This window comes from Pezoporus occidentalis, unplaced genomic scaffold (genome assembly GCF_034315485.1).
Source record: "Pezoporus occidentalis ecotype Australia unplaced genomic scaffold, CSIRO_AGI_Poc_V1 ctg62, whole genome shotgun sequence".
Classification (NCBI taxonomy): domain Eukaryota; kingdom Metazoa; phylum Chordata; class Aves; order Psittaciformes; family Psittacidae; genus Pezoporus; species Pezoporus occidentalis.
Genome location: NW_026915966.1, coordinates 1,088,844 through 1,233,022, shown reverse-complemented (window position 1 = coordinate 1,233,022; position 144,179 = coordinate 1,088,844). Strand labels below are relative to the sequence as shown.

Genomic DNA, 144,179 nt, shown 5'->3' with positions numbered 1-144,179 from the left:
CTTCCCACATCCTGCTGGCACGGCAGATGGAGAGGCCGTGGTACCACCCTCCATCACCCTGATGTTCAGCTGCTTAACCATTTATTAAGTTGTCAAATATTTACATGACACTTTGCACTCCTCAGAACTTGGCTTCTGCAGTGATGCCTGGCAGGGCTGTTTGCTGGAGGGGCTAAGAGGAGCAGAATAAAACCTATTAGCTCTTAGCGGCTTATTAGGTCTTAGCTGCACAGTGCTGTGGTCCTTTGCAAGTGCAAGATGTAAGGCCCCATCCCAGTTCAGGGACTTGGTCCTGAGCTATCATTAATTACCAAGAGTAAGGTATTCCTTGCATTCACAAAGCTGCACACAACATGTTCAGGGAATGGCAGGCTTGAAAACTCAATTTAAGGAGATGTGGTATCTCCAGGGCTAGGCAGCAGTGTTACCAAAGCTTTTGGGGCTTTGCTAACCTATGTAATGTTGTGGACCATAGAATGGTTTAGTTTGGAAGGGACCTTAAAGATCATCTAGTTCCAACCCCCCTGCCATGGGCAGGGACACTGGATCTGGCTCTTTCTCCACAGCTCCATCTCATCTTCTTAAATCAGTGTCAATGTAGGCTTGCAGTGGCATAAAATGAATGAACTGGTTGAAAAGCTGTGCAAACTATGACAGAATATGCTGGGTTTGAAGTAAAGGCCATGTTTTCAGGAGTGGATGAACTACTGCTCCAGAATATCCTGTCTGAAGGAAGAAAAGGGGTCAGCAAGAGCCTTTTCTCAATTACTAGACCTACATCAAGATTTCGGGTAATAATTTCACCGAAAATCAATTGCCTCAGGATCCTAAATCCCTGTTTGAAAAAATGGCTTAATCTCTTCCTGGACAGCAGGGAACTGAGTGGTTAAAATTGCTATCTATGCCCTGAAAACTGTCCTTAGTGTCAGTTCAATCTGGTTTCTTTCACCAGGAACCAGTTGGGTTGGAAACCATGTCTCAGCTAGCAAATGTTCTGCTCTGATGGTTTCCTTGGCTGGTGGACAGCAGTCAGGGCTACAGATGGGTGTCAGCACCGGATCCCTTTCTTACAGTCTATGGCAAGGGAAAATCAAAGGCTTCACCCAGGAAAGTTGTTCTGCCATGATGAGCATGGAGAAATGGGTAGGTGTCGGAGCAATGGGGTTGTATTAGCTCTGAGTTCAAGGTCTTTCAAACCTTCTGTAGCACATAAACCTGGGTGCTTTACACTGGCAGTCAGGTATGTCTGCAGCAGACACTGTTACTGAGCATCTACCCTCAAAGACTGAAAAAAATCCCATTCAATTAAATGCAAAGATTAGAGCTCTGCAGTCAAGAGATGTGAGGCTGGACAAATGGGTTTGTATGTGAACACCTCCCGTGTTTAGCAAACTGTTCAGCCTGCTTGAGCTGCGCTCCTCTCATCACTGCTACACTTGTGAATTCTGCTGTTAAGAACAAAGTGGATCCACAACAGAAAAACAGATAACTCGGCAATAGATGGCAAATGTAGAGGGTTCTAATCTGACACCTTCTGTATTAAATACAACTTGGCAAGGGTTTGTAATTGAAAACATGGCCCAAGGGGGTTTGCTTTGCAGAGCCGGGTTATCTGTGACTCCTTGGTTAAGAGCTATAAAAGGAGTGAACGTAATCATAGAATCACAGAATGGTTTGGGTTGGAAAGGGCCTTGAGATCATCCAGTTCCAACCCCCCTGACATGGGCAGGGACACCTCACACTAAAACCATCTCACCCAAGGCCAAATCCAACCTGGTCTTGAACACTGCCAGGGGTGGAGCATTCACAACCTCCCTGGGCAACCCATTCCAGTGCCTCACCACCCTTACAGTAAAGAACTTCTTCCTTATATCCAACCTGAACTTCCCGTTTCAGTTTTAACCCGTTACCCCTTGTCCTGTCACTACAGTCCCTAATGAAGAGTCCCTCTCCAGCATCCCTATAGGCCCCCTTCAGATACTGCAAGGCTGCTCTGAGGTCTCCACGCAGCCTTCTCTTCTCCAGGCTGAACAGACCCAACTTCCTCAGCTTGTCTCCATACAGGAGGTGCTCCAGCCCCTGATCATCCTCGTGGCCTCCTCTGGACTTGTTCCAACAGTCCCATGTCCTTTTTATGTTGAGGACACCAGAACTGCACACAATGCTCCAGGTGAGGACTCACAAGAGCAGAGTAGAGGGGCAGGACCATGTATTGCTGTCCTGCCACAGCATGTATGGCTGCTCAGCTGCGTGAGGGGAGCAGCTTGGAGGACCAGCAATGGTCAACGTCCACATGTGAATTCCCCTAACCCCGACCTGTACAATAAGGACTACAGAAGAATGAGGAAAGAAAAGACATAGGCTTCTTTCACATGGGTGGATGTGTGTTGTGAAACATCTTTTGTTATAGCCTATGATTTGTAAACTTGGAACCTGACCTGGTGAAAATGCTGAGATCAAAGGGAAGGCTGACTTTGATTTCGACAGCCTTTGGAACAGACCATTAGCTGATCCTAATCTATTTGTGTGCTTGTATTTGGTTAGTGTCAAATCATTACTTCAGTAGTCAGAAACGGCTTTTTTCCTTGGAGCTTTCTGGGTTTCTTAAATGCTTTTCATTGTATTGGAGGGTTCGTGAGGAACGCTGCCTTGGCACCTCAGCCAGCAAAGGGATGATGTGAGGGCTGTTTGTCTCATTGAAAGCATACCCTCTGTTAGCTTTTGAGCTCTTGATGCTCTGGTTGTTTCAGGATGAACTGCCTTCTCAGCAAGGTGGATGCTCGAAAGGTGAGACCTCGGCGGTTCCATAGCTTATATGCTGATTAAAAGCCCCTTGACCTGCATCTCTTGCAAAAAAACTCTCCCTTTTTCCTGCACCATTAGTCTGTTCTTAGGATTAACTGGGAAAATATTTGAATGGCTTTCCTGTTATTTCTAGATGTCAAGTTCTGATGGAACTGGGCAGTTCGAGAAATGCATGTGCTTGAACCCAGAAGCCTGTAAAACCAAACTGCTGAAAGCCGGGAAGCCTTGGAGATCAAAGCTTGATTTGGAGAGTTTTGACAGATGCAGTCAAACTGGTTCTTGCCTGGACAAAAAGCATTCCTGTGGTGTGGATTTCATGTGGAAAGTGATGAGGACACCTGAGGGGCCTGGTCTCAGAGCAGTACTGGTTTTCATAGGGTGCAGAGCTGCTCACATGTGAGGAGTGTGACCTCGCTGCTCTTTGGCCAAGCTGTGTTCTACAACTGAGGTTTGCTGGTTGAGGCAGATCTAAGCCAAAAACATTAATCTGAGAACCTGTGCCAGATTTTGGTGACAAATATTTCTGGCCAAACCCAAAGATTTTAGAGAAGTCTGAATGTTCCATTTGTGAAATATTCCCAATCCGAATTTGACAAAGGTATTTCATAATTGATTTCACTCCTGTTTATGGTCCTTTTAAAACCAAAGCATTTCAGGTTGGGCAAAATGACCCACATTGATTTTTCTTTCTGGTATTTAATTTTAGAGCAGTTCAAATACAATTCTCCAGTAAAGGATTTGTCTAATAAGCTGAAACAGATCTCGTACTCTCGCAGCTCTCTTCTGTGCCACAAATAATAACCCATCTTCCAGGTAAATAACCCATCTTCCAGGTAAACATCTGTAATTCACATCAGCATTACAGTCAGGAAGTTCTTGCTGCCTCTGGCCAGCCTGTCCATTCCTCAGTAATTCTTCCTGCCTGTGAAGGAGTTACCAGCCTCAAAATTCTCTCTGTCCTAGTTAGGAACACGATGATCTTGGCACAAAGACCTTAACTCAAACCTCTGGGGACAGTCTGGGATCTCAAGTCATCTCCTTAAGGCCAAGCAGAGGCATTCTGGTGGGATGCAGCAGTGAGCCCAGCTGGTATCAAGTTTGCAGCATTTCAGAGCCTAAGCACGGCTCAGGAATGGCTTCAAGTCAGCATCATTCATGAGCACTGCGCTCACAGAAGGCAAAGAGAAGTGTATGGCAGGCTAAGACCATTTTAATAATGTGTTCTGACACTGTGAATACAATGGCCCAGTCTCTCACCCAGGGTGCTGCTGCTGTGCTGAACAACTCGCTGTTGAACTCCGGTTTGGCTTATTTTAGCATTGTCTTGGTCAACATACTGCTTGTGTGGAGGATTGACCTGAGCTTTTTGATAGTGCTTCCTAGGGATCAATTAATTCCAAAGTGTTGCATTTTATTTCTCCTTTGCCGTTTTCCCACTGCTGTTTCCTGGATCTCTGGGTGCAGTGATTTGTTGTCTCGCGTGCCTGCTGGTGTCTAACAGCATCTTTTAGCGTAGGTAATGAAGCTGCCATTAGGAAGAACAAACAGCCATGATATTTAAAGCAATCCGTACTCCTTGCTTAGTGTTGCACTGGGACAGCTCTTGCATTTGATGGCTCTCAGGAGCAGGTTCATCCCTCGCTGGAGCTGTGGTGATGCACAGCAGGACACTTCCCAGCTTGGATTCATGAGTGGATGTGGGGTGGAGTAAAGTCTTCACAGGGGCTGTAGCCGGATCTTTTCTCTTGCACTCATCAAAAAGGCTGGGTCCCATGGACCCCAGGGTCCCTGGCCTGTCCACTGGCCTTTGTCAGGTTAAGCTCTTCCTCCACCAGCAAAATGAGGGCAAGGTTGCTTGCCCCTCGATTAGCCAGGACCACAGGATAACAAAGCCATGATGCTCTCCCAGACAAACTCCTGCTCTCGGCTGGACCTGGCTTTGGGAGTCAGTTTCCTATTGGATCTAGAAGCACTGGAGATAATCACTACTGAAGGAACCCAAGGAGCTTGACTGATCACTAACTTGTGCTTTGCACAAGTATCAGAGCAGAGGATTATATATCTGTATCTTTGCTGGCATGGGTAGTGCTGGTTACCCCCATCTGATCCCACCACGCAGCAGTGGCAGAGGAGCTGCTCCTGGTGAGCCCTGCGTCTTCTGTAGCCACCTGGGCAGAAATCCCCCATCACTCTATGGAATGACATGGCAGTTTGGGAAGTCACATCTGGAGTTCTGTTACGTACTAAATCAAGGCTGTGGCAGGTGTGTAAAGCTGAGCCTTCAGAGCCACTAGGACAGCTAATGTATGTGGCAGTTGTTTATTCAAAGAGCAACTGCTGAAACAGGGGTTTGCAGTGATTTACTTTGTGTTTTAAATCCCTTTCTCTGGATTCATGTGATGTTTGGGCAGCTACGAGGGAATAACTGAGTGGAGTTTCCTGAGATGCTCTGCCTTGCTGCAGAAAAGTTGCTCTGCAAATTGCCTCTGATGGCTGAAACCCTCCAGGTTTTCTCCCTAAAGCACTCCACTGTGTATGCTGGGTTGCTCTTCCTTGTTCTGCAAGGCTGACGCAGGAAGAGGATGCCCAGGGACTGAGATTTGGAGTGAGAAACCTGGTAATTCTTCCATTTAGCAAAAAACCCATGTATCTGTGTGAACGGGCCATACAAAGCTATGCTCCCATCTCCACTCCCTAACACTCCTTCAGTTACTCTGTGTGCTCAGGCAATAGGAGCATTTTTGTGATTGCTTTAAAAGCTGAGCAGGCCAAGGGGCAGTCCTAAAGGCCGAGCATCTTCTCTAGCAAGAGGTCTCCACTCATGAAAGCCAACTGTATCCTGGGCTGCATCAAAAGGAGCGTGACCAGCAGGTTGAAGGAGGTGATCCTGCCCCTCTGCTCTGCTCTTGTGAGACCTCACCTGGAGCATTGTGTGCAGTTCTGGTGTCAACATAAAAAGGACATGGAACTGTTGGAACAAGTCCAGAGGAGGCCACGAGGATGATCAGGGGCTGGGGCACCTCCTGTATGAAAATAGGCTGAGAAAGTTGGGGCTGTTCAGCCTGGAGAAGAGAAGGCTGCGTGGAGACCTCAGAGCAGCCTTCCAGTATCTGAAGGGGTGCTATAGGGATGCTGGAGAGGGACTCTTCATTAGGGACTGTAGTGACAGGACAAGGGATAATGGGTTAAAACTGAAACAGGGGAAGTTTAGATTGGATATAAGGAGGAAATTCTTTCCTGTGAGGGTGGTGAGGCACTGGAATGGGTTGCCCAGGGAGGTTGTGAATGCTCCATCCCTGGCAGTGCTCAAGGCCAGGTTGGACAGAGCCTTGGGTGCCCTGGTTTAGTGTGAGGTGTCCCTACCCATGGCAGGGGGTTTGGAACTGGATGATCTTAAGGTCCTTTCCAACCCTAACTGTTCTATGATTCTATGATCAAGGAGCATGAGTTGGGGCTGAGGGAGATTTTGGAGACTGTTCTAATGAGAATTCACATCTAGGGACTTGTATCTGCTTTCCTGGCAGGCCGTGCTTGATGGCATTGACTGCGCTCTCCTTTTAAGAACAACTGAGAGGGATGCAAAGCAGCACCATTTCTGATTTCCAGAGTCTGGCCCTGTGTTTGTGTCACCCATGTTGTAGAAGCTATGACAAGCTCTTGGCTTCTGCAGCATGGTCCTTATGGACCTGTGAGTGAATGTCACTGCAAAGACATTTGCAGCCATGAAATCAGGAGGCAAGCTAGCAAAGAAAAGCAATTTAATCATCTTGGGTGCTCCGCTCCATCACCCCAACTTGTCTTTCCTGCCTAGCAATAGCAGCTGCTCCCATAGGCTTGCTTCGTTGTCTCTGTTCCCTCTGCTGCCTTAAAGCACAAAATCCATGGAGGATGAATCACTGTCAATGCTAAGCTGGTATGATGGCGAAGAAAACTCATTTCTACAACTGGTAGATACGGTGCAAAAGCTGTAGCTGGGTGACATCCCCAGAGCAGGCAGATGGGACATTGACCAAAGCATTCATCTGAATAGGTGAGTGCTGGAGATCAGCTGTGTGATCGCTCCTCACTACTGATGTGCACAAGGGAGGTGGGAGTGTGGGCATTTGGGAAGGGCTGGTCAGAACCATCCTTTCTGTAACAGCTTGCACTTCTGTGATGTGCTTGGATCTCACTCTGTGGGCATTAACTGCCTGAATGTTAGACAATTCCAGAGGTAAAGACCACTATCTCTATTCTAAACTGAAGACATAAAATGGAACCGAAGTCCCCATCAGCCAGTTCCAGATACAGCAATTCCCTATCCTCATTTTTGTACTAGCCTCAGGAATACCATTCCCTATGCGAAAGTGTGTGATTATTTCTGCAAAGAAAAGCTATTGAAGACTTAGTGCCAGTGTTGGCATCATTACAAATGCAGAAAGGAAACTGTCAAATAACCGGTTGTGTTTTCAGATGTACCACATGTGACTAGGGCCGTGTTAGAAAACATGATCCATCCCATGTAAACCCTGCACTGCTGAACAAAAGTCCTATTTGTAAATCTGAATATTGGCAGCCGGCTTTTGAACCTCTCCATGTTGAAAATAGATCTGTGATGCTTTGAGCAAGCACAGAAACACTGCGGGACTCAGCCAGGTTCCCCCCGCCTTGCCAAGTTTCTGCTCAAGCCCTCTCTGCCTGCATAAACTAGGAGGAAAAGCGGAGTAAGGACCCCCAAATTTGGCTTGACACAAAGGAAGCAAAACCTGGCTCCAGTGAAACTGATTCCAAAGCATTACAGTATATCGTCAGTCTGACAAGTCATATTGTACTAAATCACCGTTGTTTATTCCTGTCAATTTGCCCCTCTTGAGAACACATTCAACAAGAGAAACCCCATAACTGAACTGAATCTCAGTTTTTATCATACAGCTTTTGAAAACCTCTTAACTCATGAGGCCTCTTTCCTTGCATGCAAACATCCAGAGGTGTGAAGCGAACAGCAAAAAGGCTTCAAGCCAGAATACCAAGTCCTGAGATAGCAGGACATCTAAGGAAACTCTTTTGAAGTGATCTGAGAGAATAGTCCACTCAAATAACAAAACAGAACATCAAACGAGTTTCTTAGACACATCCATTTGTTACAGATGCCTTATGCAAGTGAAACATATGTTTTGACAAAATCCTTGGTTAGGAGTTGGAAAGACAGCCATGAGCAGCTCAGATCTGTGTAAGTCTCTGTCCAACTCAGCCCATCCTGGGCAGAAATGCTGGGCTATGATGTAGGATGTGGGACTGGAGCCTTCGCCACCACCCGAGATGCAGTGTGAGTGCTGCTCTCGCACCCTCTGCAGATCCAAAGCCTCAGTTTGACTTGAACACAGCTATTTCACCACCTGCCTGCCGCTGGAGACATATCAGAAGGGTTGGGTTTCCTCCAGGAAGGAACAGAAGCTGATTTCTATCTTCAAGAAGTTGTCATCCTCTGGGCACAGCTACTCCCCAAAAGAGAGATGAATACGGGCAAGCCAGCACTGAGCTGTGAAAGCATTGCCTCTCCATCTCCTGGGATAAAAGAGATCATAGAATCAACTAGGTTGGAAAAGAGCTTTGAGATCATCAAGTCCAACCTTTACCCCAGGATCCTTCCTTAACATTTAATGTCTTTCTTAAAGCACAAATCAAGCAGAGATCATAGCTGTTGCTGTGATCTTGGTTTAGCTGTTGTGATCTTGGGTTAAGATTTCAGTGTGAAAGGTGTAAGAGTGCTGGGTTGTCACCCAAACTAGACCTTGCATGTGAAGTTGATTTATTTCTCCATGCTAGTATGCATGCAGGATGTGCATGGGACCCTTGAAGGGTGTTAAAGCTGGTGATTTATATGCAAGGCCCATGTACTTCAGGCTCCAAAAAGTCTAAGTTTTTAGCTTTTTGAGAGGTTTAAAATAAGTAGACATGTATTGTTAATTTAAAATGTCGGGGAACATGAAAGTGGTAAAGAAAGGGGAGGGAGGGGGGAGAACAGAGAAGCAAAATTAAGCTGTTCACTGATATTCACTGATTGCAATAAAAAGAAACATGTCTTCAGAAAGCAGCATGGAATGCACTTAAGCCATCAGAGGCTTATATCCAAGATGCTCCTAGTAGCATCCAGGGCTCGGTGACACTGGCTGGAAGAGGCCAGTGTTCTTCAGTGCATGATAGAGCTGAGCTTGAAACCCTGAGTATGAGGGGATTTGTTCTCTTCAGTCATTACTGGTTGTTTCTCTGGTTTGGAGCTTATCTAGGACAGTGAGGTCATCAGAGAGAGCTCTTGATTAATTTAGTAATTAAAAATCAATCTTAATATCTTAAGCTGGCTTGAAGGGCTTCTTATTTACCAACCTGTTTAAACAGATCAAGTGATCTACTATGTTTCTTACCCCTTCTTCTGGAGTATATTTCCATGGTCAAAGGAGGGCGTGGGACTAGATGAACCCACAGTTTGTTCTTGCGTGGTAACGCCTGTCCCTCCAGATAACAAAGCATGTATTCATTTTATATTATAGCAATTCTTTTTCTTGTCAGACTTTGATTTTGCCAGGATAAATATTTCTTTCCTGGTCAACCTGCCAAGGCCTGGAGGCATGTGTGCTTTATGTTCTTGTGCATGTGCATTATGCACTGAAGTGTTTGTATAACAAACATGGGTTACATTCTACTCCTGCAGTGAAAGTGGAAATGCTAGCACCAGCAAATCAGCAAGAATGCCACTTCTCATCTGTTTTCAGTGCCAGCCTTCCTCTTTCAGGTGGGTAAGGGTTTACCTGATGTTATGAAGCCCTACAAGGCACGGAGAAACCAAAAAAGCCTCACTAATCATTTCAAGATAAAGCTGAGTTAACTGAGCTTTTCATCCAACATGAAAAGACCAGAAGCTACATTTGAGACAAAAGCAAAAGTTGAACAAGTTACATTGATCAAAGAGGTTTCAAAGGAACATTCAATTATATCTGCAACACCTAAATGGAAGGGTTGCTCTTTTACTTATTTATTTTACGATAAAGAGGGTTATTAGGTCTTGTTATCTCCTTTCACTTGAATGCATTCTGCTGAAACCCTCAGCAAAAAAAGAGATGTGCTTTGTGAACAACAAAGTGACAAGTGAAAAAGAGAGATTAAAATTAGTTCAGGGATAAAAAAGAGTGTACATTTTACAGTCAAAAATCTCCTGGTGTAAGCACTGATGCATTCAAATGAAGAGAACAGATCTTGATTGCGATGCATCTCCGCCTTGCTGCTCCGAGCGCCTGGCTCTGATCTTTCTGCAGACAACTGAAATGGTTTCAGAGCTCTGCATTTGGAAAGAAACAGACCATGCAAAAAGAGCTTTCTGCTTCTGGAGTCATCACGTGCATCCCATGAAAAACGAGACGGTTGCGCACGCTGGAAGAGAATTGGCAGGGGGAAACTGGGAATCGTAGCCTTGGGAAGCTGAGATTCTCCTAGCAGGGGAAGATGCTGTATCCAGATGCCAGGTTGTGGTTTAAGGTTACTGAGCATTTGTGGTGAGAAAGCTCTCAAGTTTTACAGCCCTTGGTCATAGTCCTTTTCCTGCCTCCAACCATATCTTTTTTCCTTGGGCTCATCTTATTAATCACATTTCTTTTTACTCTTAGAGCCTGATGCAAAGCACGGTGAAATCAATGTAAAATTTCTTGTGGACGTGGCTGATCTGTGGTTTAGGGCCCAATAAGCTTTTAGACTTGGAGTTAGAAGATCACTTTGCTAGTACAAATGTGAATGAAAATGCTTCCTTAAATTGATGTCTGAATTTTAAATCAGTCCTGAGATTTGTCTCCTTCCTTCGAAGCCTGAAAAGAGGGGAAAAAATCCTCTTACTCCAAACCAGATAGTTTATATTGTGCTTGCAGACAACTGGGTTTTTATCAGTGTGGTGCAATGCAAGCACATGTAGCCCCCATTGTATTTCCATGTTTTCTACCAGTGGTTTTCTTTCCTGGAGGCTGAGATCCAGCATGGAAATGGCAGCCCTTGGTGCTCTACTTTACTGGTGTTTCTACCATTCCCAATTCTACCATTGCCAGTGGTGCAGAGGTGTCCAATCTGTCAACAGAACCTTTCCTGCTGTATGTGACAGGATGAAATGTCCCACAAAGGTATAAACCCTGGCTTGCTGCTCTTTGTGGTGCTAGGAGAGGACAGGAGGTTCCTCATGCAGAAGTGCTCCTCCAGAGCTCTACCACGTTTCATGGAGCAGGGGAGTGCTCCCCGCACCTTGTGGTCCTCTCCCCATGAGGACATTGCAGCATATGCTGAGGACAGTTAAGCTCCATGCCTTGGACTGTCCTCTCAGCTCACTAGAGGCCATGGCAGGAGGAGATGTCGCCCTTCAGATAATGCACAGTAACAACAAGGGGTTTGTTGTTGTCAGCATGAGCTGGGGAAAAGACAGCGTTGAGGAAATGGGAATAATGGTTGTGTAATAGGGAAAAAGTGCTGCTCTCTGCAGTGATATTTACACCCGATTTGGCTACCGAAAGGAGAAGCCATGAAGACATTAAACCTCTTATCATCCTGACGGAGTGGAATTGGAGAGAAAAAAAACCCACGGTTATTTGGCAGCAAATGGGTTTATTAACTTCTAAACCGGTGTGTGTTTGAATGCGATAGGGAAAGCGGCATTCGTCAGTGCTCGCTGCATCAAAAGACAAATTAATCCTTTGAAGAAACCTAGCTTTTAAAAAGCTCCCCTGTTAACCAGTCTATCGGGAGACAAGGATGTGCTGGGAGCTGCTCGTATACTACAGGAGGACTGATGGGTGACACCGCTCCAGGTTCAGATGCTCTTCTATGTGGGTTTAGCTGTCTGAGCCTCGCAAACCCACAATGCAGGAGCTACGTTTAGGCTATGTTGTCCCTTCCAGCTCCATTTTAACTCTTTCCCTGCTGTAGAGCCCATAGGAGTAGAGACTTCCCAATGTGGCATGATAGATTTTGGTGGCTTCCTCCAGCATCATGCCATTGTGGCCCCATGCGTGGCTCAGTTGCCACTGCAGCGGGACACAAATCACTGTTGGTGACTGTTAATACTCATTGAAAAACTACAGTAAGCCACATGTTGCAAAAGGATCTCCTTTTCCTCTATTAGCAATGCTCTGTGAGAGGAATATAATTTTCTGTCATGGAAACCAGTGTTCTGGATTTCAGGTGGTGTTTTTAGCTAGGATGCTATGGTTTTCTAATCTGCTGCTTCCTGTGAGATGCCTTCTCCCCTCCGGAGCACTCCTCTGAAAGGCAGCCTTTGAGCTGTGGTGGCATGACACCCCATTTCACACTAAAAATGAAATACATGAGTGGTGTCTCTCCAGATGGGAAAGTAACAGGATGTATTGTGTTAACAGGAGCAATGCAGAAACAAGAGACTTTGCTACCAGCTCTCTCTTGCCTCCTGGAGTGCATATAGATACTTAAAGCATCTTTCCATGCACCTATTGAACTCCTCAGGTATCTCAACATCTGCACTTTAACTAATGCAGAGCAATAACAGATAATGTTAAAATCTCAGCACCCCAAATTCAGCTCATGAAACCACTCCTTTGCTGGCAGGTAAACGAGGCAAACACATGTGAGATACTGAGGTATCTCCAAAATGCATTGGATTTGCTGTGATTTCTGGTTGTTTGGGGTTATTTCCCTTTCCTGTGCTGGTTTTCCCTATTTGTTTAGATGGGTTTTAAGCTCTGAGGTGAGCAGTCACTCTGTTGTGCTGATTCATACCAAAAGTGGGTGTTGGTGAAAATAAAGGCACCTAAATGTGTGTTAGCTCTCAGGCAGACTGTTCAAGTGTCTGACACTTCATGGAAGCGTTGGTTGCTTCTGTGTGTTGGTACAACCTGTAGTATGGTGGGACCTGAGTGTGGCAGGCATCTCAGGGTGCTCCTGTGACACGAATGAATGCATCCAATGGAAGTAGGAGCCCTGAGAACACTGCTTTTTACTAATATTTTACCCCTAGGAATCAGCTCTTTGCAATTTAGCATTCCTTTGATGGAAGGAGGAAAAAAAGCTACTCAGAAGAGCACTGTTGGTCGTTTTAAGATGCATTTGTTGCGCGGCTGCTGAATAAGGGTGAGATGAGAGGAAGGAGAAGCAGTAGTGGCTCATCCATCCTAAGTCCCAAAGCCCTGCTGCTGCAGTGATGTGGAAGAAGGACAGAAGTGCTGAGGGTGGGCTGCTGAGCCCATGCATGCAGCTGGTGCATGAGGCTGCTCCTCAGTTGCCCCAAGCCACCTCCTTCTGTTCTCTGCCATCTGGAGTGAGCGGTTCGCTGGTCCAGGGATGTGCTCCTGCTCTCTGCTGCTGCATATGGAGCTTGTGAAAAGTCAAATAAGCCTGATGTCTGAAAGAGAAAACTTCTTCAGGTGATGGAGCAGATGCTGGGGTACCCCACTGGGGCAATGCCTGTGCATGAGGCAATAGGGAGCATCCTTCCTGCTGGGGATGGTGACGCTTGTCCTCTGCTGGGACAGGCACAGAGCGACCTGTTACACCTCAGGGTGTCCTCACCCCGTATTTGGCTCTATCTGATATTTGTCTGTAATTAGCACTCGGGTTTCTGGTGTTGAATGAGCAGCTGTCTCTCCAGGGGACAGCAATGAGGATAGGGATACTTCTGGTTTGCTTTTTCAAGCCCCAGCTCTAAAAGCTTGGCAGGATGAAAACATTCATTGTTTGTCAGCTAAGCTTCCCCCTGGGCTGGAGGAACCAGGACACAAGCAATGGTATTCCCATTTTACACATACATGGACAGGAGGCACAGGAAAGGGGAAAGGCAGAATTACACCCCAATCCTGTGAATTCCAGGCTCCAACTTCCAGACGGCTTTGCTGTGCATGGATAACAGGATAAGACCACCCTTTTAGAAGAATTGCTGGGAGAAACAGATTTATCGGTTCCCTTAAGATTGCCAACAGGTTTAATCAGTTTTCCTCCTTTTTTTGGGGGGGGCGGGCTATTACAGAAAATGAGGGCAAATCTGAAGCATGTCCCTCTTCACTATCTCCCAGTTACTACGCGTGGGGATATCCCAGGAGCAAAACCCCATAGTTTAGCATCTCTAGCCTGAAAAGCCTTGCAGCACTGCCCTGGCAGTGCAGGGAGATTAAGATGCCACATCTTCCCTGGGCATACACTTCAGCAGGCACTCAATGTCCGTTGTTTAGGGGTTGAAATGCTTCCCCTGCTGCCAAGGAAGGGAAGAAAACAGCCCTTTGAAGAGGCTCTGAAACCTAAGTCGAGCGAGCTGGGGAACATTTACTTTCAAGTACAATAATGTTTAGGTTACGGCCCCTAATCCCCAAGCCCTGTCCCAGCAGGGTGTCCCAGGGAAAGGGGCTCTTGGAGCAGGGTTGGTTTCGAGTGTGACGCATGCAAAGGGCTCCCAGGGAAACACTCTCATGTTTGTTCATACCACGATATTTCACAAAGCAAGAGAGAGATGGCTCGGGTGGGAAATGCATCCCAGCAGATGTGTAATAGCATTAAAGCTGCCTCTAATATAACCTAAGCCGCAGTTTGGGGTATTAATGCTTTGTTTATCTTTAAGCACAGATGGATATTTTTATTAGCATTACTTTGTTGATGCAGCTTCTAGAAAGGTTAGGCCGGAGGGCAGATGTCTGTGTGCTGAGAGAGGGCTTGTGCTGCGGAGTCTAATCGGAAAGGTGCAGCTCTTCCATGAAATTCCAATTGGGAAGTTAAGCCTTGTGAGTGCAGGCAGCCAGGATTTGCTGTTTAGTGCATGTGGCCAATTAGGATGAGTTACACAAGTCCTTCCTCTCCAAACCCATCCCTCAGGTATCTTGGCCATCCTCATGCCCTCCTAGGATTAGCTCTGTCTGTGACAGTGGTGTGAAAGGGGAGGTGCTGGGTGGTGGTGAGCTGGGGGAAGGCAGAGGATGCTGGCAGCACATTAAGCATCTGATCTCTTTGCTGGTTTCCTTATTGGGATCTAATTTTAGGGATGAGCACAGCTCCACGGATGAATGCAGAAGGAGGGGGGTGCGATGGGGCAGGGACTGCCCAGGGATGAGAGGGTTTGGTTGAATGTTCACACTGGAAAAATGTCAGTTGAACTGAACACAGGGCAAACTGGCTTTGTGCGTCCACTTGTCTCACCCTGAAACAGAGTTCAAAATGAAATGCACTGAAGACACTTATATGGGGTCCAGACCCAGATTTCTTACTCGTGATGGAGCCCAGATTCATTACAGTCAATTGGAGGGTGCTCGTTAGATCCTCAAATAGTACCAGTTTCCTCAGAATCCATCATCCCAGTCTGAGAGGTCAGGGCAGCTTGAGAAGCCTGATTTTGGCTACTCTTAATGTGGTTTTAATCCCTGCAGTGTCCTTGGGATCTAGGAATTGTTGTAGTGCTACTGCATCTTCCCCTGTAAACTGGGATGGGAGCTGGTAACTCAGCCCCAGGGGAGGGAAGGAATCTGAGCTCTGGTTGTATCATTCTGTTGGCTTTTTTGAAGGAAAAGGCAGAAATCTGCCATTCTCAAAAGGTTTCACTGAGCAGAGGGGAAAAGCAGTGAGGCCTCGAGGCAGGATGGCTCCAAAGGGAACTCCTGCTTTCTTTAACCTGTTACAGGGGGGTTGAAACTCCCCATCTGAGGTGCTGCTTTAGCTCAGGAGGTATCAGAGGCACCCCCTGTAGTGAGGGGGAAGCAGACTGCAGCCTTTCCCTTGGGTGACAGAATAGTGAAGCTGTGTGTGGGCTGAGTTAGAGAAGAAAAGGCACAAGCCCCACAGGCACACCAACAACAAGCAAACAAGTGATGGAGTTTGGCTCCCCAGTGCAGCTGCATCACAGGCTGCCCAGCTGACCAAGGCTCCCCCAGATCACACAGTACTGAAGCAAGTGAATACCTTGAAGTCACTGCAACAGGACTCACTTTGGAAAAGCAGTTTGTTCCTAAGAGAACTTAGTAATCGTGGGACTGCAGCCATGAGATCCATCATCCACAGATCTGAAGGAAGGAAGGGATCAAAGTGTCCTTTCCTAGGGATTTTCACTTCTCCAGCCCTTCTTCCCCACGGGTCACCCTGGCACTCATCCAGCTGTCCCCCTGCAATTCCCAAGAAACAGAATGTCAAGCAAAAGGATGCCCGGGCACCCTGACTCCAGGGTCAGTGACTTTCTGCCACAGCCCAATGCTGGGCTGGGCACAATGGGATAGGGGAAGTGGTAATGGGGTGCCCTCGTCACTGCACCATGGGGAGGCATCTCAGGGTGCCTGGAGTACCTCTTTGGCAGCACAAATAGTGAGAAAGAGGAGGAAAAAGGGCAATGGACTTTAAAGAGGTAGATGTCATAGAAGAAATCTCATTTGAACTATCACAGAGGCACTTTTGTGACTCCACAGCCTGGTTACTGTTTGACTTTAGGGATTAAACCACTTGATTATTCATGGAGAGCCCAGAGCATCTCCATCAACTGCCTGTTGTCAGTGGAGAGCTCAAACGGAGCTGAGATTTGCAATTAAGTCTGTTCCTTGTTTCTAAGTTAATTGAAAATACCCCTTAAAGATAAGGCTCATGCAAGTGAGATTCTTGATTTGCATCCTGTCAGCAGGTTATTGCCCTGATCTGAAATCACAGGGAAAATGGGAAAAGTCAGCATAGAGCTGGGGGGGGGGGGGTGCAAAAGGGGAGAAAAAACCTGTGGAGAGGGAACCTATAGTGTGGTCCTACACCTTGTACAACTGATTTGGTTGATGCACAGACAGCCTTAATTCAGAGGAGACAAGAGGCGAAGATGCAGATTTACCCCCTCACTTAATCTTATTCTACTTTCTCATTTAACTGCTCCATCAGGAGCATAGAAACTGCTTTTCAGGAATCACCCCATGAAGAGCAAAGGCCTTTTCAGTGTTTCATTATACTGAGCATAGTTCCTTATAGCTTTTCCTATCTTTGCATGATCTATAGAGGTTGAGTTAGCACTTTTCCTTAGTGAGGTGCGTTGCTTTGTTTTCTTTCTCTTTCATAGCTACCTCAAAGCAGGCTGGCTTGGTTTCCAAAGTCTCAGATTCCTCTCCTTCCCAAAATCTGAAGCCTCGTGGTTAAGTGCAGGCAGCTGCTTGGGTCATTCTCTTTCACCTGTGTGAATGTCCACAGCATCATAATCCCCTTTACAGCAAAACCAGAGCCATCGCAAACACACATAGAAGCTACAACCAGAAGTACATTTCTGCTTTTTTCAGTGTTGGTGACTAAATAAGACTGATTTTGAATGTGTGGTCCAAAAATCAGTGTTTGGAATCTCCATGTGGAGTAAAATACAGAACCTGTCTTTCTAGCTCTGATGTTTCTGGCTGGATGTGAGCCAGATATAATGGACGCAGAACTGCTCACCCAAGCCTGCAGGCAGCCTGGACCCACAGCTCATGGGGAAGTTGAATGCCTCCTTCATTTCAACTCTGAAACTTAAAGATGACAATTTTAAGGAAGGATTTTACAGGCAATCAGCATTAGTTTGATATGGTGTCAACTGAAAGTTGACTGATGTAGGGAAAGGAGATGGAATGCTGAATGCTCTGGAAGATCACACCTTTACACGCTAATTCCCCTGTGTGCACAGAGTATCACTGTAACACAAAAGCGCATCCTTCCATTTGGAGGCCACAGTGTTCATTTCTGGGTGTCTCCTCTTCTCCTTCTGCTGATTTCCTATTGAGCACCCCAAGCATGGGCACCCAGCACTATTTCACCACATCAGGCAGTGTCTGTGAAGGTAAAGGATTACGTTTCCTCCCTCCGCAACATCTCCTGCCATTAACAGGTGGCAAATGAAGCTAACATCACTCATATGTTTTGCATCAGTTTGCATCACCTACTACAAAGCTCTTACAGATGAGTCTGTCAAACCGAGCTGGCACCTTTCAGGATAAATGATGTGAATCGGGGGCCATGCAAGGCAGCCTCTGCCCACAGCACCATCCATGAGCGCCTTCAGCCTGAGGAATGTCTCTGCAAACATCTGTTGTAGCGTGAGGAGAGACGGCAGAAGGGGGAGGACAAAACCCCCTCTAATGGATGTTCTTGAAGGTTTTGGAAGCTCAGTGGGAGAGAGGAAGTGGGGTGGAGGGAAATCAGTGACAGAGAAGGGGAATGCTTTGCCTGACATTCACTCATCACTGGAGCCAGGTGATTATTAATAATCTCTGTGCATTGACACTATTTGCTCATTTTCTGGGTAGGTGGGTGCTGCAGTCAGTCATCTTGGCATTTGTAAAGATGGATGAAGAATTACCTGGGATGTAAAGCCAGGAGTGAGAAAGATAAATAACACCAAGGAGCTGATGGCTGCCCGTCTGTCATAGAATTTCATTAGTTCTGACAGCCTGTACATAAGCAATGAGTGAATGCTAACTACGCTTCCTCTCCGTCTGCTCCCATATTTCACTCATGTTGCTTAGTGCAGAGAAGGAGCTGGCCAGACAAGCCGTGAGGATGAAAGGAGGTGCTGGACCATTTGCAGGATCTGGATAATGCTTGGAACAGGAATAGCGAAGGGTTAAGTTTATTGGAGTTACTTTGCCAAGAGCACTTTTCAACTGTGCACAACTGGGAAGGGCAGATATTGATCTGTGCAGATACCATAGAATGGTTTGGGTTGGAAAGGACCAGGTCCAACCCCTGCCATGGGCAGGGACACCTCACATTAGACCGTGTCACCCAAGGCTCTGTCCAGCCTGGCCTTGAACACTGCCGGGATGGGGCATTCACAGCTTCCCTGGGCAACCCATTCCAGTGCCTCACCACCCTCACAGTGAAGAACTTCTTCCTTATATCTAACCTGAACTTCACCTGTCTAAGTTTGAACCCAAGAGGATGGTTTTGTCAGCAGTCCTGCAGGAGAGTGAAGGGGCTGAGAACACTTTTTGTCATCTCAAAGACAGATCTTTTTGCTGGGTAACACTTCCTCCACTTTGAAAATACTGGGAAAACATGGTCAGAGAGAAGGTGATCAGGATCCCACCATACCCAGGTGTCCTGTGAGGTGCTCCTGTCTCCTTGGTCTGTATAAGAGCAGCTGTTCTGAAGCCCTGACCTGCATCATCTACATTTCAGCTGGAAACTAACAACAGAGACCTCAAGACTTTACTGAAATATCCATCAGCCTCTCTCAGAACTGTTTGTCATTTTGGGGCTTGTAGGCAGATAAGAGAGGGTTCTCCCACCTGCAGCCGCACCCCAGAGCCACTGCTGCCCCTTTCAAGTCCTAAATAATGAAAATAAATATTATGAGGTCTATAATGATGACATGGAATGGGATGTTTTGATCATACTAATTGCTCAGGATGTTGCAATACAGGTTCACAAATCAATGTTTCCCCAGTGGCCGCTCAGCTTTCCTGTGTGCGTTTAAACAGATGTGACCTTGATGAGCAGAAATAGTGGGGGCTTGAGGCAAGCTTGCAAGACAAATGAATGTGCTCGGTCAGATTTATGGGAAGTTATTCCTCAGTGTAGGAAAGTCTCTCTTCTTTCACCCAACTGCTCCTCCAAAAGTGACTTTTCCTGTGTACGAAACACGAGCAATCTGCAGTTAGTGACAATGTCAAGAGGTCTTGAAGGAAAAATGCTTCCAAGGGGCCGGAGCAGAGAGGCAGCAAAGTGAAAACAGAGGTGTGATTCATTCAGAACAAGGTGTCCTCATCCATTTATAGCAGTTTGCTCGCCCTGTAAAGGATATCCTGCTCAGACAATGCGGGTATTTTCCTCTAATCTGTCCCTGCATGAGAAAAGATCTTGGATATCTTCCTGTGCAACTGAGACTCTTTCATAGAGTGTCACCCTCCACCATGCCAAGAAAACCCACAGCAGCCAAGAGGGTTGAAAGGGGTGTCTATAAACACATGTTTACTGAAACCACTGGTAAACCAGCCACCGAGCCATCACCTCCCACGTGCATGTTTGGATTCTTCCTAGTCTCAGGCAACAACATCAGGCTTTCACTAGTTCCTCATGAAATTAGGGACTAGAAACCCAAAGACTCTATGTATGGCTGAGGGAGAGTAAGATGGAGATAGGAGCTCTGCTTGGGGCTGGGAAGAAAATGCTTTGCCTCTTTAACCTTCTGAAAAGAGAGAGCTGAAGTAAATCAGTAAATGCTAACAACAGATAGACTGAAGAACAATAGGCTCTTTCTATCTGGTTTCTCTCCATTGAATTATAAGGGTCCAAGAGCTGAAGAGGACCTGTTCTTCTACATCCACCCTGGAGCCCCTGCCTCTGGAGCCTCATGCAGCTGCACCTCACAACTTCTGGATTGAAACCTGGATGACTTCAGTGAATCCTCCTCTAGGTCTCGTAAACTTTAAGTGGTTATGATCATCTCATATTCATGGGGTATAAGACTTCTCTGGAATGATTCCCGTTTGAACCATGGCATGGAAAAGCATCCCATCCTGACCTCAAAACTTTCACTGATGGAAAAAATCTACCATAACTTTGGCAAATTCTTCCAATGATTAATTTTGGTCACTGCTAGAAATACGACTAATAAAAAAAGCATCTTGGGTTTAGTCTACGTTTTTCTAGCTTCAGCTTTTAGACCATCTGAGGAAAGCATCCAAAAATGCCTTTGGTTAACTGTGGTTGAGCAGCCTTTCCACTGCTACCAGGATAGAGAGGTTGAAATGAATCATATTGGTCAGGTAACCCTCACTTGAGAGGCCTAATTAAGATGAGGGATGAGGTTGTAAAAGGTTAAGTCTCTGCAGGAGGAGGCAGCTCTCCTGGAGAGGGAATCAGGGAATTTCTGGCTTGTGGGACTCTGACACAGCTTTGAATGGATGGATGCTGGGCTGACACCAGCCTTTCTCCGCAAAGGCAGAGTAACAAAGGTGAGAGCAGAAAGAGAACTTCTTGAACTTCTTTAGTGCAAAATAGCCCTGGGCGCTATGGACATGCAAGCATTGGCTGCATCCAGGTGTTTCACAGCTGCAGCTGAAGGGAAGATCTTCCTAATCGCTTCTGTAATCTGTTGACATGTATGTTGCCACTGTAAGAAGCAATATCCCTTCTGAATCCTTGTATTCCCTAGTCTTTACTGTAGTATCTCTGGCTGATGTTAATTCACCCACTCTTGATCTTGTGGAAGCCTTCTCCGTGTGCTAATTCCACTGTGCCATGCTTAGCCAGTCTAAGAAACAGCATGATTCTACCTCCTGCAACAAGTAGCCCATCAAGAATCAAAACAGGGTAGAAGAGAAGGCAGAGTAATTCCATTAATTCCCCATTTTTGTCTGAAAAGATCCCTAATGAACACCTTTCCCGCTCATGAAGGATGCTCACTCCCCAGCAGGCTGCAAGTTCATCAAGCTCATAGAGACAGAGTCCTTGCTTATGAATGCTGTGCCTTCGATTTGGGAAAGTTTAATTATCAAAACAATCATTTGTCCAGTGTTGAAAAGCTGCGAGGAAAGAAAGAAAAGTCAATACATTTGACCTCACTTCTGGGAGAGAAACTCCTGGGAGTCATTACAAGTCAACTGTGGAAGTAGGAAAACACTGATTTTAATGGATGAGTCTGAAACACATTCTTTCCAAGAGCCAACATTCTTCTGTCCTTCAACCCTCACCTGAACAAGAAGTGAATGGAGGTTGTCTTCCCCAGCAAAAGTCCTTCCCTTCCCTGGGTATCTGAGGAGAGAGCAGGGGGATAAGTGGAACATAATTTATCAGACCTGAAGGGGAACAAGGTTTGTTGGGATTTCCTCGCAGTTGTAAAAGCAGCAGCAGTATATTCAAATGTGGTCAAACGTGACACAGTCATTTTTCTCACTTAGGTGGTGGTTCTGGAAAACATCTTGGAAAAGCACTTCAGTATGTGCTGACGCTTGAATCTGGGTGTGAACGCCATGCAGACTAGTGAAACTCAAGCACGTGCTTACAGATAAGCATGTATACACTCAAGTGCCGTCCTGATTAGGGCAGCTGTTTAAGTGGCTCCTTGAGCTGGAGCCTCTGGCTTTGAACAGGCACTCCTATTCTTTGTGTGTTATGCAGGAAGAACTAACTAAATACTCGCTTGTTTTCTATAGCACTGACCAGAACCACCTCAAGCGCCAGGGCAGCAGACATAAGCAGGAAAATTGACTCTGATCATCCCTGGGGTCATTTAACTAAAACACACATTTCAGTGGAGCCAAGTGTTCACCAGCGCTTTTCAACTCCCATGGTGTCAAAACAATTAGCAGATCACAGCAGCACCGATTTGCTGCTGCTCCTATAAAAGCATCTGGCCAGCACATGGAAGTTTAAACAGGAGCACTGAATTAGCTCCTCCATGCACCCTCTGCCTGCAGGACAATGCAGTTTGGATGATTCTTATATCACTGGACAGGTCAGGTCATTCAGTCACTGCAGAATCCCAAATATGTATCAATAGAATTCAAACTGGAACTTAGCAAGAGGCACATGCACCTACTTTCAACGGATTATCCCTGTTAGAGTTGATTAACAAGTGGGTATTTTTCCTAAATCCAAGACCTTCTGTCCGTTTGCTGTTATCTGCACCCCTACCCAACCTTGGCAATTTCAGGAAGTATAATTTGATGCTAAAGAAATTATCCCTCTTTCAGGTTGGTGGATGAAATCATAGCTGTCAGATGGGAAATATACTACATGATAACTAGTCCCATCACTTAAAAGGTACAGGCAGGGAAGCAGCCAGGCTGTGTGGATGAAAGTTAGCTTTGGGACACATTTATGCATCTGACATTCTCATAAGCAAACAGAAAAAAGGAGGTGTGTGGATGATGTTAAGTGTGCTTTTGTACTCTTTTGTTAGGGAGGACTATAAAACCCTGTGGTAGGGATATCAGTGTGTCTCTATTTAACCTGCTTGTCCCTGTTAGGGAAACTGCAATGGTTCATTGGGGAGATGCAAGTTGCTCCAGTGTTTCCTGTTTCTAGTGAAAAGGGTCAGACTGGGTAAATGCCAGCAACAAATGCACCATGTGGGTGGCTCTGGAAATACTATTTCTTTGTAATGAAAAGAAGAAGGTATTAATCTGCTTACTCTGGCACAGTGTGTGTTTCTGCTGATGCTGAATGATTTACTAGCTTGGATGGAGTGAGCCTCTGTGTGCACACCTTGCAGCAGCTTCTGGGTGACTTCAGCCTGTTGTTCTGATCTCCAAAGGGGATGAAGGACTGCAAGGGACCTCCAGCATCTCCTGCTCTAGTGTGAGGTGTCCCTGCCCGTGGCAGGGGTTGGAATTGGATGAGCTTTAAGGTCCCTTCCAACCCAAACCAGTCTGGGATTTTATGGGCCATCCTCCTGTGCCACACTTTCAAATGCTGTTACTATTTAGTGTTGTTGGTAGGTTCTATTTGCCCACCTCTTTCCTGTGTACCTCCTACAGCTCTTTCACATCTGCCCAGATCAATGTCTATCTGGAGCAAGGACCTTGTCTGCCTTCCCTCCTGCTCCCACCCTGGGCCCTTCTGCTGTTGCTGATGCCCCATTGCGTGCACTGATGTCGGGAGAGCCCGTGCCTCTGCAGCTCCGGGGGCTGCTATGCTGGTTTTATCACTTTACCTCTGAATTAGCCTCCACATTTTGACACTTTCACTCTACACTCCAACTCCCTTTTGCTTCTGCATCTGCCTTTAAAGCTGAAGGTTTTGCTGTTTGCTTTTTGCGGGCACCAGGTCAGATTTATCCCTAACAGAAGGCGACTGTTCCCAATCTGCCCTTAGGGCTCCTCTGTACCCTGCCTGTCCTGAGGGCTTTACCTTGTTGTTTTCCACAGTGCAAACATTACTATGTTGGGTCAGACTGGATCTGTCTAGCCCAGCATCCTGTCTGCCGCTGAAGCCTTTGGAGTCACAAGAAACCCCAAATCTACATTTATAGGCCAGCAACCCCCGTTTCCCAGGTCTCAGTGGTGATGGGAACACATTTGGTGGCTGCGTCCCGCTGCATGGCTATTTTTGCTCAGCCATTCACACTGGAACTAGTTCAGTTTTAAATTCTAATCCTTGGATGCTAAGGATGCAGCAGCTCTCTTTGAAAAGATTTACTACTAATCTCTTTGGTGTCTGTGACAAAGGACAGTTTCTCAGCATTACCCCAAATGTTAAAGTATTAATGAGGAGAGAGTTTGGTAGCTGGCAAAGGCTGTCTTCACTAGCACTGGAGATGGTCTTAATGATCTTTGTGCCTTTGCTCCTGCAAAATGAACATCTTACACAGGAGAGATTAGACAGACCTGACACCTTTAATAAAATATGGCCTGTATTTCTACAGATGTATTTAAAGTCATTTAAATTCTTTAATGTTTTATGAAATAGCAAAGCTTTGTGTGAATCTATGTAGAATAGTCCTTAAGCGCTGCAGTAGGTTTTATTTCGACCCAGCTCCCATTTGTAATGTGCTCACTCCTTAGATCATGTTTATATAGATATATAATTTCTTCCCTCCCAGATGGCTTTTTGAAATGAGTAAAATGCTCATAAAAAGTGCATGGTTGATAGCACGACAGACTATAGCCAGGAGTTTCAAACCGGGCTGTCTATGAGAATCTTAAATCTCCCCTTACGGGCTCAAACAAGCAGCCTGATTTTCCTCTGCTCATAGCATCGGTGATCACACTGAGCTCCATCTCTGCCAGAGATGGGGCTCATCTTGTAGCAGGATGCAGCCACTGCAGGCACAATGTCTTTGAAGAGTGACTGTCCACCACCAGGCAGCACTTAGCGGCCACTCTCAGCCTGAGTCAATGGCCAGAACAGTACCTAATAGAGCCAGGAGGTCTTACCTGCATTGGCTTTGCTTGGTTTGGGATAAGGACAAGCTGCTGTTATTTAAAATGCTGAACACTCTGTCCCCAGTGTTCTAAAGGGGAAAGGGAGGCAAGGCAGAATTCCAGTTTCCTTCCAGCATCACCCTGGCTTCCCCTGCATTCAAGACTGCTGCTTCATGGTTTTGCTGGTACTGTATTGCCACTGTTTCTGCTATAAGATCCTGGGAAGGTGGATCCCTGCCCCTTGGGGAACACTGGCAATCTGCACTTCAACAAAATACATACATTTCAGCTGCCCACTTAGAAAATCAAGGCTAAAAAGCCCTGACTTGCAAAGACAGGCCTGGAGCAGAGAAACTGCTGAGGGCAGCAGAGGAGCCCTCCCTGCCGCAGGCACAACCTGCTCCAGCTCAGCCACTTCTCCATCTGCAGGTCACCCATTGTCCCCTCTGGGCTGCGCCAGGAGAGCAGAGGGAGAGCTTGTGAGGATGGTGCTTGCCTGAGCTCCCTGAGCTGTAATTCAAGGGGCTTCCTGATTGCTGCCTGCAATGGGGTCCTGGTACAGGCTTCAACTGCAAAAGTAGAAAGCCCCATGCTTTGGGGCAGGGAATGGCAAGGAAGGGGAAAGCATTTCCCTAGCAGGGGTTTTGGAGAGGAGAGGTAAGAGTGACCATTCTATGATTCCGTGACCTCCTTGCCCTGGAGATGGCTTGTCCCCTCACACTGGAGGGCAAGCTGAGTTGTCCCCCAGTGCTGAGCAGCTTTGCTGTGTATCACTGGGGCTGCCTGTCCTCAGCCCCAAATCACAATCTTCCTCTCCCCCTCTGCCAACACAGATGGGAAGTGCTAGGCCACGTAGAGACCAGGGAAAAAAGCCCCAGTCAAACTACAAAAGCTGTGTGGCTTCAACCATGTTCCCAGAGTTCAAACATTCCTGCTTAGAACAGGAATATCATGTGCCCAAAAACCTACGTGAAGGATGGGGAATCTCCCGTTTCCCTGCAGCAGATCAGGAACGTGGGAGATCAGGTTCAGTTCCCACGACTGCCTGATTGAGATTTGAACTGTCTTCTCCCATAACAGGGCTCCACAAGGAGAGCATTAATGCATGCTCAGGCAAGCTCCTTCCATCCCATCAATGGGACCAGTTCCACATATTGCAAAGTGTGTATCTGGTCACTGAGACAAAGGCCAGAAGGATATGACTGACCCTACAGCTTACTAGTCATGGACTGCCCCAGGAGGGGAGTTACATGGTGCAGATGCCTCTGGCACACAGAACACCTGAGCTGGGGCTGCCCACATCCCTTCTGAGCAGCCTAAACCCTTGAGATGTTGGTAAACCAACCCCGTTTCCCACACTCCTTTGAAGCCAGATTTGCATTTCATTTGCTTTTGTTCCAGTGCCTAAATGAGGTTTGGTTTGGTTTTTCCTAGAGGGAGCTGAGCAGAGCATTGCACAGTCACTTTTTTGGGTGGCTTGGCTCAGAAGAGCAAGCTCTAAACTCAGGCTTTGGTTCCCTCCAGCCAAGAGCTGGGGTTTGAGTGCTAAGATCTGCAGCCGTGCCTGCCTGTAGCCGTACAGGCATGAGGAACTCCAGGCTCCAGTGCTAGAAAGAAGTGAGGTTTAGCCCATATAGATGCATCCCTTGCATGTATATGGGTTAAACCTTCAGTCTTCTCCCCAGAAAGCACAGTGACATCCAATCTGCAAAAACAGAAGACTTTACTGGCTCCTGCCAGTAATGCCACTCTTGTTTCTATATTTTGTGGCAAGATCTTAGGATATAAATAAATACATATATTTGCAGCTGAGTTTATAGAGAGCTGCTTTATGTAGGCAAAGCCTCTTCATTGGCCTCAGTCTTCCACCATGCCAGTTATGGCACAGTGAGTGTGCTGTAAACACCAGTGGAGTGGGTTAGCAGCTCTCCCATAAAACCAGCTCAAAGCCTTCCACTGTCGCTGTGCATTTCATTTCCCCATCCAGAGGCTGGCGAGAGCAAAGGCGACCTCGGTATGGAAACTTTTAATTAAACTACTAATATAAAGTCAAGCCATTTCTGGTGGAGGTTTAAGTAGTCTGTGGGAGAAGTGCTGAGTTGTGGGAGAGGAAGGCAGCGTTTGTCTCTAGCCCTGGAATTTGTCCATTCATCAACCAGTCGTCACAGGAGTTGAAGCTGATCCAATTGCGTGTCAACAACATTGGCCATGCCTCATTAGAAATCAGTTGTAAGAAGTTTTCTAAAAGAGCATTAATTCATCTTGTTTCTTTTTTTCCCCCCCTTTGCTGTGGATTTTCATCACCCGTGGTGAGAATTTTAGGGGAAATTGTTTCTGAATGGCTCTTTTCCAGGGCAGACAATCTCTTTTTTTTTTCTCTGCCTCTGGTAGGAATTCAGGCTGGTCCATTTAAAAATGAATATCCAAAGTCAGGCTTCCGAACCCACAGCCTGATTTGCAAGTTGAGCAATGAAAGGACACCAAAGGAGCTGAGCTAGTCCGAATCTCACACACTTCCCAAGGTGCATCGCCATGAACTCTGAAGTCCCCTGTTTTTTTAGCTCCAGCTCAGCCCCGACGATGCAATAAACCAATGATAAATGGCTCCATGTAGATTTCCTGCATTCTCCTTGTGACACTGACTCTCTGCAGTGTATTAGGTTACCCCTTGGAGACGGTGCTGGTTTACTTTATCTTCCTTACACAGGTATAAATGGCTGCACCAGCCGTAAAGCACTACTAGGCATGTTTGCAGGACAGTCTTTCATACATCTTCTCTGTGCAAATGATCATTAAGGGCTTTACATGCGTTTTCCCCTCTGACGCTTTACTGACCTCAGCAAAAGGGGCTTCTAACTAACTATGGAGATCAGATCCAGCCTAAATTCACTGCATTTTATACCCCTGTTAGTTGCTCATAGTCATCCAAGGGGAAATGAATGTATATGAGGAGGCCAGAGAACCACATACTCTCCTTGCCACATAGAGGGACTCTGAGTGCCTGGAGGTGCCGGTGAGCAGTGGTTGTCTTTCCCAGCTTTCTGAGGCCTCTGAATTTGTATTTCTTTCATATTGTGATGGAATGGAAGCTTTCCTAATGCCTTGGGTAGAAGTGGAAACCATCCTCATCCCAGCCTGCTCTAGAGCAGGGTCAAGTCCTTCTCTGCCATGCATGGTGGAAGTTTTCCAGCCAGCAGACAGGACCCGTTATCTACATCCCCATAGAAACAGCATCATAAAGAAATCTCTTTCACAAAGACATGGAAGAAATCAAATGTCACCAACAACATATGGTCTCCCAGTCCTGGCTCTGAGATGTAGGCATTCACCCAGGGACATGCTGTATGAGACTGTGAGCACTGCCGAGATGCTTCCTTACAGCTGGGAGGTACTGAACCATTATTTACCATTCTTTGTTCCTGTTTATATGCAAAAACCTGGTGGCATTATTTTTTTAGATGAATGGTTGCTGCTCCTTAAAGAAAATATTGAAGTTTCTATAGCAAGTGTGTGCTCCTAACACACCCAGCCCATCTGGTCACACACCCACATGTTTGAACCCATTTTCACTCAGCTAAGAAACAACCTTCTGTTCCTTCTGGAGCAGGTATTAATATTCTCCAGCTCTGGCTTACAGCTTATCTTCACACAGCAAAGAGGCATTCAGTGACTATCAGTTTGCTTCTGGGATTTCTGAGCAAGGCACGGGACACCTTGGCCTAATTGAAGGTCATGGCGCTGAAAGGCTGTTTGATTAGGAAGGGACAAAACTCAGCAGGATGGGGAGCGGATCCAAGAGAGAAATCTCAAACTCAAGCAAACGGAGAAGCCTCCCTGGCATCTCTGAAATGCAGGAAGCAGAAACAAAGGGCTGGCTCTGCCAAGGGAGCCGGGTTGGCAGAGGTGGAGCGGAGGCAGCGCCGTACCCATGCGTAGGCAGAGGGCTTGCTGTCCCCCTGTGACCCAGGACGACTCTCCTAAGGAGGATTAGCAGAAGCAAGGCCATGAACTGGGCTCTGCATGGGAGCTCAGCCATTAGAGGTGATTCTGAACTCCCCCACAAACCTCTTCTTGCTTTGTTATAATGGGGAAAAGATATTTCCCTTCTGGCTCATCTGTAGAGTGTAAATGCTTTGGGACAGGGACTGTTTCTTGCTGTGCCTGTGCCATCCGTATCAGAACTGGGCCACCACTAGGTCCATAAGGACTGAACTAAATTACATTCATGCTAATTAATGCTAAATGGCTGCAACTGTTACAATGCTGTAATACAGGCGTAGGAGTATTAGAATTCAGACAAGGGAGCCTGGGGAGTCTGGTGAACACAGTGTGCTGGGGAGGACAACCTTTCCAAATGAAAGGGTGAGCGATGGTCCAGGAGAAAGTAGGACACGGCTGCTGTCAGGTAGCCCAAATCCCTGCAAACGGAAGGCACTTTGTGCCAGTCCGCTCCCATCCTTAAGGATGCTTTTACATGGGAAGAGGAAAATGCAATGACCAAGGAGCTGCAAACGAGGCAGAAAAGGGAGATGGTGGGAAAGTTGGAAAGAGCATGAAGTTTTCTGGCAGGAAAGAGGAGCGGATGCAGAAACAAGCACAAGTCTTGCTGAGGAGGGGAGGCTTTCAGGGAGACGGCAAGGGCAGGCGAATGAGTGACTGCTCCCAGAGGCATCGGAAAGGCTTTTAGAAATACATCATGGGGACACAAAAGGCAGGAGAGAAAGTAGCTCCATCAATAAATAAGGAGGAAGATTAAATTAATGGGGACTCTGAAATGGCCGAGCTGCTGAGCTCCCTTCTTAAGCATCAGTCGTTAACAAGAAAAATAAGGAAAAGCGGCACTGTAAGGACAATTAATTAGGAGTTCCATTGCAGGAGCCCGTGATCCTCCTCCTGTGCTCAGCCCCAGCTCAGAGAGTGGCCGTGCCATGGGGACCACCACAGCCCAGCTCTGCTCTCGGCAGATGGCTCAGGTCCTCTCTTTAACAGAGAAAAAGCTTCCAAACCATTGAACAAACCACAGGAGCCAAGTGGCAGCTGGGGTGAGAGCCTCCAAACACAGATTCTTGACTTAAACCCAGGTTAATCAGGAAGTGTTACCTGCTCTGTGCCCTCCTAGCAGATACGTGTGCAGATGGAGAGGTTGGACATGTCGCACACAGACACCCATGTGTCACACCGCATCCATGGCAGTGCCAGGCAGGAGATGGGAAGATGGAGCACTGGGATAGGCACCCAGAGCTGCGGCACAATGTGCCACAAAGAGATGTAACTGAACACACACCCATGCAGGGTATAGAGGTGCTCCTTGAGGCTATTGTTAAACAAGCAGTTACTGTTATATGTATTTAATATACAAAACTCTGCACGCCTGGGTGATTAGTTTCTACTCATAATATTTGGAACAGAGAAACAATTACAAATGTGTGTGGAGGACAGAGGAGAAGAAATGAAAAGAAAGCTGTGTTTAAACTCCTTACAGGACAAGTCAGAAAGGTTTCTCCTCCACACCCAGCTGATTGTGTCCCATTTGAGTGTGCTTTGCACCCTTGTTTGTGCAGGACAGAGATGCACCCTGCAGAGGTTTTCCCTCCAAGACACTCCTTTGTGGCTGGAGGTGGGCTTCCTCCTGCCACCTCTGCCAGACCTATGCTGCGGTCTCCCCTCTCACATCCCCTCCTTGAGGCTCCTCACCTCTGTGCCACTCATTCCCCCTCTGACCAATGCAAACAACACCTGGAAACAACCCCAGAATGATGGAGGAGAAACGTCCTCTGAGCTCAGGCTTCTGCATTTGGTGCCTGAAGTTACTGAGTGTGAATACTCATACAATCCCAGACTGGTTAGCGTTGGAAGGGACCTTATAGCTCATCCAGTTCCAACCCCTGCCACAGGAGGGGACACCTTCCACTAGAGCAGCTTGCTCCAAGCCGCTGTGTCCAACCTGGCCTTGAGCTCCTTTCTTCATGTCCTTGCACCCCATATGTAAAGCAATGACAAGAGCACTTCCCTTGGCTTTATCTGCTTGATTTTATTTATCTATGGCCCAGGCTGTATCTTGTGCTGTTATACAGCACTTGGTGCCATGCAATCTGGATCCTGGTGAGAGCAGGGGGTGAGCTTAATTCAAGTAGTACGTAATGAGAATAAAAAAACAGCCCCCAAAATCAGAGCATTCCTTCCCAGATACAGCCCATAGACACCCAACTTGGATTTGCAGTGCATTTCAAGAGTATTAAATGGTATTTTAAAACACTGTCATGAAATAGGGTGAAATAAGTTGAGAGGTTTTTTATTTAGGAAGGGAAAGTTTATGATAAAAAGCTGAATTTATAGTTCTGAAAAGACCATTTACAAGGATTTAAAAAACTCAGAATGCTTCCTTAATGCTGTCGTAATGAAGGTCCCCTAAGGGGTTTAAACTATGCAGTAACCAAATTCAGGTCAGATAAAGTTGCTGTTAGAGATGCAACTCCTTCAAGTTTCCTCATGTAACAAAATCAGCCTTAAACTTCACTCATTTTTACAGTAATAAGGAAGAATTTGGTTGAAAATACCAAAGACAAATTACTTGGCCTGAATGGAAAATTACAAAGGTCTCCTGAAGGTGAGGATGTGACCAAAAGACCTGGGCTACAACCACATATAAATAAGTCATGTTGGTCTGTTTTGAAAACAAACAGAGCCTTGACAAACCAGTGTAGGACTAGGTAAAGAGTAATGCTAGCCAGGCTGATTTTACTCAGCCTCTATATTTGGTACAGACAAGTGGAAAAGTTTTTCCTGTGCAAAACCCTTTCTCTTCATTGCTGCAGCTCTTACCTGGGTGATGGCACCCTGTGAAGCACGGCCATCCCCTCCCTGTCTCTTTCTCAGAGGCCCAGATAGGGCAGTCCTGTGATTATTGGTTCTTAAAACCAGCGTAGTTATAAATATGGGGAAATGGTCTAACAGAGCATAGAGGTTCTTTCATGGTATTCTGGGTGACTCTGAGCTTAATTTACCTCTCTATGTGACAGGATTGATGACACTGATCTTGGGAGGACTTTGAGAGGCATGTGCTGTTTCAGAGGTTGTTTTTCTCCTTCCACAATCGCCAGTCTGTCCCCACCATCTAGGTACCACATCATGTGGTGGACATACCCAAATTCAGTATGTGTCATTCCAGCTTTAATGAACGCTAAACCTGTTTGCACCCAACCTCCATTTTTCTCCAAATACTTTGCAAGCCTATCCAACAAACCTCTGAATCTAGATTTTTAACTCTTTTTTTTCTTCTTTTTTCTTCATACATTTAGGAAATATGGAGGATATTTTTAAGCAATCTTCAGTAGCCTCCTATAATGCTGTACAGTTCTCAACCTAAATATCATGGTTTATATTTCCTGTAGCTTAACATAGTGGCTGGAAAACTATACTATGAAAACTTTGTGATCCATCAAGCTGATGATATCAGCTCCATCAACTCCTAAATTGTGGACAATGATTGTCAAGAAGCAATGTTTGCAGGCTCTTACTTGGTTTCAGTAGCACACAAACCTATTGTCCTCTTGTTCAGATGGGTATTTGGCAAGATACCTCTCATAGAATAAGGACTGGATATTCCATATTGTTGTCACAGCACAAAACACATCTCAGAAGAATCTTTACGTTACGGACTGATAGAACAGGCAGGGAAGAAATGTCAGCCTCTATCAGTGAATCAAAGCATTCAGCTGCATTCACTGCCTTGCGTTTCTTTCCACTAGGTTGGGCCAAGCCAAGCCAATGCTAATCAGCTGAGGGGACTGCAAATGTTTGGAAATACTGTGGATTAGGGAAAGGCTGTGATTTGGGCAGACATGAATTATTGTGTGCAGATAGAAATAAATATTGTTCCCAGCTCAGCCTCTGGCTCGTGTCCAACATGCCGCAAATTCATCAAAAAATGAATGGGTTAGTGTGTTAACAAGTGCCTGACAGACTATGCAAACTGCCCGGGGGTGCGCACACTTTACTTGACCAACTACCCTTGTGTGCCAGAATTAACCCTTAGAATATGGCAGTGCTGAGCAGAACCAGCCCATAGAAACTAAGGCGGAATTTGCTGTGTGCTCAGCCTTGTCGCTTTGGCAGCATAAAGGAGATGGAAGGTGGGTGGGAGTTACACAGAGCTTTTTTCAATATCTATGTGATAGCTGCCAGAGTGAAATAAAGAGCCCTGGGTGGAAGAGAGCTCTCACCCTGATCAGAACAGCCCACCTTGTTATCTGCAGAGCAGCAGGGACAGATCTGTGATAGCTAAAACTTGACTTTTAAAAACAGTGCTCTGAATTACCAAGGATCTCAAAACGGCTTATCTGTAGGCTGCCTCTTTCATCTCTTGCTATTTTTGATAGCCCATTATGAATCATTTTGATATGTTCATAAATGTTATTCTTTCTGCAAGTTCTTTGCTATGGTTGTCAACTGCTGAGGCTAATATGAACATGGTTAGTTGGTCTGGGATGTGAGAGCTGCAAGAAATGACTGCTTGGCTGCATGATTTATAATAACTCTTGTCCTAAATGTCTATAAATAAGGAGAATGTGTATTCTGCTCTGCTATAATCAAGACATCCTCAGTCTCCTTTGTTTAAGTTGAGGAGGTTGCATTGACCTGATGTACACCATGCTCCAGTTGAAGCCAAATAGCACTGCAATGCTCAATTTGGAGGGACCAGGACCCACTGCAGCAGGCAGGAACCCAAACAGGCAGCCTTTGAATAACACAACTTGCTTGGCACATAAGGCCCCTCCCCTGTTGAGGGGTTTCTTCACAGTCTGCCAGCATCTCCATGAGACAGTCTTCCAGCATCTCCATGAGACATTCTTCCATGGAGGTTCAAAGCCAGTGGTGAAGATGTCCAGCATCACTCTGCTCCCCGGAGCAGGGCTGCTCAACCTGTACCCCTGCAGCCTTCCCCCATGTGTCATTCCAACTACAGGCTCTTCTCTTCCTGAGGACCTGGTAGGAACCGTCTGCAGGCAGATGAATTGTCCTGACCATGGCAGCCTTCTCCTGGTACCAGCTTGCTTAGGGTCTTGGATCTGCAGCCTGCAGGCCACAGACATCTTGTGGAGCTTGCAATCTATGGCAGACCTATGGTATTTCTCTGAAAAAGAGACTTGTTGTGTCTTGGATGTATTTTGTGATGTGAAGTGCGACTGGAAACACAAGCAAGGCATTCCTTTATTTTGGCCATCTAGCATCCCATGCTGGAAGATGCTGGGGATTGCTAAGAGTTTGAGGGGTGTCTCATGCGCCTCCTGTTGCATGTCCTGGTGTGTTTCTCTTCCATGATACTTCTTCTCAGAAACAAAATTGATTCATGCACAAATGAGAAAAATATAAACCACAGAATATTCCTCCCTTCATAGTGAGGGGGAACACTGGAGTTTCTCACTCTTCTCCCACGAGGGACTTGTCTAGCTTAACACCCAGGAGAAGGAGGGAAAGCAGACAGCTCTCCCATCTCCCAGCCAGGGAGGGCTGTGCTCACTGGTGAGGTAGGTGTGAAGCAATTATTGAGAGGAAGTGCTGCTTCCCAGGGGATGCAGAGCTCAGCCAGGCAGCAGCTAGCCAGCAAGGATGGGAAAGCATAAGGGGAATAAGATAATGACTGCTTACAACCTCAATTATGTTTCACACCTAAAAGGCAAAGCCTCCTGCCATGCCGTTGCCCCCGTACCATGCTTGAGCACAGGCTCAGTGATGGCTCAGAAGTGCCAGGGTCTGAGTCACTGAGACCACTTCTTGCAGCGCCTTGGGCTCTCCTTAGCTATCAATCCAAGTAACAAGACCAAATTTTGCTTAACTGGTTTGCTGTGAGAAGACAGAAGCTCCAGGAGGTAGGACTAGGTGAGTGCTGCAGGTCAGAGCAGTAAGTGCATGGGTGGTGTGGTGAAGATACAGCCCCAGCAAGCCTTGCCCCCAGCACACCCTGTTTCACCAATGCCACCTCTCCTGTGAGCCATTCAGTCTCACGCTGCTGAGAAGTTCCCATGGGCTGCGTTATTTAGACTAGGATGATCTGCTATCACTGCACTCATGCTTTTTTGGGGTAAGGAGGGTCTTTGCGCCTGCGGTCCTCTGCTGTGGCTGGAGGGGAGTCTGCTCCTCCTGAGCGCTAGGAAAACTGAGTTAACAGGGGGTTAGCAAAACACAACTTGGCATCTGGTGCTGACCACTGATGGGCTTTGTGCAACTAATGGCCATATCTGCAGAGAAGTCACACTCTGCAGACTGCTGCCTGCCTTTTCTGGCTATCAGGCTGAAAAGCACTTCCACAAAACAGTTAATGTGTGCGGACCGAGCACTTCCTGAGCAGTTGCTGAGTATAGGAGATCAGTTATGCAAGCTGTTTCTTCAGTTTTAATCTGATTTCCTCCCTCTGCTCTTAATAAATCTTATTTTTATTAGATCTTTTGAGTCCGAGGCAGCTTGAGAATTTCACATAGATTTTCCAGGAAAAGAAAGACCTCTGAAAGGAGGTATGAAAGCAAAAATAGAAAGGGGCTCTGGAGATATTCAGGCAGCAATTCTCAGCTGAAAGAGCACAGGACACAGGTCCTTTTCTTCAGAATGTCATTTTCAGGGCAAAGGGCTGCTGGAAATAGCTATTGTTGACTCCGGCTGAGAACTTGAAAGGATAAGAGGTATCACTGCTTGTCAGAAACAGCAATGTCAGGGTGAGTTACAAAGGAATTGCTGATGCAGTGGGGGCTTGCAGTAGGTACATAGCTGCTTTGTGAATCCATGTGGCTTAAGGCAGGTCTTGCCATTTATTAGGGGTGATTCCTCTCATGCTGCCTTTCACAGGCTTCATCTGCAGTCATCTTGCTATTTACTCCCCATCACCTCCATGTTTGGACCAGATTTGACGTCAACTCCAAATCTGACTGCAGCTGAATTTACACCAGCACTTAGCAAAGCTCTACCTAAGGAAAGGCTGGAAGTTTTTCTCTTGAAGCTATTACAGCTCACAGTCCATTGCAGGTGGTGAGCATTCAACACAGGGCTTGCCAAGAAATGGCATACCACAGGGTCAGCACAAGGCCGCGTTTGACAGCTGGGAAGAGACAGCAGTTTTTAGCTTCTGCTGATTTCCTATGGTACATCTGAACTCTACTTTGGGAACAAAATCAGTCTGGCACACCACTTCAGAAAGGCTACTGAGCCCTGATCTACCAGGACTACTATTTCACTTGTACTTAGAAGCTTTGACTACTCCGAAACACTGGAATCAGGATGGTGGGAAGGGTTTGGGGGATTTGATGTGTTGGGTTTTTTTACCTGCTACTTTCCATTTGGAGTTATTTGCTGGGGGCAAGTTTAATAGCATGGAATTGGAATGTTTCAGGCTCTCAGCTGGTAGATTTTGCTCCTGGTTGGGGGGTTTCTTCATTTAAGGACAAAATATATCTATGTGTCAATCTTGTATTGAAATAAAGCTTGCGCATCACAAACGCTGATTTGTGGGAGATCACAGAACCCCCTCCCAAACCCATGCCATTACAAGTGACTCCTGGAACCACTTAATGATCATCAGGATCACCTTGAGTTTTCCAGCTGGGACAAGCCTGACTCGAGGAGATCTCAGCAAGGGTGTAATTGTAGTGCTGAGGAGAGACCTTTTGCTCAGTGTAGGTGCCTAAGGCAGTCAATCAGCTTTCTATTAGTACAGTCTGGTTTGGCCTTTTAATACTTTCTTAGTTCTTTTTATCTGTTATTTCTGTGATTCTGATGTGTCCCCGTGCCCTTCACTTTGGACACCGTTTCTTCTGTTACACACTGGGCCCCCAAAAAGCAAATCCTCGCTGAGACAGACCTGCACTAAGCTCCAGCTTCCCCCCATGGTGTATTACTAAACTATACAACAGCCACAGTTCTGAAATGATCTGCAAAGGTTACCACAATAACAGCAGGATGCCATCTTATTTATTTTGCACTTGGCTTTTAGAGTTCCCTATCTGAAAGTACATCAAGTCTCTGCGGAGCTCTAACATCAATGCCACATTCTATAAAGCAAGGAAAATATAACATTTTTACAGTCGGTCTTTAAATCATTTTCTGACAACAAATCAATCTTGGTGGTGGTATGAGTAAGAGAAAGCAAGATTTTGAGATTAAAGTATAATAATAGTTTGCTGTCTCTACAAATTTGCCCTTTCACGTACCAAACTCTTGCATTTTGCTGCTGAGCTCTAATTAAGCCCCACCAGTCAGATTTATGATAGTGCTAATAGGAAAAAGGATCGTATAATGCTGTTAATATGTGCTCTATAATTAACATTAATGGGAGTCGCGTGGTTAAACACCCCTTGCATCACCCTGCACACAGACCTGTAGGTGCAGTGTTTACTTTGTAACTGCAGGGAAGTATCCATAGATCCCCAGCAATTAATTAGCACAACCGTTAGAGATGCTTCAGGAGTTGCTCTGCCCCACAATGGTGCCCTGTAACATCTCCAACGTAAACTAGATTGTGAGATGAGGGTGCTCCTGCAACCTTCCATGGAGCACTGTGACACTGGTACCTCGGCTTGTATGAACTAGACTGTGGGAGCTGCACGGGGAAGGGCCCTGGAAGGGCCATACTCCTGTAATCCCTTTCCCAAGTACTTTCTGGAGCCTTCCATGGAGACAGCTTCTGCAGAAGCAACACCATGGAAACCTGAACCTTTGCTTATAGCCTGTGGAATCATTTTAGGCTGAAATACAGCTCTTTTGAATACTTGTGTCCACTAAAAATCCTAAGGTGGGTTTTTTTCTCTCTAGGAGTAGCTTTAGTGGTTAAACCCAAGCGGGTATGTGACATCCTCTGTGCCCTAAATCATCATTATTGTTCCACAAAGAAGTATTGCTCTGTCTTGAGGCCTGTGGATAACATTCTCCTTAATTAGAAAAGTCGTGTTTTACCCCCTCTCACCAGGGGTGCAATTTATTGCCCAAGTGAAAGGCAATGAAAATCATTAAACCTTAAATCTCAGCCCTGACATGGAACACTCGGCTACCTCAACCTTTTCCTTTCTGACCCAAACTGCCCTAAACCCAACCAACCATTCTAGCCCTCTGTGTAACCATTGTGTGTGTTTGCTACGTGATGTTTGCTCTATTTTTGCAGGTGTAAATTGAAGCTGAGGCCAAATCTGTGGAAGTTACAAAAAAACTAGAGACGCAAACAGGAACTGTGAAGTGATATATGCTCAGTGGTGAGAACCTGGAGTAAAACAGGATATTAACTGTAAGGAATTTGAAGCCCTAATTTCTCCCCAGCTCCCCAAATAGAAAGAGAGTGGAAATAAATGCTCCGAAGTAGGATATTCTTGGTGAATTAGAGTGAGTGTTTTCATTTTATCTTCTTAATAATGATTTAAGATGACTTTTGCATGAATTTAAGCACCATAAAGAAATGAAAGCCTGGGAGGAAGATGGTTCTGAGGAAGATTTCCATGTTAAAATATTGAGAATGATTTTTGAAAGCATTTAAGTGACTGATAGCCTACATCTCCTGAACTTAAACTCTTAAGAGAAAACATTTTAAAGATGCCTGGGGGTGCAATTACGCTTTACAGCTTGAGCAGTCCTAACCATTCCCTTCCCTTTTTGTTCATACTGCAGCCCAAGGCCCCTTCCTCTGTGCCTTGCACCAGCTTTCAACCTATCAGACCCTCACAGGGTGAGTTTAAACAGTTAAAACAGTGAAATAACAGGGTTTTTTCCCTTCAGGTCAGCAAAGTGAGTCTGCTTAGCAGCGGATCTGGTACTTGTATGAGGGGAGAATGAGATGACAGCTGGGTCAGCTCTTCAATACGAGCTCCTACGATGCGTAACTTCACCCAATGGGTATTGAAACGAAATTACTTTAGGAACTAAATACAGACTTATATATATGGGTTTTTTTGCCAAGCCTTTGGCTCTTTAAAGTTCAGCTCCTTTCAGAAATGAGACTCCATGTCCTCATGGGTTCCTTTACCTTTTATTAGACCTCTCCCGGCTGTTCCATGAGATCTCCCCATGAACCCCACAGCACCCTCTTGCCCTCTGTCACGGATGCCGCAGTAACTGATGATGTGCCCAGGGATGGTGGCTAGAGACAGGTCTCTGGGCTGCTTCTTCATGGCTAATGTCCCTGAAGTGCCCAGGATAGGCTCAGCTCCCATCTCATGCCTTCATCTGTCATTATAACCCAAGAGGAAACAGCCTCAAGCTGCACCAGGGCAGGTTTAGATGGAGCTGAGGAACAATTCCCTCCCCAAAGGGTGCTCAGGCACTGGAACAGGGCAGTGCTGCAGTCACCATCCATGGAAGTGTTCACACACGGCGCAGCCGAGGCCCTCAGCGCCATGGGTTAGTGGTGGCCTCGGCTGTGCTGGGAACGGTTGGACCTGATGACCTCAAAGCTCTTTTCCAACCTGGTTAACTCAACGACTCCATAACCTGACACCCACCGAGCGCTTCCCCCCAGGAGCCAGCAGCACCAACGCTCCACCACGTCCCGCACCGGACCGCGTCTACACGCACACCCCAGCGCCGGGAAGCGCTTCCCCCTCTGCAGAGCCACGGGAGCTCGGCTGGGAGCCTCCCCACAGCCCCTCAGCGCCCGATCCCTGCAACACCCCCGGCCCGGCGGCTCCCGCCCCTCCCGGAGCCCCTCATCCCGCCCCAGGAAGCGCCGACCCGGAAGGCGTTTAGCGGTCACGCCGGGCAAGATGGCGGCGCCCAGGCGGTGAGAGGAGAGGGCGGCGGGAGCGGCGCCGCGGCCATGAGCGCTGCCCGCCGCTGCAGCCCGCCCCGGGCGCTGGCAGGTACCGCGGGGCGGCGGGGCCCCGGCGGGCTCCGGGGTGCGGAGGGGGGGTGAGGCTTGGGCGGTGGGCAGGGACGGGGTGGTGGTGGCTGGGGCCCGGCCGACCCTGGGGCTGTGAGGAGGCTTTGGGGCTGCTCTGTGTGGTGGGGCACGGGGCCTGTGTGTCGCTTGTGTGCATCCCCTCACATAGGGGTGTGGGTGTGGTGTCCCATAGGGGTGTCGGTTTGGTGTCCTGTAGGGGTGTCAGTGTGGTGTCACATAGAGGGGTGTCGGTGTGGTGTCCCATAGGGGTGTCGGTGTGGTGTCCCATGGGGGTGTCGGTTTGGTGTCCCATAGGGGTGTGGGTGTGGTGTCCCATAGGGGTGTCGGTTTGGTGTCCCATAGGGGTGTCGGTTTGGTGTCCCATAGGGGTGTCGGTTTGGGGTCCCATAGGGGTGTCGGTGTGGTGTCCCATAGGGGTGTGGGTGTGGTGTCCCATAGGGGTGTCGGTGTGGTGTCCCATAGGGGTGTCGGTGTGGTGTCCCATAGGGGTGTCGGTGTGGTGTCCCATAGGGGTGTCGGTTTGGTGTCCCATAGGGGTGTCGGTGTGGTGTCCCATAGGGGTGTCGGTGTGGTGTCCCATAGGGGTGTCGGTGTGGTGTCCCATAGGGGTGTCGGTGTGGTGTCACATAGGGGTGTTGGTGTGGTGTCCCATAGGGGTGTCGGTGTGGTGCCTCATAGGGGTGTCGGTTTGGTGTCACATAGGGGTGTCGGTGTGGTGTCCCATAGGGGTGTCGGTTTGGTGTCACATAGGGGTGTCGGTGTGGTGTCACATAGGGGTATCCTCTTTGGGGTTTGACTTTGGTGCTGCCCTCTGTCACCCGCTTCCTTGGCCTTATTTGCCAAGGTGGTTTTGTCAATAGCATGTAGAGATAGTAATGGAGCAATAAACTAAAACTGCGTCTCTGGGGAGCAGAGAGGAAAGAAAACTCCATTAGGGCAAGCTGCACGTTTAGTTCTTCACCTGCAGAACCTTTCAGTTCTTCACCTGCACAGCTCTGGTTACCATTTGTTGGGGTGTTTTGTGTCACAACTGATTATAGATGCTGTAGTCTCAATTGAAAGCAAACTTGGTGGCAGAGAAGGAAGTGGATTCTGGTGTGCTTTTTCTTTTTCTTTAAATAGGACTGTTTGTCTGGCGTCTGAAGAACACTGGAATACGGCAGGTACCATGCCAGTTCGGACAGCTATGCCATGTAGCCAACGACAGATTGATTACATTTCAGTACTTTAACTTTCTCAAACGAATGGTGAGTCTGTTTATCCCATGTTTCTTATGCTTTGATTTGTCCTATGTGATGAGTCAGAACAGAGATTAGTTGATAGTTTTCTTATCAGCCAATCTCAGGCAATTCCAAGTGTCTCCTTTTCTATGCTGCATCAGGGTTTAGCGCTTGGCACCTTGGAGGAAACCTGCTGTAGCAAGGATAGTGCCTTGTGCTGTGGTGTGTCTGCAGGGGTTTTCTGTGCTTTTGAATCAGGGCATCCTTGTCCTGTTGAGAAAAATGAAATGAAGTGATTTCTGAAGTTATTTATAAAATTGCTATTAAGGAAGTACAATCCTGGCTAGCAGTGGCACAAGTGGTAGATGGAACTCACTTGTGGAGGATGTGTGTTCTGAGTGAAGAGTTAATCAGTTTGAATCAGGGCTTCTGAGTAACTTAATGGGTTACATTCTATAGTGTGCTGTTAATTTGAGGTTTTAAAAGGGCTCTCATTATCATTCAAACCCTTGAAATTCTATCTTCATCTTCAAACAGTTGTAAGACAATGGTACTAAAAGACGTGTCTTGCTCTGTAGGAGTTGCGTCCTGTTCATTATATCTAAAAAGAGTTAAATGCTCGTTTCCTTATTGTGTTTTATTATATAAGAGCCTCTAAATGAGGCTTCAAACTTCCTGGTCAATACATGTTCACTATGTAAAATGGTTGTCTAGTTAATTAGCGTGAAGTTTGGCATAAATAGCAATAGCCTAATGTGGGAGATGGTTTTGTGTCATAGGAGGTAGATTGTATTTTCTGGGATTTTCCTGGTTTTTACCCGTCTCAAAGATGCAGAAAGTGGAGTGCTTTTATTTGATGACTGCTGTTGTTACAGGCATGGTGTACATCTTTGATGGTGAATTGATCAGTTGTAAATTGATGTTGTCTGGAGGTTTTGAATGAGCAAAGTAGTTTACTGTTGAAGCCACAGAGGAGGAGGTAACTTTATACAGAAGGAATTCTTCCACCTTAAGGAAACATTATGGGTGCAGTTGTGAGTTGAAAAGCTGCTTTTGTAATACCTTGTCCAACCTCAGAAACTCTTTTGCATGTGAAATAAGTGTTTGAAATTCAGGATAACTCAGTAGTGTCATCATAGGAAGTAATTCTCCAAACAATAACATAGTAATAATATTGATGATATTAATAGCCTCAAGTGGCCATAAATATCTTCTTAATTATTCATTCTCTTTCTATTCAGTATGTAACACAATGCAACAAAGACCTCAGCCAACGAGCCAAGCCTAAGTCTGATTCAGTTGCATCTCCCTTTCGTGAACTTCAGCAACTGGATCAAGAAAAAGAGGTTATACACAAGATTAGACCAGTTTCACCTGTGCATCAACCTTTGTCTGAGGCATCAATCAGCAAGCAGCTGAGAGAAATGAAGTCAACTGCACAAACTGAAGGCTCAGTTGCAGCAGCAAGAGCAGAAGCCAAAGCAGACACACAGTGGAAAGAGATGAAGTTACGGCTGGATGATTTGCCAGGAATTTTGGCACGCTTGTCCAAGATTAAGCTTACAGGTACTCCTGGTCATTTTTTTCACTTCTGCGCTTCCTGTTTAATATATCAGAGTTCTTTAGTATGTTACTGGTACTGTGTAGGTTTTTGTGTGAGAATTCCCACTTTACTGCACAAAGTCCCTGGCTCAATTGCAAGGAAAATTGTTGCATGAGGAAAAATTGTTTTATGGAAGCATTTTATAGTTTTCCCATGAATTTTATTTAAAAACAGTGAGGAGGAGCTTGCATCATACCACCAGCTAGCTTTTGGGAATCAGAAACAAGTGTCACTAAACTGGGTTACAAGTGAATTTACAAGCTTTGCATTAAGTATTTAATAGCATCTTGCTTAAGGTTACCAATTTTCTGTCTTTTTTTTACTGAACTTTCACTTAAGTACTACTTTTTGTGAAATAAGTATTAAAAGTCCCAAGAAAAGATAATCCAGTTAATTTCCTGTATTATAAAGGAAAATGTTTCCGTGTGACCAATTAAAAAAGGATGTATAATTACCTCCTCTAGGCAAGGATGGGGTGTATCCTCAAACCAGCAGTTTGTTAAGCCTTGTAGCCTCACTACCTTTTCCCTTGTTCTAATAGTAGTACTTAACAACTATAAATTACTTCTTTCTGATAGGTAGTGCTATATATACTTTTATGTCTAGGGAAACTAATGATCCGACCAAAGCCTTACATCTTGTCTGTATCAGGGCCAAGAACAGTAATACAATTTCCTAAGTCCCTACTGCGGTGCTTTCTCCGGTGGATGAAATAAATCCTTGGTAATAAAACTGTTGTTCTTCGCCATAGCAATTTGTTATAATAAATGTCCTGAATTCAGTTTATTTCTTGAAACTTTGTCTTGCAATATATAAATTTTCATTGTTTCTCATGGCAAAATTGTACTGACCACATACAGCATGCAGTGGTCATTTAATTTTTTATTTAGCAATAGTTCCCAGTGCTGATGAGACATTTCATGTTTTGGCCTTGACAGAACTGATCTTGTCCAAGTGTTCTTCCTCATTGTTTTTAAAAACCTCAAAGCATTTATTTGGTGCTGATAAAAAGCCGGGTTAGTAGGCTTGAGGGATGGGAAGCATGTGTTTTGGTACTTTACCATGTCACTTTTCCATGTTAGCCATGGTAATTTCAAATTCAGGTATATAAAACTCTTCTTGGTACATTGATCTTATATCAGGGTCATTGTCATTCAGATTTGCAACAGCTTTGTGGCATGGGTGATGAGACACTGGAACGGGTTGCCCAAAGAAGTGATAAATGCTCCATCCCTGGTAGTGTTCAAGGCCAGGTTGGACAGAGCCTCAGGTGGTGTGGTTTAGTGTGAGGTGTCCCTGCCCATGTCAGGTGGGTTGGAACTGGATGATCTTAAGGTCCTTTCCAGCCCTAACTATTCTATGATTCTGTGTACAGCCGCAGTATTGCCTTATTCTTCTTTCTGCATAATGCACATCTTGACTTTTTCTCCCCAGTGCTCTTCAGTTTTAGTAATACTTTTTTCTGTTGGGTTCACCATGGATAACTTGCAAGTGCTTTATGGAGAATTAGATCTTCTGGCATGTTCAATGAGGTGATTTAGTTTAAGTGGCTCTTTTATATGAACTTGAAAGCTGTGCTAGTTATTGAAGTAGAACTGAATTAAAATATCTCAATAGGTCGAGAAATACAAAGTTAAAATGCCATGATTAAATGACCAGAGAGAGGGAGAGAAAATGAACTGTTGTTTTAAGCACTTGAAGTGTATGTTCTTACGTTTACTGATGTTCCATATGAGTAAGCTCTGTGTTAGTACCACATCTGAGTATTACTGATGCTCCTTAAAATGGGAGTTTCAAGAAGCGCAGCAGAGTGGAAGAGTATTTTTCTGGATAAAGTAATTATGTGATATGTTTTATTATGTGGTTTCAGTGTTGCTGTGAAACTTCTCAATAGCTGCTAGGTTGAAGAGCAAAAGGCAATATTGACAGGCAAGCGAGTAGCACTCTGATTTTAAACTCAGTTGTTACTTGAAACCTGTAGCAGGCAAAGGGTGCAGGATTTCATTCCCTTCAGGTTTTGTGTGGATGTGCTGCTCTTGATCCAAGGAATTGCAGTAAACTTTGTACCTGTTGAGAAGGTATAGAGATACAAAAGAAATCTCAACCTCTCTTCTTGTTGTGAACTTTATGAGTAATGATTTGGGGGAAGGGAAGACTATTGGAAGTAGGAAGTGTAAAAGAATAAGTTGGATGAAGAGGGGTTTGTAGGAGGGGAGTTCTGTTGTTGGTCTTTGTTGGACATAGATAATGTAGGAGATGCGCAGGAATAATACTGGATGTAGTGTAGGGAGCAAGGAAACAATTAGTGCTTTTTTGTTTTACCCAAACTTGTGTAATTGTTTAGACAAATGATATATTCTCTAAAGATATGGTTGTGTAGTTCTTTTGATTTTAGTATTTTTTTAAAAAAGGAAAATAAATCCTCTGAGGTCAGTTTTTAAGTTACAAATGACACACAACTCAATGCCTTTCACCCATGAAGTTCTGATAGATCTCATATCCGGTGTGGTGCTTTGGGTTTTTTTTGGCAGGTTCTTTATTTATACTTTTTAGAGCATGAAATAACAAAAAACCAAACTCTGCATTATGCTAAAATGGGACTTCCTTGTGCCCTTTTCTTCTCCCACTGCTGGAGTAAAGAGAATGTTTGTTTGTGTTCCGAGCTGTAATTCATCTTTGAAAGGAAATGAGTTTAGCTATTACCATAGTCTCCTGCTTCATATAAACTGCAGCTCTTGTGCCTCTGCCATTAGAAACTCTGCCTTACGAACAGGAAAAGATCTTTGTTTATATTCTTTTGCCATAGAAAACAATTAGGAAACTTCTAATTGCTTGTCACATAACCTACCTTTTTGGGTTCAGTTTCCATCCTTTCCCTTCTCTGCAGTGTTCTCTGTAGGCTGCTGTCTGCACAGCTGTGTCTTACCATGCAGGCACTTGGAAAGCTAATGCCTCTGTCTCATAAGTTTTCAGAGTTATAAATACTGTTTTCAAGTTGAAAATAAAGTTTATGTATAAATGCGAATAGAACAGAGACATGTAAAGGTGCAGTAATAGGAGGAAACTGTAATATTTTCTAATGTAAACACAAGAAGAATTTCTGGTTGTCTCATCTTCTTAAATGCAGCTTAAAGTTTACATTTGTGTAAGGTTTTCCTCAGTGGTCCGAGAACGAAGGTGAGAGAGATGCAAAACCACACAAAAATTAAACTTCAGGTTTTAATTTGGGGGAAGTGGGATAGAGGCACAATACAAAAAATGCTGAGTATTCTCACTGAGTATTTCTCTATGGTTTGTGATAAATGCACCGTACCTGGCGGTGTTCAAGGCCAGGTTGGACAGAACCTTGGGTGACTTGGTCTGGTGTGTGGTGTCCCTGCCAGTGGCAGGGGGTTGGAACTAGATGATTGTGAGGCCCTTTCCAACCCAAACTATTCTATGATTCTATATTCTTGATGTTGGTCCTGTACTAAAGAACGTCTTGTATGCTGGCCTCTTGGTGAGGACAACCAGCTAGATAGACTCATAGAATGGTTTAGGTTGGAAAGGACCTTAAGATCATCCAGTTCCAACCCCCTGCCATGGGCAAGGATGCCTCACACTAGACCATGTTACCTAAAGCTCTGTCCAGTCTGGCCTTGAACTCTGCCAGGGATGGGGGCATTTACCACCTCTCTGGGCACCCTGTGCCAGTGCCTCACCACCCTCACAGTAAAGAGCTTCTTCCTTGTATCTAACCTCAATAAATGAATAGGTAGCACCTTATGTAGCGCCTGTCTGAGAAGTGGATGTATTAAGATGGGGCAGATATAATTTTAACAGCTAATTTCTAATCTGCTGTAGAATTTTTAATGTAACTTTCCAGCCTGCTGAGGAAGGGGCTGTGTGTTAGCATGTATCCTCAGTTCTAAATATATGTCAACTGCATGTCAAAGTAGTTCTCATTTTGTGGTAATTACAACAGTAACTATTATCCTAGCATTGAAAGCAAGCTTAATAGTGGTAGCTTTCTGGCAAGTTATTTTCCATGCTACAAGGAAAACCTAATGAAGTAAAAGTAAACCGTCATTACAGTTTATTTTTGCAAAGCATTTTAAAATTGTTCAATGGGAAAAAGATACTATCTGCTCTGTGTGTAATATTGTACTTGAATTTTATGTGATACAATGCAAAGAGTCATTTTAAGTCTTTGTCCCAGACTGAAGTTTGCTTCAGGAGTTTGGCCATCTTTAGTATGCAGGTTAAAATCTGCAACAAAAGGAGGGAAGGCTCTGGGGAGACCTTAGAGTAGTTTCCGGTGTCTGAAGGGTGCCTACGAGAACTCTGGAGAGGGACTTCTTGCAAGGGCCTGTAGGGACAGGACAAGGAGGAATGGCTTTAACCTCAGAGGGGAGATTTAGATTAGACACTAGGAAGAAGTTCTTCTCTGTGAGGCTGGTGAGGCCCTTGCACAGGGTGCCCGGAGAAGCTGTGGCTGCCCCATCCCTGGCAGTGTTCAAGGTCAGGTTGGATGGGGCTTGGAGCAGTCTGGTCTGGTGGAAGGTGTCCCTGCCCGTGGCAGGGGGTTGGAACTGGATGAGCTTTGAGGTCACTCCAGCCGAAGCCAGTCTGGGATTCTATGATATGCTTTTGCCCAACCAAATCTGAGTTGATAAAAGAAGCGTGGTCAGTTGTATAGCACTAATACAAATCCTGCATTTGGATCTCCAGAAAGGAAAGTGTAAAAACTCTGGAAGGAGAATTCCATCAGTTTCTGGCAAGATAGCTTCCTTTAAGTAGTATATAAACATAAAGCAGTGAAATCGTGTCTTAAAAGTAGAAATGCATTTCCTTTTGTCCATCCATATGTACCAATATATCATCAGTATATGAGTGGGAAGGAAATCTAAAGCTGAATTGGTTTGCTTTGGCTTTCTACGTTTTTATTTTGGCTTGGCTACTATTTAATAGGAGGTAAACAAAATCTGGCACAGTGATTGGCATGCTATAAATACAAGTACAGGGATTTCTAAAGGCAGCATGCATTACAATGAAGCTGAAGAGGAATGTAAAGAATACACCGTGGACTTTATGAATGTGTTTTTATGCTAGAAACATCATAATTCGTTCTTTTTGTCACCAATCCATTAGCATTTTCTTTTTCATTTACATGGAAATGGGAGACAAATGTCCCCTGTTAGTTTTTGTTAAAGCTAATGATGTTTAGAAGACTGAAAATCAGGTTTAGGCTGAGCTCATAAGTTTAAATCCTGGCTTCTTTTTGAAGAGCATATATAATGCCAACTCTCATCAACAAATCTTGAAAGGATCAATGCCATCTATTATGCAATAAGGTGAAGTTAATTTGGCCCCTAAAGCACTAAACTAACAGGGATTAAAAAACAAACAGTCAATGACCTCATTGCCTTGATGTGATCTCAATTAAATATACTTTTCCTCCACGAGGGAAGTAGAAGAGTATAATATTGCTTCCACAGTAAAAGAAAATAAACTTCCCAATCCAAAGGGAATGTTTTCTTATTTACTCTTCACGTGTTGCATTGAAATTGCTGGATGGTGAGGCAAGTGGGGAATGCCTGTTGTTCACTGCCCAACAACTGGAAATACCTGGGTTAATGGGGTAAGTGCGAGGATGTATGACAACCTTTTTTGATGAGATCCTGATAAGTCACACTGAAATGAGTGGCTGAAATTAATCTGGAGAAATCAATGGGGACTTTAATTAGTGCTGTAGCTGTACAGTGTTAGAATTTCTTTGAGGTCAGTGTAATGGTAATGTTACACTGACTGTTTGCCAATCTGCTTCACCTTTCTTCTTCAGTAAATGAGTTGGTGTTTTTCCGTAATAAATTGGTGTAAAGTGCTCTCTAAGATAAGTTTTAATTAAATCCTTGTCTAGAAGTGAACGTGTGATTTATTATGCAGAAGAAATGAATGTAATCACTCTTAGAAATGCAGACGCCTCTTTCACTGTCATCTTTGCAGTGTGTTTTTTAGCTCAGTTGTAAACCAATTACATATTTTCTTGTGCACTCTACTAGTTTTGAAACTAAGATGCTGTTGCGTTTATATTCTAAATGGGGTCCAGTCTTTCAGAAACCTTCAGGTTTATTAGTTTGTGTGGTGGGGTTACAGAATTTGTGGTTATTTCATAGAATCGCAACCTAGTTTGGATTGGAAGAGACCTCAGAGTTCATTCATTTCCAACCGCCTGCCACCAGCAGGGACACCTTCCACTAGACCAGCTTGCTTCAAGCCCCTGTGTCCAACCTGGCCTTGAACACTGCCAGGGATGGGGCAGCCACAGCTTCCCTGGGCACCCTGTGCCAGCGCCTCAGCACCCTCACAGGGAAGAGCTTCTGCCTAAGTTCTAAGTGATGCTCTGATGGGGAATCAAAGCCCAGGGACTTTCTTTGGTGTCAGGCAGAGGCGCTCGCAGCCAGTCTGTGTGACAGCCATCTGCACAGCATCCTGCGAATCCATAACGAGGCTTGTAATAATATTATGTATATTATTATAATAATATTCAGTTGTCAATGGATTTAATACTTGGAGAAAAGTTTTGATGAGCAGCAAGTTTTCTTCACTGTCTTTTTAGGATTAAATCTTAAGGTTCTTATGCAGTTCTTGAAAGTAGCACTTGGCATGTGCATCCTTGCTGTGACATTTAGTTTTTCATCTCAAGTACCTCTGCTTAGTAGATAATCCAAGTATTTTCATCAGCCAAGGTTATTTATTTGTCATTTAACTCCAGACAAACAGGAGACTTTGTAGGAATCAGGAAGATCAGAATGTTTTGCTGCTTTGATTTGAGCTAGCTGATGTCTGGAACAGTAATTACGTGTAGAATATAGCCTAATACTTTCTGTTTTGTAACTATTAATTTCATATCGTAAGGTTCAAGGTCCTAGCAAGATATTCAGTATGTTTGCTGACTTTATAGTATAAGGAATTTTTCATGTCAATCTACTTCTAGCCAGAAGTGAGGTTCATAAGACCTGTTATTTGGGTAATTGCAATTTCAGGATTGGTAACTCAGATAACTTCCGTTTGAAGGATGTGATTTGCAGTACTGTACTAAGGTTATAATTTTCGATGACAAAAGTGGATTTTTATTAATCGACTCAAATTTTAAGGGATTGCTGGGTCCATGTGATGGTGTGTTTGCGCCTTCTGCCTGAAGTGGGCTTGTCAGATGGGAACAGTGTGAGGAGGATACTTGTACAGTTAAGTGACTGGCTTCACCAGCGATAGCCTACGTGCCCTGAGTCTCTTTTTTACTCTGCACTGCTTAAGTTCCTGCTATAATTTGATGTAAATTATAAGCATAATGAATGCTTATCTCTCAGTTCAGGGTTTTTCTTATCGTTGTTCTTCCATGTTGGACCTGGCAGTGGCACGTGAGTTACTGGTGCAAGTGTGTCTCCTGTATGTGTTGTATAAGGCAGTTTGATGCTGTAGCAGGTCCATAAAATAGGAAATACAGAGACGCAAGGTTTATTCTCACCTCTTCTACTAACGTACTGATGCTTTTGAGTTTCTCATTTCATCCCTGACAGTTCTTCTCATCTTTGACTTCTTTATATAGGGTATTAGTATTACTTGTAGGCAGTTCCTGGAGCTACTTTGATCCATGAAAGTAAGAAAAAGTTAATCTCCTCAAGTGTTCTTTTTGGGTTTAAAAATACTAACTCTAGTGATATGTACAAAGGAGTCAGTTTCTTGTTGATGCTTTGAACTGTGTTCTCCCATGTGTTGCAGCTCTGGTTGTAAGCACAGCATCTGCTGGCTTTGCCATGGCCCCGGTCCCATTTGACCTGACCTGCTTCCTGCTTGCATCCCTTGGAACTGGACTGGCATCCTGTGCTGCCAACTCCATCAATCAGGTCAGTCCATTTCTTCGTCTGTACGTCAAACTGGTGTCATCCTGGTTTCTGAAATGCTGCCAAGGAGTGTAAATGTGTGGCTGGGAGTGCTGCGCCTTCAGCTGCTGCCTGAGCTCTTGAGCTGCTAAAACTGACACCACAAAAGGAATATATGTCTGAGAGCTAAAGTATAGTTCTAGGCACAGTGTGTTTATTCAGAGTGGAGTTGATGAGGTTTTAAGCCTCCCAATAATAATGTTTATCTTGATAATACCAAGCCTGGGTCACTGAAAATGACATAGGAAGAACTGTGTAATTGGAATATAAGAATAGCCACAGGGGCTCTGGCCTTATGGGCTTGGTTCTTTGGTTGTGTTATTGTATGACCGTGTCAGATCTGTCCGAAGAATGGCTCCGTGTACCTTTCTAGATGTCTGTAGTGGGACTTGCGTGGGGTTTGTGTGTTTCTGTTCAGGCTGGAATTGGGGCATCTCCTGTTATAAAACATATTGGAAATCTCCATCCATGTTTCATGGTAGAGATCATAGAATCACAGAATCCCAGGTTGGAAGGGACCTCAAGGGTCATCTGGCCCAACCTTTCTAGGCAAAACATGACCTACATATCCCAGCACCCTGACCAGCTGAATCTTTAAAATGTCCAGTGCTGGGGAATCCACCACTTCCCTGGGGAGATTATTCCAATGGCTGATTGTTTTCATTGGGAAAACTTTCCTCTTGTGTCCTGGGAGTAACTTGTGCTCATCACCCCTCATCTTTTCCACGTGACTCCTTAAGTTCCAGGTGCTTAACTTGAGCTTCCCTGCATGTGTGAACATGCCTGTGGAGCTGATTGCAGGATCTATCCTGCAATCCAGTTGTGAAACAAACTTGTTAGGCTGTTCCTAAGTCCCAAAGGAGAATCTAACTAGTCAACAGGTACCAACACTTCTGGTGTTGAACTGAGCTGCAACGCACAGTATCCACAGTCACTTTCAGTGCTTAATATGGCCTGGAAAAAGAAGAGCAGTAGCAGTGCTGCCTTCGATAATACTTTATGGTTCCAGCTATCACTTGGAAGATGGGGAAGTCAGAGTCCTGGGACCCCACTAATGGAACAGGGCATTCCTTTGCTCTACATCCTGGAGCTACTTTTTTTGAGTTGGGCTCTTTGGTGTTTACACCTTGTAAGCCCTCTGTAGTAGGCACCTGATATGCTTTTTGAGATTGCACCCATACGCACACACCCTGCTCAGGCTGAAGTAAGTGCAGGTTTTATGTTTGTGGATACTACTGCTCTAAGAGGAGTACTAATTATTGCTTGTTTAGAGACTCTTGTACAACTTGTCTTTCTTGAGAGTTTGGTAGATCTTCCTAGAGATGATATTCGCACAGAAGGAACTGGTTTTCTTTGTCTTCAGCTTCCATGTATTGCTCAGGATTGTATTTTGTCTCAAAAGTAGCCACTTCTTAAACTTTTGGAAGCCCCATTTTAAAATCTTGCTATTTAAAATCATGAGCTGCTTGGGAGTACCAAGAATCCTGTGCTGTGATTTGGAGCTTGACACTTTTGACACTTGTTGGGATGGGAAAGGAAAGTTAGGAGTGTGATAACTGTGTGCTTGGGCTCATAATTCACCATTTCCTCATTGCTGTCTCACTCTAAGAACAGCTGTTTAGTATGCTGTTAAATAGAGAAGGTTGCTTCAGCCTCACAAAGTGTAAAACTGTCTGTCACAGTCTCAACTGAGGGCTGTAAGTTTGTGCTCTCGTTCGTGTTGAGCTACTTACTGATGTAGATGGGCCTTCGAGGCAGCTCTTCCTAAGGAAAACAAAGAAGTAGAGCTGGTAAGAAAGCGAAAGAAAAGAGCTGTGGTCTATGACCTTGTTTATCAATGGATCTTTTCAGTCCATGAGGGTCCCTTTCCAAGTGCTGTTGGTGATGCTGTGTCTGAATTGGATGGGAATTTCATTTTCAATAAATAGTTTAAGCTTGGGTATCTGTCTCGACCTTTGGGAAGGAGCACATTTGACTTGGAACTTCCTTTATTGCTACTTTGCTCTGTCCATTGCTCCCCATACGCATCCCCTTCTCTGGCAGCTCATGACTCATGTTTCCCTTGTTGCTCCTTGCGATCCCTTAAGGACCTTTTTATATGATAACCGTCTTTCCGCTTCCCATATTGCCATAAATCTGTACATCTTTAAGGGCAACTTGTCTTTCCCACTCCTCATTTCCCTGATAAATCTGTGTGCACGATTTACAGTCCTCAAATATGTCGTGGGAAGGTAAAGTGTTGATTGTGTAAGATTCTTTCCCTACGATTTAGGACAGGATGTGAGGAGCCTGGTCCTGTGAAAGTGTAGTAGAGATTCTGTGATATTCATAGATGTATTGATACAAACTTTTAACTGTTCAAATTCTGTGGTTTGGGGTTTTTATTCTTCTCTCAACCACTTTATTTTAGCAATCTGTTAGGAGCTGAGGTCTGTTTACCCCCATTGAATTAAGTTCAGTTTAACTATTTAAGTTCAATTTAACTGTTTCAGTTGAATTAGCTACTAGGAGGGAGTCAGGGCTATGCTAAGTAATGCAGAGAGACATAGAAGCCATGGGGTTATTTCTTTACAAAGTTGGTCTAAAATAACCTTTTCATGCTCACTTCCTCTCGCGATTTCAGATGCTGTGTCATGCTCAAAACATATTTTAATTTCTCCTAAGTGCAAGAGCTAGAAAGTCACAGAGTGGAAGTTCTTGCCCCACTTTCACTCTCCTTAATGCGAAAGCAGTGATAAAAAATGATGTGAGTTGGCACTGTTGTATTTTTCCATTGTTTCTAGAAGTAGAATCTGGATATTTATAGAATCATAGAATCCCAGACTGGTTTGGGTTAGAAAGGACCTTGGGATCATCTAGTTTCAACCCCCCTGCAGTGGGCAGGGATGCCTCACTCTAGACCATGTTGCCCAAGGCTCCGTCCAGCCTGGCCTTGAACACTGCCAGGAATGGAGCATTTACCACTTTTTTGGGCAACCTGTGCCAGCGCCTCAGCACCCTCAGAGTAAAGAACTTCTCCCTTATAGCTAACCTGAACTCCCCCTCTTTCAGTTTAAACCCATCACCCCTTGTCCTATTGCTATAGTCCCAAAGCCAAAGGTGTCTATTTACAAACAAGTTTCACAACCTGTAAAGTAAATTCTAGCTGTGCTTTCCAATGCAAGTAGAAATAATCTGTTTTCATGACAGTTCTGTGAAATGAGACAGCGATTTTCAGGAAGATGATGACTTAATTTTTGGGGAGGAAATGACAGTGAAAAGGTGTTTGAAAATATCCTGGAAAATACAAAGACAAAGTACTTGGGCATGGGCTTGTATTAGGGAGAAACGTGGTGCCTGTTCTACAGTAAGGTCATTCCAGAAACATTTGTGTAGCAAACGTCAAGAAAAGTATCTTGGAGTAATTTATGTTAGACAGTAGTTTGAGAGAAACAGGATCTCTCAGGCTGGTGGAAAATGTTATGAATTCTGGGGATCTGGATAAATATTGGAGAGTCCTTGGGTTTTCCTGCAGAACGTGTTGGCTCTGTGGGCTCTAAGGGAGTAAAATGCAGCTGGAAGGTGCCAAAGCAAAGATAGTGTTTTATTTCTCTTGTCCTCTCCCAGCAGTTCTCTCTCTGCCTCACTCCTTCGTATCACGGTCCTTCAGAGTTGTACTTCACACCTCATCTAGCATTTTAGTGGCACGCTAAGCCAGTGGTCCCTGGTTCTCTTCCACATCACCCAACACCGCATTACATCCTCCAGCCCTTCAGTATTGTACTACAACATGTCACCACTTCTCAGTCCCACCTGCTAAAACAGCTTTCCTCTTTTTTGCCCTCTTTTTTTTTTTAATGGCACTCTTTCTTTTTTCCATCAATGAACTTAAAATTCTTTTGGACAGGTGTTCTTTATTGCTGTTCTATCTTTTCTAACCAGTATTTTATGGTGGGTTTTAATAATAAAACATTAAAATCACTTAATGCATTTGCCAAGGAATAGACTTAAGACACCCTTTACTGTAACATTGCTAAGCTAGCCGAAACCTCTGGAAAATCTCATTAGAAGAGATCAGTCTTATTAATTGCAGTTGTGGTAAGGAAGTGGAGATATGTTGTGGTGTTTCATCTTGTAAACATGGTGTTTGATCGTGTAAACTGCATGTTGATCCTGAACAAAGCCAGGAATCATTTCTATTTCATACTGTTCACTCTCCTGACTCTTTTGGTGTTGTGTATTGGTATGGATACATGAGAAGGTGTTTTACCTTAGTGTTATTCCTTACAAGTGACAAGAAAAGAATAATGGAACATTGAGTTTCTGACTGGTGGATACCAATTTTGTAACCATGCTGATACTGTACTTCTGCTGTTATAGAAATGGAGTGGGAGAAAACGATATTAACTTAGTTGATAATCCTTTTCATAGCATGGGGTTTTTGATGATTTTTGAAAGCTGACTCAAGTTTCAAGGAGTAGAGCTTTACATTTATATTATGGAGAAAACACATCGTTTTGGAGACTTCTAAGATACTAGTCTGATTTATGGAGAAGGAGATAAAACATGAAGAGATGTTTACAACACAATACACAGCATTAAAATGTTAAAGGAATCACATGCACGTTTTATATGTCAAGTACATTCTTGTGTAGCTGCAGCACAGTTAAAAAGTGGGAGAGAGCTATAAAGATGAAAGCAGGATGTTTAAAATGGTTTTAGTTTAGTAACTGAGAGATAAAATGATGTGGTTGGATTTGACTGATGGTACCTTGAAAAGGAAGCAAACTGGCCTGAATATCTTGGACTTGATGATCTTAAAGGTCTTTTCCAGCTTAGTTGATTCTATGATGCTATGATCTTAGCTGAAATTAGCTGAAAATAAGAAGTATAGTAAATATGTTAACCAGAATGGGAGAGCACATGTAAGGCCAGTTAACATCCCTGTGCCTTCAGGGTCTGATCTGATGGCTGCATTTTGCTTTTCATGTCATCCTTTCTTGCCAGTGATGACCCTTTAGAAGTGTAGCTGTCATGGGTGGGAAAGATGGATTTGGTGTTAAAATAAAGGAGTGAAATTCAGTGTCTTGAGTTCAGTTGCCAGCCCATGGACCCTGTGTGTGATCTTTTGTATTAAGACAAACTGTGATGGTCATTTGGCTTCTGCAGTGATTTACTTAGCACCAGGTTAAGTAAAGTCCTACTAGACCAGCTTCTCCAGTTCGTTTTGCACCTGCATCGCTGTAGGTGAAGCTGTAGTTTGTTGTACTGATGGTGTCAAGTCAACATTTTTAGAGTTACTTTTGAACGTATGGGCTAATCAGCAATACTTGGGCTCCAGGGATTAAAATGGGCAGGTTGATCCAATTTGGATAAACAGCTTATACTATAATGACCAAGCAAAGTGTCATCAGTCGAAGTCATGCTATTGTGCTTGTATTCCTGCACTCAACCATAATGACTTGATGTTGTTGTGTATTTGTAGCTTTCTGAACTACCTGATGTTTAAGGTCATGTAATAGGATGGAAGGAGTAGGAAACAGTAAGTTTGCTGGTTTTCTGAATTCTGAAGTAAATGTCAGGAAAGAACGTGTGGCTCTGATTGTCAGTCCAACACCTTGTTCCTCTCTCAAGATATATTGGCTGTAACTGTTCTAGTTTGCTGAAGCAGTAAAAACTGTAATTCATTTTTCAAGCAAGGGAAAAACCCACCATGAGGAATTAGTTACTGTGAGCACCTGCATAGCTGGGAGGAAGAGGAGGGTACTTGGGAGATACGCCGCCAGCTTCCATGGTGGAGCGGAGTCTTCTCCTTATCAACCCCACATTTTGTTTCAGGGTTGTCAAGCAGTGACAGTGATGATTTGATGCGAATGAGATGCAGCATCTGAAATAGTTTTTAAGTATTAACCCTTCTTGCCCCGTGCACCATCAGACAGCTTTTGGGAGTGAGGAGGAAGCTGGGAGGTTTTGTACGTGGTTGGGTTCTATCGATCTTGTGAGCATGGAGGGTATTTATTTGTGTCTTCTTTTGTTTATGCAACTTTTATGAATATTCTGGGTTTAGCTTGGTAAGAGGCCCTGCAGTGCCACTTTTTTTCTCAGTTTCCCCATCTGAGAGATGTTTAATACAGGGGGTTTGAGCATAGAGGTAAAAATGGTTTACAGGGGACTATCAGACTCCAAGTAAACTGCTTTCTGTGGCTGTGGAACACAGTGATGTGACATTAGTAGTTGTGTTCCTTTCACAGGGTGTTTATTGGTATTATCTCATCACACCTAAACTTTTCCTACTAAATACATGTTTTACTGAGTGTCTGAAAGTATGTAGTGGGAACCTTTTTATTTGGATGCTAACACTATTAACATGCTCTCGTTCAGACCCAAGTTGGAAGAGATGAGCCCTGTCAGGTCATCCAGCCCACCTCCACTCCAGGCAGGAGGTTTTTGCCAAGGAATCACCTCAGATTCTGTCTTGTTCTCTTTTGAAAGCTCTGGAAACTTATTTTCTTTGCATTGCCTCTTCCCCTAGCAGATTATCCCACTTCTGTGTTTGAATGGGAGAGCTGGTTTTAAATGCCAACAGGATCTGCTCCGCACAGCGTAGTTGAAAAAATCGGATCGTTGAATGATTCGTTTAGAGTGATTTAGGAAGAGCCTAAAATGACTTTTCAAGGTTTTAGGTTTCCAAATCAAAATACTTCATGCCTAGCTAATAGCACCTTTCCCTTCCTGTGTGCATCCTGAAGGAGCCCACTGGCAGGCGCTTCCCCTTTTGGGCTGGCAGTGGAGAGCGAGTCAATCAGCCAGCACTCCCGGTTGTTCATTTGAGATTAACACCTGATGCATCTCTGTCTCTCTCTGAAGTCCCCTTTGTTTTGACTGAGCAGATTGCCTGCAGCAGGCGGCCTTGCCTTTCATCTGCCCCCGCCCCCAGCGATCAAAAGCTTGTCAGGAGTGGTTATTAAAACCTGGTGTTTAAGTCTGGAGTACAGGACTGTCAGTGTTGGAGGCAGCCTGGGATGTAATTTACAGTATATAATAAATACAAGAGAAGTGCAACACTGGAAGTCTATCTTGTGCTCTAGAGTGTGCTGATATATGCTGCTTTGATATTTTAACTGCTAGGCAACCTTCATTAGTGGTCACTGAAGATCATAACTTACGGCTCCATCAGATGATTCATAATTGCAACAGTTAGATCAAGTTAGCCTGTAGGAATCCTTGATATCGAGTAGGACTGGCTCAGCTTGTGAAGATGTATTTCATGAGCAGTGAAAATGATGAGCACTAATGAGAACCAACCTCTAAAGGACCGATAAATTTTAAATGCAGAGATTAGCTTTGCAAAGCATCAATTATTTGGCCTACAACTGAAACTTGATAAAGGATCTTGGAAAAATGTTATGAATTAATGCATACCATTGTTGGAAGAAATTGTCTTTCCAATACATGCATATTGTGTGAGTACGTGAAGAACCTTGGAAAGAAATTGGATGCCTTCCCATAGGCCTGGAGGAAAAGGCACTTTAGACCCCAGTCACCAAAATGTGATGTTCATCAAAGACAATAAAACTAAGGAAAAGAACGTCCTTTTGTACTACTTTGCGTCCCTCTGTGGTTTCATTATGAGCATAGAGCTTCAGGTTTTAGAGGAGTTCAAATCAAAATGTTTTGAATTGATTCTTTCTCTTATATTAGGTATATATTAAAATATAACAAAAACCATGAAGTGTGCATAAAAAGGTATATTTAATTTAGTGGATAAAAGTCACTATTTAATGTTGTGCCTCTTCTTGAGGGATCATCATGCTTTTGGATTTAATAAAGACATCTTTTCTGTAGATTCACAAAGTGAGTATGTCCTGTTGTTTGTTCTTTAGCTAACAGGGTAACCAGTTGAAGTATTGGATGCACACTTTCTTTCCCTGGTTGCTTTTGTTGATGACCAGTTTATGTGCTAAAGGAACGTGAGAAGTCGGGTAGGATGGTAAAGGGGATATTATGGAGCAGATGTGACTGTGGGGACCACAGCCTCCTCTGCGCTGCCAGGACGGCACAAGAGCCCTGCGGTCCTGCACATGGTATCTCCCCAGCTGAAACTGTCCTTTCATCTGCGTGGGCCTTGGTGATAGACATGGTCTGAGAGTGAATGCAGAGAGCATTCCTGTGGTTATTCTGAAGTATCATTCTGATGGAGAGGAGGTTTCAGGTGGCAACTGCAGAAACTGAACTGTGCACACATGAATCCTCAAGGTGATGTGTTTTGACGCTCAGGAAGTTTTGTGTCACTAGCACGGAGCTGAAGGGTTCTCTGGAAATACTGGGGGCAAGTGAGGTAGGGGGAAAAGAAAGAAATAATTTAACTGAATGATTAATTGTCAGGAATACTTCAGTGGTGTGGGGTTCCCTTTAGATCCAATGCCAGATTTCCCCTGGAAACCCTGATCACAGCAGAACAAAGGCATTTCAAAGGCCTGAAATGATGGAATGTGGAGAGAGCACTAGACAAAAGGGAAAACCTAGTACTTAATAAGATTTATCTGGCCTTTTGATCCATGGGGGTATTGCCTTTCTAAGCTTAGAAAAGGAGGAGTAAAAATAACTACTCTTTCTTTTTGTCAGTGTTTAAATACATGTTTTGACGTTTTCCAAATAACTGAGAATTTCCCCAGCAATGCAAGTATTAAATCCTGATCTTATTAGGTAATTAGTGAAATGCCATTTTCTTTTTGTAGCTTAAATGGTGTTTTGTATTCATCCTGTTTATTGCCTTGAGTTAGACTCCTGACACTTTCAAACCCAGCAATCCAGTGCTCTGTGTACTGTGCTGTATGAGGAATACTGAGCATGCAGTGAAGTATGACTCACAAGGGTTAAAGAAAATCATTTCCTTGTTCCCTGAACCAGCCTACCAATACCATTTCTTTAGGGAATAGCTCATGGAAACACAAACCCAGAGCATTCTAACGGTCCCTTTTCCTTTTGAATTATTTGAGGGTTTTCTCTTCCAATTTCCATTGTTAAAAAATACTACGTAAATGCCATGAGTTCAGATTCTGCTTTGTTTTCGTGACGTTGGATGGGATTTATGTGCAGTGAAATGGAGTAGAAGTCCTCTTTCTTTACTCTTATATGACTGTTGTTGCTGTTAATACGAAGTTTTACTCTGCTTTGTCTTTGTCACGCACTCTGGTTGTCAACAGCTGTGGCCATGAAGAGTGGAGCTAGGACAGAGTGCTGGTCATGCTTTGCAACTAGCATTGGGAAAGGCAAGTAGGGCTGGAGCAAGCACTCACAATCTGATTTGTATGGGCTGCAAGATGGACATTTACCCGGTGTGGCTTTTGACTGACTTTTTCTCTGCAAGATCTTACAGTAAGGCCTAGTGCAAAGGTGATTCTGCTGACCCGATCTGTCAGAGCTCAGTAGTGGGTTTGGGGCAGGGAGGTGTCCCAAGGGAAACAGCTTTTTCTTTATTGTAGCTGAATAGGAAGAAGAGAATACCTTAGTTACGAGGAGAGGGATGCGGGGGGGTCTTTGCACACCTTTTCCTGGGAGTGAGTGAAGGAGCAATAGCTATGGATGTTCCCCACTAGAAGTGGAAAGGATCTTGTGTATTTGCTAAGACTGCTGCAACTGTGAGGTTGAAGAGATACACTATTTATTAACACTGAAACCTTTGTTTTCTAGGGACTTTTCATGTGGGGAAGCTCAGAGTTAACTGTATTTCAGGTGTCTCTAGGGGTTTGATGTAACATGCATATGAAGTGCAGCTGTGAGTTTGGGTGAATGTCTCTGCGTCCCATGCAATTGCTAATACTAGAAGGTCTGATGACAGTGTAGCATGAAGCGTAATTATTTCAGCACTTCTTTCCTTGGTTACTTTGATCCTTTTTCATTGTCTTTATATAGAATTAAACTGTCTTCGTAGTTTGTTGCAGTTATCACAGTGACATAATTCTGTTGATTTTTCCTTCCAGCTCCATAAGGAGTTTGTTGGAGAGGCACCTCTAGCATTGTCAGGGTAGCTGGTCACCGAGAGTGTGACCAAGGGCTCTCTGACAGAACTGATGCATCAATAGGTGGGTTTGATTCCAGTTTTGAAAGCTCCCTGTCATGGAATAGCAGTCATGTGCTCCCATGTCAGTGCTATGGCATTTAAACATTGGAGTTTTGAAGGCACCATAACCGGTCGTTGAAGTGGAGTCTGTGGATCACAGCAGATTGAAGTTACAGAGAATCCTTCCCTTTGTGTCTGTGGTGGGAGCACAGAACTTTATTATTCAGTATCTGTGTTGCAGTAGCGTCTTGAAAGTCTGGTGATTTTCCAGCATAAGAAGCTAATGATGTGTGTCCTGCCGAGTTTGCAATCTGGGAAGTTACAGAGTGTGAAAGTATGTGGGTTTGCCTTTAAAAACCAAACCACTTCTCTGAGTTACATACTTTAGTTTTCCAGGGGAGCATAGAGGGAAGATTGAAAGGCGAGTTGATTAGTCTGTAGAAATCAGAGAAGGTAGTTATTGTCATGAGAGATGTAGTCTTGAATGGAAACAAGCTGCATTAAGCATGTAAGAACTCCAGGACCATCCATCTTCTTTTTGGACGTGACTTAACTGAACCTTGGAAGTGCTGGAGGAAGTATTAAAGTTTGTCAAAGCTTGTGTGTGTTGATGAGGCTACTTACCAGCCTAGCATTTGTTAGAAGTCAAAGCACGTCACATCCCAGAAGAAACAAGGAAGTCATTGAGAGTTGATTTATGCTGATTAAAATTCTCACTCCTAAAATGCTTTTTAATTTTCCCCTCTATTTCTGCTCATGGATTGGGTTGGATTTGGCTCTAAGGCACTAGCAAGGTATGTTGCTTGAATCTTGGAAGCGTGCCTGTGCTATGCAAGAGGTTTCCAATCTGTGATCTGCCTGATTTATGGTTGGATGAGCACATGTGGCATGTACAATATCGATGCTGCCAACTCTCGGGGCATTTGTCAGTTGTCCTAAAAGGATCTCTTCTACCCACAGTTGCTGATGACTGGATTTTTTGGTTTAAGATTTGTCATGCTTTCAGTAGATGGGCGTCTGATGCATTCCTTGGGAAGGTGGAGAAACTTATATAGATTTCTCCACAATTGCTTGCATTCTGGTGGGAAAAAGTTGTGCAAATTGCACCAAAAACTCAGCAGTATCCCCAGTGGGATTCTAACACTGGTATGACTAGAAAGCTGTAGTAAATTCTTTTGAACATTTTTATTTGTAGTGTCGAATAGCCATTTACCACTAAGTGACTTTTTAAGAGGATTCTAAGCGTAAGCTGTTTAATGAACGAGTAAACCACAGCTCTGGGCAGTAATCCATTTCTTTTGTTCTTTATGAGATCTGTATGGAAACTGAAGGAGGAGGTTAGTTTTCAATCCCAAAATCGTGAGGAGCATCATCCAGATTAAAAAAGCACGGGGCATGTTGGAAGTATCACTAAAGTAGGGCAAGAAATAAAGTGGGACAGACACGTGGATGGACATGTAAGAGTTGTAGCAGCTTAATAATATAAGCCTTGACTTGAAACCAAGCATGTTTGTGAATCTCTGGTTTGAAGTTCTCAGGTCACTAAATGCTAACTCTGTCAGGATCTCTATAGATTATGTAAATTTTGAAGTAAACCAGACTTCTAGAAGATGAAAATCAGTCCCTATAATCCTCCTTTTAAGACTTCTCTCTTATTACAGTCGAGATTTATGTTGATGCTCCTAACAGAGACATGACAATCTGTTTTAACTTCAGAGAGCATCATAAAGGTGATGGCATTTGAAAGCAGGCTGAAGAGTTCAGCTTCAAACTCATTTTTTATGTTCTGAAATGAGATACTTTTAAAAATAATCTTTTACAAGATGCATTAAGGCTTCCAATGCCTTGTGTTTACTGAAGGGCAGTAAAAGCCAAATATTATCTTTGAAGGGCATCCTTTATAAAAATGTTTATCTCAAGTAGCCTTAGGCAGTGAGGGAACTGAATTGGAAATACAAAACAAAGTTGCAGTGAAGCAGAGGCCTCTGCTGTGTTTGACTCGCTGCTTCGGCTAGTTACGGCTCCATTCCAAGGCCTTTCTGCTGTCATTCCCAGCAGTGGGGGTGTGGGGGCAGAGGCAGCCCCTGGTTCCTCCAGGCTGTTTCTGTTCAGTTCTTCTCACTCCCAGGAAAGTTCCCATTGCTTTGTGGGTATAGCAGAGCACTGTCCGGAAGGGGCAAATACAGACTATCACCTGGCACAGTTTCAGCAGTAACCTTGAACTACGGTCTGTGTGTTGGGTTCACATTCTTCATCCTTGATTAAAGTCTTCAGAGCGAGGGCCACTCCTGGTGGAAATCATTCATGCCCCTCTGTAAGGTGATGGTTGACTTTAACTCCTTCCCAGTCTAGATGTTTCTAAAGTTTCTTTTGAAGCGGGACCAAAAGGTGATGCAGAGGTGTGTGAGTGGGGCAGCTTTTGTAGGGAGAGTTAAAGTAGTTTATTAGAAGTACTGCTAGAGTCAGAGAAAACTTATAACCTATAAAGCACGAGCCTTCTTCAAGTCGTCATGCAGATGTTGCATGGCTCTGGTCGTGTGTAAGGACGAGTCATCTTGGACTCGAAGAGCTGATTTTATGCCAGGTATGTGTAAGAATAAATCAGCGGGATTAATACAATGCCATAATTAGGCTCCAAATAGCTTTTAGTAGATGACAGTGAGACAGAGTGTGAGAAAGGTCTGTAGAAGCTTAACTGGCAGTGAGAAGATGTTTAGGAAATAGTTATTTACTGTCTCTTGAAAACAAGAATGAGCTTTTAGCAAAAGGCAAGTTAAGAATGAAGGAGTCTGCAGTTACAGGACTCATTGCTGCAAGAGGTTTGGATGACAAAGGTTTTGGTGATGGTGCTCACGTCTTCTCTGATATCTTTGGGATGTGTTTCCTTTATTTTTCAGTTTCATTGTAGTTCCCAATAAATGAAATGACATTGAGGCATACAACTGAACACCAGATTTAAAACCCCAACCAACCAAAAAAGCCCCAAAGCGCTACTGAAAATTAAAGGAGCTGCTCAGCAAATTGCTTTTCTATCCAAAAATCCACCCTTTGCTTTCACTTGACCCCTAAAAGCTGCTTTGCTTCTGCTGCTGTTCCTGCTAACCTTTTGTGCTTGGAGAGCTGGAACCTCTGGATTTCACTGCGAGTGCCTGGGTGGTTTTTGTCTCTTCTGTTGCTGGTTCTGCAACTTCTGTGGTTTATTTTTTGTGGTTAAAAGCAAAGGTAGGGAAGGCTGATTTTAGTTATTTGTCCCAAAGAGAGAAATAAAAGAAAAAGCCAAGTGCTTAAGTGCTTTGGAATGAAACGTATTTATCACAAATGGCTCTTTACATTGCTGGAGAATGTGAAGAAGTAGTGCTTGGGGGTGCTCTTGGAAGAGCTGCCCTTTTCAGTGGGATCTGGAGCAGAACTACAAGTAGAAATGGTTGGTTACCTCTAAAAGTAGGCTTTCTCCCTGTTTTCTGTTTAATTCTCTGTTGCTGAGGAGAGTATCAGATTTAAACCGTGCTTCATGCAGTCATGGTAGATGTTTCCCCTTTGGTCCCTTGCCTCTCTTTCCAAGAATGCCTCTCCATAGGGGCCAGAATTGCAGCATATTTCCTTAAGCCACTCTGTCCGTGGATCAGGGTCTGTTCTTGGTGATGGATATTTCCATGTGTAATTGTGACTACCCATAACTTCCAAAGTTATTCCATGGCTTGGTCACTGTTTACTTTTGATGCTTTCACATTTGCATCCCCAGTGCAGAGGATGTTTTCCTCAGTGTCTCCAGAGCTGCTTGGTTGGGTATGTTTTATAAAGGCCTGTGAGTAACGTGTGAGTGGAGTTCTGCAGGCGACAGTCATTGCGTTTCAGCAAGTGGCATTAACTGTGATAATGCGTACAGCTCCTCTTTGTGAAACTCAAGTCTTTTTAACATCACCACCTTCAAAGACAATAAAAATTCCAGTCTGCATTTATCTATTCCCATGTGAGGAGTTACTGCAGTGTATATTGTATCATTCCATGTGAAATTCTTCTGCTTAATAGTCTCATTTATACACAGTTGTCCGAGGTCAGTTTTCCATTTTGCAGTTGTCAAACAGCTGTCAAATTAAGAGACCAGATCCCAAAGTTCATTTACATTTTATGCCATTCTTTGGGTGCCTGTTTCATATCTTAATATAACTAATGATTTATCTACATATCTGAGTTGTCTTTCTGCACTTGTTTTTCACAGATGTTCACATCCTCTCGCTCCTCAAGAGCACCCCTTAAAGTAAAACTAACTTTTGTGTGTGTGGAGGCTTTTTGTTACACAGTTAAAGGCAGGCAGAACTCTGTCTTCAGTGCAGGCAATGTAAATGAAAACGGCTCAAATTCTGCCTTTTATTAATGGTAACTTGAATTCTGAGCTGAAAAGAAGTGAAAAAAGTTTAGAACTGTGTTGCTAGGAATGACAAAAGAGAGAAGTCTCCATTTCCTTCGTGTATCGTTGGTTTGGGTTAATAATTGGCTTTAGCTATTGATTTCCCCCTTTCACTTCTGATTTCTTGTGCTTCAATAGGAAACCAAAATTAAAAGGGGCTTTGTTCACAGATCATCTTTGGACTAAAATGTATTCATTTTTCATCCTCAGGAATATCAAAGGCTCTATCCCACGAGCGAGAGCACAGCGAGTAAATTGAATTCTATTTGTGGTTTTGTAGTATGATGATTCTTACGTCGCTGAGTTCCAAGTGTAAATTTATACGGTGAAGATTTAGGGGTTGTTTTCTTATGTTTTTTACCAGTGGTATAATGATCAAAGGAATATCTCTATACATGCCATTGATGTCTTACTACAAAGTACTTAAATAGCCTGAGGTAGCCATCTACTTTATAAAAATTCCTTAAAGACAGGTAGGACCCTTGGGTGTTAAATGTATATGTCTGAGTTTGGTGTATTTTCAGGGGAGGAAGGCAAGAGAGATACTATTACAGGCCTCAGCAGTTCTCTGCTGCACAGAGCTTTAAAAGGCTCTTTTAAAAGTAGCCTTAAATTATGGTCACTGGGGGAAGTTTGTCTAGGGTACGCTGTGCCAGAGAACGTTTCTGTGCCATTTCAACGTCATTCACTAACCCCTTCAAGAAGTGTAACTTATTTAACCCTTTCTAGGTTTGGGGGGAACTTCTGGCTTATACACACATAGTCGTAGCCTCTTTATGTTGTAGAAAGAGACAGTTCAAAGACTACTGATACTCCTTTTTGCCAGTTGCTTAAAGACCTTATGCTTTGCTGCGTAAACGGAAACAAGATCCTTGCTATTTGCTGCGTTTCATAGGCATTTCATAGGCAATTATTAGTCTTTTTGGTTGATGGGATCCGCATTGGGATTGTAATAAAACACAAGTCAATGTGAAATTGGATGCAGACTAGGAGAGCAGATAAAACCAAGTGCAAATTAATGACAGATGTAAAAGTTATTGGTAATAACATAGTCATCTTTTTACAGTCTTTTTCCAAACTATATTTTTATTTCAGCAGATGTCACTTGAAATCTTTGGAGTAAATCATCTCTTTGATTTTGATTATGATCTTGAATACTGAAAGTAGCTTAATTGTGATGGGTTCTGACTTCTTTATGAATATGGTTTTATACTTGAGGGCAGGCACACAGATCCCAGGCTGCTGAGCTGTTCAAAATGGTAGGACACAGAGTGCTCCAGATGTCCATAAGTCTCTTTTTATGGCTTGAGATGTCACCAGCATTAACTCCAGGGTCCACAGAGCATCCCAGAAGCTTACAGTCTGTCATTGTCGCGAGGTGGGACATGGGGAGGTGTGGGGCTGGTTTGCTCCACATTCCATAAGGAAAAACGTGGGGAAGTGCAACTTTTCAGTACTTGTTCAGCTCTGAGCATAAACAGTACACCTATAAGCAACTGAAAGCAGCCTTCCCCACTTACTGAAATCATAAGCAAGCTTTATTTCCTTAGTTTCTCACATAGGAAGGACCATCCCAGGTCAGGCCAAAGGGCAAGGAGTCTTTCTTCAGCAAGATTCATTGATGCCCTTCTTGTCTTGGACACACTGGGTCGTGGGACCTCCTCGTTAATCTCTTCCTGGCCTGTTGGCTGGGAGGAGAGTGCCTGATGTGGGAGATCCCAGGAGCTGAGACCTTATTCTCATCCTCTGTGGAGCACAGGGACAGTGGGCACTCCTGGAAAAGACTGGTCAGTGCCTCCTGTTCTTCCCCAGCTTTGCACTGTTGACTGTCCTTCCCCTTTGCATTATCCCTTGAGCTCTCCAGGCCATGCTTGTTTGGAGTGGAGATGGAAAAGGGTATTTTGCTTCAGTGGATTAAAATCAGTAACAAAAGGATATGGTAGTGGATGCTTAAAGTGAAGATGAGCACAGACATAAAGGGGTAAGTCTCCAGAAGATTCTCCAGCAAGTTTAGTGTCAGAGCCTCCTTGGAACAAGGATGGTGTCTTTGCATCTGTGAAAACTTTCTGCCATGAATTTGTCCGTTTTCCCTTTTTAGCAATGGGAGAGGCCATGACCACTCACCTCCCTGTTGAGTTTACATGCCATTTATGATCTTATAGACCTCTCTCATCTTCTCCCATGCTTGCCCTTTTCCAGGCTGGATAAAGCTGCTCCATCTTGGTTCTCCTGCATGGAAGCTGTTCTGTACCTGTGATTGCCTTTGTCTCTTCTTTCTAGGTTTCTCTTTGAGAAAGGGAAACCCAAGCTGCATGGCCTGAGGGTAGAGACAGGGATATAGAATTAATTAAAATTAAATTAATTTAATTAAAATTGAAGGAGACCTCTTGAGACAGTAACCAGTCACAGCAATCGGCTGTCTCTGCTATGGTGCCTTTAGCTTTTGTCTTCCTTTTCCTCTTAAAATAGTTTCTGAATAGTGACTGACTCTTCCACAGACCTGTGTGTTCATACCCACTGGTGTCCTTTCTAACAGAAAACAGCCTTGAGCTGGTTGACTTCTTTTCCACACATAACACAACATTTACATGTCTCCATACATACCGGCCTCCTCCTCTCATTTGATACCTATTCACCTGGTATTTTAAGGTACTTCTGCAATTCCATACTATCAGCTTTCACCCTTAAAGGGGTGAACAGCTTGATAGGAAACCTAAGTGGTCTGTCCAGCTGAGCATGTTCTGAAACAGGATCGTGACATCTTATTGTTGTGAAGCACATTAACCATCTTTCCCAGGTGGAATTACCCAGCTTTCAAGTGTTGAGCTATAGTTATAAAGGAAGGGTCACTGCAACCACCACAGCCTCCTGTTCATGCTGCGAAAAAGAGGTAAATAGGACAAGGGGGAATGGCTTTAAGCTGAAAGAGGAGAATTTTATATTAGACATTAGGCAGAAGCTCTTCCGTGTGAGGGTGCTGAGGCGCTGGCACAGGGTGCCCAGAAAAGCTGTGGCTGCCCCATCCCTGGCAGTGTTCAAGGCCAGGTTGGACACAGGGGCTTGGAGCACCGTGCTCTAATGGAAGGTGTCCCTGCCCATGGCAGAGGGTTGGAATTGGGTGAGCTTTAAGGTCCCTTCCAACCCAAAGCATCCTGTGATATAATTCTATGATTCAACTGCAATGCGGATGGAGGGAGGCTCAGAGGACTTCACTGTGGTGATTTTAAGATTAATGCATCATACAAGGCATCAAAAATTTGCTCCATGTGTCTGGCTACAAGAATGGTTTGTGCTTCTGAAATCACACTTTTTCTTTGCTGTTAGTGCCCACTCCAGGATGTTTAATATGACGGAGAGGAAACATATGCACACTTCAGCCGCCTTCCAGAGCACAACTTCTCTCGCCATGTCTTTCTCGCCAGCATGCTGACTTTTCTTATTAGTCTCAAAACAGAAAGTACCTCCTCCCCTGCCCCACTCCACTGAGCAGTTGCATCTGTTTCAGATCTGGAGGATCACTGGTGTGCTAAGAAACTTGTTCCTTTCCCCCCCCCACCCCCTGCAACTATATCACTTGCTCTGATAAAATGTTTTTGTCCTGTCTGCTATTTGGTAGTAACCAAAAGTAAAGAGACTTTTGCATCATAGCTTCCTATCTTCTGTGCTCATGTGCCCCAGATATGTGATTTGTGTTCACAATACTCTTTTAGCTCTCTATTTGCCTAAAATGGGCCCAAATCTGATGCTGAATCAGGCTAGTGTGTGAACCAAGGGACCAGCCATTTTCTAGGCAGAAAAAAACATATATATTAGTGACCAGATGTCACTAGTTAATGCATCAAAAAGGTTTATACATCTTGCATAGACTGGCTTTGTTTGTATGGTTAATTACTGAATTTAAAGGTATTAAAAGGCAGGAACATTTTCTCTTATGATTCTTATAGTTTGGCCCTGGAAAACCTGCAAATACACAATACAAACTCGATGCTGACGAATTATTTTTGCACAGATCATAAAATTAGCAGTGCAATTTATATAAAAAGGTATAAATTAGAGTATTTAAATGTTATTTTTATGGCATATTAGGTGGAATTATTTTAATGTAAATGGTTTATTTCAAGGAAACTGTGAAATTGATAAATAAATCTACTCTGTTCCAGTGCTAAACATGTGAAATGTAATCCTCTTGGGTTATACATCCGCAGGCCAGGGACCTTGGATTTGCAATAGGATGTAGGTGCTACTAATGTGTGTAACAGGTGCATGTAATTTAACTGTAGAACTAGTCAAAATACCTTTAATCAGTTGATGTTAAGTCAAACCATATGGGTCCACGGCTACTTCTCTTGTGCTATCCAATCAGCCATACTCGGTGCTTTTGGGGATCACTGTCCTGCAGGACCCAGCAGTGGGATGCAGAAAAGAGCCAGTTGCTGAAATTTTACTCTTCCTGCTCCAGAGGAACAGCTGCAGGTAGTGTCAGTGTCCAATGGCCTGTTTTGACTTTTCTGCTTTGATATATGGGTCAGTTTGGGAGACTGCAGAGTTGTGTGTGATGCCAAAGAGCGCAGACAGACTAGAGAGTTTATGGGATTGAAGAGCCATTAAAGATACTTCAGCATCAGCCTGTACTAGAAACGTAACCAAGCCTTGAATGTGGAGAGAATAGGGTGCTTGTCTGGTTGATAGCTTTCAACACTGAATATTCTGTGATATTTTAAAACAGATGCAGTGAAAGCAAAGCATAAATAACGTGGAGAGATGGAAGCGCTCACCGTACAGGGCCTTCCTGCAGCGCAGGAACACTTGGAAATGCATAGCAACTAGAAAGCACTGCTACTCAAGGCATGAATGTGGTTTTTTGCATGTAAATGGCAAGTTCCTTTCTTGTTCTGGACTACCAGTTTTACCATGTCAACTAGGACGGAAGCAGATTTGCTGGCGCACTGGAGTGGCGTGAGCATCTAACACCACTGATACCATCTACGGAGCAGTAAGTGGTTTTGGTTTGTCGTCTTGCAATATGCAGGTTTCTACTTTCCATTGTTGGCAAGTATTTCATTTTTCATATGCTGTATTCAGCATATATATATGTATATTCCCTGTTAGCTGATGCTCTTGGAGGAGAGTTATTCCGTGGGGCTGTCTTTCTGGGTGGTCCTCCCAAAGCTGTAATCAACGTGCTCACAGCATAACTGGTCAGTGCGGGGCTCAGCACTGCAGATTTATCTTGTGAGATAGCACGGGGAAGAGCGTGCCAGCTCGGGATCTGTTCAGGGAGCCTGGCTGCAATTAATAAGAACTAACTTTTGAAGCTGGCTTTTTCTTTCATTGTGTTAAAACCATTTGGAACATCAGGTTTTCCCTTTGAAGTTGAATTTCAAGTTCAGAGGCTGTGTTAGCAGCTTTACATTTCTGCAGATCACAGCTTCAAAAACCAGACAATGAATTTACTCCTGAGACATTTGCAGGACTTGTTTTCTTGAAAGCTAACCTTAATTAACATTTAGCTTTGTCTTTAGAGTCTCTTTGGCAATTGATAGCAAGCAAATGCACACAAGTATAAAGTTCCTTTGACAGACATTTAAAATAGCCACGGTAGCAAGTACACCATTAAATACCAAAATGCTGTCAGAGTAATTTTCAAGGCAGATGTTGTACATTCTTTTAGCCTTTCACTTAAATATCTTCAAGTCATTCATTTAATGATTTATTCTTTCTTCTGCTAATACAGTATAAAAAAACCCATATGTTCACTACTGTTATTAAACTGTTTTCAAGCAAACTAACTTGGGGAGCTAGCTCCTACACTTAGGAGCTAAGCAGAGTTTAGGAGACCCATAACCATTGCATATTTGTGCTAAAATCTGTATGGGAAAATAGTTTTTGTTGTTGCTGGTAATAGTAAAGAGAAAAAATACCCAACCCAGCAAAAAAAGACAGCAGCAAACAAGGCAGAGCTGTGCTAGTGGGGAGTATGTGCAGGAGTACTGGCATTTCTTTTATGCCCCTTGTGAAAAGATTCCATCTTTATTCTGAGAAGACTTCAGATCGAATGTTCTGGGTAGCAGAAGACATCCAGCGTTTCAGACACACGGCAGCACTTAAGTTGGGTAGACAGCAGCACTAATCCTGTTAACCCCAGTGTCTAAACTCGGGGCGAATGCGTAATGAGTGCATTGTTTTAGGGGTGCGGAGGGCAGGGCCGCCGGCTCAGCTCCCTGGCCGCATGAGATGGGAGCAGGGATGCGGCTGCTCCCTCCGCTCCCGAAATCTTGTTGGTTCCACCTCGCACCGCAGCCAAGCCATCAAGCAGCCTCCATTCAAGTGAGGGCTCTCCCCGGGACAGTGCATACTAATTCAGGGTCAGTTAGAGACGTGCCTGTAGTGGGGTGCTGCTGTTCAGAACGGGCGCTTGTGTTGATTCACTCCTGGGCTGCTTTTTTTGCCCTGTATTTTGTGCATCTCTCACCACTTTGGTTTTTCTTTTAAGCAGCTTGAGTGCATTTTACTGTTCCATCTCTATTTAAATACTACTGCAGAGTTTGCTTTATGCCAACATGCCTTTCAGTCACCTAATGCAGTTAAATTGTCGAACGCCTTCTGTTTAACCATTAAACCTCTGTATAACCCCTGTATTCGAGCATTTATGGTTGGTTTTTGAAGTCAGAATTTAATGCTCCAATATCGAGTGTTAAAAACGTGTAGCAAACTGTGCTAGAGAAACATGTGCAAGCTTTACTGATAAACCCACTCCAATCACAAGTGAACCTTGGTTTAAACCTGCGTTGCCACCTTAACTTTATACTGTGTAAAATGTCTATCACAGATCTGTGGTGCAGTCTGGCTGTTTGATTTTTTTTCCTTCACATTCTTGTGCAAACATTGTTTCTCCAAGTCAGCCATGTGTTAACCTCAAAAATGTTAGTTTTATGGGTAGTGTTGCCCTCATAAAACAGAAATGAATGGATAACGCTTTAAAGAAGTCTGCATAGGAAAAGGAGTTTGGAATAACATTCTGCTCGGACTTTCTTGACTAATTTAAACTACTGTTATATTTTTGGTTAAAGGTTAATGTGCCTTTAATTGGCCTTTTAATCGTACATCTGTGTTTGGTTGGTGGGGGGTGTATCCCATTGAACAACATGCCCTTAGCAGTCCCATTTTTTCCAAGTAATCTCGGGGGATTCTTCCTCCTTTCCTGGAGCCTGCTCTGAGAAGTAATTGCCTCCATGCCTTGAACAGCTTTCTGCCGACAAATATGATCATATTCTAGGAACAGTGTTAGGTAAATTCTAGCTTTGAGCTGTTTTGAACAGAAGCATGTCTGAGCTTCCACGTACCCTTCAGAGTGATTTGGAGAGGGGAGGGGGGAAAGAAACTACTTTGATTAGCAAAATAAAGAAGTTATACCATATATTTTATTATATCATTTTAAAGAGCTGAGAAAATTATTGCTTTCTTGATATTTGATGTGTATTTGTACCTTGTGCTCCATTCTTGTGCATGGGATAGTGTGTATAGTTCATTGTGTTTGCATTTTCTTTAGGGAAAGTGTGCTTGGTCAGAAATCAATGGCAGATTTAACGCTGCCTTTAACAGGAGCAGGATTTCTCTTACAGAACTAAAATATGAATATTATTACATACTACCAGAAAACAGGAGGGCAGCAAACCTCAAAAGGAGGCATCTCATGGTAAAAGCACATTTAATTCATCCACCCATTGGCATCGCTGCCAACATGGGAATGGCTTTCATTTTATAATAGGAGTCATCAAAAGTGCTAGGAGACAGTCAACTTAATTTGATTTTTCTCCCCCCCCCCCCCCCCCCCCCCCCCTTCAAATCTCTGCATACTGATGTGCTTGGTGCGTAGCCAGTTTCGGTTTCCCGTTCAGAGGCATGTAGCTGCATTTTCCCTTCGATTGTGTAGGTCTTTCTTACATTAGTAAGGGACAGAGAAATGTTGGGAAAGAAAGGAACCGTATTAGCAGGGAGTCTCAGTAACTTTGTAATGCCTGGAATAACTTCTAAGTGACTTAATGCTATTTATCTGTTACGGAATAATAATCTCTGTGTAACGTGAATTAAAACATGAATTAAATCATTGTCTGTCCAAGAAGATGGAAGACTTGAGAAAACTGTGTGGTAATTGCTAGAAATAGACCTTTTAATTACAAAAAGAGTATTTTGCAGTGCATGTATTTTTATGCCTAGTAAACACCAGCCTCTTTCTCGCTTGGAAAACCTGAACAGTTCTGCTTTAGCTCACAGATTTACGATTTGCTTTATGCATAAACCCTGCATAATGATCCATTTATTGTAGGGAATATAGAGTCCTGTAACATAAACAGTTTTCTTTAATGCAGTAAATAAGAATAAGAAGAAAGTCGCAAAGGAAAGACCCACTCTAAAGCTGTCACCGTTTTCATTCTCAGTAGTGTGGACATCAGTGTCTGTGTATTGTACACGTATTTATGCCCACACTGAAAAATTCACAGTGCACTCTGGAATGACACAGGACTGTGATTTCACTCTACATATGTTTTCTGTCCACGTCACCGAGCGCCTGACAGTGGCTGTAAGTCCTGCTACAGGTCAGTTTATTACCAATCCACTACTGTGCAGTGTCTGATTTTTCTCCAGTGCCAAAACAGCCTCCAGGAAGCCACATGAAAGTTCAATTCCCCTTCCCACGAGTGTTCTTAATTTATTCCAAAGTCGCATTTCTAATAGTGGTCTAAGACTGCAGCGCTGTGTGTGGGTTTTAAATTATAGCAGCAAACCGCAAAGACAAAAAGCCCAGAGCCCAGATTTTGCAGTTTCTGGATGTAAAGCTGACTGGCTTCCCCCGTTTTCTGCTATGGAGAACTTTAAAAGGAGGCTGTCAAAATAACTTAGGATCACAGTCTAGGTTGCGGAGTGTGGTGGAGTGAGAAATGATTTCCTGAATAGTTTGGAGATCTTGGTTAAATAAATGTTGTAAGGCGCTGGTTTGTTTGGGTTTTTGGTGGGTTTTAACTTTTATTCCCTCTAAGGATAGGGCTAGCAAATGTTTGCAGCAGCTCATACATGCCCTGTGCTGAGGGCTTGGGATGCTCCCGGCCTCATGGTTTTGTCCATGCAGTGGCTTTTTGCACCAGTGGAGCTGGCGGGGGGGGTGCATATTGCACTTGCAAAAGCTGGATCCAGCTTGTTTCAAGCCCAGAGAAGTGGGGAAAAAATCAGTGCTTATGGCATGGGAACCATGGACCCAGACACACTGCAAGAAACAATCTTCTGAGTATTTCATGTCTTTTCTTTTCAATATGCTTTTAAAACTAAAGGTACGTTTCCAGATTGCTGTTTTGAAATGAGCAGTTGCTGTTACAGGGAAAACCTATTTTCAGTGCTTAAACTGCATTCTGTGCTGCTGAAACCCTCTGCATGCTGAGCAGGTAGCATGCCTTTATTGTTCCAGCAAAGCTAAGTATGAATTGTTACCTGAGCAGAAGAACTTGGCACACAGGACATAAACACCCTCAGAACACTTACCTGAAGATTATTTTTTTAATATTAAATGGTTTTTTATTAATAAATTAGTTTAAAAAGTGACTGTGATGAACATATAAAGTGACTTGTTAAGACCGCTGCTGTGAAAGCTATTGCAGGGCTGTGCTTAACAGATGAGCTTTCTCATTCCTTTGCTGTTGCTGCTAACGCTGGTACCTGATGCCAGCACTGCTGTGAGCCCCACGGTGCTGGAAGAAGACACAGACTGCAACCCTCAGTGATGCTGAATGTGCAAACCAGTGTTTGGCTTTCTAATCCCCTTACTGTTTGAAATCCCTGATTTAAATCTTTAAGTGAGCACTAAAGGAGGAAAATCATGGGTTGGCTGGGTTGGAATCCCAAAACCTGTACCTGAGGGAGCGCTGCGGGTGAGGGAGGAAACGTGAGCGAGGCACGTGAGCTGCTGGGGATGGATGTCTTTGCTGTTGGCTGGTGTCAACTCTTAATTCAAGTTAACAGGGGGACCGCATGACACTTGCAGTTATATTTAGAGCACGCTGGCATATATTGCTTGCAGGACTTTATTTTTCTATTTTTAATTTATAGAAGCGCTCATCTTCACATCTGGTAACGTTTTCTCATTTTCCAGTAAAGTAACAGTTTTGACTGTTATATTATACAGGATATTATGTATTACGTATGAGTCTGTACTTTTCATAGGAGCCGGCTATACAGACAGGATTTCTGCACTGACTGGCTATTTTTTGAGTGGTTAATGTGAACACTCTTAGTGGGTGTTTCTGAGTGTGCTGGGAGGGAGAGATTAACACCAAAACCTTAAATAATAGCCAGCCACATGCAGAATGGGGTGCATGGCTGCAAGTAACAGCATTCAATATCAGCTTCACAAGAGAAAGTTCCTTCCTCTGTGCTCTGACTCATTTATGAAGCACATTTTCTTATGTGAGAGATAGCATTGCAATGCATAAAAGATGCACCTAAATATTTATCATGTAGGCTGCTACGGTTTTGCTTCTGCTGGATGCTTGCTGGAACAATACTGAATTTTAGATGAGATCTGATACTCATTCACAGTTCTTTACAAGAGCCATGCTGGAGGATTAAAGAAAGACCACCTTGTTTATATCCATATTAAGCTCTTGTCTCATGTCAGTTCAATTTATTCAATCCTTATGCGTTTTAATGTACAAATATTTAGGAATTCAGTCGTTTAATCACAGATGAGGAATTCTGAAAATGGTTTAAAAGGGATTTTAAGTTTGGAGTGAGTTGTGCATGTGTAAATACTTGTGTATGCATGGGTAGAAGTCCATACGTGTGCTATATGGGGCTGGGTTTTCCAGTCAAGGGCTTTGAGTGAAGATATGTTCATAGCCTGCTGCTTGGCCGTGTTCTGCTGGGGTGGGTTTGGAGCCTGTCCTGACTTCTCATGTGTCGCGACAACACAAACTCTTACCCCCTATTTTACAAAGTGAGAATATTAAATAGGATTCTTGCTATTTCAGTCTTTCCAGAACAACCTGGAAGTTTCATGCACATGGTTCAGTGCTGAAATCCAGCCTGGCCGAGGATGGTTTTGAAACAGATCCATTAGGAACCTTTGTTGTTCTAAATAGCTATTCCTATATTTTCTCTTCTTCCTTTTCAGTTGCCGTCACGCCTTGGCTTGATGTCTCTGGGCTGCAGCCAGTGAAACCTCTTTAGTGTAATTTCTAGTGAGAAAATCAGCCTGTTTGCAGGAAACCTCTGCAGAGGGTGTGTAGGGAATGGTGAAGTTAATATTTATTTAGCTTACATTTTAATCATTACTTTAAGAATGTGGTTTTTTCGCCGTGTTTAGGAAAGATTATTTATAAGGATGAAATTTCATTTAGGCTGAATTAACTTTAAAAATGTGTGTCTGTTACTCTTTTAAAGAGGGTGGCAGCATTGCATTTCTTAATTAATGGGAAGGATGCAGCCTGTAACTTGGAGTGCTGTATGAAGACTTCAGGTTTTGACATCTTTACAATGAACAGAAATCACATTTAATCAACCTCAGCTATATTCTGTATAAACATACATTTGGAGGGCAGACTTTGTTCTTCTGTAGCCATTGCCTGGGTGGTGTAGCCTCCTCTGCAGCCTCATGCTAAAGGTTTATAAGAATTAAGATTTCAACATAAGGTGCCCTTCTGCTTTGAAGAGGCCTCCCATGGTAAACAACCACAGGTCTTGATTTTTCCCCTTGATCAAGCATGCGTGTCAAGATCAGCTAAGCAGAACTGCTTCTGAGCTGAGTTTTTAGCTTGCTGGCTTGATGTTGGATGTCCATCTTGGATACCTTGACCAGCCATTAATGTTTTTAATGCTCAGACTGTGGCCCGTTGAAAACGGGGGGTGAAAATCCTGCTGGGCTTCGTTCAGGTGGCTTGGAGAGCATCTCCTTGATCGTGCCCCATCCCGGAGGCGTAGTGTGCCTGCAGGAAGGATGAGCCAGAGTCTTCTGAGGAGGGAGCGGTGTTGAAAAGTGTTTCATGGCTCTGCAGCAATGGAGATGAAAAGGCAGTTCCTCCCTCAGCGGTTTCAGAGCACAGCGGGGCTCTGTGGGGAGCCTGACATTGCCTTGTGTGCACCACAGATGTTTTCATCTCCAGAAAAGGGATACAGCTGCACCTAAGAGAAGGTTGGGCCTGGTGCTGCGGAACACGTTAGTGTTGTACCTAGGGGTGGGTTTAAAACGAGAGACGAATTTAATGCATTGAAAAGCAGCGCTGAAAATAATAGCCTGCAACTTAAGCAGGGGAGATTCTCAGTGACAATTCGGTGACTGAGGTTTTACATACCCAAGGTGTAAACTGTGTGGTGCTGAGGAGCCTGCTCTGATCAGCCAAAGGGAAGAGAAGAGGGGCTTTTTCGTCATTCAGAGGAGAAGGTGTGTTTAAACTCCAGGGAAGCATGTTCACCAGCAGCTAGCATCTCATAATCTGAACGGTTAACTCTGTAGCTGCTACCTGGATAAAAGAGAAGAATCTGAATCCCAGAGCTACGGTGCCAGGCCCTGCTTTGTCATCCAAAGCATGTTTGTCATGGCTAGAGTAATGCGCATTCAGGCTTAAACCTCTGTGCAGTTTTAGGTACGAGTATCTTAATCACAGCTGTTGTGCTTCAGTTACTCTCTTTGGAAGCTCCTGTTGTTGGTCTGGAGTAACAAGGGTTTTTTTTATCATCTCCATTCCCACAGTAACACATTGATGGCATTAAATGGAGGCATTTGGGTAATTCAGCTATTCAGCAATATTTTATAATCACTGAAATCTCAGTTTTTGCAATCAATCCTCTTACCCTTGCTTTCTTGGATTGATGGAGCTGTTACTTTGGGGACTGGAATCGGTGGAGTTATCTCTTGAGTAGACAAGTGATTGATTTTAGGCATTAGACATTCACCAAGATGTTATAAACATTTGCATTTTCCTACTTCTACTTCGAAGTGACCCAAAGCCTTTGCCAAACAAGTCAGTTGCCTCAAAAATTTACCAAAACCATCCTTATACTTTGACATAGTATTTTTAAAGGGGGATAGCTGTGCAGTTTGCTGTATGGAGTAACCTTTCCTCCTCACCATATGTGCGCAACTCTCATTATTTTCATAGGAGAACTACATGTGCATCGAGGAGAAAAATAGGTCCCATGTGTCAGAGCTGTCAGGGAATTTTTCTTCCACTACACTGCTTTGCTTTCTTTCTACCTACAGGAACTTTGCAGTTTTTACACCTTGTTATCCGCTGCCTGTCAAATGTCACGTTGTCTAATTCCTTATTCTCAGAGCTGCTGCGATGCCACGAAGGTTTGGGGAGGGTTTCTCACTGGTGGTGCGTGTTGCTCTCAAAAACCTGTGCTGCAACCCAGGATTTCAGCTTTAATAGTAGGGAGAGAAGTCAGTAACGTAAGCAGATAGGATGTTCTAGTTCTAATTCAGTCTCTCCATTTCTGACACGATGCACCTTTGTGATGTCTGCTGACATCTCATGTGCCTGGCTGAGCTGCTCTCCCCTTTGTTTAAAAATGTGACACACAAAAATCTCAGCTATAAATACAAATCATCTCTCCCAGAATGTTTTAAAAGCTATTTAAAGCATTAATATAAATAAAAACCAAGCTGGTGTTTATTCAGCATCTTTGCCCTCCGAAGAACATTAGGGGTCTTTTCAGATAATAATGTATTTATGTAGGCAAGCTAGAGATAACTTGGAGAAAAATATTTGGCTTAGTCAGAATCTAGATTCAGTAGGAAAAAATGAAGCTTGACAGAAGAGCAGAAATACATCCCTGTGAGTGGAGGTTGGCTGAGTGCATTTTGTAACGCACAACGTTTTAAATATGGTTTAAAATAAATATGGATTAGTTTAAGGCGAAGCTTTCCCTCTGCTGTCAGTTTGCTTCATTTGGCTTAAAACTTTCCTTAATCTGCCTGACACAGCTTCTCATATTTTTCTCTCTCGTGCTTGCTTTGCTTTGAGAAAGATAAAATAGGATTGGTTGAAAACACATGTAGTAGCTATAATTGTTGGCCTTGATCTAGTTAGTTCCACAGCTCTGGTTGCTCGTACTCCTCCCACTCGGGTGACCTTGTTGGTAGTAGTGCAGTGGTTACTGTTAAAGTTTCTTTGTCCTTTTTTTGCTGATTTAACTTCAGATTTTAGGGTTCTAGATGATAGATGTGTAAGCTCTTTCTCTCTTTCAGCTGTAGCTGTGTTTTCCTGTGCAGATCCCAATAGAGCAGTTGATCCTCAACTGGGATAGGAGATACTAGGAAAAAAGTCCTTAACAGTGTTATGCAATGTTTGGACTCAGATATTTGGGGATAGGGCATAAACTGCTGTTCATTAAATGCCTACTGTGTTTTGAGCATTGCAATAGTAATTAATCCTGCTTTTTACATCTGTTTTACTAATAAGCTTTTACATTTAACTGCTTAGCTTCAAAATCCTTCCCAAATAACTCTGGTGTGGAGGGCAGTGAAGGTCCTGCCTTTGGCGGTGAGATTGTAGCAGCAGAACCTTAACCTGCACATCTGTGTGCTGCAGGCAGCAGTGGTGCTCATATTTATTAAATTGAATGGAATAAATTCATTTCTGTGAGTAGTCAGTGGTGACACAGCTTTGCAGTCAGTATTCCTGCGACAAGGTGAAGTTCCTTTGGCGGTAAGCAAGGCGAGTAGCAGAATTCCTGACAATGGAATGGCTGGAGGAAATCAAGCTAACAGAAAAATCAATGTAATTTCTGGCCCTTAATCACTGCCTGCAGAGGTGGGAGGTCAGCCTCTCTCTAATAGTGCTAATTGATACAGAGAGAGGCTGCATTAACATTTTGCAAGTAAGCTTTATTTAAAGTGAAGTAAATCTAACAGAGATTTTAGGCAAGTGCAGCTATTTCATAGATACACCCCCCGTTTTTTGTATGATACTTAGTGTTTTAAGACTGTCTTTTGAATGCTGAGTACTTGTCAGCCAGCTCACAGCAGAGGGTAGTCCTGCTGCCTCTGCAAAACAACTCTGCTAGCTCATATGTGAGCGATCTAGCCTCTGTGTATTTAATGTCTTGAAGCCACTGTTAGATTCCATCCATTTTTGGTGGTTTTCATCTAGAAGTTAAATATGTGTTACACTCACACACACATGCTCTTACATATGAGGTTTCTTTTGGTAAATGCTTATTGGGGGAAAAGAAAATCCTCTAATAAAGGCCACGCTGGCTGTGACACACAGAAAGTGTGTGTTGGGATGATGACAACGGTCCGTCATTTGCATCATGGTCTGCTTTAATTCCATGGCTGCAGATGAACAGAGTGATAAACAGGCTGGTGGGTGCAGAGAACAGTTGTGCTGGTGATGTGAAGCTAATGAGGCATCGTGGGTTTACAACTCCTTAACACAGTGACCATGTTTTCCAAGGGAGGTTTTCCTACCCATAGTTTATTTTGCTGCTTTATGGGCATATGGAAAGCCCAAAGTTATTTTCTCAGGTTTGATACCCAAAACTTGTATGAGAAACTAGATAATGGCTTAAGTTTTTGCAGTCTGGCTTATCATTATTTCTAGTAGTTTTCTCTAACATAAAACCTTGAAGTTACAGTTTCTGTATCTTAGAGCAAAAAAAAAACCCAGTATTGTAACTTCAGCAATGCTTTTCCCTTCATCTGTTTTTCTACTTCTCCCTTTCCTATGGAGGCACGGCTTAAGAAATTCCAGGAAGAAGGTGTGGACGCGAGGGTGTGCAAACGTGTTTGCCTACAGCAGGGATGTTTGAAACAGTCGTAATCTGTGTTAACAAATTGCAAGAAATCAATGCAATTCAGGCCAGAAAAAAGCCTATATTACAAGCAAGATTATTTTACTGGGGAGGGGAAATTACAGTGAATAAAACAGTGAATAAAAACTGGGAGCAAAGTTTCATTTCAAGACTCGAGTCCTTGCAATGCACAAAGCCTGCTGAGATCAAGGTTAGCGGTTTCATTGCCACTCTGTAGCTTTAGATGAGTTAAATCAATATTTGAAATCCTATATTGTGGTGACATTTAATTAGAATTGTAAATAATTTGGTCTAAATTATAATACATTATCAGTGCATTTATGTATATGGACGTATGACAAGTTTCTCTAGCTAAAGATTCTCTAACTAAACCCTTTCTGTTCAGAAAGAGCTCTGGGAATTCAATTAGCCAACAGGATTGTTTTGTCCTGTATCTTCTCTGTCAGCAACTTGCAGCGTTCCTCAAAAATACGGGGAATTCTCCTGTTCCTGTTAACATCTGCCACTGGCCATTTCACGTGTTCTGCTGTGTTATAAATAATGGATTATATCTGTATATTTTTATTTCACTGTAATGGTGCAGGGAATATTCAGGGAAGGTGCTTTGTGGAGCAGAAGTGGAGAGAGTTTTGTTTTCCAGGTTTTGCAATAGCATTGTAGGGCACAAATCCCAATCCAAAAGGAGTCCACAGTGATCTTTTCATTTGCTTTTGAAGTGCTCTTTTAATTGTCTCCTGTTAGCTTTGAATTCTTTTATAAAAGATCATATATTATTGATATCTTCGTGTTCCACCTCATTTCACCGGCAGTCTGTAGCTGTTTCCCAGTTGACTAAAAGAAAGAGCCTCTTAATGTTGAAGCTGCTGTGGTTTTCAGGTATTATTTATTGCAATGATCAGTTTTTTCTGTGGGGTTTAACCTAATTGCTTTTTAGTTTGAAACCAAGGTTTAAAATTATTACGGTCCCTCCAAGTGAAAAATTTCATTCATCCTTTTCCCTTGCCTCATAAAACTATTTAAGAAACCACAAAGACTTGGCCAAGAACTCCGACATGATAAAATTCATTGCGAGATTAGAGGATTTATCCAAATCTACATGTTGATTTTTAATACTACTAAATTAGATCCATCTTTTTCTTGTATTTACAAAGAGAAATCTCCTTACCCACCAAAGCCGTGGCTGTAAATCACTTCGGGTCCGACTGGCCAACACCTGATTGCACATGCTATCACCAGGAAGGTTTCAGCACTGTTCTTTATTATTTAATGATTGAAATACTCTTTTTTTTTTTCTTTACCTGCTCCCAAGGGCCAAAAGATTTATAATCCTTTGGGGGGCTGCTGGAGCTGCTATATTTCCTTTCACAGTCGTTACTACTCCGATTGCGAAACAGGACTTGCAGGGTAACTAATATTATTTCCTCCTCCTACACTTTCCTTTTCCTGAAGCCGTAAGATAGCCATTTGTTTGTCCTTATGCGTGCTTGCAGCGTGCTCCGCCACTACAGTTTCTCCACTGACCAGATTCTCTTTCAGTTTTCACATGCTTCTTGCTTGGGGGGATTCGGTTTAGGAATCATGCTCCCTCTTTATTCCCAAATCTTTGTTTCCTGTGCCTTGCTGCTTTGCAAAGGAGAAAGCTGGCTGCGGTATCCTTAAACTCGATGGAATAAAAAGAGATCTCAAGCAAATGGTCCTTACACGTGAGATTTTTTTGAGGCTTTCTTCACTGCAGTTGAAAACTGGGACTCTGATGAGCACAATAATAGTTGTATTTTATTGTTGTCTTTAATGGTATACCTACAGAGCTGTGCATTAAGTGATCTTCAGTGTCTGAATCAAATAATAGGGCTCTTCTCACGGTACACTTTGTGCGGGTAATATGCTAGAAAGATTTGCAGCAGTGGAATCCCTCACATTACTTCTGGACACCATCATCAAATGTTTTTAGCAATCCTCTGAAGATTCATGTTGCTTAAGATCATGTGGTGGCTTTTTGCATTTGCTTAAGTCTTTCAAAATGAGAAAGAGAATGGAAAAAAAAAACCCATGAAGAAAAGTAATACAAACTTTATGTTCCACTTTGAGATTTCCTTTGGGAATGAAGTGTCGTCTCCTGAAAAACCTCCCGAGATCAATAAAATTATGCAGACACGAACATCTCGGGTGAAGCATTTTAGGCAAATAAGTGCAAAAGAAATCTTTGTTTTGGCTGAACACTTGATGAGGCTTCCCTTAAAATACCTTATCATAGAAATGCTTGAATACAAATACATTATCCTTAAATGGAGATCACTTTCATGCACATGAGTGCGTGTAAGACACTGTGCAGTGCTTCATTTCAGAATATAGGAAATCTTTTCTCTCTAATAAGAGGAAAAAAATCCAACATCATAGCACATTCTTTCATATATTACATGTTTTCATAAAGGAATGAGCTTTCACACAGAGCAATGGTGACTTCAGTTGGCTTTTCCCTTCTGCATCAAGAAGCATTGTTATTAGAATCCAGCGTCTCATATATTTGATACTGTTTTACTATATTCTTTTTAGTTAAAGTTTCAAACTTGTGGCAGTGCAGATAATCCTTATTTATTTTTAGTGTTTTAACACTCTCAAAACCTGCTCTATTCTCCTGCTGTTCCATAAGCAACTTCCCTTCCTTCCACGTCGTGACACTGATCCAGCCAAAACCTCGCTCTTGCAGTCTTTTGTAATTGCTTTCGATTTGAAACACTGGAGTCCTAAATATTGGGTTTTGGTAATTGGATGACATAAAAAGCAGAACTTATTAAAGAATTCCCTTCTTTATTTTGTTACGCTAATATAGAGAATTTAATGTGTTTTTTCCTGTGGATTTCTTTTCCACCGCTTATAAATGTAAGCGTTAGTATGTGGTACGGACTCAATTTCCTCATAGCTTTTATGGATTTAATTACATTTGGGGGCTTAATTTGGTTTAAAAAATCCTGGTTTCCACACTGGAGGAAACTGAAGAAAATCAATTCTTCGCAGTTTCTGCTCCTTGTCCAAACTACCGTGGTGTGCAACCAGACTTCCTATAGCCCCACTGAACCTTTACCCTGGTGCTTTTTACTGTCTTCATCGTACAAGAGTATATAGCACACGGAGAGGTCCACATGGGTGAAAGCATTGCCAGTGATAAATAGAATTTGAGATATTATTTGAGTCAAATATCTGGTATCTTGGATGTAAAAAGAAGTGCCTGTATTTTTCAGATCTTGATTTGCTCTAATTTGGGAATGGCAGGGAAAGGCCTGCCGCAGCTCGCTTGAGGCTGTTGGGAAGTGAAGTGTAAATGCAAGCTCTACCCTTGAGAAGCTGAACTCAATCTTATTTGGTTGGGGTTTTTATTTGTTTCTTTCTTTTCCACTCTACAATGGGTCCCAGAAAGGCTTTATATGGCTATACTGATGTGGCTAAGAACCTGCAAAAGCAGTGAAGTCCATAGCTCAGGTAATAACAGGTATTTTTAAAGTTGGTTTGAATATTGGTTTTCCTGCAATAAATGTTTTCTGCTGCTGGTGATTCTGTTGGTTGTTGTAGGCAGTCTTTGTATTTTAATTCTTAACATGGTATTAAATAAGAAGTGCATATGCCTTATTTTCAAGCACTGAACAGCTCAGATGTTGGCCTCAGGACCTGCCCCATCCCATGGCAGTAAGAGTGGCCACATCCCTTGGCACTGGAAGGTACCACTGTGAACGCAACAGCTTTTCCCTGCCCTTCCATGTTATTTTGCATCATTCTGCAAGGTGGCAACACAAAAATGACTCTTTCAAAACACAGAAACTGCTCTGATAGCACAGAATTTCACAGCAAGTTTTTTCCTTTCTTTTCTATTTTTTTCTCTCATTTCTTGAGAAGCAGGCAGCAAGTGGTACACAGGCCAACTGGGATACTGGGAATATACTCAGCATCCTATCCGTTATGCATGGCAAGTGTCCTTCATGCTGTGGGAGACATCAGCAATTTCAGACCTTTCAGCAGCTCCTCCTGTGGTCCCACTCCTGCCCGTCTATCACACAGGCTGCCAAGGTTGCCCCATCTCTCTTTCATTTGATATGGGCTGAGAATGACAGGCAGGGGAGCGAGGGTGACCGCAGCCGTCGGCAGAGCGGCAGGCGGGCGGTTGGGGCTCCGAGTACAGCTGCTGAAAGCTGTCAGGATCTTGCCAGGTCACCCCCTAAATGAAGATCTTCCATCATGGTCTTTCTCCATGGCTGGAGACTTTTCCAAATCCACCACGTGCTTTTTCCAGAAGCCCTGAACAGAAGTCACTGTTCGTAGGGGTGAAAAGCATGGCAGAGATTTTGCCTTCTGTGCCTTCAGCATTCAAAGGCATCTCTTGTTTCTTCTCCTCCCCTCACACCCTGCTATTGTTCAAGGCCTTCTTCATGTGTCCCTTTACATTGTGCTCTCACATTTTGCTTTATTAATATTTACTGCATGCCATCTTTTACATTCTGGAAAGCTTCCCTAGTCCTGTTGGACAGCCATGCTCTTTTTCTTTTCCTCATCTTCTCCCTCATCCCCCCCAACTCCTTTTTCTCAAAGCACAATTTCAAGTGTGTAAAATATCCCCCACATCCTGGTCACGTTTATGTACCATTTGCTACCCTGTTAGGGCAAAGCTGTCTCCTCCTCCCTTTTAAGAACAAGTAGAGTCATGGCAATAACAGACCTTTCCATGTTGCCAGGACTCATGAGATTAACTTATAATGACTTTTATTAACTTACAAACCGCTCTGTCAAAACTCCAAAATTGGAAAAAAAGGCAATTTGCGTTCATGTAATTTTACGGATATTTATTTATTTTTATGCTGTAAATCACTAGTAACTGGCTACTAGCATGAAGTTTCCTTCTAAACTGATGGTGTAGCCCCAGGACTTCTAATCGCATTTGAAAATAGCAAAACAAGAAAAGGCACCCCAAAATACCCATCCTGCGTGGTGTGCTGCACGTGTGGGCAAGGGTCTGTTATCGGGCAGCCCGTGAGCATGGTGTTTTCAGTCTGGCTGCATGAACCCAGCCTACACATACCCATAAAAAGAGATGTCTTGTCACAAGACATTTCTTCATTAAACTGCGTTTATCCTGCCTCCCCTGTTCACCTTGGAAAAGAAGTCGTCCTATTTTTAATAGGAACATTCATAAATAAGTTAGCCCCAGGGGAGGCTGGGGAAGAGGTTACATGTGTGGTTATAGATGAAACAGACTTTCATGAGGGCAGGATTATATTCTTTGCTGCTTGGGTTATGTATTTCTGCACGTTGCTTTGGAGCACACTAAAGCCCCGGCGTTGAGGGAGGCTTGTTTTGCAGCTGGAAATCCCGCTTTAAAGGACTCGCAGTGCACAGTCGTGCACTTTTTACTGGAAAAGGGGCACTTTGTAGGCTCTTTTCCTTCCCTGCGTGCCCCAAGGAGGTGTAATGCATTTGCTGATGATAAACCCAACAGGTGCCAGGGCTGGTGGGTATTGCAGCCAGTTGGCTTCCTGCCGGCAGGCTCACAGTGGCTATATTGTGTCTCAAGGTTTTTGTGTGCTTCCATGGCCTTATGAGGGATGGTATAACCCAGTTGAAATACATACTTAAACTCCTGAGGGATTAAGTGTGTTTCCTTTGCTTTACAGTTCAGAATTTTACAGTTTCTTTGTTTGGGGGTTCTCAGATTGCTTAATGATTTTTTTTGTGTGTCCCCCCCCCCCCCCCCGGTTTGCCCAGATGTGTATAATAGCAGTATTTGAACCTTACTAGGTTTGCCAATTTTATTACTCAACATATGGTATATCCTTTTATTTTTGTCTAGTATATCCTTCTTCTGCTGAGAAATCCCTTGGTACATGCTTTTTTCCTTATTATTCTTCAATTGTTAGGTTTGTAACTCTTCTGTACTCCAAAATTCAGCTTTTCACTAGTGGTTCAAGGAGACAAAATGTCAGATGTTTTGCTTCTGTCTGGAAAGTATTGTTTAAGCTGTCACTTATTTGAAGTGCTATGGTACACTAAGGTTAAAATAACCCTTTCCCCCACCTCCCCAGTAACCTCTTGCTTTCTGGCATAGAGGAAAAGCACAGAAGGCACTGGATGAAGCGGGTGCTGGTGCACTGCATCCACCCTAGAGCGTGGGACACATCCATAGCCCACGAGTGGCTCCTCCATGGGTCTGGCACTGGTGATGCTGGAGTGCCCAAACTTCCTGGCAAAGAAAAGGAACCCACATGGGTCTGCTCGGCTGATGCTGGTGGTGTTCTGGGGTGCACCTTCACCCCCAGCATAGCTTCTCGTGGAGCATTGAGGGATCCCTGTTTTCTTCCACCTCCAAAGCATTCCCAAAGCCTGTACTCTCCTCTCCTGTCCTCTGATCTTTGCCACATGGGGAGGTTAGAAACGCGACTCTGGTTTCCCATAATGCAGAAATACATCCTTTGCTCCAAGCATTATATATACATTTTAAAGTTGTTTATGAGTACATAATATTCTATCCAAAACCCTGCGTGTGTGGCTCATCCTTACATGTATTTATAGTGACCAACATTTGCAGGGAATATGAGCAGAGATTGTTTTCCTGGTAGGCTCAGGAGTGGATTCTTCTGTGGTTTCCATCTATATAACTCAATTAAATGGCATTAGGATAGACTTACATCAGCTGAGTTCTCAGCCCGGAGTCAAAATAGAATTCTTAATGATGGCTTTACAAGTGATTTTTTTCTTTATAAAATTTTATTAGTGTTTTCTTCTGAGAGGTTTCCTAAGCTTTTCTTGCTTTGTAGTAAAGTCTGCCTGTAAGAGAGTTCACACTAAGAATACTTTGTTTGAGGGTGAGTCAGAGTCTCAGAATAATTTGTAGTCAACTGAAACTATCCCAAATGTACCATTTGCGTGGTAACTCTTGTGCAAGCTTCCCAATCCAGTTGTAAAGACACAAATCATTTGAATTCTCTTAATTTGTTTCCCACACAATGCGAATAACACATGGCTTTCTACTGGCAAATATTTTGCTAATGTTTGTATCTGGGTTTGGAAATTATGTATTGCTGTCTAATGCTAATTGCTGTTAATAATAATAACAGCAACAACAACAGCTCAGGTAATTTTCCACAATAAGAAATAATTTCCTTAAAGCATCGCTGAAGTTCACAGTGGAATGGTTGTCAGGTTGTTATATGCCTTGAGAATAAGGATTAGACTCTGCATAGCAGTTAACGTGAATGACAGTCATGTAGCAGACAGGAAAACCCAGTTTAGAAAAATCCTTTTGTTTTCCATTGGAATAAAGAATAGGCTGTTGCCCACTGTATTTGCCATTAAAATATATGTGTATATTGTCCAAACCACTGAGCATACTCGTGATTTTACCCATGGGAAGGGGCGCAGCATGGTGGGGACATTTGAATTAATGGGGTGCAAGTCACTGCGTGTCCTCAGGCACTAATACTGCCACTGCCCCCCTGAGGGATGGGGCTTATGTGCTGCCCAGTATATGGGTATTTAGGGGAGATCATTGCACAGTTCCATAACCCTGAGACTAAGATTTAGGGCTTTAAATCATTGCCTAGATGTCCCACAGGCTCCCTTCTGGAGCCCAGCTTGCCCACCTCACTGGCATGAACAGCTTAAACTGGCCCCGCTGGAATTCAACCACTGACTTCCCAACAAGTCCGGTTATTTCGGAGCTGATGCCCAAACCACTGAACTATCATCCCCAGCATTATTAATTCTTAACCTTTCCCCATAATTATGTTGGCTGAGCTTTGGGTTGCCGTACTCAGCTTGTCCTATCGGTGATACCTATCAGCATGTCTGCTGACTTTACTGCAGTTATTTCCACCGCAGACACTCGGTGTTGTTTCCTTGCCAGGCTTTTCTTCCCTACAGGCATTTAAATTAATAGCTGTGAATGAGTGTGGCTGCTTTGCTTACAAATACTCAGGACGAGATGAGCCATAAAGACAAGTGGTGGGTAGCTGGGTAACTTTTTTTAGCAATAATTCAGGCAAATGTGTTGTTGAGGCAGAGAACTTGAAGCCAAAGTGTATTTTAAAATAGGCCTTTCGCAAAGGCACCATACCGGGGCAGTGTAACAGCACGACTGTGAAATGGAGGTTTTGTGGGAGTGATAAGTGAGAAGGACCAGGATCGGCCATTTCCTGCGCTCAAATAAAGCTTTCTGCGTTGAAATTTCCTCTTAGGCTTCTTTCTCAGCATTCCTGCTCGCCTCAGAAGCTTTGCTTTGCCACTAGAAAGGCACCTTGCACATATCCGAGTGCAGCAAGTACATGGCATTACACTGCCAGAGCCTGTGCAGAGCTGAGGGTGCATTTTGTTAGTCCCACCTATCAATTCTGGAGCTCCTCCGGTGCATCTGAGCTGGGGATTTGATTGAACCAGGCACTACAGCAGAAGCAAGTTAGCACTGCATGAGTATCATCACACAGGATAAGAAAGATATTTTAGCACCCCTTCTGTTTTTAACATGCCATTTGGAAGTCATCCTGCCTAGCCCTGGGAACGGGGAAGGTTTTCCCAGCTCACATCCTTAGGTGCTGATGCAAATGCCAGAAAAACTTGGATAATGCCACAGCTCCTTCCCAGCTATTCCCAGCCAGTGTGTTTTTTTAAATGACTTAGGAAAAAAAGAACAATATTAGAGTAGCTTCTGAATTTATAAAGTTCTATTTAATATAATTATACATCTTTATACTCTTATATTTTTAATTAGAAAATGAATTAGTGGCTGCATTTAGTGAAGACCTATTTTAAGTTCCAGTTGTCTGAATTCTGGGGCTTTTAGTGTGTGTGTAGAAGTTGAAACCTGTACAAGTGGTGATAGGAACGCACTCTTCCCAGGAGACATTAAATTCCTGTCTGGATATCGGTTGGTGTACAGTATATACCAAATATATATATAAAGTATATAGTTTGTCTCTGATAAACTTGATAGTATATTATTAATAATGCTTGGATCTCGCGTGTCCTGTGACACATCTGGAAGGACTGGTTTCCTCTGCTGAGTGTAGCCTTAAGATAAGAGTGTTTTTCCTAGTTTTTAGCTCTTTCCTAGGGAGGATTGATTGTCTGGTTGCAGAATTCATAAAAACTACTGAAAAATACCCAAGAAGATTCATCTTCTGTTCACAATCCCGCTTTTACGACCAGAGCAGCATGCTGGGAGCCCGGAGCAATTCTAACCAGCGCTGACCCCGTCCGTGCCGGTTTTACGGCAGACCTTGCAAATTGCCCAGTGAATTTATGTCTCCCCAAATCCAGCTTTTCTTCTTTCAGTACATTTCACACCCGCTGCAGCCTCCCCAAAGGTACCTCAGGAATGGATGTTTTATGGGAATATTCACCAAAATCATAGAAAACTTGGAAGTTCCCGGCAATGCCTTTGGATTTTGCTGTGACTCAGTGCGCTGTTAGCAGCTGTCCTTGCGTTTTCTAATCCCACCCCATCTCACACATACTCTGTGTGTACTCATATGGATGTTATTCCAAATGATGACAGACCAGTTAAATAATCAGGAGTTAGACTTTTTCATGACCCTTTCCAACATGAAGATTTCCAGCCATGGAATCCTTGGATCCAGGATCCTTGTGAGGCACTGAGTTAATTAGAGGTGATTCTTGTCCTCAGTGAGGTCTGGATTTAAATAGGCAAGCATGGGAATGAAATAAAGGAACATAAGTGACTTCTTCAAGATCACTCTGTGGGCTATTAATACCTGACCTAGGTTAAGAGCCAGGTTTTATGCTTTCTAGTTTGGAGTCCTATCTACTCTTGGATCAAGCCTGAAGGCTTCTCAGGCAGAAAATACTGAATAATAATATAATGATAATAAATATCTTTTCTTAGAGCATGACTGTGCAGTACTTGGAAAAAGGCAAATGCAGTCTTGACTCTCTTAAGCAAGGCATTTCCATGGAGGTAGTGAACTATTAATGCTATTAGCAGATAGTCATCTGGAAGTCTGTGCACATTCTGGGCTCCCATATGCAAGAAAAATGAATTCAAATGGGATCAGGTGCTGAAAAGAACTTGCTGGGATGTGAGAGGGAATGAGGAGCCAGGCTTAAAGAGGTGGCTGCAAGAGCTTGGCTTGCATGGGGTTATGATTGCCTTACAGATATATCAAGGGAGAAGTACCAGGGAGGAAGAGGACCTGTTCTAGGGTGTAGAGCAGTGTTGGCAGAAGAACTAATGGGCATAAATTAGCTATGTGTAAATTTAAGCTGGAAATTAGATGAAGGTTTCCAGCTATCCTGAACCTTTTAGCAATTTATGAGGCTGTAATCCCTTTCAGATGCCATGGTTGCTTGTGTATCAGAGGCAGCACAGCCCCATCAGCTTTATTTAGCAAGGGGGCACTTTCTTGCGCAGGCAGGTTGAGTAACTTGGTCAAGGTTTGCACTCAGCTGTTTAAAACAAGAAGTCCCTGTGAAAGTCTGGCCTCTTGTCTTGTGTTTTAATGACATAACCAAGAAAGTAGGAATGTTGTTGAATAGATCCATTATTTGTCTGTTTATTTCGCCAATAAATACTCCATTTGGAAGTCTTGGGGTTTGGTATTTTTTCCTCTGAGTGGCCCTGTCTGAATTTCAAGTGTGATGTATTTGCATTCTGCAGGCAGCTATTCACACCAGCTAAAATCCATCACTTTTCTTCATCCCAAAGTGCTGATAGACCTGCCTGGACCAAGACAGTTAACCTTATACCAAACCTGTGAGATTGGAGGAGCTGCCCTAGAGACCCTTTCTGGTGCTCAGGGCTGTGTTACAGGGTTTACACTTCTTCCATATCAACATAACTGCTGCATCGGAGGAACCTTGGACCCTGGCAAAGCTTAGGGTAGAAATCCCTCTCTTGAAGTAGCCCTGAGGGCTCCTTAGCAGTGCCTGCTGCTTGGAGGTACCCTGAGGGATTGATGGTGCCACCTAATTGTAACTTGCAATTGAAGCCTATTAGTCTGTGATCACTAATCAGAGTGGAAGTTGTTTTTTTGTTGGCTTTTATTACTCATTCCACTTTGTCCGTATTAGTTACAGGCATAATGTGATTGCTGTTCTGCTTTGCCGATAGGCGGCATTCCCAGGGGACCCTCTTCACTGGAATCTAGATTTCTCTTTACAGCTTGACAGGTTGCTGCTACAGCCATAGAACGAATTTAATCCTTTATAATTTTACAGCCACAGAATGATGTTTAATACTTCTCCATGCAAAATCTGTATTATTTTCATAGGTGAGGGTGACATAAATGTTCAAGTGCCTCCTGTTACTTGATATTTAATTATGAAAGCATCCGCTGGAAAAATACTATGAGCCTGGTGTAATCAGCATGGGGCAGACCTGTTAATCTTTTCATTTGGTCTAGACATCAAGGATGCTTTGTACTAGTCTGGCTGCGGCGTGATAATCTAAGACCTTCTGGACTAGAAGTTCCAGGACTCTTTATGAAGGCAGAAACTCCTACATAAACCCCCTTAGATTTGTGTATTCCTCTTTCAGCTGATAAATGCTTATTTGATTAGTTCATGGAAAAGGTATTTGGATGAACCTGACCGTGGAGGCAGCTTGGCTCATTGGTAATGCCTTGATGTCTGGGAGAGCAGCAACCCCCGCGCGCTCGCAGTCAAAACAAGGGTGCTGGCCCTGGCCCTCCTGAGGCTTTGAACTCGGATAGTTCTGGTTTAACAGCACCTCCATTTGCTGTGTCACTTTATAAAAGGTACTTTTAATTAGTTGCATTCTGAAAGAGATCCCTGCCAGCTCTCCAATGGGATGGCAGCATTCCCTGCCATGGAGCAGCCTGTGAACCTGTGTTCCTTCACAAGTGAGGAATGCATTTCCTCACACTGTTCTCTCCTTTATTGTTCAATAGCATTAACCCTCCTTGCTATTTATTTTAAAACAAATTAAAGATTTTAAATAAACCCTAAAGTAATTGCCATCAGTCTCTTTTCCCAAGCTTATTTTCATGCATCACAGTGCAGTTTTAATCTGTAACATGGTTTCTGTAAAACCTTAGTATCTTTAATTAAGGAAGTGGGTGGGAGGGCAGCAGCAGGAGACGGGAGGAATCCCCTTCACCTGTAAGATGCATTGGGAAAGTCATTTGGGGTCAAAACAAAGAAATTCTGTCTCTCAACAGTGGCCAAATCTGGCTGCCTGAGGAGGAGGATCAGAATATAAATGATGTCTTATATTTTTGATGAGGATTTCAGTTCTTTGCATGGAAAAAGAAATCAGATTTTATCTCCCCTGGAAGGATTCCAGTGCTGTCTAAAGAAAAATCACTGTCTGAATAAAACCACTGTCTGGTCTGGCACAGCACTGGGAAGCGCTGCTACGGCTCATCCTTTGGGAAGTCGCGGTGACATTAGTGCTGGGAGAGATTAAGCACAATGTTGCCTGAACTTGTCCTTGCTGAGGCCAGACCAGGACAAGCTCCATGTGTGCCCGCACCGGTTGCACTGACCTGCCCCAGCAAGTTTATACTGAGATGGAGCTGAAGCTCTCTCTAATCTCTGGTGTTACCTTGAAATAGGAGACTGGGACAGCAGAATGGCAGAATAGTTTGGGTTGGAAGGGACCTTTGAAGATCATCTACTCCAATCCCGTGCAATGAGCAGGGACATCTTCAACTAGATCAGGTTGCTGAGAACCACATCCAGCCTGGCCTTGAATGTCTCTGTCTTGCTGGGCAGTCTGTGCCAGTGTTTTACCACCCTCATTGTAAAGAATTTTCCTCACATCCAGCCTGAATCTCCCCTGTTATAGTTTAAAACCATCACCTCTCATCCTGTTCCAACAGGCCCTGCTAAAACATCTTTCCCCATCTTTCTTATAGGCCACCTTTAAGTACTGAAAGGCTGCAATAAAGTCTCCCCAGAGTCTTCTCTTCTTCAGGCTGAACAATCCCAACTCTCTCAGCCTTTCCTCATAGGAGAGGTGCTCCAGCCCTCTGATCATTTTTGTGGCCCTAAATACAAGAAAAGAAAATACAAGCTGGGGGTGCACCATGGGGTTACTTTTCTTCTGCATATCCTTCACCATGTGATGTGCATGGTGTGAAGAACCATGCAAGAAGGGAGATTGGGAACCCAGTGGTTGAAGTGATGACACGTTGCTGACCTTGCTGGTTTGTACTGGGGTTGACTTGGTCTGATGTCCTTTGCACCATGGCTTGGTGATAGCAGGCGTACTGGTGTACAGGGAGTTTCAGAGGGGTGATTGCACATCTCCTGCCCTCCCAGGTGCCATTTGCTTTTCTTCCTCCCCCAAAAGAGTATCTTCTATAAAATGAAGTTTATACTTTACTACTCTCTTTATTTGTGGGAAGAAAAGACAAGCGGATACAGCAAAATGTCTTTGCCGTATTTTAAACAATTAAGCAGGAGAAACAACCCTTTAAAAATACATCTCTATGAAATATATCTGTAAAGGTAATTTAGTTTGGAGGCTGTAACTTCACGGAACAACATTTTCTTTCCTTTTTTCTAACAAAAGGCTATGCCCAGTAAGAACTGAGTGGTGCTGGGCGACGGGATGGTTGACTAAGATGAGATTTTGCCTTGATTTGACTGAAGTACTCTGGAATGAAATGAGAAGTATCCTAAGGAAAGGCTCAGGGCTTGACTAGGTTTCCTCTGACTCCTCAGTGTTTGCAGGCCACCATGCCTCTTCTCTTTCAACTTATCAGATCTCAGTGCCAGATTATCTCTCTGCCAGCTTTTAGAAGCTCAGCTTAGTTGTCAGCAGCTTGTCTGCTAATAGGCACAACTGTTCTCCATCAAGGCTGTATGAGCAAAGCATCTGGAAACGGGGAAATTCAGAGGAAACAGCGCCGGTGAAGCCCAACAGAGAAAACCCATGCAGATTGGGAGAGCCAACTGCCAAACTGTAAATATTTAGATAGCAAACGCATATGCTTGTGTGTAAATGAAGTGCTTATAAACCCCCTGAGCAAACTTCCAAACCTGCTTTGTGTACTTTTTAGGGTAGAAAATATATTTCAAGCCTTTATTTGTAAGAGAATATGTTTAGAGAGAGTTGCCGAGGTGCGTTTTGCTGCAGTGAGGCACTTGTGCTCAAAGTTTCTCTTGCCTGATTCTGGTTATTTTATTCCTTTTTTTTATGATCATTATTTATTTTTCCTTTTTTTCCCCTTTTCCTGGAACCACACTATGGGATATTTTGCCTTTGTATCCTTTCTGCAGCCATGAACAGAACTGGATCTATATATATATTTTATAGTGAAACCAAGAGTTCTACCTCACCTTTTCACTACTCGGTTGAAACAAGTGCTAAAGTGTAGTGCTAAGCACAAAACTGTATTTACTAAATAGCACAAGTCTGTCAATTATTTTCATGATGTGTTCAGTGTTTAAATGACTTGTAAAATGTAATTAGATTTCTTTCTAATTTTAATACTTCTATTATGTGGATTAAGTAAGTAGGTGGGCTGAGACTTACCTTCGGCAGAGGTTTTGGTGCTCAACCATTTGTAATCTTCAATGGCTATTTTCCTATCTATCTTTTCTTTATCAGTACAACCAGCAGACATGGTAACCATGTGCTCTCCTAGTTTTATTTCATGCTTCCTCTATAAATCTTGGTTCATAAAGAGCATTACTAAATGTTGCAATTCATTTCACCACTTCATATTTAATGATTATCATGTTAAGAGCATCTTGGGACTTGTCTACACAGGAACTGCAGCGTAATTAAATGGAGGTATACATTTAAGGACTTGCCTACCTAGGGAAATTCATTTGAATTTTAGTAGGACGTGAATTTTAAAGCAGGTTTTTCTATTTCTCGGGATGTCTTTTATGGGTATTTTTGTTTTGTAAGAAGCAGGTATCTACACACACACTTTCCTCACTGAAGAATTTGAAATCTGGCCCTAAAGCAGACTTTTCAATACAAATTTTTTGAGTCATACAAATACAGTAATGTACATTTTTAGTTCCACTTTGTAATAATTGGGCTTATTTCAAGTGTTTCTGTGAGAGTGACTGATTTGATTTTACAATCCTTCCTTGAGAGGACCTGATAGCTTTTTATGTATTAATTTTGTATGCTTGTCCATAGAGACATTGATGAGGTGGGTGGCATCGTGTACTGATCTGGGCTCTGGGACAAGCAATTTAAACTCTGTGGTTTACCCTGTACTTGCTAACAATGAAAGACTGCTTTGATCAGTGGTACCTTGATGTAGGACTTTGGATCTTTTGACTTCTAGTGTATATATTCCTACTTTCCTAAATAAAAGTTTTGGTCCAAGACTAGAGCCATAATGCACCTCTGTTATCACCGATTCTGGGTTTAGTTCCATGGAGAATATCTCCCAGAACACACAGTCTGGTTTTAACCCCTTGCACAAAGATTCTCAGCCAAAACTCCCCTGTTGAATCTAGGTGATTTTTTGCTTTGTAGATGAATAAAGCATTAGCCCCAGCCCTCCAGTGTTACCCAGACTTATGTAGTCAAAGCTTCCAGATCCCTCTGGTGACACTATTTGAAGTAGTCCCCTCAAAAGCTCTCAGATGAATACTGGCTCCCAGGGGAAATCAGGTCATTGAGGTGCAGGCTTGATCATTTCCCTCCCGCTCCCCAGATACTCAAAACTTCATATTGGACTAGCACTTAGCAAATAAGGGTGACATTTGAGGCACGTGGAAGACAAATCTGACAAGAGTGGCATTTCCCTGTCAATATTAAAAAGCTCCTGCAAGTCACTGCTAGGTAGAGGTAATATCCATCGAGTGAGCTCCAGGAGCCGGGCGGGAGCGTTGAGCCCTTTGGTTGGGCAGCAAGTTTGTGCTTTAAGAGCCCTTTTATAGGAGGATTGTGCAGTTTTGCACACTCACATCACTTCATTGCTTCTCTGATGTAGAAAAGTGCTGCCATAGCTTGTGTCACTCGTGACCAAGAAGCCACAGTCAGACTGAAGGGGACAGGGGCTGCCTCAGGCTTTGAGTGGAAAGCACAGATTTATTCCGACATATTGATGCTCATGCAGTGCTTAGGATAAGTTCTGCTTCTATGTCATGGTTCTTGTTACTGTTCTGTTATTTTAAGAATGGCCTTCTAAAAGAGAGAGAATCATGCTGTTTTGTCCATATCTTTGACCTCCTTTTGGCAGAAATTCTCCTGTTGCCAGAAGCCAGAACTAAACTGATTGTTGTTTAAGCTTCTAATGCATTTGAAAGGATCACTGTCACAAAATAAATAAATTCAGGCAAGTGAATAGGTCATTATACCTTGAAAAAGGGGGAGGTAATGCTGATTTGGTATCTTAATTGGTTTCCAAGCTAAAATTAATAGTGTGTGGAATCCCTCTTAGTAACATGACTCAGAACTATTTATTTTTCAACTCCTCTTTTAACTCTAGCTGAGATTGATGGGGATGTTATCTTAGCATTTGGGAGATGCAAGCCGTATTGGAATGACAAACATTTCTTGACAGCTTTAGAAAGATGGATGATGTGATGCCCCTGCAGCAGGTTTGGGTGTTTGTGCTTTCTAATGGGTCATCAGGAGACTCTTGCTTCACTTTCAGTCTTAACAAAGGGGAAGGAAAGGTGAGACCTAATTATTGGTTTGAGATGTCTTTGTAATGTGACTTCTCAGTATATAGGTTTGTCATGCAGCCCTTAGCAGAGGAGCATAATGATGGCCTTCCTCAGTTAATGGTCCCGGTTGGTGCCTTAAAAAAGAACAAAGTAGATGGTTGCTGGGTTTTTTTTTCTGCCAAGCTGGTGCTAAGTGATCAAATACACCTTGGATATCTGTTGTTATGTTGTACCTCTGTGCTGTTACCTGTAAAGTATGCGTTACTTTATTTGACAGATCTCCACATTCTGTATAAAATCATGAAGAGAAATCCCCTACCAAAACTTAGCATGGGTAAAATCCTAAGGCTTGACCAGAAACTTCATAGTCTTGTGAGCATCTACTCCACATGTTTTGATGAGCAGGAAGAATGGGATTCCTCTTCATTTGCTTTATTGCCAAGATTAAAAAATACTACCAACAAATCCATTGTCATACAAATGAAGTTACAATATTGCAGTCATCAAGGTGCCTTTGATACTATCTCTCGACATTTAGAGTTCTTCAGAATATTAGAAACTAGACTCCTCTTGGCACAAGAGCACATGGTGGGGTGAAGCGATGAGGCTGTTCTCTTGCCAGCAGAGGTAAATCATCACATCCCCGCAGAGGTTCCTTGATCTTTTCAGACATCTGAACAACAGGAAAAAGTGGGGTTTAAGTTTTAGTGCAGAGGGGATACTTGTGAGCTCTCTTCTATAGACCTAGTAGATGCCCTAAATATGCCATATATAAAAATGTGACTTGAAACTCTTCCTCAGATCAAGTCCTTAAAGGAAAAACTCATGAGGAATGATTCTAGTGAGAGGTTGGAGCTGTGGGTAAGTCCAGCTGATCGGTTCTGTGACAGGCAGTTACTGTACTGTGTTTCTGAGGCACGTCTGTGAACGCTGATGCCGCTTTACACCCTTGTTCACATTTAGGCTTTTTTATTGACTAGATCACAGTTTGTACAGATTTCATTCATCTTGTGTTGTTTGGGGGGTTTTTTTCCTTACCATTTTTGCCAGGAGGAGCTGAAGATTTCTCTTTTGCCCAATACAGATGGACCAAAGCAAAGGATTTTTCACAAGTGCCAGGAACTTTCAAGTAAAACAGTGAATTTAATTCCGAAACTAAAAGGTGTTTTGAATAAGTAATTTTCTGTGTATGCAAGTGCATAAATAACCTTTCCATAGCCAAAAGCAGGCAAGCCTGCTGCTTTTGTCTGGCTTGAAAGAAAGCGAGTGTTGCTAACAGGATGTGTCAGTTAAAGCAGTTAAAGGGAACTCATCGACATGTGATGTGAGAGAACAGGTTATGGATTCATATTCTCGTGCCTGGCAGGAAGCACGTTGTGGTGGATTAGTATTCTTATCATTTGAGTGACAATTTCTAAAAAGCTGATTAAAATGACCTGGATCTTGGACACATGGGATGGAGCCGGGAGACGTGTGGAAGTGATTTAAATCTCACCTTCCCACTTCCTTGCTCTAATCTCCTGGGCAAGAACAGAGCAGCAGCGGGGCTGCTTTGTTTTATTGCTCTCTTTAGTAGGCACAGGGGACTGAAAAGCAGCTGATACTCATAGTGTGGAGGACTGTGTAGTTACCTGCCCCTTTTACAACTGCCCTGGCCAAAGCCAGGAACTCAGCATCCTTCTGTAGTTACTAGAGAGAAATAAACGCTGTGCATCTCAATTAGGGAAGCTCCTGTCTCTGTTTGCTCTCACTTGCCATCTGGAGGAGATGTGTGTCTCCTGGTTGACTCTGCATCTCCTGCTTGATTTAAGCACTTGCTTTGGGCAGCAGAAATACTTCCCCAAGAGCTCCTGAGTAACAACTTTATTCCACCACAGGAATTTATCTAAGCCATCTTCAGTATCAGATTTTATCTGCAGTATTGCTCAAAGCAGCTGCACTGTGTCCAGAGGACCTGGCCTCATGTATTTTAGGACATATAGTAACTTAAACCAGCTACTGACCTTGTGCAATTCCTATCTTTGGTGAAGAGATTGTTATTTGAAGTTTTGTTTGCTTTTTAAATTATATGTTGCACTCATGGCATGCTGGCTTCGTGACAAGTATGATTTAATGCAAAGGAATCTCTGGGAAAATGGCTTTGCAAAGTGGTTCAGAGTGTGTTTTGGTAGGCATAAAGGTAATATTTTTGTCTTCAACTCTAATAATTGGTCCTAAAATACATAGAAATCCATAGTTCCTGAAGAGCAGGAAGTATGTACCTCTGCATCTGACATCTACTTGTAGGTCATCATTAAAAACTTGCCTGGGTGAGATCCAGAAAGAAATCAGTTATATTTTTGGCCAGATCAGGTTGTTCTGTGGGTGCAGATAGTTGGCTCAGAACAAGAGAAGGGCACGAGGTGTTTTATCTAACTGGGGTTTCAGGTCCAAAATGCATTTTATAGCAATTCTCATTTTAAGATGAAAAGGAAGAGCCCAGGGGTGACAAAGTCTGTGTCCAAAAGGAAAGAATGGGAACTGAACATCCTGCACTATGGAAATTGCTCCCTTTGGTTCAAGGAGCCTGGTTCATGGATGGGCAAGTCCCTTCCTGGAAGCGGGGCTAGAGTCAGGAGCTCTGTTTATGGTTGCACTGATTGTGTGCTAAATAAGAAGCACTTAAATATTCTGTGGTAAATATGATATGGTAAATATTTAATATTATTAGAAGCCTTTGGCAGCTGACCAGAAACCAGTATTTCTTTCCTGTGAAAGCTGTTTCTCCAAGGTGGATCATGTAAGGTGAAAGCCTGTCTGTGGTATCCAACTTGCATTTGCCCTCAAGCCGTGGCTGACCTCTGTGTGGCCTCGGGAATATGCTATTTAGGTGGCTCACCATGTCAGCAGTTCTCAAGATGAAACAACTTATAAAAGCCTGGGTTCATTTTTATTATCATTTCATTTTTATTGCTATATCTTCTTAGCAAAATATGATTTCAGTGGGAAGAGCTGAGCTCACTGGTGGTCACTCAGCCCGAGTCCTGTTTACTAAAACAGGAGATTGACATCTGTTCTCCTATTTCAAGTCATGGACACCGCGTGCATTGAAATTAGAGAGGTTAAAGAGCTTTTTATTCCCCCACATACTGGTGTTAGTAAATCTGATTCAAATATGGAGACAAGAAAAATGCCGTATGTAAGGGCAAAGTAGATTAATTTGGTACAGATGCTCCATTACTTCATTTGAAGCTACTCATACAACTGCAGACCACATGTAGTCCTTCATTCTCTTTTCCTGCTTCATTAATTCCATGCTTGGACGCAGGCAGCTTCTTTCCTTGCACCCTTGCTGCTTTTCCCAAGGTGAATGCCACAAGTGCAACCACGGGGGTTCATCCAGCTGGGCTTCAGTAGTGACAGGCATCATCCTCACCTCCATCCCAAGCCCTCAGTGGGGACAGGACCCGTGCATGGAGCAGCACTCTGTTAGGACCGTGTTGCTTTGACATTCCTGAGTGTTAACATGGCCCCGCACTTCCCAAGCTCCATGTAATGGTACTTCTGATATCACCAAAGGATGTCATTAGCCTGAAGTGCTGATGAAGAGGCAAGAGTTTAATGACTCAGAGCAGCCTTCCAGTATCTGAAGGAGGCCTACGAGGATGCTGGAGAGGGCCTCTTCATCAGGGACTGTAGCAATAGGACAAGGGGTGATGATTTTAAGCTTAGGGGAAGTTCAGGTTAGTTATGAGGAAGAAGTTCTTTACTGTTAGGGTGGTGAGGCACTGGAATGGGTTGCCCAGGGAGGTTGTGAATGCTCCATCCCTGGTGGTGTTCAAGGCCAGGTTGGACAGAGCCTTGGGTGACATGGTTTAGTGTGAGGTGTCCCTGCCCATGGCAGGGGGTTGGAACTGGATGATCTTAAGCTCCTTTCCAACCCAAACCATTCTGTGATTCTGTGACCACTTGTTTTCATGGTCAGACCCACCAAAAGGATTCAGACGAGCTGAAAACCAATCCAGAGCAGTGGGCCAGGCTCTGGCACTGCTGCCGGTTAAGTGCACTTAAATACCAAGCGCAACAGAAAACCTAAAGGGTTCTCAGTTTTGGTGGCAGTGGACGTCTGATGTGAATCCCTAGAAAGTCACATTTTTATAGTGGTCAAGGAAAGAGCATGTCCCCTTAAAAACAGAGCCCACAGGGCAGGTCATACATCTGTGGGGATGCTAACTGAACTCTATGAGTCTTTGCATTCTCCATCCTGAAAATGTATCTCTACAGTGGCAGGTTATCCACATTTTCTTTGCGGTGACCTTCTGTTCTCTTCCCTGTACACAGCAATGGGCTTTGCACACTGGCTAATAAGAATGTGTCTTTTGTGGAAGCTTATTAAGAACCTAATAAATTAAACTGTGGTAGATGCTTTCCAGAGCAGACCTTCCTTGGGTTCTCTGTGACATGACAGTGTGGGGTTTAGCTGCCCTTCTCTATCTGTAAGTAACATTGTTCGGGCTTGCATCAATCTTGGTTTTAATTAGAATCCTCTTTGAAATGGAAAATATTAAAGCAGATCCATAGCTGGAGTGGGAACTGCAGAGCCAGAGGGTTTTCAGATGCTGCCTTAAAAAAAAAGAAGACCAAAAAAGCCATTTCTAATCCTTAAAATATTTGCCTTGCTTTATTTTCATATCTTGAAGACAAACAGGTGCTGTGTGCCCTTTATGATTCTCAAATATACAATCTCCAAGCCAGCAATCTCTAAAGCCTTCAGTTGTTTGTACAATTAGGGTGGGATTTTCAGAATCACCCGCTGTTGGTCTGTCTGTGCTCTCATTGAAATCAAATTGCCATTGACTTCAGTGAGAATCGTGTTAGATCAGTACATGAGTGCTTTTGAAAATCCTTGCCTTTGCCTTTCCCTCCGTCACATCTGTGTACAATTGAATGAAAAGACTTTTGTAATATACTTTAATTATTCGTTGTTGCTTTCATATAAAAATGATTGCGAGGAAAGCAGAAGAAAACCTATAATAATAATCTGACTTTGATCTTATTTACCCAAAATTATATGTTATGTTTTTCTTCTCCTTTTATGTAATTATATATTACTTTATCACAATGTACGATAAATCACTGAAAACACGAGAAGTAGGAATAATTTGGTAATGTGGAGGGGAAGAGCACTCACAAAGGAAGGAGCTCAACTCTTTGTGGTCTGATGGGCTTCCACTGCTGCTTATGGCAGCTTTCCTTGGAATGCATGGGAATGTCAGGAGCCTTTATGTGAAAGGCTAATGCTAAAACCTGATGAATGGCCGTGTTTCCAGCTGCAAGGAGTGGTTTTCTGGATGTCACCTTCCCAAGAAACCTCAAGTTACTGTCCAGCTACCTGGACTGCGCTCTGCCACCACACTCTTCACTTGGTTTTGGTCTACCCGCTCCTCCCTGATTCATGTGCCTTTTTGGTTTCCAGTGTGTGTTTCAATGATGTTTTTGGTTAATAGCTTGCTGTTTGGCAGAACTAAAGAGGATCAGAGCTTACAGTAGCTCAGGGGAAATCAAAGAACATCAGGAACATCTAATTCAGCAAAACCAGCCCAGTTTTACCCTTGGCTGTAGACATTTAGGGAAGTGCTCAAGGCAGGAGTCCAGTTGTACTGGTTGTTATTTGCATTGTGCTTAATAATGTTTCCTTGGGTCTGCAGCAGGAGATTTTAGCTGAGGAAAGGCTCTGGGACATCAATCCCTGTAACTCATCTCTCTAGGCATGGAGGGAGGATGATGGAGACGAGCAGCGCTGCAGAACAGGAGGTGACTGCTCCTTGCCAACAGCCTCATCTGCTTATTAATACCATAGATTCATCTGAACTGCCCTTCAGAGAGAAATACATACACCCAGAGAGCAGTTCTGCTGCCAGAGATCACATGGAAGCCTGCTCAGATGCGGGAGTGGTTTTGCATTGGGAAGACCTCTGAGTTGCTTTGAATTTAATTGTCTTTTAATAGCAGGGTTCTGCTCCATCTTTAGACTCACAGGATTATCGGTTCTGATGTAAATATGTGTTTAGCATTAGAGTAAAATGTTATGTCAAAACAAGGGAAGACTGGGTGCCTCTTTCAGCCGCTGCTGTTTCCATGTGTCACAGATCAGAGCTGGGCCAGGCTGGTGCTCGAGATGCTCTAAATCCATAGTGGTATATGAGAGACATTTACTAGCCTAAGTGTGGGCGATCTGTTTGATAAACTGAATGACATATTGTTCCTCTTAATGCACTCTATGTTTCTGTGTGAACAGGAGTAAAGGTATTGAACTGTCATAATTCAGTAGTTAAAATGCCTCCTGCAGGAATGACCACGGGTGGCAAACACAGCACGTGCTCAGGGCTTTCCATCCGCTCCACTGCTTTCATTAACTGCAAATAGGCCACCTTCTTTGAAAACTTAATCAGTGGTGTTGGTGTTTAACTGATGATACAGAAAGAGCAAGAGGATGTCCTGGAAAGGCACGAGTTGCCTTCTCAGTCTTTCCGTATCGTGTTAGTCCTTGGAAGTGCCAGTGTAGTGTAATGCCATCTGCAAGGTGATGCTATGGGAATCTTGGCTCAGTCCAAATAAAATCATTAATCTATGTGTCCCCCAGGAGCTCTGAATGATTAGCTGCCTTCTGCATTCCCTGCTGTTTCAGGAGGTAGCTTGAAGGAATTGAGCATTCCTTAATGTTTCACTTAAAACCAAAGTGCAAACCAATATGGAGAGGCTGAAGGAATAAAAAAGTTGAGTGTAAACAGCTACAAGTGGTAATGTGGCAGCTGATCTGAGAATTGTTAGATGTTTAAGATATAATTACTGTATATTAACTAGATGCGATCTACACAAAGAGGCTGAGGAGCCTGCCAGAGAAATGAACCACAAAGTACTCGCTGGCCTGATTTATTTTTTGCCATCATCATGTTTTAAATGTTCGTGCATACCGATTAAAATTTAGGTTAGGGTCTTGAAAGCTGTTGCCAAGTTTTGTCACTCGGGGAATTCTAGGTTTAACCCTCTGTCTGCCCTTTGGATGCCTACCTTCCCAAACAGGCAGGGCAGATAATCTTGTGACTTGTCCAGCTGAACTGATGCGTTCAAGCTTCCTGAGGAAAAAGCCTCTTGAGTGCTTCTAAAATATTTATTTATCCAGGATTCATCTTACTGAATTTACCATTTGCTGAAACAAGCAGTACTGTGTTGGCCGAGCATGAGATAATATGTTGGAGTTCACTCTTTCCCTCCGATGGGATGATATTTGAGATGCACATTTTTCCCATTTTTCCTAGAATATCAGGGGAAAATAATTTCAAGTGGAGAGAGAATTTTGCTGAACATCTGGGAGCAAAATGGGAAAAGTTTGATAAACAGCATCTTGCTGACATGTAATAGCAACTAGCTCAGAGAAAGAATCCAGGGCATTGCAAATGAAAGGGGGTTTCTTAACTGTAGTTCAATTGGATATGTAGCTTCGTGCGTCCGGTTGACAGTAACAGATTATCCTGACTGTCACATTGTAAAGAGTGAAACATTCAGACTGAAGTCATGCAGTAATCTCAATTTCGGGAGCAGCCGTGTCTGTATTCAGTGGAGACAGACATTATTTCATTACTTAACTCAGCAGAGAAGTGTTTCTTGTGCAAAATGTATGTTCTATTCAGGGGTTAAGTCCTTATCATATTCAATATATGGCAAGATTTCATACATTGGTTATGGTATTGTCGGGTTATAATGATAACTGCAGGAGTTTAAAATCTCTCAGCATCCAACTGTTCATTTTAGTTATGTTTGAGATATGTTGAGTTTAAAACTTGCTATTTTGATATTATCCATCGCACAGGGAATAACTTTATCCATAAGCTTAAATACTTAAATAAGGAGCCAGAATCTCCTCACATGCACAAGTTTAAACTGGAAGGAAGGTCAAAGCTGTCAGACTTTGCAAATATGAATAAAAATTGTGTCTTAACAAAAAGCCAAACTGAGCAGAGCCCAAAATACTTCCAGGAGAAAAGCCTTTAGCTCTATAGAATTTTTCCCTGTATTGCTCTATCAGCCTGATGTCAAATGACATCTTTTTCTTCATTTAACATAATTGTCTCTGAAATGTAACAGTGAAACAAACCATTAGCAAAACGCTGAGCTGTCAGAAGCAATTGCTGGTGTCAGATCCAGACGGGGAGCTTTCCCTTCTCCGAAGGTACTCGTGATGGTTTCCTATAGAGGTTCTTTGTGAAACATCCACTGTTTCAAGGGCAGTGATGCAGCCACGAAGACCTGACCAGTCCCTCTGAAGTGGGAGCTTCATGCTCTATGCTTTGGGCTTGTAACTGTCCCACAGATTCTGTGCTTTTCTCCTAAACCAGGCTCTCCACTGACTTCAGTTTTAGCTGGAGAGAACGTTGGTGCTGCAGATAACAGAGGATGAGAGATAACCGGTTAGCTACCTATCTAAGAATTAATAAAAGGGTTGCCTGGTACTGTACCAGGATGCTCTGGCAAAGTGAATGACGCAGAAACTGACCCTTTTTCTTCCTGCAAAGCCTGAGTTTGCTTCAGGAATATAGGCAATAAAGTTGGAAGGCTTGGAGAGTTGGTAGGACTTGGAAGTGGGTTGGGTGCTCCATCCAATTGCCCCTGAGGGAGGCTTGCTGCGAGCAGAGCATCTATGGGCTGTGGGCTGTGTAGCTCCAGCCAGCTCTGCCACACAGACGGAGGCAAGAAATTGTAGTGAATTAGCTGTGAAACTACTAAATAAAAGCTGCCTTGATGGTACCAATTCCCTGCTTTTACATCTCTTAACTGCCAAGCATTTTATCTGCAGGCTTTAATGCAAAGTAACAAATGCAGGATTCCTCCCCTGCAGAATTGCAGTAGGGTTTGGATCCATCATGGGCAAACTGAGGCCTTCAATACACAGCACAGGCAGTAATTATCCATTAATGTGTGTTGGCCAGCCCCTGGAGAGGGACAAGGCAGACACTTTTCCAGGGAGTTTTACTCTTGGATGGCAGCAGGGCAGTGCAGGTTTGGGGTCCCCCAGCCAGAGTCCCCCTTGCTGGCTCTGCTGTTGTTTCCTTGACCTTCTTCACTCTCCCTTTGTTGCTTCCCAGGTTTAGACAGCTTCACAAGCATGGCAAAACATGAAGATGATGCCTGCTGCCGAATTTCTTGGCTTTAGAGCTTATTGTTAGCAAGTTTTATTTAAGCAGGATAACTTTAGCATGTGGGCTTGAGCATGGGCATTCATGCTCACTCATACGCATGCAGGACTTTCTTATAACCTTATTCTTGGGTATGATTAAATCCATCAGGAAGGTGATTCAACCTGAGGTTAAAAATATCACCAGGAATGGAGAATATTGTGGGCTAGTTTAGGCAGGATGATCCATGGGCATCCGATCCTTGCCATGCTTGTGATACGTAGAAGCAACAGCAGAGGTTCCCAAATTGTTATCTAGTCATTATTTCAAATAATAGATGGGAAGCGTGGTTCCTGTAATCTCTGTGTGCCTGTAAACGAAGCATCTTTCCCCTGCTGTGCACCCATAGGGGTTCTGATGGGTCCCTGCTGCTCCCAACATCCCTGTCTGCAGGCATTCCCTTGGGAATGCAGCCCCAGTGAATAGCAAGACCAGTAACTTGGCACTGTCAGAATGAAGGTGTTTCTTAATTTTGTCTTGTGTTGCGTAAAAGGCTACATCAGCTTTCTGGAATAACAGAGATTTTATCATGTAGTCATTTATCACCACGTCACCTTAAATCTGTCTGCGGTGTGACTGTGCTGAGCTGTCAGGCTGATTGTCTGAAATGATGATTTCTTCTGGTACTTTTCCTATGTATCCACCATAATTGGGATCCTGCCCCAAAACCTCAGACATAACGTCAGTAGAAAACAGTCTTTCTATAAATACATCCCACTCTGTCTATAAGAAAATATATGCTTGTTATTCTTATTACTATTTTGCACACATAAACCTAAATGGCTTTACACTTTGCTGTATGGCAAAGTGCATTTCCGGGAGCATCCTTTATAAAAGGGATCATACAAAAGCCTGCAGGAATTCCTAGCATGAACCTAGTGCTGCCTGAATTTTCCCACAGGCGGTGTTTAAAGTCAAATTGGGTTGTGACATTAAATAACACCATATGGTGTGTTCATTCCCTGCTGCTAGAACTAGACGCTTGGTGCAGTTTCAGTAGCGTTTTACAAGAGTTGATTGATTTTGGGCTGGGTTATAGGTTCTCAGAAGTTAGATGGCCTTGAAAACCACAGTAGTGTTTGTCTTTTAAATACCAGAAGCACAATATTTGCAAGGGCTGTTTGTATTAATATAAAACTGGGGGCTGTATGGATGTGTATATGTAACGATGTACATATAAAAGCTGTGTCAAGCCTGTTGAGAACAGAGCATGGAATCAAACTCTACTTCAAATGATTCACTTTTGGGGACTTGCACAAACTGTTTGTGTCCTCCAGGTGATTTTCTTTCTAAGGGGATGCCAAAAGCATTCATGCAAAAAACTATCAAAGCTCCCTTAGAGGCATTTGCCATTTTTGTTGTATTTCTGAACCTTCAAACCTAGAGATGAAAGCACCTGCAGACGCAGGCAGCGCATTCCACGCATGGCATCCTTTCCGGCATCCTTTCATTTTGATTCTTCCTCTTCTCTCTTTTTTTAATTACAGTTCTTTGAGGTTCCGTTTGACTCAAATATGAACAGGACAAAAAACAGACCACTGGTGCGAGGACAGATCAGGTAAGGCTCTGCACACCTGCTCTGCCTAATGAGGAACGAGTCTTCACGTTGCTTTTATCTATCTCCAAGCTTCTTTTTCTGTTCAGATGACAAAAAATAGCAAACTCAGACGAAAGAACTTAGCACCTTGCTGGTTTGCCATAGTTCTGTGTGTTTATCACTTTCATGGGGGGAGTTTGGGTCATCAGCTGTGCTCTAAAACACTGAATTTGTCAAGACATCAGGATCTCCAGTCATGTTGTGTGTTTCCTCATGTGTGACATCTGCGTGAACCGTGTGGGAGCACATGGTTATGTTCCACTGAGCTTCTGCATTAGTTTATCACAAGGGAAGTTCAGGTTAGATATAAGGAAGAAGTTCTTTCCTGTGAGGGTGGTGAGGCACTGGAATGGGTTGCCCAGGGAAGTTGTGAATGCTCCATTCCTGGCAGTGTTCAAATCCAGGTTGGACAGAGCCTTGGGTGCCCTGGTTTAGTGTGAGGCGTCCCTGCCCATGGCAGGGGGTTGGAACTAGATGATCTTAAGGTCCTTTCCAACCCAAACCATTCTATAATTCTATGAAATCTTCAATATTTCCCATCGAAGAACAAACACAAATGCATAGATTGGTTGTAGTAGTCACATATATCTGTTAGAACATGAACATCCATTGGAATCTCCCAGCAGAGGTAGCTGCAACTCATTTTTATAGTGGTTTTGTGAGGCACCATCTTTGTCTTTGCCTTTTTTTGCATGTGGTGAATGCTTTCAATGGTGGCATCTTACGAAAAGAAAGTAGAATTTTGACATCATTTAGTTTATTATCATCCATAAGTAAATCCTTCCCTCTCCACCTCCCAAAAAAAAAGCCTTTTATTAGCATAGGGAATCCCTTGGATAAAGCAAAAATCCTTGATTCACTCTGTTTTCTGGATTATATATCAGTTCAGTTTCTCAAAGGCTGTTTCCCAGCTAAAAAAGCAAAGTGAAAAAGAACATCACCAGAAACCTCCAGCTTATTTGCAAACTAAAACTGAAGGCCCGATTCATAAATGATTCAACAAACAATTTTAGTATTGCGTTTCCATGATTTGTGCCAAGGATTATTTATAACAAAATTATGTTTTCCCTTAGGCTTCTGCGAACAGTTGGTCCTATTTATTTCTGTGTTTTATCCATCACCTTTGGAGGGCTGAAAAAAACGTGATGGATGAAATTACAAGAAAATTGAGACAAAATAGTCAAGTGAACCTCGGGGTAAATTCACTCTCATTGTAAATAGCTAGAGTGCTTCAATAAACTTGGTCCCATTTGTTCTCGAGGATGGTGCTAATTACAGATGCCTGAGTTGAGTTAATTTTACTTAAAAACATATTTTAGGGACCACTGCAGTGAGGGCAGCTGTTGTAGATACACTAAGGCAGCCCTAACCGTGCTGTACAGGGGAGCTGCACTGCTGCTCCACTTGCATGTGGTCCTTTAGCTTTGGAAGAAGCAACACTCATTAGGAAGAAAGATGATGGGGGGTGTTCTAGTGTTTGTTTTTATCATAGTGCACTAGCATTGCAGTGTTTCCGGAGTCAAAAACACAGCTAGGAAACTTTCTGCCAACTTTGGATTCGGAGAAAGCAATTTGTGTTACAAGTTCCTGGTGTCCTTAAATGAACTCCACTGTCATCCGAATGCACCACGGATTGGCAAACCCATATTTAATGGATTTTCTTACTTCCCCCTCCCTTCATATTTGCTTTCACCACAAAATGGTAATGTTGGGGACTTTGTGTAATCACTCATCAATCTATCTACCTGACTGTCAACAGCTAATTTAAAGTTCTTTAAAGTGTCACTTACCTTGAATAATGCCGCTCTCGTTCCCTGTAGACATGAACATGCAGACCTTGACTGGGGTTATTTCTTCTGCGGTGTGCCAGAGGAGAATAATCCAGTGCAAGTGATCTAACCTTGTTATATTTTGCCACATATTCCCTGGTGTTCCTTGAACGCTTTCCTTCCTGGCTGATTAAATAAAACCCTTAAATGGTTCTGCTAAAACTACTCAAAACCAGACCAGACCGAGATGGATAAGCTGTGTGTAAGAGTCTGGTGTCTTGGCTCTGGGAAGGCATGCAGAGAGCTTGGGGTATGGATAGAGTTCTTGCCCCACATTTGTGTGACATTTAAGTTCTGACATTTTCTTCTCTTTAGCTACTTCATGTCATAAAATGCTTGCTGCTTTTTTAACTGTGCTGTGTTGCAACATCTGTGATATCCAGCGCAAATGAGGCATCATTTTCTGATCTGTCTTCGTCTACTCTGTTTGTAAATACATTGTGATTTCCTGCCGCTTTTAATTTCTTTCCTTCCTTTTTATTTATTCCACGTAGTCCTTGTTACAGAACTGGCCAGGTGGGGTTGCAGTTTTTGCATGGTCCAGTCCTGAGGTCCCTTTGAAAGAGTGAGAAGGTTGTTAACTCTCCATCACGTTGGCTCACTGCAGCTCCTTGGAAAGCCTTTTGGTGATGGCTTTGATATGAACTTCTGCCCACTGAGAAACTGCACTGAGACCAGTGGCATTCTTAATAGAGGTTGTAGCATCACGAGGGCAGTTCTTAGACACTTTGAGCTTGGGCCAGAATCAAGCTGGTAACCCCCAGTGAGAGGTCCTTGGTGTTCCTGAGTCATCCAGTCCCTGGATGAGCTGGCGCCTTTAGTTTAGATAAGCTAATTCATGGAGCTGCCTCATTAGGAAATGTTATGCTGTGCTGGTGTGGAGAAATGATTCCCGTGTGTTTCACTGCATGGCCTCCATTTGCAGCTTCAGCCCCAAGTTTATTTAGGTTTAAGATCAACTGGCAGTTCTGACTGCCCCTGCTTCCAACATGTCTCCCCTTCCTTTCTGCCTGAAGCCTTCACTTTATTTGAAACCTGGTTTTGTTTGAAAAACAACACGTCCTGTCCTTTATGGCAACACTTGTGTGTGCTCATTTCCCTGCATACACAATCACATGGTTCCCAGTTCCCTTCATCTCAGCCTTTTCTACAAGTTGCTGAGGACTTGTAGTTTCCTTTGGCATCAGTGAGGAGCCTCAGTAGCTTCCAAAGAAATGCTCTGTGGCCAGGGCTGCAGTGTGGAGTGTGAATCAGAGGTTTGGCTGGGGACAGAGTGTCTTTATCTTACTGGTGACACTCAAGAAGTGTTTAAGTTTGGCAGCTTTGGCCTGACTCTTGCTCCAGGCAGCACCCTGTTAGCCCTGAGCCAGTTCTGTAAGGATGGGGTTTGAAAAAACAGTTGTTCTCCATCCTTTGTGAAGTCCTCTCCGTACCGCATCAACTTTAAGACCGAAATAGTTAGAGGCTCTGTGTGCCTCTGCTGTGTATATTTTATACCTTTTGGTCTGGATCAAACCATACAGGCAATGACAGAGGACTGCAGAGCTGGGGTCTGCAGTGCATAGGCACAAGAGTACACACACCTTATTTGCCAGCCCCAAATCTGCTGCTGATGCCCCAGGGGAATCTTCTGACACTGTTGCTAGATTTATGACAAACAGCACCTGATAGATCATTGACTGCTTTGCTTTACAATGGCCTATTTAATTTGTAAGGCTCTGGAAAAAATGCTTCCTTTGAGCAATGAGATGTAACCATCCTTACTCTCTATTCAGAGAGCAATCAGAGACATCCTGTTGCAAAAATAACAAGAGGAGACCCAAACACAGCATGCCACTAAACGCCATCCATCATTCCAGCCTGCCCACATGTCCTCCTTCCCTCCTCTGACCCCTCAAGTCTTGTTTGGAAATCCAGACAGCTTGAGATGTTCGTCATACTTGGGCTGCAGTGTTAGACCCGTTGAGTGTGTTTGTGTTTTGCATTGTAACAACAGCTGATATTATTTTTCCTGCTATTAATGTCATTGACAAGGAAAAATGTCATGGGCTCAGACAAAGTTTGGACTGAAATGGCAGCAGCTTTGCCTGGTTTCCTGTTGGGTCTGATTTATTCCTATTGCTTTTTAAGGTAATGGATTTAATATTCCTGCAGGTGAGTTTACATAAATCTCTAGTATTAGCTGCAGTAGCTGAGTGAGCTTAGCCTCGACGATGACAAGTGTCCTGCTCCATTATATTGTACCAAGTGACAGTTTTGATTGCTCCACTACACAGAACTGCACACGCTCTGGTTAAAAAGCGACCAGGTTTATGAACTTCAAGTACTGCTGGAGCTGCTGTGCTAAGCACCCATAAAAAATGTAATAGTTGTACAGGAATGCTTTTTCATCTTAAAGAAAAGGTCTCGACCAGCACATTCTAAATAACCAAGTCATGGCTGTGTGGACACCTTTCAGTTCTGTCCCCACAGCATTTTGTGTCTTGCAGCTGTTTTGTATGCCAAGTCCTTTAGGGTTTAGCTGCAGGGTCTGCCAGGGAGTGGGGATGGGGTTTCTGCCTTGCTTTACCCCCAGGTTTCGTGTCCCCCGGGCTGTGAAGCACTATACAGGCAGTGTCAGGATGGTCCTGCATCAGAACCTTAGGAGAAGTCCTGCAGACTGATCTGCTCACAGCAGGGTCAGCTCTTAGGTCAGACCTGGTTGCTCCAGGCTTTATCCAGTCTGGTCTCATAACCTTCAATATGAGAATAATGCACTATAGGATTTAGTTAAATTCTCCTTACATGGAATATTTGCACTCTCAAACTTGCTTTTCCTTGCCCAGTGAAGAAGTTTAAGTCTATTAACGTGGCAGAAGGTGGCACAACACAGGTAATGCCTGGGATGCCTTTAAAGAAATAAATCTTCATGTTGTTTGGGGACTGTTTTTTCCTAGAATCCCATTAACTTCCTCACTTAGCAATGCACAAGGAGCTGTGTTCTGTATGTGAGCTTCTTATGGCCAGGGTTGGTGGTTATTGCAGTTAATGGAGGCAGTAATGCTTTTCTCCTTGTTGACATTTCAGAGTGGAATGTTGACTTTGATCGGTTTCAGCTATAAGCCAAACTCTTGAAGAATGAGACCAAAAAGACCTCCTAAGTTAGTGATGTTTCTCTTTTATTAACTGATTGTAGTTATAATTGCAACTGTGTAACTTGGACAGTCTTAAACATGTCAGACTTTCCCTATTTGTTCAAAACCACACCATGACTCTAGAGTAGTTCTATGTAAAGCTGAGTTTTCCTCTCAGTTACCTGTAGTAGAGCTTACAATTACAAGTGTACCAAAACCAGAACATGCTGAACAAATCTGTGTGCATCTTAAGGAAAAACATCCTCCTGTAATCACTGTTGATAACTCAGTGTAATTAGCTTGATTCTTTGCTTGCTAACACAAATGTGAATCCGGAAGGTTCCTACTGATGTTAGTGGAGCTCCACTGATGTAAGTGAGAAGCAATCCATCCTCGGCTTAGGCTGAAGCCTGCATTAAGCGTTTAGCCAGCCCTGCTTTAAGCCAGGAGTTTAAAACCCCCCCAAGGGTTTGGGTACAACTTTGGTTCCCATTTAAAGAGCAGCCTGTGCTTAGGCTGGCTGGGCTGCTCCCTTGGGTGGTCATTTCAGACAGGTTTCATTCGACTTAAGTTAAAACAAATAAAACAAAACCTCCATAAATCTACAGTTCTTCAAGAATAATCATTTTTAAGGGATCAGATGCTCGTTCCCTGCAGGGAAACATTCCACTATTTTGTTTAGAAAATACCTCATTTTAAAGGGACTGCCCTGAGATCTTTGTGAATGATAAAAATGTTTCTTTTTTCAGTGGGAGGCTTTCCTCTTGTTTAAACAGGGCACAATTCAAAGCAGACACCACCACGGCTGCCTTTTTTTTTTCCTTTCTCTCCTGCTTGTATTCAGGCTTTATTATTTGAAAACAAGTAAATGCATTCCTTCCCCACCACCACCCCCCTGGCTTCCCTGGGTTTTTTTTCCACCCTGTGTTTTCCAGAAGCTGTCATTGACTCTGTTTGGTAAACAAGAAATTAAGAAGGCAGCTTGATATTTCTGACATGTACAATTGCTTGTAAAAATGTACTTCTTGCCTTTGAACAACGGGATGGGTGAGGGCTTTCTGGCATGGTCACGTCATGGAGAAGTCTGTGTGTGGGGGGGGGAAGAAACCTTGAGGCTAAAACATAGTTTAATGAGAATAAAACCCACATCAAAGGATGGTCTAATGGAATGATATAATGCTTACTGTGTCACTTTCCCAAAGGGGATATGGATGACAGTACTTATATTTCAATTATCTCTTCACTGCCTGCATAGGATGTTGATTAAATGGTTCTTAGGTATTAGAGGCCTTTTGTACAATGCGCAGAAAAATGGTGATACTGCACATTATCCTCAGATCAAAATGTGTATTAGCAGGAAATTATACAGCTCTAACTACATCTCTATTTTGTTTCTTAGGGCAATAAAGAGGGTTGTTTTAATACCTCTGACATTGCATTCAGATTCGTTTCAGTTGAAACAAAGAAATTGCTAAGCTATCCAGCTAGTGCCTTCAGCTCACTCCTCCTCGGACCTAATTCTGCCACAGCTCAATGGGGACATTCCTTTGCAGGCAGCTCTGTTTGGTAAATATAAATCCCGCAGAAACACTTGACCCCTCACGCCTTGGTGCTTTTCAGCTCAGCCAAGGGGCCTTTACCACCGAATTACTTATCTGGATCTTTAATTGCACGTGGGACAGTTGATAAATCGGAGTACATTGTACATCGCCCCACGTCAGGAAACATCCCAGATGCTCATGTATAAACCAGGAGTCACGGTGCATTTGGCTAAATAGCTGCTCCATCTGCTTGTGGGGAGCACTGCGGAGAAGTGATACGGGCTCCTTAATGGAGTTGTCTTATCCTCTCATGTCAGCTCCTCGCCGGGGGGTAGAGCCCCGTGAGCTGGAGGGAACCAAGCTATTGTACACTAATCCTTCCATCTTTGTGTCCCATCTGAACGGGCCTCTTGGCCATCAGTTGTAGCCGTTGACTCTTTTCTTTTTTGACTGACTAGTGATGAGTCACTTCATTCAAAGGTGATGTTAAAGTGAGTTTTCCCCTTAAAAACTTAAAGCTTGAAGCCCAAGATCCTTTCCAGTGTTCTCCTGGTGGCTCTTCTTCCCTCGTATGTCAAACATTTCAGGTTCGTGTTTGTAAATTGTGGCTTAATGCAGTCAAAAACCCAACACTTTGTTCCCTGTGTTAGTATTGAACCTTATCTGGTTTAAGCACAACAGCATCATTATTCAACGTGTGCCAAGTGTTGTAGGAAATGTCACCGCTCAACAAGTCCATTACGGAGCTGCCTCTGATTAGAAGCTGCTAGACCCTGAGATCTGTTTACACTAAGTCATGTTAGAAGTGCATTTCTTTTGGTGAAGGACAGAGTTTATCATGTCTTATACAAGTTATAACTTACGTGTTATCAACTTCACAAGTCAGATAGAGGAGAGGTTTTTCTTACACTTTAATTAGCTGTGCTAACACAGATGCTCGCTCTCCAGTCTTTATGACCAGGAAAGCTGCATTCCTGAGGTTGAGATATGTGGGGAACCTCTTTGATATGTTTTAGTTAATATTTTTTTGCTAGGTACATAGAATCACAGGGAATATTAAATTATAAATCATGCTGTAAAGGAGCATGAGCCACAGTGGCTCACACTGCTGCCCTTGTGTGTGACAATGATTATGTTGTATTTGTGCACATTTATGGTATAAAAGGGCTTTTTTGTTTGGGTTTTAAGTGTAAAATACAACTCCAGATGCTAATTGTAGGTAAACTTCCGAATAATAATGCAGACATCCCAAAATACAACCATTCTCATCCTCTTCACCTCTCAGATGAAACATAGCACCTACTTAAGAACATGCTGTAGAGTGTTAAAATTGCACAGATCAAATCAAATGCATGCTTGCAGTGTTGCAGAGCAATCTGCAGATAGGAAGGATCTGATTTAAACTGCAGTTTGACAGGTTCATCTGTGTGATGGCTCTGCCACTTGATGGTGTGGAGAGCCTGATCCTCCTTCCACTGCAGACCACTGCTTCTTGTCCTATTGTCTGTGGCTGTAGTGAATAGCCAAACTCCTTCATCGGCGTTGCCCCTGGGGATGTATTTCAAGTCAGCGGTCTCAATGGCTGGACTATCTTTTCTCTTTTCTTGGAAGAGCAGGTTGGTAAAAACCAGGTTGGTGAAAACCAGGTGGTTGTAGTGACAGGACAAGGAGGAATGACTTCAGGCTGAAAGAGGGGAGGTTTAGATTAGATATAAGGAAACTGTTCTTCCCTGTGAGGGTGCTGAGGTGCTGGCACAGGGTGCCCAGAGAAGCTGTGGCTGCCCCATCCCTGGCAGTGTTCAAGGCCAGGTTGGACACAGGGGCTTGGAGCAAGCTGCTCTAGTGGAAGGTGTCCCTGCCTGTGGCAGGGGTTGGAACTGGTTGAACTTTAAGGTCCCTTCCAACCCAAATTATTCCATGATTCTATAAATACTCTAGAATTCCAGTTTTCTCCATCTTACTGAGGCTGAGAACTGGCTTGAGACTTCTTTGCCCCCTGCTTTCCACATGCTGGCCGAGGGCTCAGCAGAAGCACATGTTAGGTTTAATCATGCTAAATCAGAGAAAAATGTTTCTGGAGAGACCACATTATCCATCCTGTTTGTCAGCTCGTCTCTGGTTCTTAAGCAGAGGACTGAGATTTTGAAGTGAAATGAATGGCTCACTTAGCTGCCATGCTGTAAGGTCAGGTTTGTCAGGTGAAAAAGGAGGATTTAGTTTAAATACTGAGGGGGACATTTTTCAGATGCACTGTACGTTTGTCTTGTAAGCACTTTAAAGAAATATTTACATTTTCCTGTCAGCAGGGAAGCCGTGAATATTATTATTCACCCTTTCACTCCTACCTAATAGAGCCATAGAGCAAGGAGCGTGCTAAGGCTCTGCAGGGTTGCTTAGGGCTGTTATGATTAGCGTTCTGCTGTGTACAGCAAGTGTAACAAGAGCATAAACGTGTTGTAAGTATGGGTCTTTTTAATTTTTTACTTCCAGTGAAGTGATGAGACAGGTGAGAAAGCTGGGGCTGTTCGGCCAGGAGAAGAGAAGCTGCATGGAGACCTTATAGCAGCTTCCAGTATCTGAAGGGAGCTACAAGGATGCTGGAGAGGGACTCTTCATCAGGGACTGCAGTGATAGGGCAAGGGGTGATGGGTTCAAACTGAAACAGGGGAAGTTCAGGTTGGATATAAGGAAGAAGTTCTTTACTGTGAGAGTGTTGCGGCACTGGCACAGAGAAGCTGTGGCTGCCCCATCCCTGGCAGTGTTCAAGGCCAGGTTGAACAGAGCTGTGGGTGACATGGCCTAATGTGAGGCTTCCCTGCCCATGGCAGGGGGTTGGAACTGGATGATCTTAAGGTCTTTTCCCACCCAAACCATTCTGTGATTCTATGAGGCCCAAACAGAGCTTCTGCTTAATAACAAGGGGCAGCATAAGTTCTGTTTCTGTCTGAATGTGGTATTTGTGAACTGCAGGTGTCCTCAGGGCTTTGTGAGCTGTCTCATCCCAAACCTGTGGTTGCTTCAGTCTTGGTTCTCTGGGCAGACTCTGAAACCCATGAACAATGAAAGAGCATCATCTGCATGGAGTTAGACTGGTAGAAATGAGAGAGGAATAATTTTAGAGGAAAGCTCCATGAGGGTGGGACTCAATTCTCTGTTTTCAGCCAAGTCAAAATTCCTCTTGCCTCATCTTAGCACACACGTCGCGTCTTTGTGGAACTTTCAGCAGAATCGATCAAGCCCATTTTGATTTACACAGGCATAAAAAAGAGAGATGTGTCCCTTTCAAGATGAAATGATTCTTTTAAATGAGCTGTGCTTGTTTATGATAGTTTTCAAGTCCCTCGCTCTGGCAAGGGAGGCAGAACATCTGTAGCTCAGGTCTTTGAGGAGTGAGGGGAACTAATTGCCTCCAGTTTGGTTAAAATACAGCGTTGATTATGCAGTTCTACAATAGCGATACACAGCACAACAGGGCAGCTTGGGCTCCGCACATGGGTTGTGTTTTCAGTGGAGGAGAAGTGAATTGACACAGACACGGGATATTTTATCCTAGTCTGTATTTATTTGCACTGCATATATTCCTGAACAAGTACATGAGATAGCAAAGCCAGAGCTGGATTGGCAATTTAGTTCCAAATCTCAAGGTGACAACTGCATGAGGAAACCCAGGTAGCTATCCATGTTTACCCATCACTGAGCTCCACATAGGCCAAGTTCTCACTGTATGCCGTTCCTTGGGACATTTAGACATCACACAGGGAGTCCTGCCCCTTTTCCCTGCTGATGCTCCAGTTATCATTCCACATCCAGGTTAGCACTGACTGGCCTGGCTGAGCCCCATAGGCAGAGGAAAGGTATTAGGGGTGATTTCTTTCCCAAACATTTGCATTTGAAAGAGGTTTATTTGAGGTTCAGCTCTGTAAACCCTTAATCCGGAGGCACAATGCTGTGGTGTTGAAGTCCTGATTTAAGTGTGCTTAAATGCTATCCATTAACCCAGCTCATTAGGGTTTTTGGGAGCACCTACAAGTTTCATGCCTCCTCTTACCACAGGGTTTCTCCACAGCTCAGATTTTGTGTCACAAGTTGGCTTTGGAAAGTTTCCACTGTTTTCCACACTATTGTATTGTACATATGGGGGAAAGCACTGTCCCATCTGAGGTTGTCAACGTCTTTGTCACAGATAATATCAGAAACCAAATCACAAAAAGCCAGTTACAGAACCAGAAGCAGGCAGAATCGCAACAAGCGCGTTCTGGCAATCTCAAAACTTGTGGTAGTTTCATACCCAGTGAAAGGGGATTTGATCTCAAATTCGATATTTGTAGTGCATGTAGAGCCTGATCTGCCACAGCAACACGTTTTTGGGGATGACATACCAGACGCTGACAGAATGTAGATACTGCTGCTTAACTTGTGAAGACAAAGTTAAATAATTCATTAAGGAAAAACTAAGAGACTTGACAAAGCTCCCCATTTATTTGCACCTCCTAAAGGACGTCTTGTCAGTCTTCAGTGGTAAATGATAGACAAGCGTGTACTCTGATATTTGGAGTTGATGGGGAAAAATTGAATTCCCAATTAAAAGTGTAATTTAGTTTCACATTCTGGCTTTAAAATACATCATCCTTCATCCCTTGTCATGAGTCATGAACTTTCCTGCATGACTGAGAGAGAATACATGAATATCTATTAAGATCTTTCTCTGCATTTTTTTTCCCCTTAAAATAGTAGCATTTTAGCTCATTGATAGACACTGTTTAATATAATTCTGGTACTTTGCAAGATGAAACCTCAATCAGCAGGTTTTGGAGGCTTTTCACAATGTACCTGTGGAAGATGGTACCAAAAGTGAGAGCACAGATTGCTTGTGTTTACTAACGCTTCTGACTGATGCTGAATCAGATCTACATGAAAGAAATAAAGGGGGCTGGCAACATGTCCTTTCTGGTAATGCTAAAGCTATTTTTCCCTATTAATTGGGAAGAAAGATCTCTCCTGGAGACAATCTGTAATTGAAAGTTGTGGTTGAATATAAAAACACCTTGTCAGTCATGCTTTGAATCCTTAAAAACAGACATGCTGCCTCAGAACCATACTAATTATGGGTCATAATGTAGCATCATGTAAGCACTTTGATTTAAAAACTCAGATTGAAGTGTGGCTCTGGTTTTTCTATCAGGTACATCCTCAGTCTGTCTGTAGGACTCTTCTGGAGTTTAATCTAATGTCTTTTGCATAGAAAAATAGAATCATTTTAGAGAAGTCATCAGCGATGAAACTACTGATCCAGGCAATGTTATTCCAGTTTCAGTTTCCATTAGTGGTGTTGTTATTACTGTAGAACTTTTACAGCTGACAATGGTCATGAATATGGTTTTTATTACTAAATATATAAATATGCAGCCTAAAAGGATTTGTGTGGAAAGTTAACATTTAATTTCACTGTTGGTAGATTGCCATCATTCAGTTTTCTGCCATGATTACTGATTGCTTTTGAATGCTCTGTGCCTTACTTTGAGCTCAGAAGCTGAATGAGTGGGGTTTTTTTAGCTCCCATCAGAAATAATTCCAGGGAAGCTACCGTTGCTATTCAGGGCAAAATGTGCCTTTTACAGCTCATTTTATGCAGTCAGCTGAGCTGACGGCACTTGCACCAGCAGACGACCCCACTGCTGGTTTCAGGCATCTGTCCATCTGGGGAAGCAGGGCTGGAAGGCACACAAATGCACTCCAGATGTGTGCTCGAAGGAGATGATGGCCCTTCTTCCCCATTACCTAAGTCCTAGGAGCACGAAGGCTTCCACACAGTCATATGGTGCTGCAGTGCGTAATGTCCTCTGCTCGTTGTGTCTCTTCCCAGTGGGATGGGATTGCCTGGTGTAACTCCTGGGGTTGATGGTGTTCCCTGGTTTTCTTGGTGGATCTCTGGAAGCTGCTGGAGAGAGTTCAGCAGTTCTTGAGTGCTGATCTTTAATGATATAACTAAAATCTTTAACGAATCCCTTGGCTGATCCTCCTTTGGCTGAGGGAGGTGACCGAATCATAGCTCGGTACCATATGACAGCCATGATGATTGCATGCTCAGCTCCTACCCTGCGGCTGGGTTTTGGTAACTCTCAGTGTTGCCTGGCCACAGGGATTGAGAAGATGCCAAAAGAAGATGAGCAAAACTGTAACCAGCAGCTGGGGAGAATGATGGTTTTCTGCACGGGGTTAGGTGCATTTGTGCTGGGGATCTCCATGGGCATCTTCTCCTCTTGAAACAACCGTGGGCTTTTGCAGCCAAAGAGACCTTCAAAGGGATGTGACCTGCACTTCAGTTTATATAACCTCTCATTGCTGTTGGAAAATGTAAAAACATCAGGCTGAAGCTTTTGTGTGAGTTTAAGTGGCTTCTGAAGCCTTCATAGCTTACTGCTGACCTGGAAAAAATTAGGGAGAGGAGGGGGCTTCCTCCAGCAGCCTTGTACTGGCGAGTAGTCTGGGGACATTTTTAGTACCTAGAGATTCCAGAAATAATAAGCAACTTATGATGCTTCCTCCTGAAATCTGATTTTAATTATGGCTTTGGAACAGTGTTCCTGCACTGGACTCATATCTCAACCCATTGAAATGAAATTGCAGAGATGAGAATCACTCTTGTATTCTTTGTCTGCCAAATACCTTCTTCCAAGCTCCTGCTATTTTCAGCCCTGTGAGTTGAGGGTTCAGGATGCTTCTCTTCTTACTTTACTACAGATTGTTTTGACACTACATACAGACAGAATTAGCACCCAGAGTAGCAATATTGAGATTAATCCGAGCTGTCCATCTCACCTTTATTGTCTTGGCACTGTTTAGCTGCCACTGTGGAAGATGCTGAAGTCAGGGATAGCTTAGGACCATTTCTGTGGGCAGCAGCAGCAGCAGAGTGAGGGGAGGGAACATGGGCTTGAACAAAACAGAAAACTCACTAAAACCCAAAACCAGTTTTGTCTCATCAAAAACTAAGTAGAATTGCAATTTAATTAAAGGGTATGGTCTGTGCAGAGTATTTGCTGTTACTAAAAATCCCAAGCAGAGGAAAGTGAGGATGCATATCCTGCTCTTCCCACCTTCCCTCTCCCCACCAGCCCATGCCTGTAGGCAGAGGATCAGATGGTGAGGTGCAGCCTGGCTGGAGGTGCTTGGGGGCAGAGCTGGGTGCTGTGCTGTGCCCAGCCTCTGCCCTTCATCATAGTTTATTCTTCACCATCCTTGTCCTGCTCATTTCAGATCATCACCCTGTGTTCATAGAATCATACAATCATAGAACAGTTAGGGTTGGAAAGGACCTTAAGATCATCTAGTTCCAACCCCCAGCCATGGACAGGGACCAGCAGAACGGATCGCTGGCCCTGTGGTTCGAGGGACACTTGTCAATAACAATAAGATCTAACATAAAATAATCATCCAGGACTTGCAGTGTTTCAGTTCATTAAGGTATTCAGTGCATGCTGCAGCAGAGCCAAAGGGCATTGTTGTTTTGGTTGGGTTTTTTCAGTTTGCCCTTTCAGAAGTGGGTGATATTTCTATAAAAGATTTTTGACAGACAGGAGAAGACAGAATTTGTTTTATTACCTCCTGGATTAGGCTTTGAATCTCATTTTCAACTCTAAGCACTCCTGCTTCACCTGAAAAATACACAGGCAGCCTTAAATGGCCACTTACATCCAGGCTTATGCTTTTATGTAAATATGTTTTGTGTGCCAGTTCCCCATTAACACAAGGTCACAAATGAAGTTTCTCATGTATTTACATAACATCTGAACATGAATTGCAGGCAACCGCTGATGGCACGAGTGTGTCTATTCAGGATTCATATGGGCTTTGTGTCTCTCTTAGCATAGGAGCATCAGTACATTCACTGAGATGCGTTGATGCATTAGATGCTGATACAGGATTTTTCCATATTTCTAAACATGGATAGGTTTTAAGAGGGAATTTTGTCTGTCTTCTTGATTGTTTTTTTCCAAACTAAATTATCTTTAAGCTTTTTTCCCCTTTTCCATACTGTCATTTAAATTCCAGTTCAAACTGTACTTTGGCATTCGTCTTCACAAAATGCTTTGCCAAAGACAGCATAGAAAAACATGTGTAGTCATGACATTATTGATCTTTATAGACATTAAGCTTGCTGATTCTGCTGTGAAATAGGTAAAATAATGCATTCATTTTACAGATGGGCAAATGCTTTAATTTGTTTTCCCCTCTCAATGTTTCCAAGTAATGCTGTGAGTCAGTAAGTAGTATCATCCATGACTCTGGAGCCTATTAAATAAATGTATTTTATGCACATGTGTGTAGGGTCATTATATACATATAAGCACATCGTCTGTAAGTGGCAGCTGGTTTTGAATATGATGCTATTGCACATGGAGTAAAATAGGCTGGTTGCTGTGTTGTCCAGAGTCTTCATCAGTGATACAGTGAATGAGGATACACATGGATGCCTCGTGGTTGTATGTGCAGGGGATGCCTGAGTATCATCCACATGGGATTCCTTCTGCCTGCTCCCTGTCCCCCCCAGCACTTCAGCAGTCATCCCCAGCCTGACTGACAGCATCTCTCCAGACACCCCTGTGTCAGCAAAACCTTTGAGTTGAATGAAGAGAAACCTGGGTCTCTTTTCCTCTTCCAGCTCCTCCTCCTCTTGGATGCTCTCAGTGGAGTGTGACTGGGGAGGGTCTGTGTTGGGTGAGTTCTGTGGGAGTGAAACATCAACACATTTTCTTTGGATCAGGGAAGGTTTGGTTATTCACTGTTCAAGTTGAAGCTCTCTCAAAAGTTTTTACTTGAATGTGAATGTCTTTTAGCAGTAAAATTAGACAGAATTTGGCATATGCATTCGCAATATAAGAGAAGAGGAATGAGGCAGAACTACCAGTTTTTGGTTTTCCTTTAGGAGGTGTCCAATGTGGTGACATACTGGGTATTTTAGAGTTGAAATTTGAAGAGAACTCATTTGGCACTTGGAGTATTTTTCCAAAGTCTGATTTTAATCAGCCAAATAACTGAAACCAACTCCTCCCAAGAATCCATCATAAAACCTAGTTTCTTGCTCAATATGTTTGCTTTCTGAGCTAGCTCCTTGGCCAATTTTCCAATGGAAGATTGCCCTTCTTTCCCATGGGAGCGATTCCCTTAGCACAAGTGAACGCCCAAGTGAAATGAGGCTTATGTACCAGTGCCTGTCATCAGCCTGCACTTAACTGCATGGCAGGGTTTAAGGATGAAGGAAACCAGCAAAGACCCTGCAGCCACTTTTAAGCACCATGAGAGACTTCCCTGGCCTTGGGTTACCCAAGGCTGATGCTCCTCTGGTGCACACTGGACTGCTTGGTGGCACAGGGCTGTAGTGGGAGGAGCTGCGTGGCATTAGGTGATGGGACAAACCCAGTGACACTCAGCAGCTTTCTCCTGCTCTGGAATGAGATCTCCTGTGCTCCCTCACTGAGACACAGGCAGCCCAGCAAAGGAGCATGCACCAAATCAGTGAGCCTCATACTACATGTCTGAGTTTTCACAGGCTTAATGTCAGCATGGAGATATGTAATGGTCCCTGTTACTGGTCCCTTGAAGACCATAAACTAGTGGAAATCAGAATAGCCCTTAAATTGCTGTGATTTAAACCTAGGGTCAGTCTTTTCTTCTTAAAATCCTGGGAGTCACTGAAGCAGAAAGAACTGCCCCAGTGACTGAAATCTCTAAATTTTCTTCAACTATTCTCTTTCCCAGAGAGGAGTTGCTTATACTTCTCCTAGACCTTATAAACACTGCATGTTTACATGAGAGTGAGTTGAATTCTCTATCTCATGTCTCACCAAGAAAGCAAAGTCCCAATTTCTGATTGCAGTGCCTTTGTAATGCCAAGTAGTATTTTAGGGGACAGAAATAACATAGCTGAATCATTAGGTCACAGTTTGAGTTTCTGATCTCAGTTGGAGTTAGGGGCAGGCACTTGCACTTGCAAGTCAGAACAGTTAGTCTTCTAGAAGAATTCCACAGTTCCTCGATTGTTAAGGAGACACTGGAGAGAAGAGGAAAATGTGACACTTTCAGGATGCCTGAAAGTAGTACGGATCAGCTGCTTATGAAGAACAACCCACATTGACTGGATAAGCTCTGCTGAGATCGTTAGAACCATTATAGACACTAACCAACCTGCCTTTTAAAGAGGCAGAAAGGAAGAAACTGAGAAACAAAAATGTGGTTTCATCCACCAGGAACAGAGCAGCTCTTTTGGCGGTCTCAGCCATGTAACTTCTCTCTTCCCTTTTGATAAAGCCTCATTCCTTAAAGGTGCTGTTCCAGTCCATCAGTTCGATGTGAAGGCAGCACGCAACTGGTGTCAGGGCTGGCACCCCTGCTGCAGGGGAGCGACATGGGGTGACGTGATGCTGGGCTCAACCACAGAGGAGGGCTTTGCATGAAGGGCTGGTGTCTGCTGCTGCGTGCCTGGCTCATGGTGTGTAGCATTCATCTGAATTGGAGACGTGTACAGGAGTCTTCACTCTTGATTAGTGAGAAAAGTGCTTGTTGCATTAGGTCAAACTGTGTCCTCATTTATGTCTGTGAGCCCCGCGGGAGCAAACGTGGGTAGCGCGGCCTCACAGGGTCATGCTGGTCTTTTGTCACCTCGAGAGTGTGTATTGTGTAAATGTGGTGTTTACTGTCTGACTGTATTTTATTCAGGAATCAGTCAACATCGATTTGTTTAACCAAACCCAGTCAGGCTTTCACTACGGAGGGGCAACATTATGAACTACAGCATCTATAGTCAATGGCAGAGATTGTGTTTTGCTGCCTTTCTGCAATAGAGCACCACTGGCTGCAAAAACAGAGGGCTCAGCACCCTATGGCTCCTGAAAACAAACTTAACACATCTCCTTATCAATGGATAGCAATGACAAACCCTACCTCTATTCCTGATCCATCAGTAACACCAATACTGGCCGTGCTGGAGCATAAACGTGCTCTGTGCATGCTCCATAATCTAAATTCTGTTGATGGTTTTGAAAACCTGGATAAAATGATTTAATTTACTTTAACTTCAAGGCAGATCTTTGATGTGAGATTTGCTCATTTTAATTCTTCCAGGTATTTGAGATTTCCATTCCATATTGGTCCAACAAAGGTCTTAAAAATCCAAATTTAAATGGTAGGATTTTTTACTGATATAGCTCCCATAAAATTCATCCCCACCAGCAAGCTTTTCTTACGAGGGTTAGAGCAGTGCTTGCAACACATACTTCAGGGTTAGGGGGTTTGGCCAGAGGGCAGAGTGATCATAGAATACAAAGGCTTCATAGTTTTCAGTTAGACAAAACGTGTAAAGCTAAACTTGAAGCAGAGACTTCTGTTGCAAGCGCGCATATTTTCTGCTCTCATAGATGACTAGGAGTGTGTATTTAGCCACATGGGTTATTAAATACAACTCAGTTAATGGCATTTTCCTCCCTTCCAAAGGTCTCCCACACCACATTATTTCTTACTGGCATTTAGGTCCCTCTTCCGATTATACCAGACACCCTCAAACATGTGTGATGAGATCTTCACCACCAGCAAACACATTGGTTTGGTGCAAGGGTTCACAAATAAAGCTTCCTAAGGGTTGCATCACAGTGCTGCCTGGGAAGTGTGGGTTTGGTAGCCAGACAAAACATCCTTGTTCATTGTATTTGGATGTTTACTGTGGGCTTCAGCCACTTTCTTACAGATTTTAACAGGAATTTCCAACCTTCCCCAAGCTTTTGGCTCATGTGCAGTAAGAATCACATTTACATCTTTCTTGTTTGATCCTTTTAGCCAAACCTAAACTATCTTCAGTTAATTCTAGTCATACTTAGAACAGAGTTTTAATTTTGCTCCTGTTGCCAGGATTGCTTTGGTGTGCCAGCCCTGCTTAGCGCAGTGCATAAGGAATGCAGAAAATTCAGCCTTTTTTATGGTAAAGCCAAAAAATACTTTATTCCTGTTGATGTAATTTCACAGGGATTGAATGTACTCTCTTTTTCTTGTAAATGCTTCCTAATTTTGTGTCTAACCGTGTTGTGTTTCAGTCAAAGGATAATTGCAATCAGTTACAAATCTGACGGGTGACAACCATTCTCATTTACTCTAACCCCTGGGTGCTTTTCCAGAGGTCAAAATATACTAAGATTTAAATGGAAGAGAAAGATCTGTTGGAAGCACCAGTTCTTCATAAGGGCTTTTTACCTGCAGAGGTGGAATTTATTTGATGAACAAAGAATGAGACTCGCTGATTATTGGAAATCTGTAGCGAGATGGCCTTAACTTTTGAGAAAGGCTTTTCTTAGGACGGGGATTCAAATGGGAGAATTTGGGCTGGTTAAGAACAATAACAAAACTCCACTCAGTTTGTGGGAGGAGACAAAGGAGCAGGACAGCGCTCATCCTTTGGGACAGACTTACCAGCGTCTCTGGTCTCTCCCCACAGCCCTCTACTCGCCGTCTGCTTTGCTGCTTCCTGTGGAGTCCCAGGAATCACCCTGCTGACCCTGGGAGTAAACCCTCTCACCGGAGCCTTGGGAGCCTTCAACATCTTCCTGTACACGTGTTGCTACACACCCATGAAGAGAATGAGCATCGCCAACACGTGGGTAGGAGCTGTCGTCGGGGCCATTCCCCCCGTCATGGGCTGGACGGCAGCTACCGGTAGTCTCGATGCTGGTGAGTATGAAACCGTCATACAAGCAGTTAACATCATTGTCTTAGGGATAACTAAAAAGACCTACTGAAAAGGCAGTAAACCTCATTCTTTATGCTTGTTGACCTGACACTGCTTTGAAAGCAGGTATATTCTGCTGTTTGCAATGCCAAAATCTGTTACAGTGTGGTACCGTGAGGACCAAATGAGTAGACACAATGGTAACATTCTCCTTACAGAGCATTTCAGGGGCAAACAGGAGCTGATGAAAGACTGTGTTCAATTGGATATTTGTTTAGGCCATCTTAAAAAAATTATCTAGAAGGAGAATAACATCTTTGGGGTTCATGTGGAATAAAATGTTGCATAATTTGGGGATTAAAACCATACTCAGCAAGATCCAGCTTTGGGAGCTTTCAGCTGGAAAATTCCCAGTTCTGTTTATTAGTGTATTTCCACAAGCCAGAAAATATCCTAGGAAGATAAATTTATTGACGTGTTTCTTAATTGCCCATTTTGAAAGTCTTAAGTTCTAAATGTTCCTTCTCCCCTCCTTGAAAAGCAAACGAAGATTCCTATTTTAGTAACTGTGAACCAGTTTTACATCCCTCGTAAAACACTGATCTCTTCAGCAGCTAAACTCTGACACAATTGGGGCTTGTTTTTCCTGCCAGCTAGAAACTTAAGAATCCAAGTGGCTCCACATACTTACATTCTGAAGGAACTAATGAAGTTCAATTAACAGGTCTGTTAAGAATTGTTTTAGCTCACGCTCATCCCACAGAGGGGCATATTTAAGTCTTGAATAATACTTTCAACAGCAAGGCTTTTAGCCAGAAATTACCAGAATCTGTGCAAAATCCATTCTTCATTTGTGCTATGTACTTCCTACGAAAGTCAGTATGAGTTGGCCTGGAGTACTCATGGTCTGATATGGATCTAATCTGCGGCTGGGATGAAAGCTTTTGTGGTGGTGTCTTTTTAATGTGTACTTCTCCTATACAAACATCCTCTTCTCTGAAAGTTATTTTTATGTTTAGACCTACAAATGGTGCATGTGTATGTATAGTGTCTCATGTTAAGGAATGCATAAGTTATCATTAGAAGCTCTGTATTTCTAAAGAGAAGAGAAGAGAATGAATGATGCGTAGACCTTGGATCTTTTGTTTAGGGCTTTCTGTTTGGTTTTGGCACCTCATTGCAGAGTTGATGTTTGAACTTCACCTGCGAAGCCCAGCCTGGAGGAGCAGGAGTGAAAAGCTCTAATCTCACCAGTGCCCTTGCTGCAGAGGCTGTTGCAGCTCAGGTTTTCACCCCTGGTTTTAAAATGGCAGTTACACTGCTGCAGTTAAAGCCCAGCACATTAAAGTAAACTGGCACTGATTTTCATTATCTTCAATTTGTCAAGTTACAGCTTGCTCTTGGAGACCTGCTTTGCAAGGAGCTTAAGCTGTCCCTGTACAGCAGCTGGGCAGGCAGCAGACAGCACCACTGGTGTCCCAAGTAAGCTTTTCCTTTCTAATTTGCAACTGAGTTGTGGTTACGTGTCCCTCTGCCAGCTCTGGAGGGGATAGTCCCTGGTAGTGATGCCATCAGTGGAAGATGATAACTTTAAACCACTTTGTCACAGCATGATGGTCTGCACTGGTGTGTAACTTGGTGTTGTATTGTTTGATCTGGGTAGCTAAAACCCTTACGGTCACCTCCCAGTCTGTGTCAGTGAGCCCAGGCAGCTTGCTTAACAGGGAAAGAAATGTTACTGAGTTGCTACCGGTCTTTGTAATAAAGCATACCAGGGGAGAGTCCTGAAAATGGTGACCTGGATGTCATATTTAGTCCATTTCAGTATTAAAAAACAGAACTAAAAATCCCACACAAACTCTTTTGAGAAGAGAGAAACAGAAGACAAGGATTGCATTGGAGACTGATTTGCACAGAGAAGCTGTGGTTGCCCCATCCCCAGAAGCATTCAGGGCCAGTTTGGATGGGGTTTGGAGCAACCTGGTCTAGTGGAAGGTGACCCATGGCCCATGGCAGGGGGTTGGAACTGGTCCCTTCCAGCCCAAACCATGCTATAATTCTGTGATTTTCAGTGTTAAACTTTTTACTATTACAAACAAGAGTTTTCAAGCCTGGCAGCATCAGACCCATGCAGAGTACAAGCATGCGTCCGTGTGACAACGTGCAGACCTGCATCCCTCCTTTAACCAGCCAACCCACAGTTGTTGAACTCATTAATAATGTGTAATTAGCTTGGAGACTTAACCTAGTTCTCAGTAGAGGTGTGAAAATGCATTTGCACCTCGTTTAAAAAAAGAAAATCATTTCACTCAATAACAAAGAGGAATGTGAAGGGAGGGAGGCAGGAAACTAATGAGAAGGAAGGTTCTCACCACTTAACTGGTGGCTTTTTGAGTTTACATTTTCCTGTGGATTTTCTCTCCTTGTAATCTTCTCACAGCAGCCACATTGTTGTACATGTTGCTGTTGTAAGGAAAACAATACTTAAGTGTAGACCTTTTATTGGCATTTGAGGGGGGTAACCAAGTGTTATACTGTATTGTGCGGTACCCGGTGACAGCCGTGTCTGCACCCCTCTGTCACGTCAGGAGCTCCATAACCTCACCGGTGCCATTCATGGGCACTGATGTGGGCTGCTTGTGGCTGTTTGAGTTGGACAGGACAAGGGAAGTGGCTTTAACCTGCCAGAGGGGAGACTGAGATGAGCTCTTCAGCAGAAGCTCTTCCCTGTGAGGGTGCTGAGGCGCTGGCACAGGGTGCCCAGAGAAGCTGTGGCTGCCCCATCCCTGGCAGTGTTCAAGGCCAGGTTGGACACAGGGGCTTGGAGCAAGCTGCTCCAGTGGAAGGTGTCCCTGCCCGTGGCAGGGGTTGGAGCTGGAGGAGCTTTAAGGTCCCTTCCAAGCCAAACCAGTCTGGGATTCTGTGATTTGTAGTGTCACAGAGACAATAACAACGTGTCTCATTGGAGCAGCCTTGTTCTAATTTGTCCTTATTTTGTTTAGAACTTTATTTCAAAGATGAATACTTTATCAGTTTCTTGTACAAGAAACAAGAACCAAATATCACATATTTGCAGATAAAAATCTGGGACCCTTGTATTTCTAGTGATGCAAATAGTTGCTGGTATTTCTTACAGTACACATCTTTTGCAGCTCTTACAGTGATTCCCAATGATGTTTGCTTCTATTTCTACCCCTGATAGGTAACTTTAATTCTATGCTCTTAAACATCCTGCCCCAACCCTGGATTTTCTGCCAACGTGATTTAGGGAAAACCTCACATTTCAAAAGGGAAAGATAAGGTTATCTCTGGAAAGATGTGGAATTCTTTGTTGTGGGGTTGGGGTGTGTGTGTGTGTGTGTGTGTGTTGTTTTTTAATGGCAGCTGTTTGAAACTGATGAAAGATCAGGAATGTTAACATTTCCTCACTGGGGGAGCTGAGTGCAGGTGAGATGGTCAAAGGTGCATGATAAGTGTAATTTCTCAAATGGATATCACTGCCACGTATCTGGTGTATTTATGCAGAACTTAACTGCCAGGCTGTGATTTGCAGCAACACGTTTGCTTCCTTTGCTTCGTTGCTCCTTTGTGGTGCTGTTTATTTCGGAAGGGATTTGTTTCTATAGTAAATCTAGACACCCTCAAATTGTTTCTCCTGACTTTACAAAGGAAGGACTGGCAGGGAAATCATGACAATCACCTAAAGCCTTATCCTAACAGACAGGAGAAAGAGGCAGAGCTTGGCAGCGTGTCTTGTTCTGTGCTGGATCCTCCTCCCGCACAGGATGCGTGTACAGGAGAGCTCCAGGCTGTGCCACGCTGCTGTTGAGCCTGTGCACAGGCATCTTTAGGAAGTAACAGGGCTGTTTATTTTGGCCTGTGAGAGGCACAATGTGTGCGTGCTTTCAATTACTCTTGTGTTGCTGGGCTCTCCCCAGCCTAATGCCGCAGCTTGCTTGTTGGAGATGTTTGCTGTCATTTTAAACTTGTTATTTCTAGTTAGCAGAAAACCCAAATCTGGGGCAAACATTTCCAAGTGCCATAGTCCATGTTTTGCCTTAGACATGTTGCACTTCTTCCTCCGACCTTCCTGTGCTGATGCACCAAAGGCTCCATCCCAGCCAACAAGCAGTCTTAGAGCAGAGCAATTCAGTGCCACAGTGTCCATACAAACCACCCAGTTAGATGGAAGTGACAAGCGGGACTCCTCAACATAATGTGCTTATCAGTTAAGGGGATTTACTCTGAGTAGGTGGCAATGGCATAGCAGATAACAGCCCTGACACTAGAGCAGACATTACAGACCCATGGTGGCCTGGGAGCCCTAGGTATTACTGCACCAAAGAATGTTTATCTCAAGAGACTATTTAGTTTATCTCAGATGCTCCACTTCTGGTCTGGCTTTCCTGCAAGACATCTTGTACTGATTTTCATTCATTTTCAGAAATTTAAATAATTCCTGGGGCTATGGAATTTATAGACTTGGGTATCAGTTGTAATCATGTGGAGGCTGATTTTTAAATTGCCTTTACTTTGTAATTCAAATTGTGTTGTATGGTAGACATTAATTATGTCAGCCAACATCTATTTACAAATGGGGATTTAAAAACGGGCAGTTCTTATCAGCTAGTGATGTTTGGCAGATGGATGGTTTTGGTAACAACAAGAAAGAGAATAGGGGTGAGGGGGGGGCTGTACCCAACCTGTCAATGGCTGGAGCCTCTCATGCCTTCCCTGGTGTAGCTCTTGTCTGCCAGGAGCAGGGAGAGCAAAGCAACAGCTTAATTGCATGCAAAGTAAGCTTGGAGATCTTTGTGTCCCTTCCAGGTAAGCACTTTGAGCTTTAAAGCCCCTTGATGTGGGAGCAGGTCTGGGAGCTGCCGGCCTCTGTCCTGCAGCGCGAGCAAAGGAGGCTTCAGCTATAAACCCCCTCCAGTAAACTCAGCTTTTGGGGTTTCACTTCTCAGATGAAAGACAGCAGAATCTGTGGTCTGTTGCAGAGGAAGCAGAGATATTCATGTCACTGACATATGAGAATTGGAAGCTGGGGGCCCAGGAGTGTGCTTTGTGGGGGTAAAACCTAAGGCAGGGGACAGTACTAGTAAGCAGCTTGTCTGAATTCAAGACAGAAGCCAGTGGACTGTTTTTCTTTTCCCCTTTCTATCTTCGTAAGAGACAATAAAATGGCAGTTTCGGTGCTGGAGCACCTAGGACCGACCCCATGAATTCACAGGCAGCGTGTCCATACCCAGTTCTCTACCCCATGCATGGCTATTGCGGCATCAGGAGATGGAGCTGCGTGGCAGCCCCAGGGTGTGGGACACAACACCCAGGGGAGGAGCACTACAGGGGTCTCTGCAGCAGAGACTCCCACCCTCAGGCTACATGGGAGCCCCGGAGGAGCCTGGAAGAGGTCTCCATGGCTCTGCAGGTTTGCAGTGCTCTGGTCCTTTGGCAAACACTTCCTAAAGGTATGGTCTGTGCAAAGATTGTATTTCCGTCTTACCCAACAGGCTCACTTTCCTTATGGCATCTGTTGCTGGGGTTGCCTGAGATTAATTATGTACAGTGTTGTTGTTTTCCTCAGCCTTGTCTGTGTAATGAAAGGTGTTTCCCTGTGAGGCTCTTGTCTGTAATAACCTGTTGTGTGTCACACAAAAAAGTGTGCCTGCCTGTGTGTATCCATCTGCACACTGCTTTCCTCTGCATGGCAAGTGTACCCGGGGACATCTGCTTTCCTCCTATTGAAGGCAATGGCCAGGAATGCTCCCTCAAGGTGCAGAACCCCACTGCCAACTTCATTTCCCATTCCTGGGGGACACTGAGGATCGTCCTTTTGTTTTGCAGACAAGCCGTACACACGGCCAACATCCCTCCCCTTTATGTGCTGAGCAGAGGAGTCTATCGCAGCCCCTGTTCCACAGGCCTTTTGTGCCATCCCTCAAAAGAAACAGCTATTGAAACCCATGACCATGAAGCTTTTGAGTTCCCCAGTGCTCTCCTCCTCGCCCTTGGTTTACATGACCGTGTAACCTTGAAGGCACGCAATCAGGGCTGTGCGTGCCCGCACTGACAGCCGGGACCATTGTTTGCAGCCCAGAGACCTTGTGCAAAACTTTAGCAGTGATACTTTCCCTTTTTTCCCTCTCAAGGCTGCTTGGCCGCTCACACAGCATCCGAAACAAGCGGTAGCATCTGCTTTTGTTTTCCAGTGGAAGCAGAAGTGCCAGTTGTTGTCTTGCTGTGGTGCTCATATAGGAAACGCCGCAGTGGCAAAACAGAAGCGAGCTGCATCAGTTTGGTTAAGGTTTGTGACTAGCAAATTCCTAAATGTGCTTGAGAAGGTTTCATAATCACCAATTAAGGTGTAAATTTTGTAGAGCTGATCCCTTTTCTACCTCCAAAGACAATGGGAAAAATTAAATACTAGGTGGCTTTTTTCCTCAGGAGTGATTGTATCAGGGCAGTATCATAAAATCCCAGACTAGTTTGGGTTGGAAGGGACCTTAAAGCTCACCCAGTTCCAACTCCTGCTGCGGGCAGGGACACCTTCCACCAGAGCAGCTTGCTACAAGCCCCATCCAACCTGGCCTTGAACACTGCCAGGGATGGGGCAGCCACAGCCCCTTGAACAGTTCTCAGTCAGAGGCTACTTGATCTCTAACAGTCATTTTCCATCACCAGAACAAGGAGAGGCAGCAGTTATTGCCCATTCCAACTCTCCTTCACAAATAGAAAGTGCCACTGCCAGCTTAATAAACCAGTCCTTATGTATCAGAGCACTACATCTGTGTTATGGATGTGACTCCAAACCACTGTGAATATTTGTGCCAGCTCCCGCATATAATCCTTTGGGTGTTCAATCTCACGTTGAATCTGCAGTGGGCAGCGATGCTTTGACAAGGGTTCAAAATCTTTACTCCCATAATTGCTTCATAGTTAGAAATCTTGATTTTCTGTGTTAAGCTTCTGAACGAGCACAAAAGAAAAGGCAGACAATAAAAGCTTTGGGGATGCATCCAGTACATTTCCTGCAAGCAGAACATCCTGTAAAAGCCATGCAGGACCGCAGTGAAGGGGTTTGGCCTTGGGTATGTTAGATTTCCTGTAGAAAAGGTGAAAAATGTGGCCTGAGACAGCACAGTTGCTCACAGGCAGGTGGATACAGCTGGACGAAGTCAAGTCTCTGAGCTCTAATCTACCTTGTCTGGATTAAAGAGGAGTAATTTGTTCAACATCTTTCAAGGGAGGAGAGCCAGTTGTGTGCTATCAAGTAAAACGGTGTGTGGTTGTTTCCTGACTACAAGCCATTAAAAGGCTGAGCTTAGGCTACCAAAGCCTTCCCCTCCTGACAGCAGCCAAACTCATACCAGTTTCCTAGAGACAAAAGGCCGGTGCTTTCCTCTTCCTAAGTCTGGAGCTACCAAGGTCTGGAAATGATTTTAAAATTCCTTCACATTATTCAAGGCAGAAGAATTACTAAAATTGTGCTTTAAGCAAAACAGCATTCTTGGGTTGCCAAGGCAGTAAACACCAGCTTTGGGAAATGCAGAAAGATTTCAACATCTGTTTTGGAGCTGATATTTTAACCATTCCGTGTTTATTTTAATGCCTGGTTGGCCTCTTCCCAGTTGTACATATGCAGCACCAAAGCAAAGACAGAAGGAGCGAGTCCGTTCTTGAATTGATGCTGTTATAGATCAGCTCCCCCTTCCTTATTCCTTTGTTTTATTGATTAAGTTTGTCCTGTCTGGAGCTTGAAAGTGATAGGAGAAGCTTGCAGGACACTGTGTAATGGGAAGGCACCGTGTGTCGTCTAAAGAACAATGAGAAGGATAAGAAGAGAAAATAAGTTGCTCATTGCCAGTGCATTTTCAGGAACACAATGCTGATACAGCAGTCTCTGTTGATAACCTTGGATGTGTTTGCCTTGACTTGTGCAGACAGGCCCATGTTCATGTGCCTGCCGGGGCTGGTTGGGCTCCAGCTTGCCCTGCTCAGGAGCCTTGTGCTCCACCAACACACTGAGCTCCATCCTGCACCCTCTTGTAGCCAAGGTCTTTTTCTGCCCTGGAAGAACTTGCCTTCAGAAAGTTTCTGTCGAGTTTCAATTGGATCATCCCAAACTATCACATCTTACTTAAGGCAGACAGCTGAAATGATTCAGCTACTGCCCCGTGTGCCAACTGCACAATGTATAAGGCTCTTTGATGATGAAAGGTATTGCTAGCATGAAAGAGGCATATTTCAAATTGCTGCTTTAGAGAGTGGCACCCTCAGAACAAGACAGTCGAGCAGGAGCCAAACATTACTTCTGCCCTTTAGTGGATGAGAAAATAGGTTTGCAGTCCTCAGGGTGCTTTCTGTGAATGAAATGGTTTTCTCTGAATGATGCTACGGGCATGTTTTCTCTTGGCACTGATAGCTCATAGCTGAACGTGCCAACTCCTTCTAGAGAAGGTGATATATAGACTCTGCACCTTTTCCAGGACATTGGAAGTTTGGGGGACTCATATTAGGGTCTGGAGCTTTTTGTCCCTGGGTTACTGATCCCAGTGCAAAACCAAGATGACAAGGCAAGAAGCTGTTGCTACCTGATTGCTCTGCTCTCCTTGTGTTAACAAGTGGTCAGAGCTCACACCCTGCAAGAGCTTACACCCTAAAAACCACCTTGCAGTTCCCTGCTCTTAGGTGCTCTTCTTAGCAGAAGGCCAAAGACTCAGTGGGGTCAGGCACTGACACTGCTCCCTTGCCTGAGATTTGGACCGTCCAGCAAAGGAGGGCATCATGAATTGCTTTAAAAGGAATAAAATGTGAAAATGAATCAAATTTTAGAGGTGCCACATGGTCTCCTTGACACCATGAGGAGCATAACTTCATAGGGGGATGCTTCTTGCTCTTGTAATGGTAAAAATCAGACTGTCAGCTCCTATGGTTTGCAAGCCCCGAATCACTTAGTTGCTTTTGGAAGTCTCATCTCATAATTATTTCCAAGTCCTACCCGAGTTTATTGAAGCTTAAATCATCTTGCCAAGCAATTTCCAAATTACTCTGGAATTTAGTGTCTTGTTTGTTTTAGGATAAGTGCAATTTATAAACCTTTAGTATTTCACTGTATAAAAATACATCTGCGGAAAGGAAGAACCATTTTCTACCTTCTTGACATTTTGGCTTTATCTTCGATATTAAAATAAAAATCTCAGCTTGTCCTTGTTTATTAAAAAGAAGCTCTATTACTATTTAAATACTTCTAAAAGAATTTTAGAAAAAAAATAATAGCTTAACCTTAACATTCATGATGAACAGTAAAACCTGTTATTTATCTTTAACTCTGTGGATGTCGTAGGGCCTAGCTGGTCTTCTGCAACTCTGTAACCTGTGAGATGATTTAAACTAGTACAAAGTGATTAAACAATAGGAAATCAACAAGAAAACATTTATACCTATTTTTCACACCAGATTGAAAGAATACTGGAGACCTGCGTCCTGTTTGCATAAATAGACTTTGTTTCTTTCCCAAACCAAACAAGACTTGGCTGCCAAGTTACCAGGATTTATGAGTGTCTGCTTGTGGCTGGCACAGGTTCTCACACTTGGAGAAGTGAAGAGTTTGGAAGTGGTCAGAAATGGGCAAAACTTGCAGCTATTAAAAATGTGGCCCAAAAGGCCAAAGAGTGTGGGATATCCACAAGTCAGGTACTTGTTTTCTTGCAATTCATCAACACAAACCTAACCAGGAGCAAGATGAGCGGATGCTTGTGCCAATCTTAATCCAGGTGGATTCTTCATGTTCTACTGCCTTTGCTCCAAAATAATCCAGTCCCTTGCACTCTGGGTGGGATCCATTTTATTCCTTGCTAGTTTAAGGATAAAGGTCTTGACATCTAGCTAGTGCTGCTTGTGTTAAGTAGCCTGAGCTCAGTCTGGGCATCAAGGCTAGGCTGGACGGGGCTTGGAGCAGCCTGCTCTAGTGGAAGGTGTCCCTGTCCATGACAGAGGGTTGGAACTGGATGAGCTTTAAGGTTCCTTCCAACCCAAATCAGTCTGGGATTCTATGATTTCTATCAGTCTGCCTGCACTCAGGTTTCCATGTGCAGCAGAGGAGCTGAGGAAGGCCAAGATCTGCAGCATCCCTGGGTGCTGCCTGTCTCTCGCTCTGCTCTGATAGCCAGCCTCCGTGCCAGCTCCAGTTGTTATGGCTGCGAATGACCTCGTCTGGTGCTCACTTCATTATAAACTCTGAGATTTGCATTGATTAGACTGAGTTCCCAAACTGTTGGGAACTGCACAGAAGCAGCAGAGCAGACTGCGCTATGTTGAACCAGGTTCATCTCCAGAGTTAGTCTCGCTGTAATATTGCTTAAAAACACTGCTGACTTAATTATGACACAGTTAACATTCATCTAGTAATTAATGAGTGTTACAGTGTCTGCTCTGGGTTTGACAGGATTCCTACTGTGAGCTCGTTTGATGCTGAATTGTACTGTACCATGTGGTGTGCTTTGCAAGTCATCAGTCTTACGTGACACTTAAAGATCTCTGACAAGCTGACAGTCTCAGCCTGGCCAGGGGAAATTGCAGGATAGCCAAGGCACACGGGAACTAACAGAAAGATCAGGTCAGTTAAAATCCTCATAATGGGCTATTAAATTGTTTTACTGTTGAGTTTCTCTGTAAAATATCAATTATCTCAATGGTTGTAATGTAATCAAAGTAATTAAATTCCAAAGGCTTGCATGTAAAAACCAGAGCTTTGTAAATGGGAATCCAGCCCCAAGTAGTTTAGTTGGTCTGTGTTTAGAAGTTTCTCCAGATGACTTCTTTTTTCATTTTAATGGTGTTATAGTTAGAGAACTGTTAAAGAGGTTTGTGTGTTTGAGGTTTAGGCTGTGTTTTGAGCTTGGCTGCACACAACATTTGAACAATTGAATAAGCAAAGCCCGCGTTACAGCCGAAACACAGGGACGCGGCACATGCCAGATGAAAAGCCGGCTCGTCCGTAGCCGTGGGAAGCAGGGACAGCCTCTGGATCTTGGCCCTGGCTCCTCAGCTGGTGGATAATTGTAGGTTACCTTGCCCTAAGTGACAGGCTAATGTCTCTAAAGTGCTTCAGATGAGAAACTTGAAATACTGGGATCCTAGGTTTATCACATTCAGGATCTTTCCTTAAGTACTGTGTTTAAGAAGACAAGGAAGAAGCTATAGGATGACATGCTCCAAGAACATATTCCCCATTGCTTCTCCTGATATAGGGAGTGTTGCTCCTTGATTCAGTTTTATTTCAGAAGAGCTACTCCCTCAGGTTTCCACAGAACTGAATCAAATGCTATTTTATTAGGACCAAAATGACTTCTGTTGCCGTGATGTTCTGAAATCAGTGGTAATTTTGGGGTGCACCATTGTGAACCTTCATAAAGGTTCCAATTTAGAGAATGGGCAAAACATCCACAGTCTGAAAGTCAACTTCAGTAGGATCAAATGCCAGGATTTGCAAGTGATTCCAGGAAGTCACCTGGGATTCATAGCAGGCAGTGTTGTTCTGAAAGCTGCATGCCTGATATAGGAGGGTCTATCTCCATGCTTCATGTAATCAACTTTCAGAGGCAGGTAGTCACCTCATGGAGTATTTGTTAATGGTGGGTCTCTTATACCATTACTGGATCTCCTAAGCAACTGGAAAACCTGCATTAAGTGTAATGGACCATTCCTTCACTGGTTGATAAATTAGGGCAAAAAAGAGGCTCTTTTGCAAACTTAGATTGTTGTAATTTGCATGACGCCACCAGTGTAAGGTGTGCTGTTTAAGACAAGAACTAGACATGCCCCAAGGAATGTGCAGCCAGAGAGATGTGAACCATGAAGCAGTTCAAAGGAGACAGGGACTTGGTCTTTGTTAGAGCATTTGGGAAAGAACTGAAATACATGAACCTGTGGGCAGATAAGTGTTGCTGTTTCTGTTTTATCAGGTCATTAAGAGAATGAGTGAGAAGTAGTTTCCATAGAGAATGAGCTCATGGAGACAGGAAGATGCAAAGAAAGTGTTAATGCCAGAGCAGAGTATTTGGGAGCTCAGGAAACAAAAGGAAAATCCAGGAACGCTCATAATGTGCGACAGCCTTGGGGGATTTTTTGTGTCTTCAGACAAAATCAGTGCAGGGAGTTTAGTCTGAGGGCCTCCTTGAAATCAGCATATAAGCTGCTTCTGCCTCCATAAGCCCTGTACTGTGTCTCAAGGATGACTGGGGGACATGTGGTGCTTCCATAGTTCTTTATTAAATGTAGAAGTAGCTAACTGGTGTGAATAGAGTTACTTGAGCAAACTACTTAGAGGTTCCTGCAATGGGTTTGAAAGAATAAAAGTTCATCATCTTTGTCACCTCATTAGCAGCTCCTGGTGACCCGGGCACTCCAGTGCCCTGAGCAGTTCCCTCACTTCTCCCTCACACATAGGCTTAGCCTTGCTCTGGGCTACACGGTGCTGGTATTTCCTCAGTTCTCAGGATGAAGCAGCTCATCCTCCTTTTCTGCACTCATGGAGCAGGGCTGCCTGGTTCTGGTCAATGTGACACAGCTCTGCCCACTGGCTTTGTTCTTCTCTGGATGCACCACCTTGGGAACCCAGGAGGAGAAGGTAGAGGCTCCCAGGAAAACAATCCCTTGCCCAACTTTGCTTCATTTCCATCAGTCTTCCCTCAGGTAGAGACTGAATTGGCGCAGAACCCAATTAGCAATGGTTCGTTAGGAGGAAGTGACTTGTTGAAATGCTTTTCAAGTTAAGTGCTCTGAAAACAGCAGAACCACCACGTGCAACCCTATGTAAATGCTGTTAAGAACAGAGCACATCTTACCTGACAGAGCAAGCCTTGTCTTCTGCACAGGTTCGTAGTGCTGCTCTTCTGTATGGGCTGAGCTCTTTCACTGTCAGTGTCCCTCTAAAGCACCTTTCCTTCCCTCTCCCACTGCAGGTGCATTGCTGTTAGGAGGAATCCTCTACTCCTGGCAGTTTCCTCACTTCAATGCCCTGAGCTGGGGTCTGCGGGAAGATTACTCCCGAGGAGGATACTGTATGATGTCCGTCACCCACCCAGGGCTGTGCAGGCGGGTGGCTCTGCGCCACTGCTTGGCCTTAATCGGACTCTCAACGGTGGCTCCTGTTCTCGACATCACCACGTGGACTTTCCCCATCATTTCGCTCCCTATCAACCTCTACATCTCCTACCTCGCCTTCCGGTTCTACAGGGATGCAGACCGCAGCAGCTCCAGGAAGCTCTTCTTCTGCAGCCTGTGGCATTTACCAATGCTGCTGCTCGTCATGTTCACGTGCAAGAAGTCGTTCCTAGAGAAGGAGGAGAAAGGCGATCTGCTTGGTGAAAGTCGTGGGAGGGAGATGGAAATCAGATTGCCTTAAATGTCAATTACTTGTCGTCCTTGTGACACATCAGGTAGTGTATTTTAGTGATTACAAGGGGGAAACCTGAGGGGATCTGCTTGAAGAAGACTCATTTGTGCCTGGCGACCACTTCATGCGATAACTTTGTTTTCTTCTGAAAGGGAATAGACAGGAGAGCTTAAAGCATTCACGGGCCTGAGGCCCGTTCACTCATCACGGGTTATGATTTAGCCGATGTCACAAGCACATCACTTTGGGATGGCCTTCCAAAGCCTCCATGAGTCACGGTCTCTCATCTTGTGGGTAGGTTTTCACTTAGCAAGTCACAATGCGCACACTAATGGCCAGCACTGGCAGCCTTGGCAAAGCCATCAGGCAGCGACACATGAATGATTACCCCTGCTTCCCAAGCATCCTTTCCAAAGTCAGCTTTGAGGCACGTGGTGGGTTGGGCAAACTCTTCTTGTCTTGATCTGTGCCATCCCCACTGTGATATTACATGGAAGCCTTCAGTTCCTGAGGCTATTCGGTTACTTTTCCCAAGGTTCCCATTCACCCCAGTAGATTGTAGCTTTCATACAGCTGGCACAATGCTAACTGAGTAAGGAAAAATCTCAGCACACCACACATCAGCATTTAACCAGCCTCCAGATGAACAGCTCTTCTCTAACGTATTCCTTTAACACACTCTGAGCCATTCTGCTGTACATCCATCACAGGGAATTTCGGCCTCCCATGTGCTTTTATGTCATTGGAGTTTGAGCCCTGTGTGTCAGATCTTCAGCTGATAAAAATGCCCATTGCTGCTTATGTCAGTGAAGCTCTGAAAAGATGGAGGCAAGAACCAGATCTGAGAGTCTGATAATTTGAAGGCTTTTCTATGCTGATGTGTCCTGTGCCAGCCCACTCAGCCTCAGTGTCCTTGGATGAGCTCTGGACTTACATCAAGAGTTTGAATTGTATGCAGTATCCTACTGTGGTGGCTTAGAGAGAAGGCTTCACTGTGAGGGTATGTAATTGGTAAGGAAACACATTTTACAGGAAAAAAAGCTGGGTTTTTTGAATGTAATATTAAAATGTTCAAATTGCTGATGCAGCCACTGTCTCTCCAAAGCAATTACTGTGGATGGTCTCACTAAGAAATGCATTATCTTTGTTAACTGATACACTGAAGAACATTTCTAGCCACACTCTCATGTGCTTGTGATCCCAGCACAGGGCTGTGGCTCACCCTCAGCCTACCTGGTGCTGGCTGTGCCCTGCTGGGATGCTTCCAAGCACAGTAGCACCCAGGGTAGACAAAGACTGTGTTATTGTGGTAATTAATGCCTGTTACGACTTGATGTGTTTTCACGCCAAGATTTCTTTCCCACGTGGAGAGGGACTGGGCAGCACGGCCGTGCATCAATCCAAAGATACAGCACCAGGAGACACTGTCTCTCTTCTGATCCCGAATAAGGAAGCGTCACAAATCTGCCACCACGTGCATATCACACAGACATAAAACCTGCTTTCACCATGCACCACACCAACGTCTGGTCTCGGTTACACTGGTGGGCATGAGGAGCGACATGGTTAACCTCTCCTGGGCTGGTGGAGGTGCTCCAGGAGCAGAGCCACCTCTTGGACGTGGCTCCTGAATCAGCCGCAAGGTTTTGTGCCTCTCTCAAGTGATTGCAGATGACAGGATTGAGTTCCCTCTTACTGTGTGTCTGTTGTACTCGAGTTTCTGCGGGCAGCACTTGGTAGAAATATCTGGAAACTGTGCAACTCCTGAATTGGTTTTAAAAGTGCATCCAGTCTTCTCTGCAATAAAGTACATACTGTACAAAACAAGAGAGATGAATGCCTCAAATCCATTCTGAACTAGTCACTTACTGAGACTCTGCTTAATTGCAAAGGGATTTGATAGTTTTGTGGCGTTTCTCACAGCAACAGTATTCCTCTTGGTCACTGCAAGCGCGAGGAGAGCTTGTGCAATCCTGGTTTCTTGTGCAAAAAGCACACCGAAACCAGATTGCATGTGAGGGGAAAGGGTTTGTGCAAAGCCAAGGAATTTGGTCAACCTTTAGCTGGGAGAGGAACCTGAAAAGAGCCGAAGGCTCCCAAAACCCACAGCTTTTGCTCCCAGAGGCAGCGAGTTGTGCTGAGGCAGGAGGGTTGTGGTTTTCTCCTAAATCATTACAGAGCCAGGCTTCGGGGCTGCCTGTCAGTGCTGTCCTGACAAACTCAGCTCTGATGAGAGGTCCCAAGGACATGCCTGTGGTTTCACGTTGAGGAGCAGTCATCTTCGTTTCTTAGGCCTAAATGTGTGACATTAGCAGGGTTTAGGGCTAGACAGGAGCTTTATAATCATCACTGAGTGTCTGCCAAGTGCAGGTCACCGGGTTGCACCAGCATCTCCACACCCAGTCTGTTTGGCAGGAGAGAAAGCCTGGGTTTAGAATGAGTGGACGTGGGATTTAAAGGTAAGAATTACCTTATTTTGTTAAAAAAAAAGCTTTTTTTCACCTAGAAGGTGTTCTCTGCTTTGGTACCAAATGTGTCAGGTATGAGTGAAAGCATCTACTGTCGTATTCCACCTTTAGGAATTGTTGCTGGTGCATGTGCTTTGAAAATAAGCACATTGCCTATCAGAGATCTTGGTTGCTGGTGCCAGTGTGGAAACAAAACAAATGAATCTCCTGTCCTCATCCAGGGGTGTCTGTGGTCACTGTGGCCCTACATGGAGGATTAATGTCAGCCATCCCCAGTCCAGCACTATGGCTGCCCAAATCCTGCAGGTGAGGTGCATTGAAGTGTCTTGATGTGGTCACTTTGCACAACGGGGAGTGAAACTTGGGCAAGCATCAGGCTTTGCAGGGCTCCTTGAATCTGAACCAGCAGTTCCTGTGTAGGATTGCAGTGTTTTGTTTCTTTAGTCCATCTGGAGAGCTTGAACATAGGTTGGTTGTCATCCCATTATCCTGGTTACTCAGGATCTCCCCATGAACTGGGAGGATACCTGCTAGTTATGTGGTAGTGAGAAAAGCCAGCAGCAATGTGCAATGGACCTCCTAGCCCTGGGTCTGCTGGTAGGTGAGAGGGTCCCATCCATGTGCTGCTGTGACAGCAGGCAGCTCTGCGCCAACAGAAGCCTGTACTGAAGCTCACAGAGGAATCTGAGCAGTGACTTGAGAATGAAGCTGTTTTTTTCGTCTATTTGGACTTAAAACCTTATGTGTGGTTTTGAGGATAAAAAAGCAGCCCTGAGGCTTAGGGGATATTCATTCTTTCCAGATCTCTGCTGAAGAAATGCGCTCCATCCATAAAACAGGGGTGATGATGTTTCACCTTGTTGGACAAGTGAGCAGCCCATGTTTTTGTCAGCCCATACCCCTTCTTCTCTTCAGTAAAGAGAGCACTGAGTAATGGTTTGAGGAGCATTGCAGAGAGCTGTCACAGGATTAGCAACCTGGCCTAGTGGAAGGTGTCCCTGCCTGTGGCAGGGGGTTGGAACTGGGTGAGCTTTAGTCTCTTCAGCCCAAACCAGTCTGATTCTATCATTCCTTCTGCATTTCTTCTCTGCTGTGACCATCAGGTCACTTGATCTCAGCACAGCACTTGCTTTGCAGGATGGTGCAGGGAGCTGAGCCATGAGATGCTGAGTTGCCCCAAGCTCTTCCAGGAGCCCCATGTCCTGTGGGAAGCACCATGGC

The 144,179-nt window shown here is 43.8% G+C and overlaps 1 protein-coding gene across 1 annotated transcript; it reads left to right on the top strand.

Moving 5' to 3' along the window:
* The first annotated feature begins 39,290 nt into the window (after positions 1–39,290).
* LOC134174665 (protoheme IX farnesyltransferase, mitochondrial) lies at positions 39,291–142,317 on the top strand. Its single transcript, XM_062639856.1, has 7 exons — positions 39,291–39,445; positions 40,609–40,733; positions 41,948–42,272; positions 50,071–50,195; positions 107,787–107,857; positions 126,861–127,093; positions 140,057–142,317. Exons 1-7 carry the CDS (start codon positions 39,403–39,405, stop codon positions 140,497–140,499), a joined length of 1,365 nt encoding a protein of 454 aa, XP_062495840.1. The 5' UTR covers positions 39,291–39,402; the 3' UTR covers positions 140,500–142,317.
* The last annotated feature ends 1,862 nt before the right edge of the window (positions 142,318–144,179 follow it).

Excerpts from the sequence above, each read along its gene's own strand:
- LOC134174665 (XM_062639856.1), top strand. The coding sequence starts at position 39,403 with ATGAGCGCTGCCCGCCGCTGCAGCCCGCCCCGGGCGCTGGCAG. Across the intron at positions 42,273-50,070 it reads GTCCAAGATTAAGCTTACAG|CTCTGGTTGTAAGCACAGCA; the intron begins GTACTCCTGGTC and ends CATGTGTTGCAG. Across the intron at positions 107,858-126,860 it reads CTGGTGCGAGGACAGATCAG|CCCTCTACTCGCCGTCTGCT; the intron begins GTAAGGCTCTGC and ends CTCTCCCCACAG.